Source organism: Dreissena polymorpha, chromosome 2 (assembly GCF_020536995.1).
Source record: "Dreissena polymorpha isolate Duluth1 chromosome 2, UMN_Dpol_1.0, whole genome shotgun sequence".
Lineage (NCBI taxonomy): Eukaryota > Metazoa > Mollusca > Bivalvia > Myida > Dreissenidae > Dreissena > Dreissena polymorpha.
The window spans coordinates 139,779,794-139,923,972 of record NC_068356.1 but is presented as its reverse complement, the minus strand read 5'-3'; the positions used below and the strand labels follow the sequence as shown (position 1 = coordinate 139,923,972).

General features: G+C 37.4%; 3 protein-coding genes across 3 annotated transcripts in view; 1 reads left to right on the top strand and 2 right to left on the bottom strand.

Moving 5' to 3' along the window:
• The window catches only part of LOC127870128 (echinoderm microtubule-associated protein-like CG42247), a 42,816-nt gene extending 27,571 nt beyond the window's left edge, over positions 1-15,245 (top strand). Inside the window, exons 10-20 of the mRNA XM_052412783.1 lie at positions 4,040-4,207; positions 7,645-7,788; positions 8,137-8,250; positions 8,625-8,762; positions 9,552-9,683; positions 10,245-10,401; positions 10,832-10,932; positions 12,021-12,108; positions 12,561-12,656; positions 13,046-13,176; positions 13,478-15,245. Coding sequence (XP_052268743.1) covers positions 4,040-4,207; positions 7,645-7,788; positions 8,137-8,250; positions 8,625-8,762; positions 9,552-9,683; positions 10,245-10,401; positions 10,832-10,932; positions 12,021-12,108; positions 12,561-12,656; positions 13,046-13,176; positions 13,478-13,609 — 1,401 coding nt within the window. The 3' untranslated portion in view covers positions 13,610-15,245. The remainder of the gene's footprint in view (positions 1-4,039; positions 4,208-7,644; positions 7,789-8,136; positions 8,251-8,624; positions 8,763-9,551; positions 9,684-10,244; positions 10,402-10,831; positions 10,933-12,020; positions 12,109-12,560; positions 12,657-13,045; positions 13,177-13,477) is intronic.
• Positions 15,246-28,880: 13,635 nt separating this feature from the next.
• LOC127870451 (uncharacterized) lies at positions 28,881-31,277 on the bottom strand. Its single transcript, XM_052413039.1, has 2 exons — positions 31,082-31,277; positions 28,881-30,804 (listed from the first exon to the last, which is right to left on the bottom strand). Exons 1-2 carry the CDS (start codon positions 31,156-31,158, stop codon positions 29,046-29,048), a joined length of 1,836 nt encoding a protein of 611 aa, XP_052268999.1. The 5' UTR covers positions 31,159-31,277; the 3' UTR covers positions 28,881-29,045.
• Positions 31,278-40,481: 9,204 nt separating this feature from the next.
• LOC127869203 (von Willebrand factor A domain-containing protein 8-like) lies at positions 40,482-142,993 on the bottom strand. The gene is given in 45 exon segments (XM_052411568.1): positions 40,482-43,255; positions 43,945-44,183; positions 44,657-44,755; positions 45,273-45,431; positions 45,879-45,940; positions 45,943-46,003; positions 46,748-46,856; positions 47,560-47,716; positions 48,308-48,416; positions 53,437-53,641; positions 54,737-54,815; positions 55,701-55,884; positions 58,734-58,882; positions 61,907-61,965; positions 63,310-63,435; positions 65,664-65,734; positions 66,251-66,370; positions 67,094-67,311; positions 71,562-71,700; positions 76,178-76,292; positions 77,947-78,098; positions 81,436-81,641; positions 82,423-82,542; positions 89,712-89,847; positions 92,373-92,448; positions 96,175-96,323; positions 98,395-98,501; positions 102,532-102,644; positions 102,928-103,044; positions 127,781-127,875; positions 128,630-128,798; positions 129,595-129,708; positions 130,097-130,335; positions 131,685-131,810; positions 132,408-132,521; positions 133,640-133,744; positions 134,102-134,210; positions 134,614-134,663; positions 135,393-135,557; positions 137,091-137,258; positions 137,632-137,742; positions 138,417-138,491; positions 140,237-140,292; positions 140,919-140,999; positions 142,705-142,993. Coding segments are annotated over 45 exon segments (5,670 nt in total). The 5' UTR covers positions 142,853-142,993; the 3' UTR covers positions 40,482-43,146.
• Positions 142,994-144,179: the final 1,186 nt, after the last annotated feature.

Below are 144,179 nucleotides of genomic sequence, written 5' to 3'. Positions count from 1 at the left end.
TAATATTACCCGAGCCATTGTCTACCGTATATGGATTTGATTGTAGTACTTGTATATTTTATTAAAGTGACGCATAGTACATAAATATCATTGGTATTTACAGCAATAATACGATATGTATATATCTGTACAAACATTGTACTACCCAGCCATATAAATGGCTTACGAGTCACTGAGTTGACATGTTATCGGTGAAGTCATAAAATCACATCAAAATAGTGCAGGAAAGATCACGATAATAAAAAGAGTTAAATTGTTTAAAGTATAAACATGGATAGTTTATATCAATAACTTCTGTTCATTATAAACATAAATATTGTATATGCAGGAGGAAGAAGAGGTAATTTGAGTTCCCCAGTTTGATTGTATAGCAAGAATTGAACCCATTTTGCCTAGTGGACTCTCCCATCCTTCTAAATTGGATCAAGTTATTTCCAAAGTTAGGGATGTCTAGTATATTTATTTCTATATTTAGAAATTTTCTTACAAAAATCACTTTAAGCAAACAGCGCAGACCCTGATGAGACGCCGCATCATGCGGCGTCTCATCTGGGTCTACGCTGTTTGCCAAGGCCTTTTTTCAAGACGCTATGTATAAATGGGTTTAACGCCATTGATAATTAAAATGGCAATATCACGGTTGGGGATTATTTTTTCTAATAATTATAAAAGGAAAATGTTGAATCTTTGAAAATGTTTTGTCCTTAATGCTTAACTTTTTTTTGCAACAATTTGCTGCACAAAATTATTATTTTGTTTGTGAATAGTATCACTTTTTGTCATTAACACTTTAATTGTATATGCGTAGCATATAGCAGATACTTTTTGTAAAATTATATGAAGTAGTTATACAAAGTTTTAGTTTGCAAAATATTTTGAAATTCAAACATTAAACTTCAGAAATACATCTATTAAAAGATTTTAATTTAAAATAAAAAAACAACCTCGGTTTTTAAATAACTCTTCAAACTCCAAAACCGTGATACTTGACCTTTCAATTTTAGCAGACTGCCGACATGGAAAATAATACATTCAAATAGTACCGTGTATTATGGAGATATCCCGTAGCTTGGTTTGAAGAAGTGTGATTGCATGCATGAACATGTAAAAATAACAGCATGCCTCCCCAAGTTCAGGAACGTCAGTAATGATTTTTGTCTTACGTTGCTTCTATTTAAAGGGGCCTTTTCACGTTTTGATAAATTGACAAAATTGAAAAAAGTAGTTTTAGATTAGCAATTTTTCGTTTTAGTTATGATATTTGTGAGGAAAACAGTAAAACTGAACATTTACCAAGCTCTTAAATAGCCATTACATTGTATATGCATCTTTTGACGATTTAAAAACCTGAAATTATAAAGTGTTGCAACGCGAAACGATTGAATAATTTGGATAGTTCTGTTGTTGTCGTTATATTTTGTGAAACTACGAGGTTTGCTTAAACAAAGTATAAAATACTTCCTTCATAGCATGAGGACAGATGGTCGATGGTCTAAGTGGTTTTATTTTACTCCAGGATTCCAGGGGTCAGTGATTCGAGCCCTGCTGAGGGTTACTTTTTTTCTTCTTTTTTTTTAAATTTTATTCTTGATTTTTAGATTTGGAGCTTTTTAGATCCAATGTTTACATTTATCAATATAAAGCATTGAATGAAAAACTTCAAAACATGCCAAAATCTGTGAAAAGGCCCCTTTAAAGCTGAAGAATTTCATCTCTAAGAATATTTGTGAATCGACGTCTCATGTTCATTTCTTAGTAAATTAGATTTTTCTTACATACTCAATAGCATTTTGTTATACATATGTTATCATGTTGACCAGTTGAATAACTTTCACTCCACGTGGTCATCATCGTTACCATATCCATAATGTATACGGATTTTGTAGGAGCATCTGTTTCATACACAATTAAACGGGATTATATTATCCTAAAAGTGAAAATTGAGATCTTATTCTTCATACATCTTGGTCTCCGCACATTTTCTGTTAAATATATGATCGAATCTAATCGCATCATTTATCCCTACGATTGACCCGCATGTTGGTTTTCTGCGATTGCGTTCTTTAAATAATACGATGGTCAGAAAAATAGGTCTGAAAATATGCGAGGACAAATATTATTTTGAAAAAAATATATATGGGCCGTGCTCTGTGAAAAGTTTTTTGTATACAGGCCTCACAGGCTAGTCAGTGACGACACTTTCCGCTTTTATGATTTTTCGTATTTAAAAAAAGTATCGTCTTATCAAAAATCCAGTTTAGGCGGAGAGTGTCGTCCCTGATTAGCCAGTGCGGACAGCACAGGCTAATCTGGGACGACACTTTACGCACATGCATTTAACCCCCTTTTCATAGAGCACTGTCCATTTATGAAAAATTGTGTTCTGTCATGCTTTAAAAATGTATATATATGAAATTTCATTTTTTCATGCCCTCGTCTACAGAAGGTAATGGTGCATGCAGATTTTATTTTTGCACATACATCTTAAAGCCAACATTGTATACAACGAAGAGATTCTACAATGTGTTGTTATATATACGCAACATTATTTGTGTTTTAGCTTTCGTGCGTTACATTTGTATTTATATATGTTCTCGAAAATAGTATGCCCAGTTTTCAAATAATGAATTAGCTTTACATAAATAAAAATTTATTTCTATTAGTTAATAAATGGTAAGACGTTAGTGCAGGCAAATCAAATCTGAACAATATGTTAATATAAACGATCGGCAGTTCGAAATGTCGAATGAACGACACTCAGACATACCAAAACGAACGACACTTAGAAATACTGAACGAACGACAGTTAAAAATAATAAACGAACGACACTTAAAATACCAAACGAATGGCATTTAGAAATAGCAAACGACTGGCACTGAAACAAAACGACACTCAGACATACCAAAACGAACGACACTTAGAAATATCAAACGACTGACACTGAGAAAACCAAACAAACGACACTTAGACATACCAAAACGAACGACACTTAGAAATATCAAACGACTGGCACTGAGAAAACCAAACAAACGTCACTTGGACAAACCAAAACGAACGACACTTAGATATATCAAACGAATGGCACTGAGAAAACCAAACAAACGACACTTAGACATATCAAAACGAACGACATTCAGAAATACCAAACGAACGACACTTAGAAATACCAGATAAACGACACTCAGACATATCAAATGAACGACACTTAGAAACACCAAACGAACGGCACTTACAAATACCAAACATACTACACTATAAAAAATGTAAACACTTTAATCATTTGCAGACCGTGGATTCAGTTGTCAAAGATACGGTGAGGATGTTGTTTTACACGCATGTGACGTCTGTTGTGACGTCATTAATATTACATGGATAGTCACCACGTGTTGAATGTTTAAAAACCACTTACTTTTTGTCCCATTGCTTTATCCTGATTTAATATATTAAATGCATTTTTGCCCGGTAAACATATTTCAGCATGCAAACAATACTCGGTGTGTTTTATGACTAACACGTGTCCATGTATTTACATATTTTAACACTCTGAAGTGACATATATGCTGATATTGGATTGTCGCTTTGTTCAGTTGCAAATGTAATTTACGCCTTAACCTAATTGTATATATCATTTCAATCTTTTGAAAAAAAATCATGTTTAAATCCTTTATTAATAGTAAGGTTTTAGATATCTTATCTTGGGAACGCTTTTGTTTACGAATATATAAATTGATATGCCGGTTCGTCTTGAAGGAACGACGACCCCTATCAATTTCGATATCAAACGATGAAGCTCACGTTTGGCATTTAATATCAAACAATTACCAGTACTCAAGTGTTAATGTATCTTTGTATTCTTTGAACAACGTTAATATGCTCCTGTGTGCATTTTTCGATGTTGAACATTATACAAATGTTTGTGCCCAACATTAATCAGTGTGATGTATACCATTTATCACTGTGATATATTTAAAATTAAGACCAAATTACTCTAGGAAATGCTTGTGTTATTAAAGAATACTTCCCAAATCCGGGTTTCAGACATCAACTGACCCGGTCCACGGATGTTGTTTCTATCCGGATGGTAAAAACAACAGTATATTGATTACGTATGGCGCTCGTCATATCTACTTTTGGAAGATTTTCTATGACGTGGCAAGAAAAAAGGAGGCAAAGATCCTACGGGACAGAAACAGCGGCATCTTTGAGGTAGGCTGAGTATGCAATAAATGTGATTTTTACGAGATGAAACTTTCACAGGTCCTTCTATCACAGCTTTTATTACGTCTTAACCCATTTTTATGCCCAGTGGACTCTCCCATCTTACTTAATTGCATCAATTTATTTCCAAATTTCCATAGTTAGGGATTTCCATTATATTTATTTCTATATTTAGAATATTTCTTACAGAAATTCCTCTAAGCAAACAGCGCAGACCCTGATGAGACGCCGCATCATGCGGCTTCTCATCTGGGTCTACGCTGTTTGCAAAGGTTTTTTTTCTCGACGCTAGGCATAAATGGGTTATTTGGAAGAAATATTTGTTTGCAATAATCAAGAAATAAATAACGAAAATTTCCTGGAACCATTGAACGGAAGATACCTATGGTGAAGTATTAGGACCATCTGCATATATAAATGTATTTTACTATCTACTCTACATGTACATTTTTGATGAAATTTATAACACATTTCTTTGGTTGTAAAGTCTGAGACAAAAACATTGTTTCAGGACAAAAATTACGCCGATCATTTAATTGTAAGTTTGTAGTTACAATTTACGGTAACAAGCTAGAAGTTTCGAATTAGAACCTATTATTTGCTAGTTTTGTCGTTACTCCACAAAACATAATTTTGTTTGCACGTAGAGTAGATTGTTGTGGGAATTATGTTTAACCAAGCTTATTTGATGAATTAACATGATAGATCATTTTTGCACAGTTAACATCAAATGCGCAATCAATGTGCCAAATTTGAATAAAAACACTGCTACATTATAGTTGTTCAGCTTTAAATGATGCTAATTTTTATCAAATAAACTGTGACATATAAAGGGGAAATGATTTGTTTTCTAAGATAGTGTTTTTATTTTACTTTCAAGAGCGGTGAGGGGATGTCGTATTTTTTTAATTGACTTGAAACTTAGTAGCGCGCGAAAATGTGTGATTCAATCTACCGCATGTATGTTCAAATTAAGAAATTGCTATAGTTTGATCATTATTTATAGGGGAAATAAATTACTATTTTGAGTTCTGTTGCAAAATACATATACGCCAAGCATGGGACTGACTTTAATATATTGCTCGAAATTTAGTATGAATGTTTATGCTAGTTTTGTGTTGTTGTCTATACCGGCATAGTTTCTTAAGAGTTTCACATATAATTTCTTGTATTTTAACTTTAGGTGAAAACCAAGGTAAATGAACTTTATATTTACACTTGTGTTGAACACGATATGTATACTTTAAAACATATGTGTGCTTGTGCGAAATAATAATACTCTACGTGGCTTCAATATAAACTGCATAATATGTATGAGTTACGCATGACGTGTACTTTTTGTGTAAGTATGTGTGTTTGTATTGCATGTTTTAAATTCTTTTCTGACAAATACAGGCATTGTTTAACCCTTCTCAGAGGGGGTAATCACGTGATAGTCAAGATCGCGACGTCCATGCTGATGCAGATGTTTTTCGCCGTTTTACACCTTTTATAAATTGTATTAATTTTGTAAATGCCACTCACTTTCCATCCATATCATCAATAAAGTTACTGCCGTTGTTTCCGTATCATAATCCGCTCTATATATCGACTTCACTCGCTGCGAAATTTGTTTGCGGGATGACCTAATTACAGCTCCAATATGAAAATTTGCGGGGAGTAAAGTCGATATATAAAGCGAATTTAATTACGAAATTAACTCAAATCACCAGTTTACTGATATGGCTGGAAAGTGAGCATCATTTCAAAATTCAAAAAAGTAATAAAGAGTATACAACGGCGAAATGTTACTGTCTCGGCAGTGACGTCGCTATCTTTACTATGCAGATGATTGCTCCCTCTGATTCTATCAGACAAAATTAATCTGTAGAGACACCGCTCGGTGGTAACAGTGTTGTGGCTCCAGTGTTGAGGCTCTATTTCAACTGAGAGAAAAGCTTACCTATGAGGAAAATATTTTTATGGAATACTAACACACGGAGAGGCCAGATACTCATTAACCCTTTACCACTTAGTAATTTACTAAAACTATGCCTTCAAGTATTTTGTACATTTGTTAAATCAGTTGTTGTTACATGTGTAACGTGTTTAATTTATCTTCTCACTATGATGCCGGTGGAGCCCCAGTGCGTGATCCGGGATCTACCGGTATGAACCGGGGCTCTACCGGAATGAACCGGGGCTCTATCGGGATGAACCGGGGCTCCATCGGGGACGACCGGGCTGAACCGGGGACGACAGTGGCTCCACCGGGAAAGTATTAAAATGTGAAATACCGCCGGGAAGAACCGGTAGTCACCGGGAGGGACCGGCAACGACCAGCGCGGCACCGGGAACAACCGGGACGGCACCGGGAGGAACCGGGACGGCACCGTAGCTCCACCGGGACCCATACAGACCCCGGCAGAGCTACGGTAACGCCCCGGTTGTCGTAGTTGGTGCCCAGGTGAAGCCCCGATGAATGCCGGCAAAGTCCCGGTAAAGCTACGGTACATCGGTAAATCGGCGCTCTGCCGGTACGCCATCGGCATTCACCGGGGCTCCGCCGGGGCATTACCGGCGACGACCATGAATACGGTAAACCGTTGAATTAGCTCTGCCGGCGTCTGATGCCGGTATAGCCCCGGTGAGTGCCGGTGGAGTTACGGTATACTGGGGCTCTGCCAGAACGCTGCCGGCGTTCACTGGGCTCCATCGGGGCATCACCGGCGACAACCGGGGCTCTGCCGGGGCTTCACTGGGATAAACCGTAGCTAGTCCGGGGTTGACCGGGACTCTGCCGAGTTGTTGACCGGCTTCAACCTGTAAATAGTGTGGCCGCGTTAAAAAAAAATTCTACGAATCATCCCGGTTCTCGGTGTTTGCCGTTTTTATTTGGTTGCTATTTTTGTGTCGTCTTTTGGGGGCCACTTTTTTTATTGAGCAAGCCAACTTGATGAATGAATTAAGCTATATTTATCAATGTCGTTATATAATGCCTGTTTTCATCGCCATTTGGTATCAACCCAACTTTGGAACCGGGCATCAAAGTGCTTTCGACTTTGGTGTTTGGGATCAGAACTTTAATTTTGGTTGCATGGATACATCATCTTCCTCTCGTCTCCTCTACCTTAAACACAGACAGACATATTTATTTGCGCTTTTTCAACTTTTATAAAATTCGCTTGTTTATTGCGCATGCGTGTTAAACGCTGACTGATTTTGATAACCCATGATGAGAAGAAAGAGAAAGATGAAGATGATGATTATAATCATAATTATAACTTAACTATAAACGGGCATGTTTGTGTTGACCGCCGAAATTGGGATTTCACCGTATCACCAAAGTGTGGCTCTACGTACATGAACAATGCCTTTCTTTATAATCCCGACGACTAAGTTATAACGCCCCCGCTTACAAAAACCGTATCATATAAAACCTATAGGAAGAGGTTCCCAAGACCATCAATTGTCTGGCGTTCCTCCCTTCCGGTGATGTCATATCGGGGGACTCCAACGGGAACCTGATGCTGTGGGACCGTGACCCCACTGACGCCTTCACGTGCCGTTACGCCATACAGGGGCATCAGGTAGAATTGTCTAGACTTTGAATTATTGTTATATCTTGATATGTATTCTGTACATTCTATGTTTGGCGTAAGCCGTTTTGCGTGTTGGTGCCTGGTGATTTTTGTGAACTTCGTTCTGCCGATCTGACTAAAGATAGAATAAATCAGCCACTATTTGTGTTACCACACATGCTCGAAGTTGACGTACACAAAGGTTATTAATGGAATGTTAAACGCACAAAGCATTTATTTAACTTAACAGGGTTGCATTAATAAACAGAATCGTCCTATCGGTATAAACTTGTGAACCTGGCAGAACGTAAATCATGAAGTACATGTATAAAACAGTGTTTTAATGTTCCATCTAAGGGCCCAATATCTGCCGTGTGCGTGCTCGAGGACGGGACGCTCCTTTCCTCTTCCGGGAGTGAAATCAAGGCATGGGACACGAATGCTAATTTCCGGTCGGTTAAAACTCGTCAGGTGCGTTGACTGTCCTTCCGCATTGTATTCTATTGTTAAAGCTTTGTTTAAGGGGTCACTTTCAATTCACTGTTGTTAATCGGCCAGTGGACCGATGTTTGGAGGTCCGATGCCTAGGTATTATAGGTATTAAAACTAGAGGGGCGTTAGCCAATTTATTCAAGAAGACACTTATTTACAACAAAAAGCTGTTTATTGGTCAATAAACAGTGATAGCTCAACATTTTATTATTATTATTCCTATTATTATTATTATAATAATTATTATTATTAGTAGTAGTATTTATTTCATTTTTTAAATAATATTAGTAAATATATTTTTTGCTGACAAATATTTCGTCGAGCAAACGTGTTTTCTAAATGTCGTCTTCTAGATACCACCAGAGGCGGGCAATGTACGCTCAATCATCACTCAGACGGTGGGCGGGGTAGACGGGAAGCTGTACATAGGCACAACTCGTAGCGCCCTCTTAGAGGGGTCACTCCAGCTCAAGTTCAGATACATCGTTCAGGTAGTAATAATATTGTTAAGCCGCGTTTTGGGAAAACTGGGTTTAATACTAGCGCCTCAAGTTTAGTCCCAGATTAGCCCTTGCAGACGCTTTTATTTTTGTTTTTCGTAAAAGGTTTTCTTTTGTCACCGAAAATTCAGTTAAGGAGGAAAGTGTCCTCTCGTTTAAGCATTTGCGGACTGCAGAGGCTTATCTGGGACAACACTTTACGCACAAGCATTATGACCCGTTTTCACACAATTGCGACGCATATTATATGCGTTGCTCATGGATGTACGGGTTTGGGGTTCTGGTTTTTAACATTAAACATTTTAGCAAAAATTTATTTGACATATATTGTAACATTTAAGAGTATTTTAGCCGCAAACAGCACTTTGTTCAGGGATTATCGTTGGTTTGAGTTAACACATTTGAGGAGCAACTTCTTAGTTGATAAAACGCGCATTGTATCAGCATTTTATGTTGTAACATCATACTTACAACGTCTTATTACTTATAATGAGAATATCAGCCTTTCATTGCTTAACCCTTTCCCACACAGAAACAAAATGAAAAAGGCTTGTGCAACCAGCATAAAACCAGAACTACCTGCGAATAACTCGCAGATTGTTCAGGTTTTATTATGTTTGCTGCGTAGCAGTATATAGAGGTTCGAAATGAAGCCTTTAAAACTTGATTCTAGTGAAGAAGATTTGAATTTAATGAGATTTTCTAAGGGACTAAAACACATCAAAGTGCGTTTCTAAGGGGTAAAGAGTTAACGAGTACACGTGAACCGTCCGGTTTCAGGGTCATAGTGACGGGGTATGGGGCGTAGTCCCGCATCCGTTCGAACCCACGTTTATTTCGGCCGGGTTCGATCAGGTCGTGTACAAGTGGTCCCTCGTAACCCACAAAGTCATCTGGAGGTCAAAGGTCGAGGTAAGAACTTCCGGTGGTCCAGTTTTTGTTTCTGATAATAATTTAACGGCTGCAACTCAATAATTGCTGTGCGTTTGACTTGACAAAGATGATATGGTTGCTTTTTGTGACATACATATATTATTATAAGGGCAGCAAAATCAGGTTTAGTTACCAAATATATACATGTAATACGGACTGTGAGAGAATTCAGATGTAAAAAAAAAGCCCACAAAGCTTTTCGCATAATACTATAATCTTTATTATATGACAAGTAGCCGACAGTAAGCGACTGTTTTTATTATACCTTGTAGCTCATAACCATATAGAGGATACTTGAACATGAGAACATAGTTGTGCTGTGCAAATGCTATTTAATGTAATAAAGGGTCAAAATTTACAGAATAATGTCTGTACATAGTCTAATGTTCGTCATAAATGTTCTCCGTAACCTCATGTTGATGTTTGCTGGTGGATAATATCATTTAAAGGCCAATAACTTATTTTCCTTACCGTATGCTAATGTATGCGTGTTAATAATACTGTTTTAAAGACACACTTGGTATACTTGACTACCTCCAGGCACCGTGTACCGCCCTCGCCGTCGATCACCGTCACGAGCTGATTTCCGCCGGTACTGCCGACGGTACCTTCATCATCCTGAACGCCTACAACGGCATGCACGTCGCCACCGTGCAGGTCGGAACGGAACCCGTGGGATGTCTCGCATTTTCTCCAGGTAGGTAACGTTATTAAGTGTACACTATGCAACGAACGGGTAGGAATGAAATCCGTTGGTTCCTCACGTTGTCCAGGTAACTTGAAGATCCGCCAGAAAACACCACGCTGTTTGTTTGTTTGTTGATTGCACACGTTAATTTTAACCTTATAAAGGTTCTTTTGATGAGTACATGAATGGAGAATGACCCACTTTTTATTGCCAAGTGAGGAAGCTTCCCCCATATGCAGTAAGAGTAAAAAACTAATGCATTTTTCTCACAATTATAAGCCAATAAAAAACATCAATAATTCAGATCTGTTGTTAATAATATCTCCGATTTACGCGTCAAAACACTTAATCAAGGTTTATCTCCCAGCAATTTACGAGAAATGAAAATAGAAGAATATTGTGATTGGTTTTTATGTTTTTGTATCTGTGTTTTCTCCAGACGGCAGTTACCTAGCCATGGGGACTAACGACGGCATCATCAGCATATTCGCCATCCACGACCGCGGTCAGACGTACCGGAAGTTCAACATGGCGCTCAGGGTGAGTAGCTGACGTTTGAGGTAAAGAGTTGTATGAACCTTTGAGTGTCCATATTGTTGAATTTATTGTTGGACCATACATGTATTTGTTTACCGAATTTCAAGTCTGTTTTTGCTCAAAACTTCACGAGTCATTATTGACCCGTAGTCCTCAAAACGTTAAACGTTGTTACAACGGTTATAAGGTGATTTCAACCATAGGGACCCGGCACAAAACATAATCATATATGATATAAAATATATAGACCTATGATTTCAACAACTTATTTAAACCAGATTGTTCAGGTACTTTTATACAATATCATGTTTACATGGGTCTGTACATGTCCTGTCTGTACTAATAGCTGCATTATTAGAAAGCTGCATACAGTAGGAACAGAGGTTATCCAAATCATGTGTAATATTGCACGTGCTTATTGATTGGCTGGGCGGGTTATAATTGCAATAAGCTGATGTTATAAAGAGTAAAACACACACCGAAGTTCCTAGTTCATCAGCGCGTTAAGCTGGAGCGGATTTGATATAATGTCGGCTGCACAGTGTGCGGCTGCTCGGTAGACTAGTTCGCAGTCCATATACCAGAACGTGTCTGAACATTTCAAAATGCACATTAATGGGATCAATACTCGCCCTTTGTATGTTCCTCCCGTCGTCCGGGATTATTTCGATTTTCTGCTTGACGGCCGTTTTTTGTCATGATGTTGCTTGCTTTAAAGGTACTTGTTCACATGCGACAATATTTTTTAACAACTTCAACTCATAAAACATGTATTTAATAACATAAGTTTATAATGTTTAATTTAAAAATAAAAATAATCCGCATAAAACGTGTTTGCTTTTTACTGAGATCCGAACCCAGTACCTTTTCGAGCGGAACCTAACGCGGCATCACTGGCGCGCACATTCAAAAGTTTGTATAGCACAAAAGGGTATCTTAACGCTTTGTTAGTAGATTATATTGCACAATTGGCACGAAGTATCTTGTGTCTTTATGTAATCATGTGTATATGTTATTAACGCTACTAAGATTTTACCATGAATGAACACTAATTCACACATCACTTACTCTAGCGAAAGTTGTCCTTTCAGGGTCATAACACCGGCGTGGCTCATCTCGACTGGTCATCCGATGGACGATGTATACAGAGTGTGGCATTCGACAACGAACTCATTTTCTGTAAGTATTGTACTTGGTAACATATGTAGACTTTAATATATGATAAATATACATGTAGTGGTGGTGGTGGTGGTGGTGGTGGTGGTGGTGGTGGTGGTGGTGGTGGTGGTGGTGGTGGTGGTGGTGGTGGTGGTGGTGGTGGTGGTGGCGGTCGTCGTCGTCGTCGTCGTAGTAGGAGTAGTACTAGTAGTAGTACTAGTACTAGTAGTAGTAGTAGTTGTAGTAATACATGTAGTAGTAGTAGTAGTAGTAGTAGTAGTAGTAGTAGTAGTAGTAGTAGTAGTAGTAGTAGTAGTAGTAACTGTTCAATTGATAATACGTGTACACATATACTAGTATCTTGTAATATTAAATACGATCTTTTAATGTTATGAAACATTTGATTCCATTATTCATCTTTGGAAGAGTCAAAGTATGTGTTCAATGTTAAGGTACCTGTGTTTTTTTTTCAGGGGATATTGACAGCATACAAAGGATTCAGACGCCACGTGTGATGCGAGATGTTGACTGGTTTACAAACACGTGCCACGTGTCCTACAGTCTTATAGGTAGGTCAACAAGAGTAATCGAGGTGAATAAAGTAGTTCCTAAAATGTTAATTATCGTTCTTAAATATAACAATGAGTGAACATCTAGTGTTTCCAAGTCATGTTAGAATACGAACTCTGTTTGCGTTCTTGTAATAAATGGAACAATAAACAGCACTGTGTTGTTAAGATGAAATGTTATTAAACATATAAGGCTAACCCTAACCTGTCTGAATTCATACGAGTCCGAACTCAAAACCTTTCCTACAAAAAACAGTTGAAAATTATCCCTTAATAAAATAAGTATTTTTATAAGTGTTTTTGCAAAGCCATTTTAGCAATTCTAAATATGGAGTTGAAATATAAATTGTGTTTTAAGTTGATGTTTTATTTTGTCTCTCCCCCCGCAGGCCCCTGGTCCAACCTGGAGAAGGGCGAGACCCTGAAGGTGGTGAATAGGTCCAGTTACCGGGACACGGTAGTGACAGGGGACTCCAGGGGCCGCGTCCGGCTCTACAAGTATCCCAGCTCGAAGGATAAGGTGGGTGGGTGGGCCTATATGCACTCAAATAAATCAGACAACAAATGGACATTGAATTTATTTAATATAAATATTGAACTGTCGGTTATGACAAGCACATGTGTTTTTAAAAGATATACAGAGATAAGTGAATAAGAGAAAAGAATGGCGTTCTAAATAATGCTATGTGTTTTCTGAGAGTAAGCACTAGAAGAATTAAACGTCTGTTTTACATAATTCTTAAATACACAGCGTTATTTGAAAGTTGGCACTATAATAGTTAAACATCTATCTCAATATCAATGTCGACATTCGTTTATAGGCGGAATTCCGAGGTTTGCGCGTCTACAGCAGTGACGTCACGGCGGTGGCGTTCACCCCTGACAACCGTGCGCTGCTCACGTGCGGAGGCCTTGACGCTGCAATGATACAATGGTCCTTGGTGGACGACTGATGAACGGAACTCCGGTGCGCATAAGGTGGTGTCCACCACGAGCGGCGAAGCTCTTGTCAAATGCAATCCATACATCGGAAGATCTAACACATTTTAAATTTGTTTAACCACCGAAATTTATTGTGTTTTTGTGAAGTTAATTTAAGCAATTAGTTTACTATTTATTTATACCCGCCGCGGATCGGGATTAATGAAATGAATGTCATTTTAACGTCTGTCCTTTCCGTGTGCACTTCACGCGTTTCTGAAATACATTCATGAAACTTTAGTAAATTGTGAATATCATGGAGACGATGTTCACAAGAAATGGGTCATTGAAGCCACCTCAAGGTCGAGTTATACCCTGAATGTTTAACATTACAGTCTGCATTTTAATGTCCGTTTTTCGTTTCTTTATCACCATTTGAAAGATTGCGTGACCCTTTAAACATATGCATAGATAATTAAGTCAATGTGCTGAAGGTATCAACCAAAAGCGACAACTCAATGTAAGTCTATGTTACTCTAGGTTAAGGTCGAACTTGAAGGTTGAATGTTTGAGCCTGTTTATTCATACTCATTTAATATCTCATGTGCCATTGAAAAGATTAAAATGAAACTTTATTCATTTTTTCATCTCGTGGAGGAAATATGCGGAAATCATTCCATATCACTGTCTATGTCACCTTTTCATGGTCAGAAGGGTCACAGCGGAAGATATAGCATCCTATTGATTGTCTTGGCAAACGGAAACACGCAACTCGACTAGATCATTACGCAACAAGAACAACAGGAACTTTGTCATAACTTTTCTAAAAATTGCTAAAAAGGCTCATTGTGCAATGCTGGCATAGTTTTGTTTACCGTTCAGTTGCTTTAATTGAGATGTCTCTGTTTTTCTTGGAACCATTGCGACCAGCGTCTGTGCATAGCACTAAGGAAAAGATCTTTCCTGATGGGTCTGGAACGTCGCCTTATTAACCCATTTATGCCTAGTGGACTCTCCTATCCTTCTAAATTGGATCAATTTATTTCCAAAATTAGGGATATCTAGTATATTTATTTCTATATTTAGAATATTTCTTACAGAAATTCCTATGAGCAAACAGCGCAGCCCCTTTTGAGACGCCGCATCATGTGGCGTCTCATCTGGATCTACGCTGTTTGCCAAGGCCTTTTTTCTACACGCTCGGTATAAATCGTTAAGAGCTGCAAAGGGCTGTTCTCAAAGGCATTTCTGCGTGACAGGTTTCGTCTATGTTAAAGATGATGTATATGCTATATAAATACAAATTCACAACGTTTTATTTGATGTTATGATTCATTGATTAATTATTATATGTTGACACATATTTCTTTTTTATTGACTTTGATTTCAAGGGGGGAGGGGGGCTATCGTTCGCAGAATGTATTAGTTTTTATTTGTTTTTTTTTAATTCGTTATTTACTTTTATATATGTCCTTGTTGTAATGTATATTAATATTTATTGATACTGTCATCTCTTAGTAGTTATTTTTCTTGCAATTTACTCTCCATAAATATATATGTGTTGTATATTTATTACTCCTCATGCAACGTAAAACTATGTGATTCTGTTTCAACCTAACAATACTGTGATATGTGTTTATTGTAAAGTTTAATAAATATTTTTCATGATTTGCGTCTATGCATTCATATAGGTCGTTTTATTCACTTAAAGGGGCCTTTTCACAGATTTTGGCATTTTTAAAATTATTCATTAAATGCTTTATATTGATAAATGTAAACATTGGATCATAAAAGCTCCAGTAAAAAATCAAGAAAAAAATTAAAAAAAAGGAAAAGAATATTGCCCGGAGCAGGTTTCGAACCAGTGACCCCTGGAGTCCTGCCAGAGTCCTGAAGTAAAAACGCTTTAGCCTACTGAGCTATTCCGCCGAGTACACTCTTGACGTATTTTATACCTTATATAAGCAATCTTCGTAGTTTCACAAAATTTAACGACAAAAACAGAACTCTCCAAATTATTCAATCGTTTCGCGTTGCAACGCTTTATAATTTTTAGGTTTTAAAATCGTCAAAAGATGCATATAATGGCTATATTAGAGCATGGTTAATGTTCAGTATTACTGTTTCCTCACAAATATCATAACTAAAACGAAAACTTACGAATCTGAAACAACTTTTTTCAATTTTGTCAATTTACCAAAGCGTGAAAAGATCCCTTTAATGGTAATCGTTATTTAAGACTTCTGCGTTGACCCTTTACCAACTATTATCGCCATTGTTAAGTCTGCAAAACTTACTATGACAATAAGCTTTGCAGACTTAAGGATGGCGAAAATAATTGGTAAAGGGTCAACGCAGAAGTCTTAAAAACGCTCACCATTAAGATCTTCCCTCTAAATTCAGCTCTAAGTTCGATTATTGCACAGCTATCTCTGAAATTGACATAGATGTATAGCTGAATGTGTGTGTGTGCGTGCGTGCGTGTGTATGCGTGCGTGCGTGTGTATGTATATATGAACACTAGTTACTATTTTTCTCACTTTCGCCCCACCTGGTAGTTGCGTTTGATTTAGAAACAGTGCAAAAAGAATGTAAAATGCAAACATTTAGATCCCTAATGCTTATCAAACACGCGATTTGTAAAGGACATGCCGAGAAAGGACATTTGTTTTCAACAGAATTTTACTTTGTGCGAGTAAAGTTTCTTGCGTTATGCTTTTTTAATACAAAACGTTGTTAAAATGCTTTATACAGAATATTGTAATACAAAACGGTGTTTTATAAAATGCTCAACAGCAAAAACAATAAAGACCTCCAAATAAAAAAACGAAAACTAGCAACAAATAACAACCCTAATAGTTATACTTTGTGAAATTCTTTGGGGATGTTTCTATATGAAGTTTACATACTGAGTAGTCATATTAGTTATAATTTTATTCTGGTATAAATAAACGTTGAGTGAATGTACGTTAACATGTCACGACGTCCATAATGCTTAGACCGTCATTATAAGGTATAAGAGAGAATCGGAATATAAAAGTGCAGCACAGTGACCTCCGAGCTATTTCTGTTCGGACCATTTTTTTGCAGCGGTGCAACACCATGTTGGGGTTTGTAAAGTGACAGTCACGCTGTAATTGGCAAGAATAAAAAACTTCACATTTTTCCAAAATGTTATTTTGAAATAATCTATTCTGGCTAAACATACGGCAACCTCTTACTTATCGATAGACACGAAGCCCTGATTCTATAATAATCGACAGTGTTTCCTGAATCCTTTAAAGTCCGAAAAGCGGAAACAAAAAGTTTAAAATAAAAGGTGTAATGCGTTGGTGCATTCATCTGGGTGACTGTTCCATTTCGGACCAATACACCCCACAGCACTACCGGGATCCCCTGTGTTGCTTCTAAAATGTACCCATGGTATTTGCAAAGGCAATACCTTCATTACTGTAGGGCTGCTAACCTTTTTAAACGGAGTCGAATAAGGCTTTTTACGTGTAAATATTGATTACCGGATGTGCTGTAACACTATTTCCATGTTTCCTGGTCCGGCCCGGCGCCTTGTGAATCCATATTATCAAAAGAAGTGCACTGAACATGCGGGAAATACATCAGATGTAGTATAATCAAAGTACTGAAATTACTGGTTTGACGATGCTTTTGAAGAAGATGTATATATAGATGATATTTGTTGGATTCGGTGGAATATCGATTTTCCCAGAAAAACTGCGAAAAATATCGATATTTTCACTGTTTTTTTTTCACAGTTTAAAACAGTGAAATACCAGTTTATTTCACCGATATTTCTGTATAAATCACCGGAAAACATAAAATAAATAATCATCCATTTAAGTTAATCTGCATCACCGCAATTGTGTAATTTTAATTGCTTGTCATTTATCCGCAGGTCAATAGTAAATGGTTGTGGTGCAATCGTTTTCGTTCTTGGACACTGCACTCCCTTCAATGAAATTTATTTACCTAAATATCCTAAATATCTCATATTTGAACTTACAATTCTTTTGGGAGTAATGGTCCAGACAACTGGATAAAACAGCAACAATATGCTAACCCATTATTTTTCGAGGAACATAATTGAGAATTCCTGTGCTAGCCCCCAATCACAGTTTGTTGGGGTATAATAATAGTCAAATTTTGTTTTTCTTCTCAAAAGATTGTCGTAGATTATAAGTTGAGGAATATATCATCCAAGACTACAACTTTAAGAAAGCCATTTTTTTCATTTATTTTTATTGATAAACAAGGTTTTGTAACAGTTTATACTATACATACATTGTAGATAGCTTTAACAGCACAATGTGGCTCACCTGAAACTGATTGTTTCCTAGTGGTGTTAACTAATTGTTTATGAAGATCTATAAAAAAAGGCATTGTGGGTATGAACAAACTATTTGCGTCTATCCGATCTAGTTGAGCCTTGTTACCGAGTTCCTACTTTTATTTATTTGAACATTCTGATCAACTGCCATGAAGATCAGGCAAAAAATGTAAGTGTTAACATAGATTTTAATGATTTAAGTTATTGATCAAATTCTTGGAAGCATATGACCCACTTCGGAACGTGACCTGTTAATCACTGAGACTAGACCTTGTGACCTAAATATTGAATATGCTACTTTCAAGCTTGACTTTGAAATCATTAAAAATAATGTTCTAACCAATTTACAAGTGGATCAGAGAGAGAATGTGACCACTAAAGTATTAACAGACATTTTCTTATATTTGACCAAGTGCCCTAATTTTTGATAGAATATGAAACCCAAAATGACATAGAGGTGACTAGTTTCATAAGAATCTGGCAAAGAGGTGACACCCAAATTTAAACATTGTTAAATGATATCTTATGTGTTCACAATAAACTTTGGATAAAATACAACAGACAAAGAGTGATAACAAAAGCTCACCTTGTCACATCATAACAAGTGAGCAAAATAACAAAAACTATGACATCATATAATTGCTCAGTTACTTCCAATAACAATAAAATGTTACGTTTGAAACAAATACAATACCTTCCCTTTCTTACTACAGGCTGTTCTAAAACAAGATAGCCCTGTATCGCTCACCCAAAACTCATTCTCTAGTGTCAAAAACTTGTGTATGATTTGACTAAGTTGTATCCTAGCTTTAGCCTGCCAGGACCAACTTGCAAATTCAGCTTTCGATTTGATTAATATGGACTTTGTAAGCAATTTTCATGAACATCAGGAAGATAATGTGACCTGTAGAAAGGTAAAGGAAGTTTTCTATATTTTGACCCAATGACCTAGTTTTGACAAACTACCAACTTTCAAACAGAAACTTAATTTAATCGAGATAACATTCTGTCCAATTTTCATGAAAATCTGGAAGAAAATGTGATCTCTATAGTGTTCACTATTCTTTTCTGTAATTTGGTTTGTTGACCTAGTTTGGACCACATATGACCTACTTTCAAACCTAACCTAGAATTGACCGAGATGAACATTTACCAACATAAGACAAACAAGGGCTTTTGTCAAACATGCATGCCCCCCATATGGGCTGTCAGTTGTAGTGGCAGCCATTGTGTGAACACATTTTTTTTCACTGTGACCTTGACCTTTGACCTAGTGACCTGAAAATCAATAGGGATCATCTGCCAGTCATGATCAATTTACCCATGAAGTTTCATGATCCTAGGCCTTACTACATGTATTCTTTAGTTATCATCAGGAAACCTTTTTACTGTTATGAGTCACTGTGACCTTGACCTTTGACCAAGTCACCTGAAAATCAATAAGGGTTATATACCAGTCATGATCAATGTACCTATGAAGTTTAATGGTCATAGGCGTAAGCATTTTTGAGTTATCATCCGGATACTATTTTACTGTTTTGAGTCACTTTGACCTTGACCTTTGACCTAGTGGCCTAAACATCAATTGGGGTAATCTGCAAGTCATGATCAATGTATCTATGAAGTTTCATGATCCTATACGTAAGCATTCTTGAGTTATCATCCGGAAATCATTAAACTGTTTTGACACACTGTGACCTTGACCTTTGACCTAATGACCTGAACATTAATAGGGGTCATATGCGAGTCATGATCAATGAACCTATGAAGTTTCATGATCCTGGGCGTAAGCTTTCTTGTGTTATCATCCGGAAACCATTTTACTGTGTCAAGTCACCGTGACCTTTGACCTAGTGACCTGAAAGTCGATAGGGGTCATCTGCGAGTCATGATCAATGTACCTAAGAAGTTTCATGATCATAGGCGTAAGCATTCTTGAGTTATCATTTGGAAACCATTTTTCAAAGTTGAGTCACTGTGACCTTGACCTTTGACCTAGTGACCTGAAAAAAATTACGGGTCATCTGCGAATCATGAATAATGTACCTATGAAGTTTCATGATCTTAGGCATAAACGTTGTTGAGTTATCATCCGGAAACCAATTTTCTACTTCGGGTCACCGTGACCTTGACCTTTGACCTAGTGACCTCAAAAGGGGTCATCTGCGAGTCATGATCAATGTATCTATGAAGTTTCATGATCCTAGGCATAAGCGTTATTGAGTTATCGTCCGGAAACCATTTTACTATTTCGGGTCACCGTGACCTTGACCTCTGACCTAGTGACCTGAACATCAATAGGGTTCATCTGCGAGTCATGATCAATGAACCTATGAAGTTTCATGATCTTAGGTATAAGCGTTCTTGAGTTATCATTCGGAAACAGTTTTACTATTTCGGGTCACCGTGACCTTTGACCTAGTGACCTCAAAATCAATAGTGGTCATCTGTGAGTCATGATCAATGTACACATAAAGTTTCATGATCCTAGGCGTAAGCGTTCTTGAGTTTTCATCAGGAAACCATTTTACTATTTCGGGTCACCGTGACCTTGCTCTTTTACCTAGTGACCTCAAAACCAATATGGGTCATCTGCGAGTCATGATCAATGTACCTATGAAGTTTCATGATCCTAGGCATAAGCATTCTTGAGTTATCATCCGGAAACCATCTGGTGGACGGACTAACGGACATACGCACATGTGCAAAACAATATACCCTCTCTTCTTCGAAGAGGAGCATAATAATACAGTAGCGTGAACCAACAAGGGAGGCAACTTGTTATGTCAAAATTTGGCAGTGAATAAAAAGTGGTACTTAATTATCTCGCTAAACATGGGTCTAAATTACGTTTAAAAGGTATTTTCTGATTGGATGAAACAGTCCGAAATTATCCAATAAATAAAGTCGAGATATTTATCTTGCGGAACATCAATGTCATGCCGCATGCAAGCTATTTATAAAGTATATATCGTAAATAAAAAAAAAATATGTTTTTTTCGCGCTCATAGACAGTGTTCCTGGCTGAAAACGATGCAATATTACTTTTAAATCATTCATGCATTCGTTTTTTTGCAAGAAAGAGGTAGAATATAAGTTTAAAACATTTTTTTTTATTTAAACTTGTGTATGCTACAATTTAACGAGTGGTTACGGAAATTACCGATTGTACAGATGTATCGACAGACATATGAAAAACGAAAGAATAGCTTGCATATTTCAAGTCTTGAAATTACCTATTAATAAAATGAGAATCGAAATTATTAAAATATAAACCAGTACCGGTAATGTTCATTAACACCAAAATCTTTGGGCACAACCTTCATATTTTTGGTTGTGACGTATTGTTTTTCGGAAACTGACGATCGGTAATTTCCATAACCATATGGAAAATCTCCTCACTGACGTTTTTAATGTTTTTCTCAAAAATTCTACCACAAAATTATTGTATAACATTATACAAATGAATGACATGTAATAATTCCTTGATTTTGGGGTGGGACACTGTCTATAAATGCTTATAAAAACGCAATAAGGCTAAACTTAAGTGCATAAAACATTGAAAAATAAATCATAATTCAAGTGTAGACAAGTGTTCGTTTAATCCGATATATTCATTCATCCACATTGCTCAGACACTCAATTATATTGGAAATTATTACGAATATCTGATAAAACTTGCATTATTTATTTTATTTTTTAAACTTCCATTTTATAAATGTTTTTTTTATAAACGTCGTCAATTATTAATTGTATATAGATTTCTCTATAGTTTGAAAAACATTTAGGCAAATATTTCTCATGTAATATAAAATGCAAATAATTAATAAAATATTCCCTTTTCATCAGTATGTTGGTTTATCGGTCAATAACAATATCACTTTGAACATTGAATTATTTAAAAATTATAACAAACATTAAATGTTCTCCGAACAAATGATTCATAACACATATAACAGATTGATAGGAAGATATGAATAAATCAAGGTTGCTAGGTTGGCCGCCTAGAATGGTCCTGTTAGTATGGAAGTACATGATATATAAATTTATTAGCCTGTCGGTGTTGTAAAGACATACAATATTTTATGAATGTCTCAAATTGTAGAATTATTTTGCATTTAGTAAAAGAAAGGCAACATTTAACCCTTAAGTGGCTGACAAGAACTTGTGACTGAATACAACTAAAAAGAGGCATTATGATTCTTGAAAATAAAAGTGAACATCATTATATATGAATTTTCTGATCAAAAGTGTTATTTTTAGTGAATAGGGGAAATACATTTTCAAGAATAAACAATATAATTATTAATGTTTTGGCGAAGTGCATCATAGTATTATCATAGTACCAGTTTTGGTCTAAAAATCCAGTAACATTTTTTAAATTTCATAACCCCTTGTTGCAAAAAAATCATGAAAAATAGAATTTTCAGAGTAACCTATTAAAATAAAATAAAAAATGCTTTATCAGACCCTAGATATTATTTTTGCAATAATTTTTCATCAATTACAAATGTTAAAAAAAATAATTGTTTCATGCTACTCATGGTACCAGTTTTTTGTCAGAAAATTAATTACATTTTTTGAAAAAAGCGTTACCCCTTGTTGCCCAAAAATTCATAAAAAATATAATTTTCAAATATATCATTTAAAACAAAACGAAATGCCTTCTTAAACCTTAAATATTATTCCTTCAGGCATTTTACATCAATTATTTAAGTTTGAAAAAATCATTGGTACATGCTAAATACTGTATGATATAATGTAAATAATTTAACTACACACCCAAGTAGTGAGTCCATCAAACTATTGCAACCGAAACACCTGGTGTTCCAAGGCACCGGCCGAAGTCAAATGCCTTCTGACTTAGTGCATTTTACTATTTACACTTGTATGCATTTGCATGTGTTTGAAAAATGTATAATCTTAAATGACATCTTCTGACCATGCATGTCCTAGATTTCAAAATCCAGGCCCTGGTCTGACACATTGGTAACATTAACGTTAAACTGTTACCAGGCTTCTGAATTTAATTAGCCAGGTCACATGAAAAGGGCAGTCTAATCAGTATCCAATTAAACTATTTGTCATTGTCAGAAAACCGCTCTAAAGCAAACAGCTTTCAAGCAACTGCTGGCTGAACTGGATCTAAACTGGCCACAATCGCCTTAATGTCTCTTTAAAGGGATCTTTTCACGTTTTGGTAAATTGACAAAAATTGAAAAAAGTTGTATCGGATTCGCAAATTTTCGTTTAAGTTATGTTATTTTTAGGAAACAGTATTACTAAACATTTACCATGGTCTAATATAGCCATTATATGCATCTTTTAACGATTTAAAAATTATAAAGCGTTGCAACGCGAAACGATTGAATAATTTGGAGAGTTATGTTGTTGTTGTTTAATTGTGTGAAACTACGAAGATTGCTTATATTAGGTATAAAATACGTCAACCATTTATACTTGGCAGAATAGTCGAGCAGGCTAATGCGTTTTTACTCCAGGACTAAGGGGGTCACTGGTTCGAGCCCTGCTGCAGAGTGCGGACTCATTTTTTAAAGAATTTTATTCTGGATTTTTAACTGGTGCTTTCAAGATCCAATGTTTACATTTATCAATATAAAGCATTTAATGATTAACTTTTAAACATGTCAAAATCTGTGAAAATGCCCCTTTAACATAATATCCACTCCTATAAATATGAGGTCAATATACAGGGACTAAACGGTAAATTACGTCTAATTATTTGGACTATAATGATATCAACTACTTAATAGAAAGAAGAAAGAATTCATACAAACCAGTAAAATGAGTCAGTAATTTGAGTTAAGAGTTTGTAATCAATGTTGTATTTCAGGACAGCTTGGTGATATGCAAATCCCATATGACATGTTGATATCGGGTATCATAGCCATTCAATAAGTCGCAAAATGTTCGAACAAAGTTTATAAAGCAAAATGTGACTTAAATTGATAACTAAAAATACCAGTATCATCAGTATGCCAGTTTTGCCTTGTCAAGATGTCGAGATCCAAAAAGTGCTTCATGCACATTGAATATATCCTTCGAATTCCATTTATTGTTGCATTACTAAATAGCGAAACAAGCCGATTTAAGCTGTAAGAAAGTTTTGACACGAGTGTTATCAAGTCTCTCATGGGCGAAGCCATTGTTGTAGAAAGTGATCCATTCACATCGAATATATCCTTCGAATTCCATCCATTGTTGTCATAAGCGGAGATTTAATGAATAAATAATTCATATATCATAAATGACAGCTTCTAAATAGCGAAACAAGCCAATTTATGCAGTAAGAAAGTTTTGACTCGAGACTCTCATGGGGGCGGCCATTGTTGAATGTTGAAACACGAACGACAACTCTGCTAGGAGAATGTTATCAATGAAATTCAACGAGGTCGAGGTATTTCGAATAGAAAAATCGAGTTATCTCAATCGGACTGGCTCGGTCTTTTACATAGGTCGCCATTGTGAAGAATTTGTTGATGGTTATCATACCTTAGACGATGCTCGTCAAAAAGGGCACACGCCGGACGGAATCGGATGGCTTAAAAAAATGAACAAACACGATATTGTTTATTGAAAAATTGTATTTGTTATAAAATGCCATTAAGTTGCAAAAATGGAACATATTCTTTCCTGAATGGCATAATGTGTGTAAAAACAACAACCTATCGGTATACACAACAGGAGAGTAAAACACGTACTTAACAAGTTAACAGGTATACAAAATACAAACCTTATAAGCGTTATATGTTATAACAATTGAACAATACGAACATTCTTTTTACTAAGAAGCAATAATCTAACTCCTAGCTACTGACCATCCGGGTCGCTGGGAGTTGCAACTCGTAAAGGCTTTTTTATGTAAACTCGCAGCCTGGAATCTTTGCGGTACTTTAATCGGTTTTATGAGCAACACAAATGTGTTTCCTTGTATAAATGAACAAACACATGTCATTAATTTGCGCAAATTTGAACAACTAACATGATACGGCATGTTTGCAGACAAACTTATTTATCCATTTTTGAAACACTTGGTCTACTCCACAAAATGTCTGTTTTGCAAAAGAAAACGCTGAAATATTCCGATTTCAAAAATGTTTTACTTAATTAATGAGAAACATCACCAATTTATTGTGTACGTAGTGTTAATTATGAGTTATAACCCTAGAGCAACGACAATACTGTCAAAACAAGGGCTCCTAATTATACTAAAAATTGCACTACAAACTGCCAGCAAAAGAAAAGATTATCAGGAACTCGAGTGAAAGTGCAGCGTAACCTGTTACTTTCATTTGATTTAATTGTCAATTTAAAGCCTTTGCTTCCTGTTTGATAACGGATTTTATCAAGTTGTTGCTTATAGCACTTTATCACAAAATGCACGCAATTTGATGTCGATGGTAAAAGGTATTGTGTTTGTTACGATGCATTATGTTGTTTGGAATCGTTTTTTTAGCTCGACTATTATATATGAAATATATATAGTGGAGCTATACTACTCACCCCGGCGTCGGCGTTAGCGTTAGCGTGCAAATGTTTAAGTTTGCGTACCACCCCAAATATTTCCTATGTTCTTTGACAAATTGCTTTTTTATTTTGCATTTACTTACTTCTTGACCAACATTTCTATAAACAAGAGCAGACAACTGTATCAAGCATTTTGACATAATTATTTCCCCTTTTATACTTAGAATATGCATATTATTGATAAATCTATGTTACAGTTTGCGTACCACCTCAAATATTTTCTATGTCCTTCGACATATTGCTTTCGTGTTTTGCATACTTCTTAACCAACATGATCCCAATCTATAAACAAGAGCAGACAACTGTATCAAGCATTTTGACAGAATTATGGCCCCTTTTATGCTTAGATAATTGAACATTTTGCTAAAATTGCCATAACTTCTTTATTTATGATCACATTTGATTCATACTTTGACAAAAAAAACACTTACCTGACATACCAAAATGCACTCCACCCAAACCATCCCCCATGCCCCACCCTAAAATCCCCCCCCCCCCAAAAAAAAAAACAACATAAATATTTGTTTTCCTTATTTTTTAAAGATCATCTATTAAATGACCACACACCCACATTATACCCCCCCCCCCCTTCCATGATGGCTTACGTTATACTGTCAAGCACTCGAATAGTTGAGCGCGCTGTCCTCTGACAGCTCTTGTCTTCTTACTTGTTACTTTTGTATATCGTTGTTGCTTTTACTCGGAAAAACTTTACTCGGAGCTTTATGTCGGTGCTAAAGAAAAGCTCAAAGCATTCATGAAGAAGTAACAAGATATGGAGCGGACGTGAAATTTTTACCGACATACAGGCGGACAAGGGCAAATCCCCCCACCCCACACTTAGCAGCGGAGATTAATTTGCTGGCTCATACATGATTTAAATAGCCTTACTATGTTGTTGAGTTTTTTTGGATTTCCTCTTATGTCATTTCAATGTGGGTCGTCCATGTTCACATCGTGTATTATCCGCTTCATAATTATTGCAACATTATGTTATGTGAGGTGAAAACGGACACACAATGTTTGGCAATAATGATACAAATCGACTAACGAAACTATATGAAAATAATGGGATTATTTTTTACCCAATTAATGAATCATGCGATAATATAATTACTATAAATATGTACGCTAAGTGTCATTCCATGTATTCGTTATCAACTGGAGAAATAATGCTCACAAAATAATTACCAAGCACTTTGATATCGCAAGCGGACATAGTTTAAATGAGAGCGGACAATAGAGTAATTACTCAAATAGAACTTCATTCCCTTTATGTTTGTGAGTCAAGTACATTGATGATATGGCATATCGATATTGATAATAACGTTCAATATTAAATAGGAAAACAACGCGATTCGACCGATTACTTCTCGCGTTATTTTCTTTTTAGTTCTACTACTTAAATTATTGCATACACCATTTCTTAAAACAACGACTAAAATAAAGAAAAGTCTTAAAGCGCTGAATTGGTTTTATTGGTTCTAAGTTTATTCTTCATTGAAGAAGAAACATTCTAGTAGTTTGGCTGATATACCACTAGTTATTTTATATAAACACACAGAGGTGAAACAGTTTGAGCTTTTGAATTATAAAGTTTTATCATTTATATTTAAACATGTGTAAACTTAAAGATACAAGTGTAAAAATACACTATTATACAATAAACATAGGCACCGAGAAATAAGTACGTTATAAAGACCGTGTTGCAGCTCTCTTGAGAAAAAAGAAAAATGCTGCACACACACACATTATTTTATAAAATAGGTGTATGCTTACAGTATATATTTCTGTTATATCGAACGTATGTCATACCCTACACTTTTTCTAGAAATATCTTCCTTCATATATGAGCGTCGCTCTGGGAAAACCGGACTTAATGCGAGTGCGAAAAGTGTCCGAGCAGATTAGGTTGTGTAGTCCGTGCAGGCTCATCAGGGACGACAGCTGGGCTTTATGCGAGTGCGAAAAGTGTCATCGTAGATTAGAAAAGTTATGTAGTCCTTGCAGGCTCATCAGGGACGACAGCCGGGCTTAAAGCGAGTGCGAAAAGTGTCATCGTAGATTAGAAAAGTTGTGTAGTCCTTGCAGGCTCATCAGGGACGACAGCCGGGCTTAATGCGAGTGCGAAAAGTGTTCATGTAAATTAGTTTGCGCAATCCGTGCAGGCTCATCAGGGACGACAGCCGGGCTTAAAGCGTGTGCGAAAAGTGTTCATGTAAATTAGTTTGCGCAATCCGCATAGGCTCATCAGGGACGACAGTTTTCGCCGGCTATGCACTTGTGTTTATAGGAGACATCCTTATAATAATAAATTATAAAATCCATAAACGCGGAAAGTGTCGTCGCTGATTAGGCCCCACAGACACTAAGCCAAGTTTTCTCCGACCGCGACACAAATGGTTTCAATATACATTGAACATTTATTTATAACATGCAGGAGACTTGTTTACAGATTGGCAAAATGACCGTTTTTAAAACAAATCACATGTATTCGAAAGTCAATTATGCATCATATTCAAGTAAAAGAAATGGCGCTTATAAATAAGAACAAAAATATCGTGTTCTTAATTGATATAAAGAACGTACATTAAATAATACAAGTATAGCGTTTTAAAAGCTCTTCATCAATTGTTAATAAACGCATGTGAATAACATGGGAGTTTAAATATACGATTTTAGTTCGAAAGCCGTAAATTGCCAAGTGAAAGCGCCCAAAGGTGCGAGGTTCGAGTCCTGATGAATTCCAAATGTATTCAACATTTCTCTTGATATCATGCTAGTCTTAGATTATTAGATATTGTATAGCGGTGTTACTTAATGAATTTAATAACACTATTTAAAAGGGAGAAAATCTGTAAACGAGTCCCATGAATTGTACACGTGGGGACTCGATGGGGAAATACTTCGCTGTACTAGTTAACCCATTTATGCCTAGCGTCTAGAAAAAAAGGCCTTGGCAAACAGCGTAGACCCAGATGAGACGCCGCATGATGCGGCGTCTTATATGGGTATGCGCTTTTTGCTTAAAGGAATTTCTGTAAGAAATATTCTAAATATAGAAATAAATATACATGTACTTAACATCCCTAATTTTGGAAATAAATTGATCCAATTTAGAAGGATGGGAGAGTCCACGAGGCCACGAGGCATAATGTGTTAAACAAGTAAGAATGCTAATCAAACGTACGTTGCTAAAAGGTTCAAGCAGTATTTATTACATACAGGATTATGTTCAATAAGGCTTGCCATTTTATCAGAACAAACACCGTGGATAGAATCAAATACATTACACGTAGATTCAAACAGTTCATGACATCACTGTAAATATTCTCCAAACAAAAACAATGATTTTTTTCTGAACAATACAAAACACAAAACGAACTCTAAATATAAAGATACAACGCACAAAATAGAAATTAAGATATATATTATATACATATATAACATACAAAACGCCAAACAGAACAAAAACTATGCAACATGAATTATACATGAACGATACAAAAACCATCAAACAAGCTATTAAAATAATATCACTAGTCTAAATATTCAAAAAGTATATTCAACGTTCAACGTCAAATGTGCGTAAAGATATCAATATCGTTGATGTCTATGCCCCCAAAACCCTCAACCAAATGTCCACCAAATCGCGAGTTTGTTTCTTTAATAAAACTAAACGGAGTTTCAGTGTAAATCGTATCATGCAAAACCTCGTCATTTAAAGTTACACTCGTGTGTTTACCCACAACCACCGATTCATTCGATACACGGACCTGGTGCAAGCATTCCTTTTTGTTATTAATGTCGTTTCCAGTTAATTCTTTTGGAACATGGTCCGTGTGCATCAGTTTGGCGGCTTTTCCTGGAAATGGTATGGTATCCCGACCCTCGGACGTGTGACGGCGTGTGTACGAACCCCGGACCGACCGATCCGAAATCTTTCGTGCCTTGTCCGCCGCCGCGACCATCGACCGGAGAGTCAGCTGCCGCTGGATGGAGGCTTCCTCGCTCGCGGTGTCCTTTTGGCTGAACGAGAGGCGGTCAATGTGGACGCTGTGGACCGCGTTGCGCCGGAACAACTGGTAGACATGCGACCGAAACCGTGAACCACTTAGAAAATACAGCACGAAATTAATGGAGTGATTCAAATACATAAGTAGGTTCACAACGGCCCAGAGAATCTCTTGAGTTTTTGAGAACCCAAGTTCTGGGTCGACCCAGTACGGCATTCCGATGAGAAATACCGATATTGGCGTTGTACACAGGATAAACACTGCGTTCACCGTCATCAGCATGATGGTGACGGAAGCTCGCCTATTTGGTATCCTCTGAGGGGTCATGGCGCCGTCCGTAACAAACATCCGGCGGCGAAGGCGGTTGCTTGCAATGAGTTTCCTGACGATAATTATCTCGCCTATGCAGAGGATCACCGCCGGCACGAGGAAATAAAGGAGCAGGTCCATCCATGGGTACACAAAGTTGAAAAAGTCAGAGTAGCCGACGTCACTTAGAGCGAAGCACAGCAGCCTATCTTCCACACTCTCTGCGTCTTCCGTCCGCAGTCGGGGAAAGTTTGACGTCGACACGGTTATGTGTGACGTGGGATATCGCTCTGTGACATTGGTTACCGGCTGAGTCATCGCGGAAGTCAGTGATGACGTGGTTGACTTTTCCGATATTGATGGTGTCCGAGATGTGTCTTGTGTTATCATAGTATTCCAGGCAAATGACGTCGTTTCATACGTCTCTGTGAATGTTTCGGACGTTTCACTGAACGCGACTGTTGTTACTGATAATGCACTCTCAATATCTGAGGGGCCAGAACTCAATTCAGTAGAAGATGGCACTAGCGAAATGTGAACTGGTGACGTCTGCTTGCACATATTATTCTTTGTAGAAGACGGCACGTCATCGCCAAACGTAGTCTGGTGCGACCGATCAGAAAACGTAGCAGACTTAAAATAAGCGTCACCAACTATTGATGCAGACGACATTTCTTGGTCCATGGCAGAACGTTTAATTAAACCGGAAAACTCCGACTGGGAAGTCAGCTCCTGGCTATCTTGTCTTACCGGCGTCAGCGGAGACGTCGCTATGCTAGCGACGTTTTGTTTTCCCCCCTCTTCGTACGCGACGACTTTGAGTCTCATTCCGAAGAGCAAGTGGGAGCTGCCGCCGTAGATAACTATGAAGAGACATAGGATGACGCTCAGCGCGGACCGATGTGTGCAGATCACGCGCACCTTGTGTGGCCATATTGTGCTAGTGATACGCTCGCACGTTACCGCCACGAGTAACCATGACGACAGCTCGGTGGACGCAAATATGAAATACCTGACGAAGATGGTATAATTATTAAACGTTGTTTTTTATATTGTCAGCTTTCTATTCTAAATTATAAAAGTTAATTTATTTTGAACATAAGGTATTGTACATGCAGAAACCATCTGTATGAAACTGGGCATTGTATTCATAAGCTTACACATATCTGATAACGGCTTTTTTAAGTTATATACAACCTGTGTGAAAGACAAATCATTATTTATTTTTATATTACAACATAGGTGAATTTTTGTTCCTTACATCATCGACATAAACTTAAGGAACAAACCAATGTATCCTGCATCCAACGTCACCAAAATGTCTGACGTCGACATTGAACATGTGTATCAGCCACCAGCGGACCATCCCTGCAAATCAATCAATCAATGTATCAATCGATCAATCAATTAACCAACCAATTAATTAATCAATCAGTCGATCAAATAATCAAGAATCAATTCATCTTAACATAAGTTGAATTAAAGGAATGCTGTTTTTAATAGATACGTTGGTTTCCAGAAAACTGCAATCATTTTTATTGATATTAATTCTTTAATGAAAGGTGTTTATTATATATATGATTTTAAACCATTTTATGTCACGTAAAAAGAATCAACGAATTTAATTGAAAGCACTTATCGTATAAAAACGAAGGCAATATAATAATTTATTAGTTGACAACAGGTTAAGATTTAGAACATATTCAACAGAAAAAATAGTTCGTGTGTTTGAGGAGGATTATTGTAAGAAATGGAGTTCGATGGTTCATTAGCTAACCAAGGAACAGTTCGAGTATGTTAACTGACAGAATTAATATGATTCAATTATAGGAAATGAAGGAAAAATCCGAACAAACAAACGCTTATTAGGCTTCAATCTGGGAAAAATGGGCTTAATGCATGTTCGTAAAGTGTCATCACGTGCAGTCCGCATAGTTCGCACTTTCAACTTTTATCGAGTTTTTCGTTTAAAAGAAATCTCTCCTAAACAAGAATCCACTTAAGGTGGAAATCGTCGTCCCTGATTCGCCTGTGGGGAATACACTAGCTAATTTGGGTCGACAGTTTACGCACAAGCATTTAACGAGTGTTCCCAGAAGTACGCTCAACTAACAACGATTTGTTATTCGAGCCCTTTCAAAATTGAAGCAGGGTGGGTGCATTAAAGCCCTTCAGAATTGAAGCAGGGGGGGGGGGGGGGGGCATTTACCCGAGCGGTATCATATTCATGCAACAAAGCAACACAATTGTATATGTTGACTGATTAAAAAAATACGTGAAAAACAGAAAAACGTGATACTAATATCCTTAAATATAGTTCCCGCTATTTGCTAATATACATGTCAGATTTTGCGTCTTCGGTTAACCCATTTATGCCTATCGTCTAGAAAAAAGACTTTGGCAAACAGCGTAGACCCAGATGTAATTCTGTAAGAAATATTCTAAATATAGAAATAAATATACTTAGACATCCCTTATTTTGGAAATAAATTTATCCAATTTAGAAGGATGGGAGAGTCCACTAGGCATAAATGGGTTAATCGGGCCAGCCGACTCGGTTGGTGGCGCGCTGGACCATACATCCGTGGATCACGAGTTCGATGCAAGGCCCGGCAACATACAATGCTGGGGCATTTGTCGTGAAATCCTTTATACTGCCATACCCCAACTGCCTATGATATAAATAGGGTAGTTGTCGGGTAACGACATACGTTTGTACCCTTAGTAAAGGTTTACCAGCTAACACAGGACAAGTGTGGTATATGTAATTTATATGTGATATTTCTGTTATATATTTATGAAATATAAACAAAAATAAGTTCGATAATCAAAAATATTCTGCGTAGGGTATGCAGATATAATGGAGGATCATATTTGCATATTTTATGTATTAAGTTATGATAACAGTACAATTATGTAGATGTGAAATCAATACATGTTTTATAACACGACATGAATTTTCTCATTGTATTTCATCAACTGCTAGGCGTGTAGAATTAAATAATATCTAATTCTAGATTGAACGCAATTAAACAAGAGCACTGCATAACGGGTACCACGCTAGGCTGCGGTGCAGTTTTAAATAAATGAAAGCTTGTCAGATTTTTTTTAGAGGTCACAGTGACCTTGACTTTCGACCTTGTGACCCCAAAATGGGTGTGGCGTGTAGAACTCAAGAGGCATCTACATATGAAGTTTCAAAGTTGTAGGAGGAAGTACTTTAATTTTAGAGCAAAATATCAAGGTTTTAGCACGACGCGGACGGCAGACGTCGGACGGCGGACGACACGACGAGCTGGCTATGTAAATACCTCGGTTTTTCTCCGAAAACAGCCGAGCTAAAAATGAGCCGTGCTCTGTGAAAAGGGGGTTTAATGCATGTGCGTAAAGTGTCGTCCTGCAGTCCGCACAGGTAAATCAGGGATGACACTTTCCGCATAAACTGGATTTTTGCTAAGACGAAACTTTCTGTAAACGAAATATACCATAAAAGCGGAAAACGCCGTGCACGGGCTTAATCTAGGACGACAATTTACGCACATGCATAAAACCCCCTTTTCACAGAGCACGATCCGTATATTAAGCGTTTTGAAACGACCTATATCAAGTGTTTTCAACTGACAAAAGCTTGCGCGATTTAAGACAATTTAAAGCGATTGTTGATCGCTGTAACGCTATTATATTACCTCTCTCAAAGTGAACAATGCTAATTACGAAAAGCAAACATATTTGGTTATCTTAAAAGTCCCGATATAATTACGATAAAATGGTAATGAATCAAACAAAAAAAAACCACTGAAATAAGAAAACTAACATATTTATAATATGTTAATAATAGTGACGGTCTACTAACCACACGACACGTTGTGTTTTATTTTTTCCATTAGGAAATGAATATACGTCCTAGAAATGTCTGATGCCATTTAATTTGGATCTTATTAATTTCATTATACTGAGGCATTGAGACAACAGAAATAAGTCACGGATTCACATCATTGGTTTCAAGGTTATTTACGTAATACATGAGCGAATTCAGAAATCAATACATAGGCCCCTACACTACATCCACAATACGCATGTGTTACACATACCGATAACATGTGAGAAAGTTACAGAGTTTGTGCATGTATGAATGTGATATTGCATAAATTAAATCAATTTTCAAATATTCTTTCTTAACCTGGTCGCTCGAGTTGTGCATCGTGTTATTTCTTTAAATTTGACACAGTAATTGTAAAAATATTGCAAGATATGTACATTTCCAGAATGAAAATTCATTTCTGCGTTTAATAAGAACGAGTTCATGGAAGTCGCTGCAAAATTGATGTCGAAATGGTTGTTCAAAGCGATGCATCATATTTTCAGGTCATTTTGAGTTGAATATCTTGTTATATATATATATATATATATATATATATATATATATATATATATATATATATATATATATATATATATATATATGTGTGTGTGTGTGTGTGTGTGTGTGTGTGTGTGTGTGTGTGTGTGTGTGTATTTGATAGTGTTTTTTTCAGAGCAGTTGATTTTTCGTTATAGTTTGTTGTTTTTTTTAATCAAAATGATGTTTTTACTAATTATTATCATAGCCACACGCTAACCACCTGTGGATGAAACTATTGCAACGTACTGTTGTTCATTCAATTGATGTTAATCATCCGTGTGCGTTCGCAGTTTGATTATCAGCATAGAGTGTGGTACCGTTGCATAACTTAAAGAAATCACACTTTGGTATTATAATTATTTAGAACTCTGAACTAATGTTAAACTTTCGAAGGTGGGAGGAACAGGTGTCATACCAATCTACCACTGTTTTCGTGTAACCACCGACCTTGGATCACGTTGCGTAGTTCAATATTACCTTTGTGATGACACAAAAGTGCAGAACAACATTATGACCTCTAAAACCTCAGGACTTCTTAAACGCAACATGAAAACAAATAAAGACAACATTCCAAACGTCTTCAACGACCAACAATTTTCTGTGATTGCACTTTCGGCCGTCAGAAATGTATTTAAATGTCAAAAATATCGTTCAAAAACAAATTTAATTTATTTTTTTAACGCTGTGTGTTGAACGCTAGTATTAACAAATATGACCAAGTAATAAAACGTGCAGACTAGTTTAAAAATCGGATCATGACATTATAGGTGAAAGTAAATTCCGTTCAGAATGCTTTATTTATAAAAGTATTTGTATGAACCTGAAACAAGAAATAATGTCGTAAAAAATTAAACTTTCTAATTAAAGATAATAATGAGCAAAAATATTTCAAGGAAATGTTGTTCTTATTTTTTTTTTGTTATAAACAAAAAAAACTGGTCGTAACTTAAATGATTCTTGGTATCTGTGATAAGACATGGCCCAGAACTGTACTACGCACCTGTGCTGATCACAATAAGACATGGCCCAGAACTGCACTACGCACATGTGTGGATCAAAATAAGACATGGCCCAGAACTGTACTACGCACCTGTGTTGATCACAATAAGACATGGCCCAGAACTGTACTACGCACCTGTGTTGATCACAATAAGACATGTCTCAGAACTGTACTACGCACCTCTGATGATCACAATAAGACATGGCCCAGAACTGTTACTACGCACCTGTGTTGATCACAATAAGACATGGCCCAGAACTGTACTACGCAAATGTGTTGATCACAAAAAGACATGGCCCAGAACTGTACTACGCACCTGTGTTTATCACAATAAGACATGGCCCAAAACTGTACTGCGCACCTGTGTTGATCACAATAAGACATGGCCCAGAAATGTACTACGCACATGTGTTGATCACAATAAGACATTGCCCAGAACTGTACTATGCAAATGTGTTGATAACAATAAGACATTGCACAGAACTGCACTACGCACCTGTGTTGATTACAATAAGACATGGCACAGAAATGTACTACGCACATGTGTTGATCACAATAAGACATTGCCCAGAACTGCACTACGCACCGGTGTTGATCACAATAAGACATGGTCCAGAACTGCACTACGCACATGTGTTTATCACAATACGACATGGCCCAGAACTGTACTGCGCACCTGTGTTGATCACAATAAGACATGGCCCAGAACTGTACTGCGCACCTGTGTTGATCACAATAAGACATGGCCCAGAAATGTACTACGCACATGTGTTGATCACAATAAGACATTGCCCAGAACTGTACTATGCAAATGTGTTGATCACAATAAGACATTGCCCAGAACTGCACTACGCACCTGTGTTGATCACAATAAGACATGGTCCAGAACTGCACTACGCACATGTGTTGATCACAATAAGACATTGCACAGAACTGCACTATGCACCGGTGTTGATCACAATAAGACATGGTCCAGAACTGCACTACGCACATGTGTTGATCACAATAAGACATGACCCAGAAATGTACTACGCACCTGTGTTGATCACAATAAGACATGACCCAGAAATGTACAACGCACATGTGTTGATCACAATAAGACATTGCCCAGAACTGCACTACGCACCGGTGTTGATCACAATAAGACATGGTCCAGAACTGCACTACGCACATGTGTTGATCACAATAAGACATGACCCAGAAATGTACTACGCACCGGTGTTGATCGCAACAAGACATGGCACAGAACTGCCTTACGCACCTATGTTGGTCACAATAAGACATGGTCCAGAACTATACTACTCACCTGTGTTGATAACAATCAGGTCGGACAGCGACAGGGCGGTCAGGTAGACGGCAGTTGAGGACTTCCGGGTATTACGGCGCGTGAGTACAATGATGGACAGAATGTTGCCGACGGTACCGATGGTGAAGAAGAGCGGGGCCACTATCTTCCAAAGTAGGCTGGCAACGTATGTCGCCATGGCGGTCCAGAACTGCTTCGTGAAATACAGGGTGCTTGCTCTCCCGTTGTGTGACGTATTAAAGTACGTCGTGACGTAAACTTAAGTCAGTAACTTGGCTGTGACGTCAGCATTTAACTGTTTTCGGACGCTGCAAAGTGTGCCGTTTTGTCAGCATTTATCCTTTGAGTTAAGTTGTACTGCATTGCACCGTGGTGGTTCATGTACATTCGTGACGAGACCCTGTACTGTCGTTTTAATGTTTTTTTTCGTGGAGTGTAATTTTACAGAGATGCGCCTTGATATTAAACTTTAATCCGGTGTGTGACGTTAAACACGAAAGACGTGTTAAATTAAGTTATCCGCTATTGGTCGTCGCACAGCGATGTGAGATTAATGTTCAATATTAAATCATATGTATAATTGCACTTTGTTTGTCCAGATTATCGATATTGTTTTTAGATAACATTAAATAAGATAGAGTTTCCTTGGCCTCGATAAACAAATAAACAAACTCCGTATTTACTTATTTTGACGGGTTTCTAACCGAATCGAACACATTTAAAGACGTTAATTATTTTTATGTTTCAGTCAAATTACAAACTCCAATTATTCATTTAATTGTGCAAAGAGCTAAGGGAATTAGTTCATACTACATCGATCCTTCACAGCGCCAAGAGAAAAGACGCTTTTTTTCATTCGGCAAGTATTTCACAAGACTGTTAAAGTCTAAAGATGCGGGTGGATGTTAACATCAATCAATAAACAATATGCAAATTGACGGAGCATTGATTTAATTTCCATTTATAACCTTTACCTCGCTTCTATAGCGTACGACATGTAACGGTAATTAGTGAAAATACATGGGCAATTTCTCTGTAACCTTTACCTCGCTTCTATAGCGTACGACATGTAACGGTAATTAGTGAAAATACATGGGCAGAACATATCCAGGCCGATTAGCGTATGATCAAAGAAAACAACAACATTGGATTAAATTGAAGCTTTTCCCCCTGACGTATTGTCATGGAAAAGGGCAGATGATCGTTATTTCATTTGAAAGATTATCAACGACGTCCAGACTGAAAATGCTGAAGGTAATGTGGTTTAATCCTTGAAATGAATATTAATCATACCATATTCCTAAGTTAACTGATGGTGTTCTGCTTCACTAAAAATGTGGCTCGTTTTCGTTTGAGAGAGTCTTAAATATAAATATAGATCGAAGCTTATGTAAGAGGTTGTCGCCTCAAAATAGCGGACGTTATTCAGCGTATGAACGTCGTTTAAAACTGTAGACGTTTATTTAACGTACGGATGATGTACAACATAAGCAAAATAATTAACATTTTAATGGAGTTTGATTGACGCCACCGAATAACCGTCCCAAATGACGAAAGAGCAACACTTTTGAAACAAGAGCTTTGTTCGTGAAACACAATGACCCTACTGCGCCGCTTTGAAGCCATATATTTTACCGTTGACCTTGAAGGATGACCTTGACCTTTCACTACTCAAAATGTGCAGCTCCATGAGATACGCATGCATGCCAAATATGGAGTTGCTATCTTCAATATTGCAAAATTTGACCTTTGACATTGAAAGATGACTTTGACCTTTCACCACTCAAAATGTGCAGTTCCATGAGATACGCATGCATGCCAAATATCGAGTTGCTATCTTAAATATTGCAAAATTTGACCTTTGACCTTGAAAGATGACCTTGTCCTTTCACCACTCAAAATGTGCAACTCCATGAGATACGCATGAATGCCAAATATCAAGTTGCTATCTTCAATATTGCAAAATTTTGACCTTTGACCTTGACGGATGACCTTGAGTTTGACTTTTCACCACTCAAAATGTGCAGCTCCATGTGATGCGCATGCATGCCAAATATCAAGTTGATATTTAAATATTGCAAAATTTGACCTTTGACCTTGAAGGATGACCTTGACCTTTTACCACTCAAAATGTGCAGCTCCATGAGATACGCATGCATGCAAAATATCGAGTAACTATCTTCAGTATTGCCAAATTTGACCTTTGACCTTGAAGGGTGACCTTGACCTTTCACCACTCAAAATGTGCAGCTCCATGAGATATGCATGAATGCCAAATATCAAGTTGCTATCTTCAATATTGCAAAATTTGACCTTTGACCTTGACCTTGAAGGATGACATTGACCTTTCACCACTCAAAATGTGCAGCTCCATGAGATACACATGTATGCCAAATATCAAGTAACTATTTTTAATATTGCAAAATTTGACCTTTGATCTTGACCGTTCACCTTGAAGGATGACCTTGACCTTAACCTTTCACCACTTAAAATGTGCATCTCCATGAGATACACATGCATGCCTAATATCAAGTTGCTATCTTCAATATTGCAAAAGTTATGGGCAATGTTTAAGTTTTCGGACGGGCGGACGGACGGTCAAACGGACGGACTAACTGACGAACAGACAGACGGACAGTTAAAAAACTATATGCCACCCTTCAGGGGCATAAATAAGTTATGGCGAAAGTTAAAGTTTACGGACGGACGGACAGATGCCATATGATTGACCTTTGACCTTGAAGGATGACCTTGACCTTTCACCTTTCAAAATTTGCAGCCCCATGAGATACACATGCATGCCAAATATCAAGTTGATATCTTCAATATTGAAAAAGTGGTGGCCAATGTTAAAGTTTTCGGACGGACGGACAGACGCCACATATTTGACATTTGACCTTGAATGATGACATTGACCTTCACCTTTCACTACTCAAAATGTGCAGCTCTATGAGATACACATGCATGCAAAATATCAATTTGCTATCTTAAATATTGAAAAAGTTATGGCCAATGTTAAAGTTTTCGGATGGACGGACAGACGCCATATATTTGACATTTGACCTTGAAGGATGACCTTGACCTTCACCACTCAAAATGTGCAGCACCATGAGATGCACATGTATGCCAAATATCAAGTTGTTATGTTCAATATTTAAAAAGTTATGGCCATTAAAGTTTTCGGACGGACGGACAGACTGACACACTGGCTGACTGACTGACTGACGGACAGTTCAACTGCTATATGCCACCCTACCGGGGGCATAAAAGAGCAAAATTACAAAACTTCACCGATTGCCTTTTAAATTGTAAGAACCGTAAACAAAGGTAAAATTACAGTAAAACAACGCACTCTTAAAATTAGTGTGATTGTAGAACTTCCAAATCCAAAGCACAAGCTTTCCTTGTAAGAAACATTACTACTCAAAATCAACAAAAATTTCGCACAATAAAGCTTAACAATTTAAAATCTTTGTTTCTTATGGCCATTGTCAAAATTTCAACGCCAGATGTGGTCTGGTAAAATAGATGTTTGTGAATACAAAATGGTCGTTTTTAACATGGTACCATTTTAATGTTCGTGTGTCGTAGCAATAGATATATTCGCAGGAAATTAACATGGAATTTATTGTTGTCACAAATAAATAAAAAAGAGCATTTTGTATCAACAAAAAACTATGTAATCATACCACATCTAGCGTTGAAATTGTGGCTATTGCTATAAGGAACACTGATAGTTTAGGTGTTAACTTTATTTTACGAAATACTTTACGAACTTTTCGTTGATTTTGAGCGTTATAGAGACTTTAAACAATAAACGACAGTATTTTCCATTTTTTATGGGATAGAAAACCTGATAAAGTAAAAAGGATAAATATAATGAAACATATTGAACTAGGAGCTAGACAACTTTTTTTATTTAAAAGCATTTATATACTCACCGAAAACCAGTATAGGTAAACGTTTCGTAAATAAATCGAAAAAACTTCTATATTTTATTACATTCAATGCAAACTAAGGCGATGGTATTTAAGTATTTCAATATAACATAAGCAATGCAAACATAATATAAATATATGAAAATATTTTTGACATTATTAATATACGCAAGTTAGGAGTTTTAGTATTTCAAAAGTAATATGAACATGCAAATATACAATACTTATCAATAAAGGGAAACATAACAATTGAGACGCGTTCTGAGAAAACCGGGTTTAATGATTGAGCGTAAAGTGTCGTCCCAGATTAGCCTGTGCAGTCCGCACGGGCTAATCAGGGACGACACTTTCCGCTTTCATGGTATTTTTCGTTTAAAGGAAGTTTCTTCTACACGAACATCCAGCAGACTGCACAGGCTAATCAGGGATGACACTTTACGCACATGCATTAAACCCAGTATTATCAGAACGCGACTCAATGATTATACGAGCTATGGGTGGACACTACATGGATGAACCTCATCAATAACAGCGAAATTATTATTGGGAAAAATCACGATATTTAAAAGAATAACGTGACCTTCTTATTAAAAGAATGGTTCGAAAGAGGTATCGAATATGCTATTTATTTGAACATAAGTGTCTTTATGTAATTACAAGAAACAACTTGTAATTATTCCTAATTACAACTCATGTATGTATAATATTCACCTCAAAATAAAATCTAACATTTACATCGGGAACAACCCATTTACGTAAACTTTCTTTCAAGAAAAAGTACTTGCTATGAAAATTATGAAAGTAATATAAACTAAATTAAATCAAAACCACACCATCCCACTAAAGCGCAACTGATATTGGAACAGTTATTCAGCACTTTTTATTACAATTGGAGATCAACTTAAAATGTCTTTTTTTTAAGTTTTCTATTAAACTTTCTTTGTGTGCAATACTTGCATTATCATTCTTATATCCCGATCATCATTCAGTTACAAAGAAGGTAATTTTTCTATTTATCGTGTATGGTTTGTTGTAATACAAAATCATTTTTGTAAACATGTACATTCAGCAAATTCATCTGCTAGTTCGCATACTTATCATAATAGACGCATATTGCTCTTCTTTTATCATTTTTGGAGTACAAGCTGATTTATCTGCTTGTTCGAATATTTATTCGGCATAGCTGTTTAACCCCGCTTTTCACCTTCAATGACCTTTCTAAACAGCCACTTGATCAACATTAATACATCCGAATCCTTTAGAATCTTCAAATAAAGCCTCCTCATCAAATGTGACACGAGGTTAGGCAATTTTTACTTTATAAACAAAACGCTGATACATAAAATACGATTAAAGCAAAAGAAAATTCAACTGTGATATTATGGGCATTTTTTACAGTTGAATTGAGCTGAAAAGAATAAACAGGTCCAAAGAGTTAGATAAAATGTGGTAACTGACCAATTATCTACAACTCATCTCGCTACCAGTTGTTTATAAAAAATATATATTATACTCGATATTTTACATGACTCACCCAGTCCTCTAAGCCGAAATGATCCGTAATTTTTTGTGTGTCTTTGTGTCGTATGAACGAATCTGCATGAAAACTACATTTAGACTCACATCTTACATCGAATCATTTCTGTCGTCAGTTGTCAAAACGAAAGAACGGTTGATATTGAAATGCATTATTTTTATATTTTCGGGATATTGTTTTAGTATGTTGATGCTGCATTAACAAATATAAGTGTATATGAAGTGAAAACACCAAAAATAAACATGGGTTGAGATAGACACCTATAAACATAGCATATACTGTTAGATGCCCATATCACTTTAAAGTAGTGGATATCCAATTAATCTGATTGGTTAAAAACGCGAATACGAAGAACAGCGTGAAATATACATCAATATATAGCGTATATTGTCAAACACATCTCAGGGCTGCGGTCGCGGTCCCAATATATAGCGTATATTGTAAAACAAATCTCAGGGCGGCGGTCGCGGTCCCGATATAGCGTATATTGTAAAACAAATGTCAGGGCGGCGGTCGCGGTCCCAATATATAGCGTATATTGTAAAACACATCTCAGGGCTGCGGTCGCGGTCCCAATATTTGCACTAGTCGCCGTTACGAACGTCAAAACAGGGATCGTTGTTATCAGCAGCATCCATAACATTCTGGCTATACGAGAGTCCATTAACCGCCCTTGCACGACCAAAGACGTATCTGCTGAAATCCCTGAGGCAGGTCTGACCCTGACAATGCATCGCGCTCTACTTTCATGAAGAGGTGTCTGACACAATTCGCAAGGATGACATTGCCGATGACGATGCCGTAAGCGTCAACGAGTGGAAATCGAGCATTTTTTGGGAAAAGCGTGTGAACAAGTGTGCTTTGATTGTTGTATTTTTAATAATTTGTCGTAATACTGTTGTTCAAGTTGTTTGCATTCTTGCAGTGTTTAAACTGATAAAGTTATCTTAATATTGAGTTATAATATCGGGAATAAAATAATTACCAGAAGCAGAAGCAAATAAATACATCTTTGTATCTTTTTTGAAATACTTTTCAGCATGTTAAAATGTTCGCCGCCAGTATGTTTACATGTCAGCTACGCCCTGCATCTTCCGCTCTTTAAATAAGAGAACTGAATTATTTCTAAACACAGCCATCGTATCAACATATTTCTTTAATAGCAGACGATTCATTTCGAGGAGAGCATGGTGGAGGTAAAGATTTGCTGCAGAATTTGAGGCAGGTTTTTAGTATCCAGACAGACGAATGCATGACCCATCGGAAGCTGCTTGGTCAGCCTGCAAACAGACACGGCAGCTTGTGTGAGGACAATTGAGTCGTGTTCTGTGAAAACTGGGCAAAATGCATGTGCGTAAAGTATCGTCCCAGATTAGCCTGAGCAGTCCGCACAGGCTAATCAGGGACGACATTTTCCGCCCTTATGGTATTTTTAGTTTCAAGGAAGTCTCTCCTTACCGAAAATCAAGTTTTGGCGGAAAGTGTCGTCCCTGATTAGCCTGTGCGAACTGCACAGGCTAATCTGGGACGACACTTTACGCACATGCATTAAGCCAAGTTTTCTCAGAACAAGGCTCAGATGATCCAGTACCTTATTGCTGTGCACTCCCAGACACTTCATAGTTCAATGGGCCCTCTCATACTTAAGCTACGGTACGAATAACATCCGCCATAGAAAACATCGTAAGACAAAGTTAAGATACATTTTATGAAGAAAGATATTTGCTTAACACAAATGCTAATATATAATTAGGAAGTCTCATGACCTGATACATTAAATGGTTACTTTACATATTTCACGTTAAAAGATTGTTTAAAAACAATCAGTAACTCTACATGGTTACAGTAACTTTAATTGGTAATCCAACAAAAATCCGTTGTTTTAACATAACTTTTTATCTGACACATTTCTTTGATTAATAGATTAAAAAATGGTTCATTAAAGATTTTACGTAAAAACCCAACCTACCTGATGGCCTGATCCCCAAGAGAGCCAATGAAAATCGCGTACGCATTGACGTTATCATCGGATCGAAGAATCTGCCCGAAGTTTGTCGGAGGGATTCCGTATCGGTCGAAGTTGGCATCGCTAAGCACGATCAGGAAGCGTTCATCGGCCTCTTCTTTCGCCAGCGTCTTTATGGCAGCTAGCGTGGCCTGGAGAGTCGTGTCGCCACTCAGACAGAACTGGCTGTGAGCGTGCATCGTCTGCAGAATGCAGGATTGTAACGCAATTAGTCTGCACCTATTTATTATGCTTTCATTGCAAACCGAATGCTTATTTAAAGCCTTATGATCTTGACCCTATTACCTCCCGGTCACTAGAGGGGCATCATATCCACTACGCCACAGCGACGTTATTTCCTTGATTATACTGATGTATCCATTGTAAGCCGCAGATGACTACTGTCTTTTTGTAAGTTCGCTTATAACAATGCGTCATTTGAAAGAAAGAGAGGGTTCCCATATGCAGCACTTTTTGGGTTGGCTGAAGGACAATAATGTAAGCATTTGAAACAATTATACAACTGTGCAATATTAAAATCTCCCAGGATACTTGTCTTTGTCACAATAATGACAGAGAACACCCCTCGAAGGCCCATGTCGTAATATGTTTTTTTGCGGACATGTTTGTGTCAACTGTTAGATAACACAAACGGGCACTTAATAAAATCGGTTACCTTGACAACCTGTAGGCGCTCCTTGTTGTTCTTAGGCGGTTTGTCAAAGGAGGTCAACTGAACGTGATGATCTTCACCGGAGTGGCCCACAATGTCGTACTGTAACAAAGGTTAAAGTGAAATATCATCGGTTATGTAGCACCACGGATGAATGAACATAATGCCTTAAGTCTTAGAGTAATACGCGTTAATAGAATAACATAGATTAAAGGGACATAGCGACATTACAATACATAATATGTCAAGGGACATGACGCTTCAATGTCGCACTGCAACAAAAGTTAGAGAGACATATCAATTGAAATACAACAACGGCGTATAGTGAATTACGCTTAAATGTCATACTGAAAAGGTGTACACAAGGTAGAAGGGAAGTAGAACACATCCTATCCCAAGTTGGAGCCTGGCGGACATATCCCAATAAGAACACAAGATACATGTTGACGTCCTTACCTCCCCCCCCAACCCCGCAAACATTTGAAGCCCTTAGGTTACAATGATTGCAAATGCGTGTTTTGTTTTCGCTATGATACCTTGATTTTGCCTGCAAACATTCTAAGCACATATGTTTGAACACATGAACTGCACATTTATTGAACACAAACGCTTGGACTACCTTGATTTTTTCCTCAAATCCTTCGAGCGCCTCCATGGCCATGATAGCGGTCTCCATCTCGCGTTCCAGTCGACCGTCATGCCCGTTGAAGCGGTACATACTTCCGGACACGTCGACCAGAAGGCGCAGCTTCTTTGGGTGTTCCTGCTGCGCTCCCATCTGAGTGGTGAAAGCAGGTGGAGAAATATTTTTTGAACATCAATTTTAGTGCAGAATTTCAGTCATAATCGTTTTTATAATACATGCATGTTAACAATTTTTCGTGTACTATTTCTGAAGTATTTTGTTTTCGAACATTTACAGTTTTAAAGCCTTTTTCTCCTCCTGTATTTATTTTACAAAAAAAAACATAAGAAAATTGTTGAAAAACAACAGAAAAAACACACCATCGAATGGCGTCATGAAAATACACAAAATGATATCATCATATTGTACGTATTTGCTGTTTTCAACAAAGTTGCAATACGCCTAAATTTATTCCATGTGATCACATTTTGTCAATGCAAACGTTAAGAATGATAATTTAGCATTTAATCATGTGATCTCAATACAACAAAGTGATATCAATACTTTTATATAAATGAGAACAAAGACAGCGTTCCCTACCTCTGGTTCCTTCTCTCCGCGCCGTTTGTAGACGGTTTTCTCGCCGGTGATGCCGTCTATAGCTTGGCGTCGTCCAGATCTCCGTACGTCTGGTTCTTCAGCCACTGGCGTTCCTTGCTCTTGGCCTGACAATTACACGTAGTCATTTGAGACGCGTTCTGGGAAAATGGGGCTTAATGCATGTGCCAAAAGTGTTGTCCCAGATTTGCCTGTGCAATCCACAGTCAAATCAGGGATAACACTTTACACCTAAACTGGATTTTTGTTAACAACAGACCTGCTTTGAACGAAAAATTCACCAAAAATTGAAAGTGTCGACCCTGATTTGCCTGTGCGGACTGCACAAATTAATCTGGGATGACACTTTTTCCACATGTATTAAGCCCTGTTTTCCCAGAACGACGCTTATTAATTCATTTACCGAGGGATCTGCGTCATCGTTTATGTATCTGCGCACTACGAATATGTCCAAGCCAGTACGTACAAAGTTCGCTAATGCTTAAAATGTAATATCATTTCAGCAAACTAAAACTGATATTTTACAGTTGTGTGATTTTCACTTTAACACAGTCAATACATCTGAGCATCAAGGATGTCGGACTTAACACCGAGCCTTGTTCTGGGAAAACAGGGCTTATTGCATGTGGATAGTGTCATCTCTGATTAGCCTGTGCAGTTCACACGGGCTAATCATGTACGATATTTTCCGCCTTATCTAGATTTTGGCTCAAAAGAAAGTACATTGAAACGTAAAAAAATACAATAAAAGCTGAAAACGTCGTCTCTGATCTGGGATGACACTTTTTGCCCATACATTAAGCCCAGATTTCCCAGAACGAGGCTTAACACTGATATAAAGCCATGGTTACCTGTAGACTGTCCAGTATGACCCTTAATGACTGGACCTGTCTCCGGACATGACCGGAGAAACCCTCGTACGTCTCTGCATCATAGTCGCTCATCTGTATCTCTCGAAGTCTAACCGGAAATGAACATGAGACGTGATCGTTTTTCAACAACTGACTTGACATAATCAATCATCATTAATTTGAAAACGGAACTTAATGAATGGGCCTAAAGTGTTGTCTCACATTAGCCTGTGCAGTCCGCATAGGATAATCAGAAACGACATTCAATGCTTTTATGTGTGCTTTTTCGTTGAAATGATGTTTTCTCTTAGGGAAAATCCAGTTCAGGAGGACTGCACAGTCAAATCTGGAACGACACTTTTCACACTAAACCCGTTTTCCCGACTGCGAGTCTCTTATCATTATCATTAAGTAATTGTTTTCCATCATTATTCAATTAAGTGAAATATGTAAACAATTTGATATTCATTTAAGTGGATTCTGATATGTAAACGTATGCTGGCCTATAAATTTCCATATTTGCATTTGTTTAGCGGCCTTGAGCCGGTATTAACAAATCATTAATTACTTATCTTAATATTATCTTAAAACCCGAAAAAAATCACTACATGGCATTACTCAAGATCGATAAGAATAAAACGATATCTTTTAATGATACTTTTTTAATGACGTAGTAAAATATGTATTTCATTAACATCATAAACACACATTTTGTGGACCGCGTTGTCAATTTCACACTTAATAAGTAAACTTATTTATAAACTCAATAAGGTTGTTTGATGCGCATAAAGCCAGCCCCAGACCTTTCCTACCTTTCTTTGAACGCTTTCTGGGCCATCTCTCTGGCAGCTTTCCTCACGTGTTCCGGTACCTCGTCCTTCTTATACTGAGGTACCTGCGCAACGCTATGACCGGCGTCCAGTCGGTACGGACCCCCAAAGCCGCCAAGGCCGGCGGTACTGCTGCCCCCTGCCGACAATGAGCAGTTACGATGTGAAAAGCTGACTACGGAGTTTGCAAATAATTTACCATATGTTCAGGATTAGTCTTAGCTAATGAAACTCTATTAACAGCTTAGTGAGTGGAATTTCACTGATGGTAAACAACAACAAAGCTGTATCACAGCTCCAAACTCATCTCACAATTGAACAAAGCATTTGTATTCACGATTAATGTTATTTATTATTTGAGTTTCTCTAAATATTTTCTTGTATCTTTTTTCAATAAGAATTTGCTTAAGGGCGTCGCATTATTTTTTATGCATTGTAATGTGTACGCATGCGCAAAACACGGTGCATATGTATACATTATGTCTGTCCCATTATTCACACAAACAATAACTGACAATAATTCTGAAAATTGATGAGGAGTTACAGCCCTTGAATTCTGCATTTCATTTAAAAGCACAATACGAGTAAACAAAGGGCAAGGACTACGCAAATACTAAGGAAATAGTACTGTTCCGTTCATTATCCTCAAATATTACAGGAACAAAATTTATATCTTAACTATGAAAGTCCATCAAAGCGAGTGCACATGCGCACAAAACAACAGCCATACCGGTTCCACCTGCCCACGTGTTCCCGCCAACGTGAGGCTCGTTTTTGTCGTCTGTCTTGCCGTGTTTTGGACTATCTGCTGTCCTGTCACTGTCGCGTTCATATGTTACCTATATAAATTTGAGAGAGAATGCGCTGTGTTGTATTGTTTTGTTTCGAATGCATTTCATTTTAACATGAGCCGCGCTCAGGAAAAAGGGCCTTATGCATGGGCATAAAATATCATCCAAGGTTAACCTTTGCATTCCACTCAGATTAAACAGGTACGACATTTCCCGCATAGACTTGGTTTTCGTTTAAAAAATACTTTCTACTTACGAAAAATTAAATAAAAGCGGAAGTGTTGTTCCTGATTAGTCTATGGGACTGAACAGGCTAATCTGGGACGACACTTTACGCACATGCATGGCGCCCGGTTTTCCCAAAGCAGTGCTGATATTAATTTAGAAATATCCAAGGACTCATATTTGCAAGAAGAAAAATATGCAAATGGAAACTGTAAGTATTTGTTAATTTTTACATAGTTATTTGAGATCCTATTTCTATCTTATTTAACATGAATTTCGAGGTGGGTTTAGACAATGAGGAATTACAAAATGATTCGATTGCTTTTTAGATGTTTTGTTATAAAATCGGAAAACGACAAAGTGTTCTTGCTTTGGATTGTTGGGAGGAATGTAAAATTAAGCAATGGCTCATATCTTTAAAATAAGCACGTTGTGAAAAGAAAAATACATTTTCCGTGCGTTGTGGCACCACTTAAAAAGGTTCAAGCAACTTCAACTAATCTTTGATCTAGATGCCATTGCCCTCAATATAAACATATTAAAAAGCACACATATCCGTCACATTGTTGGTTATTTTCAATAAAGTTTGGTCTGTTCTGTCAATAACTCTTAATTATACCATCACCATACATCATTATTTCTCTGTTATTATCGATTTATCTTGTTAACGCTACATTTAAGTGACTCATTATTTTTAAACAGCATGTCTTTTACCGTACTTGCTTTATCTTCACCCATTTATGTTATATAACATAATAAAGTTAAGTGACTGGAAAATTACAAATAATGATAAAACAAAAAGCATATAAAAAGAGACAATACAATAATGACTGACTACGCGATGGCATAAAACCCATTTTCGCATGACAGGGATCATATGCGTCTCGAAACAACTGCCACCAATGAGGCTCATTCAGTTTTGACTTAGAAACAGGACTATAATTAAGGATCAAGGGACTATTCGGTCCATTGAACATACGGACCGGACGATACGTACCAGATTTTAGCGTCATACGGACCGTATTATTATACCCGACATAATGCATTTTTTTAGATTGAACTTATTTTTTAGATGCAGGAAGTAGAAACAATATTGTTATTGTGTATGCCATTGCACTGATAACATTTGATGGGGTAGGGGGGGATAGACTTCGTTTGCCTATTACAGTAGACTTCAGTTCAATATTGATAGAACTTTAGAACAAGAGCACCGCCTTGCGGGTGCAGACCGCTCATCTATTTTTCTTTTTAAAGGTGTAGGGACCTATCTCAATTTCAATCACAAAGGATGGAGGGGTGGAGTGGAGAGGGGTGTATAGTGTGGGGGTGTGGTCATTTATTACATTTTCTTCCAAAATGCAAAGAAAATGAAAAAAAATATTCTTGGGTGGGATGGTTGGACGGTATTTCAAAAATAAAATAACAAAAATAAATATTTGTGTTTTTAACCATGTTTGAAAAAAAACAAGAGATGTGTTTGTCAGAAACACAATGCCCCCTATTGCGCCGCTTTTGAAATTATTATTATTATTCTTTTACCTTTGACCTTGAAGGATGTCCTTGACCTTGAATAATGACCGTGAACTTCCACCACTCAAAATGTGCAGCTTCATAGGAACGCCGCTTTGATTTTCATTTTTGACCTTTGACCTTGAGGGATGACCTTGACCTTGAAGGATGACCTTGACCTTGAACTTCCACCACTCCAAATGTGCAGCTCCATGAGAACGCCGCTTTGATTTTTTTTTGTGACCTTGAAGGATGACCTTAACATTGAACTTCCACCACTCAAAATGTGCAGCTTCATGATAACGCCGCTTTGATTTTTTATAATTTTGTTTGACCTTTGACCTTGAAGAATGACCTTGAACCTACACCACTCAAAATGTGCAGCTTCATGATAACGCCGCTTTGATTTTTTTTTTACCTTTGACCTTGAAGGATGACCTTGACCGTGAAGAATGACCTTGACCTTGAACTTCCACCTCTCAAAATGTGCAGCTTTATGATAATGCCGCTTATAAATTTTTAATTTGTTTCTGGACCTTTGACCTTCAAGGATACCTTGACCTTGAAGGATGACCTTGAACTTCCACCACTCAAAATGTGCAGCTTCATGAGAACGCCGCTTTGAATTTTTTTTTTTTTACCTTGAAGGATGACCTTGAAGGATGACCTTGACCTTGAACTTCCAACACTCAAAATGTGCAGCTTCATGAGATACACGTGCATGCCAAATATCAAGTTGCTATCTTAAAAAATGGAAAAGTTATGGCCAATGTTTAAGTTTTTTTCAAACTGACAGACAGACTGACATACTGACAGACAGTTCAACTGCTATATGCCACCCTACCGGGGGCATATATATTATTTTTTGGGGGTGGGAGTGGGGTATAGTGTGCGGGTGTGATGGTCATTTTTTAGATGATCTTTAATTAAAAAATAATAATTGGGGGATTGAGGGGGGATTCGGGGGGTGGGGGTGGAGGGGGGGTGGTGGAGGGCGTGGGGGATGGTTTGGACGGAGTCAATTGTGGTATGTCAGGTAAGAGTTGTTTTGTCAAAGTATCAATCAAATCTGATCATAAATAAAGAAGTTATGGCAATTATAGCAAAATTTAATAATTTGACCTTGAGAGTCAAGATCATTCAAAGGTCAAGGCAAAATTCAACTTGCCAGGTACAGTACCCCCATGATAGCATGAAAGTATTTAAAGTTTAAAAGCAATAGCCTTGATACTTTAGAAGTTAAGTGAATCTAAACACAAAATGTTACCATATATTCAAAGTTACTAAGTCAAAAAAGGGCCATAATTCGGTAAAAATGACAACCAGAGTTATGCAACTTGTCCTTTACTGTCCCCTTATGATAGTTTGCGAGTGTTCCAAGTAGAAAGCAATATCTATAATACTTTAGGGGTAAAGTGGACCAAAACACAAAACTTAACCAAATTTTCAATTTTCTAAGTATAAAAAGGGCACATAATTCCGTCAAAATGCCAGTCAGAGTTACATAACTTTGCCTGCACAGTCCCCTTACGATAGTTAGTAAGTGTTGCAAGTATGAAAGCAATGGCTTTGATACTTAAGGAAAAAAGTGGACCTAAACACAAAACTTAACCAAATTTCAATTTTCTAAGTATAAAAAGGGCACATAATTCTGTCAAAATGCCAGTCAGAGTTACATAACTTTGCCTGCACAGTCCCTTATGATAGTAAGTAAGTCTTGCAAGTATGAAAGCAATAGCTTTGATACTTAAGGAATAAAATGGACCTAAACACAAAACTTAACAAAAATTTTCAATTTTCTAAGTATAAAAAGGGCACATAATTCTGTCAAAATGCAAGCCAGAATTATCTAACTTTGCCTGCCCAGTCCCCTCGTGATAGTAAGTAAGTGTACCAAGTTTGAATGCAATAGCATTGATACTTTATGAGAAAAGTGTACCTAAACGCAAAACTTAACCGGACACCGACGCCGACGTGATGACAATAGCTCATTTTTTTTTCCCAAAAAATAGATGAGCTAAAAAATGACACACTATTATATATCAATTGTGTATGTTTAAAATAATTTATTTAAAGCTCAAATTGACGTTTTAATGATTGCATTAAGTCTCACCAAATTTAAGTACATGTACTGTTCATTTGAATTAACGTAACGATTTCATTTTCTCAAAGACTTGTGCGCAGGGATGAAACTATAACAAAAAGGTTAGTTTATATGTTTTTGACTCGTTTTATACAAAACATAACCTTTGGTTATAAATAATATTTGAAAGATGAATATCTTACACTTTATACACCATAACTAAAGTAGCTGTAATCATTGTTTATAATAATTGTATTGCGTTCTTTTCTTATGTCAAACACGGATAATTTGATGTGTATTTTTGTGCAACATATTGCATATTATGACTTTCTTTCACATACATATATTAACCCATTTATGCCTAGCGTCCTGAAAAAAGGACATTGCAAACAGCTTAGACCCAGATGAGACGCCGCATAATGCGGCGTCTCATATGGATCTGCGCTGTTTGCTTAAAGGAATTTCTGTAAGAAATATTTTAACACGGGACAAAATTGTCACAAAACCAGGTTTTCATTGTGAAAAAAAATCTGATTAAGGGAGACAACTCAAACTGAACTTTTGAAATGAACAAACAAAATTAACCCCCTTTGTAAGTTTGTTTCAAAATAAATCTATTTTAAGTTGTGGTGACCTTGACATTGGAGATATTGACGTGATTCTTTTGTGCGACACACCGTCCCATGATGGTGAACAAATGTGCCAAATAATTGTAAAATCTCACAATGAATGACATAGTTATGGCCCAGACAAGCTCATTTATTGCCAATTTTGACCTTTGAACTCAAAGTGTGACCTTGACCTTGGAGATATCGACGTAATTATTTCGCGCGACACACCGTCCAATGATGGTGAACAAATGTGCCAAATGATTTTAAAATATGACAATGAACGACATAGTTATGGCCCGGACAAGCTTGTTCCGCCCGCCCGCCAGCCAGCCAGCCCAGAGCAGTCAGTGCAGCTCGCACAGGTTAATCAAGATTTAACTTGATATTGGTTTACAGACCTTCTTTAAACGAATAATACCATAAAAGCGGAAAGTGTCGTCCCTGTTTAGCCTATGAAGTGTCGTATAGCATGACACGTTACGACACAAATTAAGCCTCATTTTCCCAGAGCGCCACTCAAAATTACATATGATGTCCACACAAATGCTTTTTTCTTCGACCCATACCTTGCCTGTTTTCCCAAATTGCGGCTAAATATTATATGTAATGCCCGCAAAACCCTTAAGTCGCCTTAAAATACCTGCAGCGGTTTGGAGTCCTGAAAGCCGATCATGCGTTTCCACTCCACAAGGGATCTGTCCAGATTGGCCAGTCCCGTCTCCCATAGGCGCACGCAGCCGCCCACGTCAACCGTGACCAGGCCGTCATTGCTGGTGCCGGCCAAAAGGACGCTCGTCTCGCTGATGTTGAACAGCCAAGAGGCGTATGGCGACTGGCGTGTAGCCCTGGGACATTATTTGTTCGTGCTTATTTGTTTATTATGGAGGGTAATGATTTATTTTTGTTTATTATGGATACCACTTTTTGGTTTATTATTTTGTTTTCTGTTTGGGTATATGATGGATTTTCGCCATTTTCAAGAATATTTCATCAATATAACGACAGTTAATTTATCTACACTCACTTCTCCTGTGTTAGCAGGTTAACTTTCACTTTTTGCACATATTATGACCACTTGATAAAAACACCATCGACTGGAACATGGAGGGTGCTTTTGGTCATGTAATTCCTTCCTGCCTTACTTGAATAAGAAGCAGGAGGAAAATGGTCAAATTATTTTCACATTAACCCCTACGTTTGAATCAATTAAATTATATTGAAACTTTCAATGAACATGGAGGGTGGTCTCTCTTGTTAGTTGATTTTAAGGGATTTCCCCGTTTTGAACATTATTTTCATATCAAGACAGTAACTTAGTCTACACACACTTTGCCTGTGTAAGCAGGTTTACTTTCAATATTTTCAGCACCCATTATATCGAGAATAGTTGTTGGATTTGGTGGAATATCGATTTTAATTCACAAGTGATCATAGAAAATTATGTGATTTTTTCTTTCTATGATATTGAGTGAATTAAAATCGATATTCCACCGAATCAAACAAATTTTCTTTTTATTTTATGCTTTATTCAGTTTATTTACATTGTAAAATAGGTTAAACTAGAGAATTGCGCTGGTATAATGACGTCATTGCGTCAAAAATGAAGACATTTCACTGCAAAACAGTGAACATTATTGATAATGTCTGTTAGTTTTCGCAGTTTGAAACAGTGAAATGTGGGTTATAATTCATTGATATATCTTTCTTGGAATCAAAGTCAAGCGCTCTACTAACTGCTTACAAAATCTTCATATTATAATTACCTTTTTTTAACATGACATTCATACACATACGCAAACAAATTGAACCAATACCTGCAATCAATATTATTAATCCAAGTTGATTGTTTACTTCACCTACGAGCGCGATATACTAAAGTTTTGTTTTGAAAAACGTAATGCAACACAACTATCTCTTTTGGGGCAATTCAACTGTCTTACCCAGGAACAGCGATGTAACGAAGTTTCTGGTTGGGCAAATCTGTGACTTCTAGAAATCCACTGATGTTCGCTCGTTGATCTGTAAAAAATAACACAATTGCCATACACAACAACTTTTCCAAACACAGTAACCCGAGAGCAAAAACTAACTTTTTGCCTCCACTCGCTCTCATGAGTTCTTGAAATCTTCTTTAATAAAGGAAACATATAAAATAGAACTTATCTCTGAGCATTTAGGGGCCAAATATACATATAAGGGAGAATGGGTAAATATTCTCCTGTTAAATTATAACCATTTATCAGCAAAAATTAACAACAAGTTTGCTTACCAGAATCAACCTACGGGATACGTCCGAACAGTATTGAACTACACCAAAACAAAGCGAGACTATAAGCCCCACTTTCAATTTCCCACGTTGCAAAAACAGGTACATCTCATCTCTTTTTAAAGGGGCCTTTTCACGTTTTGGTAAATTGACAAAATTAAAAAAAATTGTTTCAGATTCGCAAATTTTCGTTGTAGTTATGATATTTGTGAGAAAACAGTAATACTGAACATTTGCCATGCTCTAAAATATCAATTATATGCATCTTTTGACGATTTAAAAATCTGGAAATTATAAAGTGTTGTAACGCGAAACAATTGAATAATTTGGAGAGTTCTGTTGTTGGCGTTATATTTTGTGATACGACGAGGATTGCTTATATAAAGCATAAAATACATCACTCATGGTATGAGCACGGATGGTCGAGTGGTCTGAGCGATAGACATTTACACCAGGCCTCCAAGAGTAAGTGGTTCAAGCCCAGTTGAGGGTTACTTTTTGTCTTTCTTTAATTTTATTCAGTTTTTTTTACTGGATGTTTTTAGATCAAATGTTTACATTTAATATAAAGCATTTAATGACAAACTTCCATACATGCCAAAATCTGCGAAAAGAACCCTTTCAAGCACCCTAGTCACCTTTAGGCACTACATCTTCGGGTGCCTTCCAGTTGGGCATTGCTCGGACCACCTGGCCACACTGCGGCAGGTACACGATGGAAGGGGAGGCGCTTGGCGTCCCTGGCTTGTTGCCCTTCAACACGGAGGGGAGGAGGGAGTCTTCAGTGGGAGCCCGGGGGCTACGGTAGAGCGTCGCCGCGTCCTGCGGTAGGATATATCATGTAAATGGGAACATAAAATCATTAGTTCTGAAAAACAACTAGTTTTTTTCTAGGTTTTTACTTGAGTCAAGTATTAAGGTGGCCACTGTTTGTTGTTAAATTTAATTTAATTGGGAAAACAAAATCAAGCGTGCTGAGAAGACAAGAGATTAAGACAACATGAACAATACTGCCCGGTGCTTTTTCTTCAGCTGTGTTCAATAGTAAATAACAAAAAATGGGCAAATCAATTGCAAAGAAGAGTGTATATTAAATCAGTAGAGAATTATCACCGTATTACAATTAATTCATACTTACATACTGCCCGTCAAAATTACAGAGAACATACCCCTTCCTGCAAGGGTATAATGACCTTCATTCTGGGAAAACATGGCTTAACAGGGTGCAGGATCACGTGACTTAATGGGGTTCTCAAATGAATGTTAATGGATAAAACCACCTGTAAGTGGTGCGTTTTTTACAAATTAAATTTAAAAAAAAACAACTTAAGAATTTCAACTAGTGCATAAAAGAAAGTTTTTTTATGCTGCTTATAATAAGCCTGTGTCCTTGTCCGAAAATTCGTTATAATTATGCAATACTCATATACAGTTACGCTGTATGCAACGTAAAAATTTGGCACCGATTTCAGACGTTTTCAATGGTGTATTCTTAAATCTTAAGATATCGGCATACACTGCAAGAAAAACTGTATTTTATGCACTAAAGATTTTTTGCAAATATATTTCAATAACTTTAAATATTTGCAAAAATAAAGTTCTAAATGGTGTGTTTTCATTCTGTCCAGCCCTTGTGTAAACCCCGTTGATTCAGCATCCTGTTAATAAATGTGTGTAAAGTGTTGTCAAAGGGCAGTCTGAGCAGTCCACACAGGGGTTTATCAGGGGACAACACTTTCCGCTTTTATTACATTTTTTTTATTTGCAGAAAATCTCTACTCTGCAAAAATCCAGTTTTAGGAAGAAATTGTCATCCCTAGAAAGCCTGTAATTACTTGTTTAGCGTATAAAGGAAACATAGCAACACCCGAAATGAAAAAAGTGAATATTATGAAGTATGAAGTAGCAATAATAAAACAAGAGCACTGCCTTGCGGGTGCAGACCGCTCATCTATTTTCTTGTTAAAGGTGAAGGGACTCTCATTTTCAATCACAAAGGAGGGAGGGGTGGAGTGAAGAGGGGTGTATAGTGTGGGTGTGTGGATATTTATTACATTATCTTCCAAAAATGCGAAAAAAAAAAATCGGGGGGGGGGGGGGTTGGACGGTATTTCAAACATAAAATAATAAAAATAAATATTTGTGTTTTTTAACCGTTTCAAAAAAAAATAATTTGGGGGGAGGGGTGAGTTGGGGGGGGGGATATAGTGTGAGGGTGTGGTGGTAATTTGTGAGATGATCTTAATAAAAAAAATATTAGGGGGGGGATCTTGGGTGCAATGGTTGGACGGTATTTCAAACATAAAATAATAAAAATAAATATTTGTTTTTTAACCGTTTAAAAAAAAAAATTGGGGGGGGGGTGGGGGGGTATAGTGTGAGGGTGTGGTGGTCATTTGTGAGATGATCTTAAAAAAAACAAAAAAAATTGGGGGGGGGGATTCGGGGGGGGAAGGGGGGGGATGGTTTGGGTGGAGTCTATTGTGGTATGTCAGGTTAGAGTAGTTTTGTCAAAGTATCAATCAAATCTAATCATAAATAAAGAAGTTATGGCAATTTTAGCAAAATTTAATAATTTGACCTTGAGAGTCAAGTTCATTAAAAGGTCAAGGTAAAATTCAACTTGCCAGGTACAGTAACCACATGATAGCATGAAAGTATTTGAAATTTGAAAGCAACAGCCTTGATACTTAAGAAGTAAAGTGGATCGAAACACAAAATTTAACCATATATTCAAAGTTACTAAGTCAAAAAAGGGCCATAATCCCGTAAAAATGACATCCAGAGTTATGCAACTTGTCCTTTTACTGTACCCTTATGATAGTTTGCGAGTGTTCCAAGTATGAAAGGAATATCTATGTTACTTTAGGGGTAAAGTGGACCAAAACACAAAACTTAACCAAATTTTCAATTTTCTAAGTATAAAGGGCCCATAATTCCGTCCAAATGCCAGTCAGAGTTACATAACTTTGTCTGCACAGTCCCCTTATGATAGTTAACAAGTGATGCAAGTATGAAAGCAATAGCTTTGATACTGTAGGAATAAAGTGGACCTAAACACAAAACTTAACCAAATGTTCAATTTTCTAAGTATAAAAAGGGCACATAATTCTGTCAAAATGCCAGTCAGTGTTACATTACTTTGCCTGCACAGTCCCCTTATGATAGTTAGTAAGTGTTGCAAGTATGAAAGCAATAGCTTTGATACTTAAGGAATAAAATGGACCTGAACACAAAACTTAACCAAAATTTTCAATTTTCTAAGTATAAAAAGGGCACATAATTCTGTCAAAATGCACACCAGAGTTACCTAACTTTGCCTGCCCAGTCCCCTCATAATAGTAAGTAAGTGTACCAAGTTTGTATGCAATAGCATTGATACTTTCTGAGAAAAGTGGACCTAAACGCAAAACTTAACCGGACACCGACGCCAACGCCGACGCCAAGGTGATGACAATAGCTATTTTTCAAAAAATAGATGAGCTAATAAAACATGATCATATGCCCCTTCTTACGTTATTTTGCGTCACTGGAAACTTTACCAAATTATTAAGTATGGTTTAAGTGTTAGTACAGGGGTGTGTTTGCCTTTCATTTTAAACATAAACAATCAGAAACTGGATTCAAAAAGAACAGATACAATTTAAATGCAAAAGCGATCTATCAGTTACTGTGTCTGGAAATCCAAGAGCCACTGTTGCATAGGAGTCTGACGTCACCAACATCCGGTTTGGACCGGAAGTGGGTTTCCTCATGGCAGCTGATAGGACGGCTTCATTCATCGGCATTGAGGAAACTTTCAGCACCTGGGAGACCGGATCTGAATAGTAGAGCAAAAACAGCATTGTCACCGTAAGAAACCATATGTTGGTTACTATATGTTTAGATATTTCTTTTTTTAAGGGTATTTATGCATGTATTACAAAAGTAACCACCCACAGAGCATATATAACAACATAATTTGTCGTGTGTGATTGGACATGAGTCATTTGAAAAAACTTCCAATGTTGACGCATAATTACTCATTGCAGTTTATTAAGGTTTCAATTTCAACATTGCTTTAGTTGAAAATGTCACCTGGCATTACGTTTTTCCAACATCACACAATGTTTAGGACATACATATTATGTTAGCATTGTAAATTTTTGCCATGGTTATATCAGCACAGAGATCTGCATTTATATACTGTGATCAGGTGTCATAATGTCCGCCAATGAGACCAAGAAAACTATGTTTGACGTTTGGTTGACAGAGAAGCACCTGACCAGAATGTGCAAATGTTATGCTAGCATAATCTCTATACTACAACCAGAGCTCCAGATAAGATGCGTATCTGCATATTTACGCATTGAAAAAATAAAAAAACGCATTAAAAATCAGCCCGGTAAGTAACATTACGCAATACACAGAGCTCCAGATAAGGATTTTTGAAATTAGTAACGGTACAGCCACTGACAGAAAGAATAGGAGTAACGCTTAAAATCAATTAGTACCTGTACTACCATATCCAAAAATACAGGTAGTACTGTACTACCCGTGTTCTTGGATATTGAAGGGTGTATAACTAACTTTACAGAAACATTTGCAGCAATTATAATAAATATATGTAGCTTCTTAAACAGTTACTGTATTAGGTTTTCCATTCTGAATTATGATGCAAATACAACTACACATTAAACTCATGACTAATACCATTTCTTCATTTTTCTTGACAAGAAAACACAAGCCAACTAGTAAGCTAAGTAAATGAACACTTATTTCACTGTCTCATCCGTTTTCCATCGTGTTTTCTATCGTTTTAAGCCACCGATGCAATCAAATCGTTTAATATCGGGGCAGCAATGTCTTTTTCTGGGTTTACAGATTTAATGTCAGGATGATTAGACAACACCGTATGTAGTCATTATATGACAAGTGTTGTTTTGAACCGGTTTCGGTTAAGCCGGAATTCCATTACGCGCAGACATATTGTTTTTAACGGATTTACAAGTTACAGGAAATCACGCGACAGAATAGACATTAATATATGAACCCAGTCTACAACTTTTCGGTAATTATGCCCCCCTTCGAAGAAGAGGGGGTATATTGCTTTGCTCATGTCGGTATGTCGGTCTGTCGGTCGGTCCGTCCACCAGGTGGTTGTCAGACGATAACTCAAGAACGCTTGGGCCTAGGATCATGACACCTCATAGGTACATTGATCATGACTCGCAGATGACCCTTATTGATTTTGAGGTCACTAGGTCAAAGGTCAAGGTCACAGGTGAAGGTCACAGTTACTGGATTTAGCATGGTTCAAACAAGGGAAACAACTACCGTTTATGCATGTTCTTTTTGTTACAGCACTTGCCTCCCTTGTAATATATTTAAATTTTACCAAATGTAAGGCCACCGCCACCGCCGCCGCCACCACCACCACCACCACCTACACCACCACCACCACCACCACCACCACCATCACCACCACCACCATTGTAATGCATTGCTGCACCACCACCACCACCACCACCGTTGTTCACAGTGACAAAAAACGTATCCACACAATGGCTGCTACTACAACTTATAGCCCATATAGGGGGGCATGCATGTTTTACAAACAGCCCTTGTTTAAATTAACGAAAAGCGCGTTAGGTTAGAGACCAACAAATCACGCCTTGCTGACGCAGACGTATCGGTACGGCTAGATTTTTTTCGTAAATGCGTAAAATGGATATTAATGTCGTAATTGTACGTCCAGTTTATAAAAATAAATGCGTAAATCTTCATGAAAAAGGCGTATTTACGGCTGTACAGCCCTTATCTGTAGCTCTGAATACAAATCTTGGTACGTATTTTTAAGCGATTAAAAAGCGTCACTGGTTTAACCAATAATCCAGTTGAGTTTTTAGTGTAAGTTAACCTTTGAATCAAAAGTAAGTCAATCAAACAAGCTTGTAATCAATATGGTGGCCCATCATGTTTGTGGTTAAAAAAGGGACGTTTTAAGCGACCAGCGGCTCCTGCAAGAATATTTTAAAAAAAGTCTGTTCATATCATCATCTTAACTTCTTTCCTTTGCATTAACTAATATAAACAACAAATTATAATATTTTTAGATTAAACACGCCATGTAATATGTCGGCTATCTGTGGAATTAGAAAATACCCCTCAATATTCCTAAGTACCCTTTATAGCTGAAACAAAGGAGTAAACTATGCTTTAACAATTATATCAGGGGGTAACATACCCTTTCGACTAAATCCTTATATGAGCTCTGAGTACAACGTGCTCATATGATCTAAGGCACAGGTAGCCTCTTTTGACCTTAAATTGTTAAATATTTTACCAGCCCTGAGCTTATTCTAGTCGAAGTCTGCTTTAACTTCAAATTTACTGAATCATATGGTAGCATACGTTATGGACAACTAAATGATTTAAGCTATGAACAAGCTGTATTACAGTATTTTTAAACTTGTGACCACTAAATGCAAATATTAATTAGGTAGGGTGGACAGTGGTTTGGCACACATTGCAATGTGTAGGATGGTTAAAATGTATGCCAAGTTATTATAAAATCCATCAATAAATGACGAAGTAATGGGGGAGACAGGAATTTTCAAGCCGTGTATGGCCAAATTTGATTGTGACTTTGACCTTTGAGGTGAAGACACACTGTTACAAGCACCATACCAATCCCTGATGGTGCTTATTTGCTCTTAATTTTTGTTAAATTACATGATGAATGCCAGGAACAGACCGGACAACCTGCTTTATGGCAAACTTTGACCTTTTAAATCCAAGTGTTACCTTGACGTTTGATAAATCTGGACTTAATTCATGAAGAGTATGTCTGTTAATGCCATACCTTCATCCATGCTCTGTAACTGGTAATCCTCCAGAGCTGAACGTGTCACAAGAAACTTCCTAGAAATACATAGATGCCATGTGACACAGTACATAGTGACACTTGTGAGGCATTAACATTAAACACATTAGTTTATGACATAATAATATGTGACAAATTAGGGCATGACACCTTATTATGTTACCCAACCACATGTGATAAATTAACAATTGACACATTTAAACATGTGACAGAATAATGTGTAATACAATAAAGTCTGACATAATAACATATGTATTTATAGCATACAAATAACATAAATTTGAATTTATAACATACAAATAACATAAATTCATACATAATCACTTAAGTAAGTTTATGTTCAAATACACCATTAGATTACATTAAACCCAACATTTATTATAGCATTCAATGCAATAAATAAGTTAATTACTGAATGCCTTCAATCCTAATAATTTCTTTATGGAATTTATTTAAGAAATGAAAAATAACAAGGCTTTTGTCTTGTCAAGCAATATTGTCCCCTACCGGCTCCACCATTGTCAGAAATTCCACCATTTTCAGATAAAAAATTTTTTGGTTGCCATAGCAACCACAATTTTTGACATACCGGTAGGAACACAATGAAATGACGTGCATAATGTCCATATTGCCATCTATCCATGTTGCAAATTTCATGAAAAAATATTAAGAACTTTTAAAGTTATCGCAGGATCCAGAAAAGTGTGACTGACTGACTGACAGACGGTAAAACCGGAAGGGGGCAATAATAAAGATAATATCAAGTCTTTGTGATTTTAACTAAAATATTGCTTAAGAAAACTTGTTGAAATAACAGACTTTGGCAGACTTTTTTTATTGAAAAGAACATATCTGACCTGATCAAAAAATGTATTATTTCTATATTACAATTTTTCAATTAAGTATCATTTTGAAGGTAAACATCTTTAGCCAGACATGAATTTAGTGTTTCCAACAAAAATGTTTTCTAAGATATTAATTAGCAAAACTGTATAAGATTTGAGACAAAAAATGCCCAATATGACCGTGATAATTGATAAAATGACACCTTGGTTTATCATGCGACTGAATTTGGGGCTTATGAACTAATGAGACTTTGCAATAACATGAATCTTTGTGTATTGGTAGTTCAAAAGTCTATGGAGAGGCATCAATTCAAACCCTAGTATTCCAGCGTTGACTTTTCTTAATCAGGGAAGCACTTTTCGCTTTTATGATACATTTTCATTAAAGGCAGTCTCTTCTTAGCAAAAATCTGGTAAAGCCAAAAGAGTCGTCCCTGATTATCCTGTGCGGACTTCACAGGCTAATCTTGGACAACACTTTACCCACATGCATTAAGCCCAGTTTTCACAGAGCGAGGCTCAGATATAAGTACTCACTTGTTGGTCCCCGACTCCACGCACATCCACTGCTGGGCTGCAACCTGGTGCACGTGCTGCACATGCAGTGGGAGGGGCACGGTGTTGACCACACCCTCCAGCAGGCCCAACACCTCCAGGAAGTCCCTGAGGAAAACATATGGGTACAACTAAAAAAGGAAACCTTAAGGTGCAAAAGACTTAAATTTATACTGACCAATGATCTTGAATTTATACTGGCCAATGATGACGGCAATTTATGCATATTTTTAAAGACATCTTCATACAATTTTGAAAGGATTAAGGATGTTGTTAAAAAAATATCATAAACAAAAAAATTAATTGTTTTTACAAATATGAGCCCCAAAATATTTACCCCTAAGGAAAAAGAAAACTACAATGAATACTGACCAATAACTATGGCTATTTATGGATATTTTATTTCATGACATCTTGGTGAAACACCTCACGTGATAATTATGGGACTTGTACACACAGTTTCATTACATAAATTATAATATAATGTTTTTACAAACAGAACAATACTCCTTGAAATAATCTGTAATAATGATAATTGCACAAAGTAAATTTAATAATTTTTTTTCCTGAACTATGATTTGAATTTGGGACTTTTGTGATCAAAATTTTACAAATAACCACTGGTAGTTCAGGTTTTAGAACTCAACAGTGTCATTTTAAACCAAATTATTTATTGATTGATTATTATCATTTAAAAATAGCACTATTAAAACAGATCTCTCATAAGTTCTATACTAACATATTTAATATACATACTTGTAACAATATACAAAAATTGTCTTTATATAGTGTTATTTACCATTATGTCAAAACCTCCATTTTACACATCAACAATCAAACAATGTTGATAATGGGGATTCAAATTGTAATCATTTAATAACAACTGATGAAAATAGTGCCAAGAAAAATAATGAGCCAGCGCTCGGCCAATTTGTCAAACATGACGGACCTGATGGCCCTCAAATGAAAACCTAAGCTCAAGGTACGTCAATTGTAAAACACTAGACCTGTTGACCAAGTTTTACTACACCTGAACCATATTTACCATTCTGACCATGTTTTATCAAGATTTAGTCATAAAAATATAGCTTCAAGAGTGTTGATATGTTTTTTCTTTTATCAGATTTTACCTCGTGCCAGAGTTTTTTATGCACTTGAACCATATATGTATTTCACTCGGAATAGATCTTGCTGAGATTAACATTTTGACTAGGTTTCTAGAGTGATAACCAGGTTTTTAGTAAGATTTACCTCATGCCCTAATCGTTTGTAGCAAGTGACTCAGATAATAATTCTGTCTAGATTTTTATTTGATTTTCTGCAACAATATCAAAACATTTACAAGCAAACGCGTGATTTGCTTCACGCAGCGTTTGAAGCACGCTGTAGTTCTCATGAGCTGCCCAGTTTGAAGCACGCTGTAGTTCTCATGAGCTGCCCAGTTTGAAGCACGCTGTAGTTCTCATGAGCTGCCCAGTTTGAAGCACGCTGTAGTTCTCATGAGCTGCCCAGTTTGAAGCACGCTGTAGTTCTCATGAGCTGCCCAGTTTGAAGCACGCTGTAGTTCTCATGAGCTGCCCAAAGCCGATCTCGTGTTCGATTGTAAATGTTCTGATAACGCCACAGGAAACAAGAGCTCCGCTATCAGGGACTGAAGCCCAACAAGATATAATTCTGATGAAGTTTCGTCAAGATTGGATGAAAAGTCAGGCCCCTAGAGTGGTGACTAGCTTAATAGCTACAAGATGTGTTTGTGAAACACTATGTCCCCCCATATATTTGACCTTTGACCTTGATTTTTCACCACTAAAATTGTGCAGCTCCATGCATATGAGAAGTTGTTAAAAAGTTATAGTGTATATTGAATGAGCGATTTTGACCCATATATTTGACCTTTGACCTTGAAGGATGACCTTGACCTTTCACCACTCAAAATAAGAAGCTCCAGGAGATACACATGCATGCCATATATGACTTTGCTATCTAAAATATTGCAAAATGAAGTTATAGTGTATATAAAATGAGCGGTTTTGACCCATATATTTTACCTTTGACCTTGAAGGATCACCTTGACCTTTCGCCACTCAAAATTTGCAGCTACATGAGGTTCACATGCATGCCAAATATCAAGTTGCTATCTTCAATATTCAAAAAGTTATGGTAAATGTTAAAGTTTTAATGCAAACAAACCTACAAACAAACCAACAAACAGACAGGGCACAGAAAATATGTCCCCCAGTATAGACTGGGGGACATAAAAATTATGCAATTTGAAACAATTAACTTGCGAATGATTCATAAACCTTAACAAACATGATTATTCACTAAATGCATACTCATTCTGTTTGTAGAATACCACAGTGCCAAACTCATCTGGTAATGTGCTCTTACACATCCGGTAGGGACTCTGTCAAGAAAGGGCTTACAATTAATTACATACTCATTCCCACATATTATTGATGTTCACAAAAACACGTAGATAAACAATTTACAAAGTTTTGTAAATTTTGACTGTCTGGATAACTGGACAGAAAGAGATTCTCAGGATAAGTTTTATACACAACTCCCTGACTCCACATTGGGAACATGTGTGGCAAGATATTTGTAACGGCATAATTTATGGCAAAGTTACAGTATGGACCAACTTAAACAAACAAGCGATTTCACTAACACAGGCTAGCATGTACACTCAACAATTCCGAAGCCTTTATTAAGATTTCTGCAATCAGGATTGACAAAAAAAGATAAAACACAAGTGGCCTAATGAAATGATGTATGGCAAAGTTACGGTCCAAACATTCTAAGACAAACAAACTAACGCACGCCACCACTTACACTCAAACATTCTGACCTCTTTATCGGGATTCCTGCCAACGCGTTCGAAAAAAAAGATACAAAGATATACCAGCCTAACAGAACTCACGGTTTTGGTCTGTGTAGGGCTGGTGAACTTTCGTTTTTCCGGCTGCGTCTGTTGGAGTGAAGGGCACAACAGTCGGTTCACCTCGCCCGTCTCGAAATTCACAGACAGGATTGTGTTGGTCTGTAACCAGAGTGATCGAGTTACTGATGTTACGCTTGTTTTTGTTCACTGCTTTTTACAGTATTATAGTCATACTGTGGCAGTCTGTTAAACGACATACACATTTCAAGTGCTCTAAATTGACATTTGGATTTTTGCATATTTTTTTGTTTTTTTGTCATATTTGAGATATTGAAGCAAAAATAAACAGCTGACGGGTTTAAAATTAACCATATTTTAGTAATTTCAATAGCAGCAGTTATCCTACTCATACATTTCATAGACATGATAAGCAAGCCTAAATTGGAAAATCTGTTCTAAGCCCTTTGCCATAAAATATCAATGGCCTTGATAAAATGTAAATGTCTAAAACACAGAAACCCCAGATGAGTCACAAATTAGCTATTTGTCAGACCTAGCTCCGTAAGTGACTAATGAATAATACATTTTTGGGTGGAAATTTTCTGAAGTGTAGGACAAAATAATGCATATACATGAAGTACCATGTTTTTTTTTACACCCAGATATATCAATCTATGATGACATGTTAAGCAAAGATCTATTTGCAGTTGCCGTCCATTGTTGAGTATTTTTTTTTAATGGTAAAAGGGTCAACTATGATAAAAAACGGTAAAAAGATGCAAGGAACGAACAATGAGCATGCTTATATTCTAATTAAAAGAATTGAATCAAATTTAATAATGAATTTATCAAATTTGGCCCTCATGACATCAAGTTACATACCACTTCCTCGTGCAGGATCACAGTGTCGTCAAGTGGTGCCCCCAGTGCTTGGATACGCACGTGAGGGCGGTAGGAGCCGGTAACCATGGGAAACACGTCATACATGTCCAGGAAGCTGGCCGTCTGAGTGCGGGGGTTCATGGAGTAGAGACCCACTGGGTTGGCTGTGCCCACGTGAATGATGTCATTCTTGTTGTGGCCAGGACTTCTGAAGGCAGCTGTTGATGGCAATATTAAACTTGTATTCACATTTTATTTATGAAAACATACATTTAACAGTCTACAAACAAACATTAAGATTTGAGAATTTTTTATTTACAAAGTAACTGAAGTAAGTCTGTTTTTTCGTAATTCATAATTATTTATTGGTGAAAAAACAACCACATTTATCAGTTTTTTATACCATGGTACTCTTAACGATAGAGAAAGTGCAATGTATTTTACATATTGCAAAATTACCTCAGCTTGAGCCAAAGCATGAAAAAACAGTCCTTAATTGACCATAATCATGTCCACTATGAAGTCATGCAAAGTTTCATGGTTTTGTTCATAGCCATGGAAGCTCTTGATTAAACTGAACAGCTGGCAAAATATTGCATAAGACCCATTTTTGCATGACGTGGATCAACTGTAACTACAACAATAACTACTGACACGCATGTTTAAGTTTAAAACACAGAACATCAAGATAAAATGAAGTAGTAAAAAGCTTATTTGCAAACACGAAATGTAAAGCCACATAAATACTCAGAATAAACGAATATTTCATAAAATAAAGTTTACCTATAAAAATTCAGTGCTCTTCAAGCAACAGCCAACAATTTCACCCTAGATGTGGTATTGTAACATAGATTCAACGAGATAAAAAATGCTCTTCTTTTATTTTTTGTGTCACAATATATTTCATGTGAATTTCCTGCGATGATATCCACAAATTTACAAGCAAACACGTAAATGGCTTCAGTCAGCATCGGAAGCACGACATGAGCTGCCCAAAGCAAATCTTGTGTTCGATTATAAATGTTTGGACAACACCAGGGGGCCAATGCACATGGGAAGTATCAAGCCAATAGGTTAATTCATTGACAAATTATTGATGGGAAATCATTTTAGCACTTATAGTAACAGTTTCAATAGGGGTCAACACATGTGAAGTATCAAGCCAATCGTTAAATTAGTTGACGAGTTATTGAGCAGAAATAAACTGGTCTACCGACAGACAGACAGAAAGACAGAGAGAAATTGAGCAAAACAATATACCCCCTTTTCTTCGATTATAATTATAATGGTAAATATTGTGCCACAAAAAACAAGAGCACCGCCTTGCGGGTGCAGACCGCTCAACTATTTTCTTTTCAAAGGTGAAGGGACTCTCATTTTCAATCACAAAGGAGGGAGAGGTGGTGGTGTGAAGAGGGGTGCATAGTGTGGGGGTGTGGACATTTATTACATTATCTTCCAAAAATGCGAAAAAAAGGGGAAAAAAAAATCGGGGGGGGGGGGGTGGGGGGGTGGGGGGGGGGGGGATTCTTGGGTGCGATGGTTGGACGGTATTTCAAACATAAAATAATAAAAATAAATATTTGTGTTTTTTAACCGTTAAAAAAAAAATAAAAAATGGGGGGGGTGAGGTGGGGGGGGGGGGGGGTGGGGATTCTTGGGTGCGATGGTTGGACGGTATTTCAAACATAAAATAATAAAAATAAATATTTGTGTTTTTTAACCGTTAAAAAAAAAAAATGGGGGGGGGGGGGTGAGGTGGGGGGGGGGTATAGTGTGAGGGTGTGGTGGAAATTTGTGAGATGATCTTAAAAAAAAAAAAAAGGGGGGGGGATTCGGGTGGGGGAGGGGGGGTGGGGATTCTTGGGTGCAATGGTTGGACGGTTTTTCAAACATAAAAAATAATAAAAATAAATAGTTTTGTTTTTTAACCGTTTAAAAACAAAAAAATTCGGGTGGGGGTGGGGGTATAGTGGGGGGGGGCACGGGCGATGGTTTGGGTGTAGTCTATTGTGATGCGTCAGGTAAGAGTAGTTTTGTCAAAGTATCAATTAAATCTAATCATAATTAAAGAAGTTATGCCAATTTATCAAAATTTAATAATTTGACCTTGAGAGTCAAGGTCATTCAAAGGTCAAGGTAAAATTCAACTTGCCAGGTACAGTTACCTCATGATAGCATGAAAGTATTTAAAGTTTGAAAGCAATAGCCTTGATACTTAAGAAGTAAAGTGATCTCAACACAAAATTTAACCATATATTCAAAGTTACTAAGTCAAAAAAGGGCCATAATTCCGTAAAAATGACATCCAGAGTTATGCAACTTGTCCTTTTACTGTACCCTTATGATAGTTTGTGAGTGTTCCAAGTATGAAAGCAATATCTATGATACTTTAGGGGTAAAGTGGACCAAAACACAAAACTTAACCAAACTTTCAATTTTCTAAGTATAAAGGGCCCATAATTCCGTCCAAATGCCAGTCAGAGTTACATAACTTTGCCTGCACAGTCCCCTTACGATAGTTAATAAGTGTTGCAAGTATGAAAGCAATAGCTTTGATACTGTAGGAATAAAGTGGACCTAAACACAAAACTTAACCAAATTTTCAATTTTCTAAGTATAAAAAGGGCACATAATTCTGTAAAAATGCCAGTCAGAGTTACATTACTTTGCCTGCACAGTCCCCTTATGATAGTTAGTAAATGTTGCAAGTATGAAAGCAATAGCTTTGATTCTTAAGGAATAAAATGGACCTAAACACAAAACCTAACCAAAATTTTCAATTTTGTAAGTATAAAAAGGGCAATTAATTTTGTCAAAATGCACGCCAGAGTTATCTAACTTTGCCTGCCCAGTCCCCTCATGATAGTAAGTAAGTGTACTAAGTTTGAATGCAATAGCATTGATACTTTCTGAAAAAAGTGGACCTAAACGCAAAACTTAACCAAAATTTTCAATTTTCTAAGTATGAAAAGGGCACATAATTCAGTCAAAATGCATGCCAGAGTTATCTAACTTTGCCTGCCCAGTCCCCTCATGATAGTAAGTAAGTGTACCAAGTTTGAATGCAATAGCATTGATAGTTTCTGAGAAAAGTGGACCTAAACGCAAAACTTAACCGGACGCCGACGCAGACGCCGACGCCAAGGTGATGACAATAGCTCATAATTTAAAAAAAAAAATAGATGAGCTAATAAAAACGAGACTTTTGTGTCTCCTTAAATCTTTGTTGCCATACCACATCTTGCGTTGGAATTTGGCTATTGCTATAAGGTACAACGATCAAAACTTTAACAACCACTTAATCTTAAAGCTGTTCATTTTCTGATAAGTAATTCAAGTGAGAATGAGAGATTGTTAAGACTTTAATATATCATCAAATGAATGTAATAAAAAGTGAAGCATTCATTTTGTCAATTTTCAGGAGGACATTTTTCCCAAAATGCATTAAGAACACTTAGGCACTTAAGTGCATTTAAAATATTTCAGTGTTGAAATTATAGTAACTGCTTCTTTTTAAAAAATTATTTATTGTTAAAAAACCCATCTCAATTTGAAGTTTCAGAAAATTGGAATACGGAAAAATGTTTCTTATCTTAACGACACAGTTTTTTTCTTCTCCTGAAAATTTTACAAAAAGTCAGTTACACTACATTTAATAATCAAAACACATATGTTCACTCATGTCAGTTTGTAATATTCTTTTAAATCAAAAAGGTTGTCCTAATATTTAAAGGGATTTTTTGACGCTTTGGTAAATTGACAAAATTGAAAAAAGTTGTTTCAGATTCGCAAATTTTCGTTTAAGTTATGATATTTGTGAGGAAACAGTAATACTGAACATTTACCATGTTCTAATTTAGCCATTATATGCATCTTTTGACGATTATAAAACCTAAAAATTATAAAGCGTTGCAACGCGAAACGATTGAATAATTTTGAGAGTTCTGTTTTTGTCGTTAAATTTTGTGAAACTACAAAGATTGCTTATATAGGGTATAAAATACGTCAAGTATGTGTACTCGGCGGAATGGCTCAGTAGGCTAAAGCGTTTTTACTTCAGGACTCCAGGGGTCACTGGTTCGAAACCTGCTCCGGGCAATGTTCTTTTCCTTTTTTTAAATTTTATTCTTGATTTTTTACTGGAGCTTTTACGATCCAATGTTTACATTTATCAATAGAAAGCATTTAATGAATAAGTTAAAAAATGCCAAAATCTGTGAAAAGGCCCCTTTAATAGTTGATTCCTGTCACAAAAATAAACACAAACATTGACACAAAACTGTATAAAAAAACTCATAGACAATAATTATGCGTTAATTGTAAACAAATTTGTATGATCAAATAAATTTTGTATGTTTGACAATAACATTGCTTTCCGAATTCAATTTATTTGCGTCTGAAGTTAACAGATGGTTACCTTAACTGGCGTTATTTTTTTTTTAGAGTAAACGGAACTGGTACATACCCAATGAGACTGTGAGGTCACTGATGATGTTCGTCTCATGCACTGGGACATTCCAGAAGGCTTCCTGTTCGCTGAACGATTTGGCACGTGATTCTGTGCGCTCAAACGAAAGTGACTCCACACGAAGGGAAACGGGGCCCTGAGACAACACAAACCAGGTGTTGTTTTAGCTGTGATTCAATAGGCTGAGAATGTGATGTTCTCATTTTACCCATTACCACTTAGATATGTATTAATTTTTTTACGCATTTGTAGTCCCGTAGAAAGATAAATTTAATTAAAGACCTTTCTTACTAAATTCAAGTTTTAATGGCTTCATTTCCAACCCTAAGATACTGATGAGCAGCGAACAGCATAAAACCTGAACAGACTGCGAGTTACTCGTTAGTTACGGGTAATCAAACATTACTGTTGAGCTGCACTGTTACAGTAACAACATATCAACTCACATAATGACATCAGCTATGTTTTACCTGCACTATAAAAGAAGAGTAATTGTGCTTTTCTTTTATTTTTTATAAAGATACCCTTATAATGAAACTTGATTTGTTCCACTCTCAAACACAATATATATTTTATGTCTGGATGGTTTGGGTTTGTAAATTAAAGTCTATCCATGCAGGAAAAAGATATACTCTGGACAAATATTTAGCAGTTAAATTCTTAATTTCCATATTTGTTGTTGAACTGTGAGTTTGACAACAAAAAGTTGTCCATCTTATAATTATTGTCACTTTACAAAGATCTTTTCCTGCATTGATCCATGCTGGATACTGTAAGAAGGGTTGATTTATAATATGTATGTTTTTATCTTAAATTATGACATTGACATTGGACTTGAGGTCTGGGTCTGTAACATAACGGATTTGTTACAATTGAACAGTAATTTGGCACTTCATCCATGGCTAACAAAATGCGCAGGGTTTATTTCAAATATGGACTGTGCACTGTGAAAATGGGTTTAAATGCATGTTAGTCTGCACAGGCTAATTTGGGACGACACTTTATGCAGTCTGCACAGGCTAATCTGGTACAACACTTTACACACAAGCATTAAACCCCCTTTTCACAGAGCATGTAAAGTGTCGTCCTAGATAAACCTGTGCAGTCTGGTACAACACTTAACGCACATGCATTAAACCCCCTTTTCACGGAGCAAGGCTCATAGATATTTGACCTTGACCCATGTAACCAAAGTCTTGTGCATGAAACTCTGCCTAGTCAAGCTTATGAGTTATTTGTCATCCATCCATGCAGAATGAAGTTGGTGTTTGTACATAGTAGTAAGGACTCATAATAAATTTGACCTTCAATTGTGACCTAAAACTTGTTCTTGTGCGACACTTTTTTTCATCACGCTCCATTCTGTTAATAATTTATGATATATTTGCATTTGAAAATTAATCCATGCTGAACAAATTAGTGCTTGAGTCAAATATATACTGCCAATGCACTGCCTGAACACTCAAATATATACTGCCAATGCACTGCCTGACCACTCAAATATTTACTGACCACTCAAATATATACTGCCAATGTACTGCCTGACCACTCAAATATGTACTGCCAATGCACTGCCTGACCACTCAAATATATACTGCCAATGCACTGCCTGATCACTCAAATATATACTGCCAATGCACTGCCTGACCACTCAAATATATACTGCCAATGCACTGCCTGACCACTCAAATATATACATGTACTGCCAATGCACTGCCTGACCACTCAAATATATACTGCTAATGCACTGACTTACCCCACTCAAATATATACTGCCAATGCACTGCCTTACCACTCAAATATATACATGTACTGCCAATGCACTGCCTGACCACTCAAATATATACTGCCAATGCACTGTCTGACCACTCAAATATATACATGAACTGCCAATGCACTGCCTGACCACTCAAATATATACTGTCAATGCACTGCCTTACCACTAAAATATACTGCCAATGCACTGCCTGACCACTCAAATATATACTGCCAATGCACTGCCTGACCACTCAAATATATAAATGTACTGCCAATGCACTGCCTGACCACTCAAATATATACTGCCAATGCACTTCCTGACTACTCAAATATACTGTAAACGTATAGAAATTCTTCTGTATGAAATTTCGTGGTTTAATAAAAAACAACTTATTCGTTGACACGCAATTTCGTGGATTTCACATTTTTGGGGAAGACTGAATGTCATAATATTTAAACTTTTATTAAAACAACAAGAGTAATAACGAAGCATAATCTGCTAATCTGTGTTGACAGCAAGACTTGAGGTTAATGTGCACTAAAGCATGAAAGTGTTGCCGATAATTGTAGATAATAGCGATAAGCGAGACAAAGCGGCGCAGTTGTGGGTCCCCGCTCGCTAATTGTCATCAATATTGTTTTGACAATATTTGCAATTCTCAGCGCAATCGATCCCCTGTAGTAAAAATTAAGTAATAAGGTCCCCAAAATACACGTGTGAAAACCGTTATGTCTCTTTTAACTTTAATTTGCACCAATTGACATATGTGATAAATCTGCAAACTGTTAATTTGACGACGTCACGTAAAAGAGAACAATCGTTGATATGCAGTTTAAATACCGTGCCTGATTTAAAAAGTATTATTACCCAAAAACTTATCAAGAAAACAACATATAGTATTAACTAGCATAGCTCAATCAAATCTCTTTCAGAATGGTTGGAAACGGGAACAGTTCAGACACGTCCTACTACTATAGCACGATTGCCCGACATGACATTCAGAAATGACTGATTTCGAATTACAAATGTATAAATAATCATTGGTACTTGAATTCGTGGTTCAGCGGACCAACGAAATCCACAAAAATTCATACCACACGAAATTTAATGGTTTTACAGTATACTGCCAATGCACTGCCTGACCACTCAAATATATACTACCAATGCACTGCCTGACCACTGAAATATGTACTGCCAATGCACTGCCTGACCACTCAAATATGTACTGCCAATGCACTGCCTGACCATTCAAATATATACTGCCAATGTACTGCCTGACCACTCAAATATATACTGCCAATGCACTGCCTGACCACTCAAATATATACTGCCAATGCACTGCCTGACCACTCAAATATATTCTGCCAATGCACTGCCTGACCACTCAAATATATACTGCCAATGCACTGCCTTACCACTCAAATATATACTACCAATGCACTGCCTGACCACTCAAATATATACTGCCAATGCACTGCCTTACCACTCAAATATATACTGCCAATGCACTGCCTGACCACTCAAATATATACAGCCAATGAACTGCCTGACCAATCAAATATATACTGCCAATGCACTGCCTGACCATTCAAATATATACTGCCAATGCACTGCCTGACCACTCAAATATATACAGCAAATGCACTTGCCTGACCACTCAAATATGTACTGCCAATGCACTGCCTGACCACTCAAATATGTACTACCAATGCACTGCCTGACCACTCAAATATGTACTGCCAATGCACTTGCCTGACCACTCAAACATATACATGTACTGCCAATGGACTGCCTTACCACTCAAATACAACTGCCAAAGCACTGCCTGACCACTCAAATATATACTGCCAATGCACTGCCTGACCACTCAAATATATAGTGCCAATGCACTGCCTGACCACTCAAATATATACTGCCAATGAACTTGCCTGACCACTCAAATATGTACTGCCAATGCACTGCCTGACCACCCAAATATGTACTGCCAATGCACCGCCTGACCACTCAAATATATACATGTACTGCCAATGCACTGCCTGACCACTCAAATATATACTGCCAATGCACTGCCTGACCACTCAAATATATACATGTACTGCCAAAAACAGCCAATGCACTGCCTGACCACTCAAATATATACTGCCAATGCACTGCCTGACCACTCAAATATATACTGCCAATGCACAGCCGACCACTCAAATATGTACATGTTCTGCCAATGCACTGCCTGACCACTCAAATATGTACTGCCAATGCACTGCCTGACCACTTGAATATATACTGCCAATGCACTTGCCTGACCACTCAAATATATACATGTACTACCAATGCACTGCCTGACCACTCAAACATATACTGCCAATGCACTGCCTGACCACTCAAATATATACTGCCAATGCACTGCCTGACCACTCAAACATATACTGCCAATACACTGCCTGACCACTCAAATATATACTGCCAATACACTTCCTGACCCCTCAAATATTCCCATAAAATCAATGTTTATTTTCAGTGGCATGGAATAATTGCTCAATTGTTTATTAGTGTGAATTTGAATGCTTTATTTATAAGCAACAATTTCTGCACTGTTTTAGGTTTTTAAGTATTAAAAGAGTGATGTTTAAAAACTAAAATGAAGGTACACTTTTAAACTAATATATTGTGCGGATGCTCAAAAAATGCTGATATAGACGATATTTAAAAGCTTTATTAACGTGGCTGTGTTCTCAGTGATACTAGGCATCTGGACAGTTTTGCTTTAGTTATTGATTAATACTTTATCAGAAACGTATCTTAAATATACCCATCTTCTATATGTCACTGAAGAAGGTTTTCCTATCACATGACCTACTTTTACACCAAGTCTAGAAGTCTCCACGGGCAAAGCCATCAGGGAGGTGACCTTTCTCTGACCTTGACCTTGAATCTTCCAGTGACCCACAAGTTCAAGGTCAGGCAAGGGGAACCTGAAACAATGTGGAAAGGGTTCAAGGTTAACGGTAATTCTTTACCCTGCTTGTTGGTAGTTGCTGATGAGACAAAAATGTTTTTTTAATGTTTAAAGTTTGGTCAATGAATGATAATTAGCTTTGAAATATATCCAATTCATTTCCATCCATTATGATTAAGAATTGAGTACATGTGTTTAAATTGATCATAAAAATCAAATCAGATCGACATCATGAAACAAAAAAAATATTTAAGTAAAATTAGTAAGTAATTATTAGTGATTTGTAACTTCAGAAACTGAACGATTACACAAAATCAATACCAGGTTGTGAACCCTAACCACATTGCCTCAGTAGTTTATAACACGAGAGTGGTTGAATTGGACATATTTATTCATAACAAGTTCTATAATATATACATGTATTACAAAACATTCAAAATGTCCCTCACATTTCCCTGGCATGCATGATCATAACTTGTCTGGTTTTTCTTTCAACAGTTACTGTTTATGTATACAAAACACATCTGTCAAAAGTACAATAAAATAATAAATAAAACCGTTTTCATATCAGAGGTATTGAGATTGAATTATACAAAACAGAACAATAATTTTAGCTTCAAATACCATGAACTACAGATAAGACTGACAGATTAAATAATCAGCTCATGTGCCTGTTACTGTTGTTACCGTTTAAACAGTTTTAGCAATGTATTGACATGTGTACCTTTGCAAATGAGCTGTGATGAGACACAATTGATTATTAGCTTCCATGTTAATTCATATAAACTTATAATACATGACCGCCTCATGAAGAAAAAGCATTTGCCATATGCTGCAAGGGTAACTCCAGACTAGCCTAGGCAATCTGGTAGGGAGCTTTCCTGTTCAATATGAGACCACAAAACCTTGTGTGACTTTATATTGAACATCTTAGCTTCTGACTAGACTGTGCAATTGTGCAGGCTGGACTGGAGCTATGCAAGCAACATTCGGCATAAGTCACTTTTTAGCATAAAATAGGTCAAAGTTTGTCCAATTTAGACTTCTTTATATTATAACAGCTTTGTTTGATTTTGCATCAATATATTTGTATTTGTATGATAATATTTTAATCAAAACTTTGTCCCAAAGTATATTAGATTGTAAATTTAAATTCAAAATCAGCATTCCGACATTGTATTCCTTACTACTAGCCAGGACTTTTGAACTTTTGAAGGCTGTCAATAATCATACCTTGTACATTTTTGCACAAACAACATTTTTTATGCCTCCATTTATCTCTTTCCTAATCAGAAGCAACTACAAAATGGCTTTATGCAAACCAGCATAAATCCTGAACAGTCTGCTAGTTTGCTGCTTATCAGTATAGGGTTGGAATGAAGCCTTTAAAACTTAAATCTATAGTAAGATAGGTTTTTTAATAAATTTGATTTTTTAGGGACTACAAACGTGTCAAAGTGCATTTATGAGTGGTCAAGGGTAAATTGTGCCACAATCCTTATCTGTTGCTCTGACTTTGAAGGTCCATTGTATGAAGAGAGGCTGGACCTCAGAAAGTGTGATATCTGCATCCCCCTTCACAGAGGCTGCATAATTAACCAAGATGTTTAACAGCACAAATGACTGAGTGTAACTTTGGAAGTTCTTTAGTCAGAGACGTGACTCCTTACTCCTTGGCCAGTTTGATGCTGTCAGCGCTGGCGCTCAGGGGGATGCCATGTTTCTGCATTGTGGTGATCAGAACCTCCCTCAGCTCACTGTTGTACGAGTCAAAGTCAAACACGTTCTTTATCACCGAGGTCAGGCCTTCATTTGGGTATTTCTGCAAATGTAAAATGTGAATAGAGATTACTTGTGTGAACAAAAAAATATTGGCTCTTATTGAAGTCATCGACTAAATTTGCTTATTTTTTATTTATTTTTTTTTTGTCATTTGCACAAATATTGTACGATTATAAAATTCTAAAATATTGTAGGAAAAGAATAATGTAAATGTAAATATAGAAATATGGGTAAAATAGAAAACATAATTTGTTCAAGAATTTACATGCACATAATGACTACCATGTGTTATAAGTTTTAAGTCCGATGTTTTTTAGAGTACGATTTAAGCTCATTTGATTAAAGAAAATGAATCACACATTAATTTTTTATTATAAACAAGAGCACCGCATAACCGGTGCCAACGCTCGGGTGCAGTTTTGAGAATAAATGAAAGCTTGTCAGAATATTTTTTTTTTAGAGGTCACAGTGACCTTGACCTATGACCTGGAAGCACTTTGATTTTAAAGCCAATGTTAAGGTTTTAGCACGACGCCTACGGCGGACGACACGACATGATGAGCTGGCCATGACAATACCTCGTTTTTTTTCCGAAAACAACCAAGCTCAAAATGAAGATGATGCATTCAATAAACACATATGCCCCCATATTTCAGTATGGGTTCAAGCACCCCATTTAAAGCACAACAGAAGTTCCATGTCAAGGTCAAACTGAACTCAGGTGATGTGGGTATGTTGTGAGTGGTCAAAGATCAAATCCATACAAGTATAAAGGCTTTATAGCAAGATGTATTCATGTGAGACAAAACACGTCATTTTGGGTTAACTAAGAATTTTGACCTTTTGAATAACTCAACAAGAGTTGTGTTTGTCAGAAACACAATGCCCCCTACTGCGCCGCTTTGAAGCAATATATTTGACCTTTGACCTTGAATGATGACCTTTACCTTAACCTTTCACCACTCAAACTGTGGAGCTCCATGAGATACACATGCATGCCAAATATCAAGTTGCTATCTTCAATATAGCAAAAGAAATGGGCAAAGTTAAAGTTTTCGGACGGACGGACAGACTGACGTACGGACTGACGGACAGTTCAACTGCTATATGCCACCATACCGGGGGCATAAAAAGTAGCTCAATGTCAAGGCCAAAATGAAATGGGTGCATGGATAGTGTTCAAAGACATCAGCCTTTCAAGTACCAAGCTTTGTACGAGGATAATTGATCTTAAACAACATGGCAATTTGTGTTGAATTTGTACCACCATACCGACATGCAGAACAACAGACAGACAGGCCAATTGCTTCCAATGCTGGGGCCATAAAAAACAATTAAACAATAATTATGATCACAGAGGAACTTCATGATCAAAACAAGATCCATGTCAGGAACATGTAAATCACTTTGTCAAGAATACTATTCATATTCACTAACAATTTAACAATCATTGTTCACTTTGACCTTTTAGCATAGGACCCAGTCAGTGTGGGAAACAAGTGCTCTCAAGAGGTACGGGCATGAGAGATATGTTGTGTGAATGATATAAGTTATAGGTTACACAAGCCGTACAATGCCTTTATTTTTACCATTGATCTTTCAGCATGACAAGACTTAAACATTTGAAACATGGTTCTTTAAGGAAATTACAAAAATTGCTTTTATAATAATTGTAATATAATCTGAAATCAATGAATCAAAATCTGGGATAATGACAACTTACTTTTTCTCTGCTTAAATGATTTTTTTATCATAATTTTGCTATCTTTAGTATGAAAATTTAAATAAAAGGTATTCGAGGAAATAATGTCAAACGCATAATACATTTCAACATTACACCATTTATATAAACCTGAATCCATACCTAAAAAGGTCTAACCATAAACATATGCCATGGCCTAGTGGATATGGTGTCTGCCTAACTCCCGGAAGGTCATTCGTCCAAACACCCACTGTGGGAGAGCTCTATATATTTTCCAATGACCAAGTACTGGTTCTATCCAGGAAACAGTGACCAAGTACTGGTTCTATCCAGGAAACAGACTTAAAAGTGTTTCAATAAGCCTTACTACGTTTTTGATGCAATGCAGCAAAAATAAATAGATTTAAACTAACCATAAACACATATTTTACACTGTCAAATTATCTTTGAGAAAATAATGTCAATTACATATAAATATTCCTGCATCGCATAATCTATATAAACCCTAGGCCATACACATACATTTCCAACCCCTATCAAAGATAATGCCTGACCATGTTCACGACCTCTCTGGTACTCTCACCTGTAAATGCCTGACCATGTTCACGACCTCTCTGGTACTCTCACCTTTAAATGCCTGACCATGTTCATGACCTCTCTGGTACTCTCACCTATAAATGCCTGACCATGTTCACGACCTCTCTGGTACTTTCACCTGTAAATGCCTGACCATGTTGACGACCTCTCTGGTACTTTCACCTGTAAATGCCTGACCATGTTGACGACCGCTCTGGTACTTTCACGACCTCTCTGGTACTCTCACCTGTAAATGCCTGACCATGTTCATGACCTCTCTGGTACTCTCACCTATAAATGCCTGACCATGTTCACGACCTCTCTGGTACTTTCACCTGTAAATGCCTGACCATGTTGATGACCTCTCTGGTACTTTCACCTGTAAATGCCTGACCATGTTGACGACCGCTCTGGTACTTTCACCTGTAAATGCCTGACCATGTTCACGACCTCTCTGGTACTTTCACCTGTAAATGTCTGACCATGTTCACGACCCCTCTGGTACTTTCACCTGTAAATGCCTGACCATGTTGACGACCTCTCTGGTACTTTCACCTGTAAATGCCTGACCATGTTCACGACCTCTCTGGTACTCTCACCAGTAAATGTCTGACCATGTTGACGAACTTCTGGTACTCTCACCTTGTTAATGCCTGACCATGTTGACGACCTTGTGGTACTCTCACCAGTAAATGCCTGACCATGTTGACAACCTTTTGGTACTCTCACCTGTAAAGGCCTGACCATGTTGACGACCTTCTGGTACTCTCACCTGTAAAGGCCTGACCATGTTTACTACCTCTCTAAACAAAACCCTCACCTGTAAATGCCTGACAATGTTTACATCCTCTCCAAACAAAACCCTCACCTCTAAATGCCTGACCATGTTTACGACCTCTCAAAACAAAATCCTCACCTGTAAATGCCTGACCATGTTTACGACCTCTCCAAACAAAACTCTTACCTGCAAATGCCTGACCATGTTTACAACCTCTCAAAACAAGACCCTCACCTTCAAATGACTGACCATGTTGACGACATCTCTGGTACTCTCACCTGTAAATGCCTGACCATGTTGATGACCTTCTGGTACCCTCACCTGTAAATGCCTGACCATGTTGACGACCTCTCTGGTGGAGTACGGGTAGGCAATGAGTCCCTGGTCGGCCATCTCCCGGAGTTCCCCAAACGATAGCACGAGTTTCTCAAGTATGGGCTCTGGGACATCAGGCCCGTACTGTCGCAGCATGGACATCTCTGAGTCCTTGTCTGGGTTGTCAATCGCGTGGCAGCTGAATATGTCACCTGGAAATGTAACCTTCATTCTTATATTATCTTACATATTTTCAGAAATGTAAAAACTCTAGTAAGACAGTGGAGATATGTTTATTAATCTCTCCTGAATATAAGATCCCTCTAAATATTTTCAGAAAAAAACATCCACTTAAATCATGAAGATATGACAAAATAATAATGTTTTTAAATCTGAATTTTTTATATGAGCACGAGGTGATCTGGGTTGTAGATAGAAGGAAGCTGAATATGTCACACAGGGACATAATTTGGATTTGAATATTCTTTATATTCATGTCTCTAGGGAAATGTCTAGTTACTGTTAGACAGTGGAAATATGTATTTTATATCTTGTATCAATGTAAGATCTCAAGGTGACAATAATGATTCAGTGAATTGTCTTTTTATTATTAAAACTTGTTTTAAATCATGTGAGGTAAACATTGAAATAATGTAGTAGATACTTTGACAAAGTGCTAGGGGTAGACTGTGTTGACCTTAAACGTTGACTGTGGTAGATTAATATTTTTAGTTTAAAAAAAGTGTCAAGTTAGACAGTTAAAATATATCTTTTTAAATCTCTAATCAATTAATAAATATATGATGATCCCAGTGTGACATTAAAATTCAGTGCAATATCTCTCATAAAAAAACATGTTTTTGACTATGAATAGTCTACAATATAATAATACAAACAATTCTCAGGACCAAGTGCTATGGATTGACTGTGTTGACCTTGAACCTTTAACTGTGGCCATAACCTTTAAACAGGCATACAAAAGTCCCAGCGTACCCATGGCTCCAAAGAAGTCGTTGCCCAGGAAAGGGAAGCCTGGTCTGTTGGCCAGGACGATCATCCGGAAGTCTGGGTGGGCCACTATTACCTGAGGACTAGCCTGCAGGCCTGAGGTTGCTGAAATAGTGAACAATGTACGATCAAGGGTGGGGAAACTAATGTTTGCGATGAAGGAAATAGAAATAGAAAAAATTCTTCAAACCAGGGTTGGGAAATATATGTTTATTTATAGAAATGTTGAAATTGTGAAAAATTAACACTCAACAGTTGGAAAACCAATATTTGAAATGTAGGAAATTGTGTTGAAATTGTGAACCATGTTAACAATAAAGGGTTGGGAAACTAATATTCGCCAGAAAGGAATGCTGAATTAGATGCGTTTGTGAAACACAATGTCCCCCTATATGACGTTTGACCTTGAAGGATGACCTTGACCTTGACCCTTCACCACTCAAAATGTGCAGCTCCATGAGATACACATGCATTTCAGATATAAAATTGCTAGCTTCAATATTGCAGAAGTGACATTACATGAGCAATTTTGACCCATATATTTGATCCTGAAGGATGACCTTGACCTTGACCTTTCACCACTCAAAATAAGCAGCTCCATGAGATACACATGCATGCCAAATATCAAGTTGCTATCTTCAATATTGCAAAAGTATTCATAAATAAGCGATTTGGGCCACATATATTTGACCTCTGACCTTGAAGAATGACCTTGACCTTTCACCACTCAAAATGTGCAGCTCCATGAGATACACATGCATGCCAAATATCAAGTTGCTATCTTGAATATTGAAATACTGCAAAAGTGTACATTAAATTAGCGATTTTGACCCATATATTTGACCTTTGACCTTGAAGGATGACCTTGACCTTGAGCTTTCACCACACAAAATGTGCAGCTCCATGAGATACATATGCATGCCAAATATCAAGTTGCTATCTTCAATATTGCAAAAGTTATTGCAAATGTTAAAGTTGGCGCAAACAGACCAACAGACCAACCAACCAACAGACAGGGCAAAAACAATATGTCCCCCACTACTATAGTGGGGGACATAAAAAGTGAACCATGTCCAATCTATGGTTGGAAATTTAATGTTCGCAATATAGAAATGTTCAGTAGGTAATCTCTGTTTAATTCTCAGCTACTGAAACCACCAGTTGTGACTTGTCAATCAGAAATTATTAAAACAAATTTTCTTTAAAAAAAATTCATTTTAATTATTAAATACTTACCTGTTATCTCTAGCTTACCCCTTTCCAAGGGAGTTTATTCATCCGGAAAATATTCAAGCGCTGGGAAGCGTCCACCTCTATAAAGAATCCAAATCAGGTTAAACATAGTACAATGTAACCTAACAGGATATCAAGAACCGCAACTCATCTTTCCATAAAAAGGCGATGAGCGGGGTGGGAGGTGGGACTTAGGTCCAGCTAAAATGACTCCATGAAGGGGCGTGGGACCTGTAAATAAACTCAGAACAACAACAAACAACGGGAGGTGGGACTTACCAATAGCAGGTACGTATTTAATAATTAAAATGAATTTTATTTTAAGATTTATTTATTTTTATTTCATAAATACATTACCTGTTATCTCTAGCTGATTTTGCAGCTGCGGCAGGAAGGTTCGCATAATTTTTCCCATCACAGCAGAACCCATTTGCAGGGTTTTCTGCCAGAGATAGTAGATCACGTCCTCTCATAATCTTACTTAGTACAGTATTGTACTTAAATCTCGGATGGCACCAGAGTACTTATGCCAAAGAAGAAACTACAGTTTGAGCCACTACAAGAGGACCCAACCTATACAAATTGTCTTGTTGGCACTCAAGAGAACAAAGATAAAAAGAGGAGGTGGTCGGATTCCTCCAGAAAGCAGCTTGAAGCACTTCAGATAGTGGGGTCTGATAAATATAAGCCCACGAAGCCGAAAGAGCTCTTAATTCATGCGGTCTTATCTTAAACAGGTATAAATCCCTCGAAGAAAGAGAAGAATAAGCTTTCCTTATAGTCGAGGTTATCCAACGAGAAATAGAAGACGCAGACACATACCCCCCCTTTTAACGGAATGAAAAGTCTCTTGCGAGAACCTCGAATTGATTTTACCTTATCATGGTAGAACTTCAAAGCCCTGACTGGGCAAAGGAGTCTATCATCATCTTCATGTCCACAAGTTCTAGACAGACTTGGAACTTTGAAGGGTTTGGAAGCCATAGAAGGGAGTTGATTTTTAGCAAGGAATCCTGGCTGACATAACAACGTAACAGATCCATCAGAAGAATCAAAACGAAGACGACTATTTCCGATAGAAAGAGCATGATTTTCATTTCTCCGTTTGGATGAAGCCATAGTAAGAAGGAAAACGGTCTTCCATGTTAGGAATTGTAATGAAGCCTGATCAAGAGGTTCATAGGGAGCCTTAATAAGCAAACCTAGCACACAAGCTAAATCCCATTTAGGAGCAAGTGTACGCGATACAGGACGACTAAGTTCCATAGCTCGAACAAGTTCTGAAATAGCTGGATCAGCACAGACTTGTGATGACTTAGTAAAAGCCAATGTATGCGAAATCATAGATCTGTATCCTTTGATGGAACTAAGAGAAAGTTTCTTATCATCAAAAAGATAGATGAGAAAATCCGCTATTCATCTAGCAGAGGGATTGAGGGGATCAATTTTCCCTCGAACACACCAATTAGAGAAGAGTTTCCAACCAGCATCATAGACTGCTCTGGTGGATTTTCTCCTTACCGAGGCAACGATGGTTGAAGCCCTCACAGAAAAACATTTCTTCTGCAAAGATTGCCTGATAACGGCCAGACGTGTAAGTGGAACATTTTTGGGTCCGCATGTAGTCTGCTTCTTTGAGACAGAAGATCTGACCTGTAAGGAAGATTCCTGGGATGATCGTACAGGAGACTGAGAAGATCGTTGAACCAAGATCTTCTGGGCCACCAAGGGGCAATCAGGAGTATCCTGCAAGAGCTCACTTTGATTTTCGCCAATATTTGGGGAATTAGAATGGGGGGGATAGGCATAAGCGTCCAGTTGGTCCCACGCGAACGAAAGCGCATCTATTGCCAACGCTGCTGGATCGTAAACTGGACTCACATACAGAGGAAGTCTGTGATTGTGTCTGGTCGCAAATAGATCGACCAGGGGATAACCGAACTTGAAAAAGATCTGGTTGGTCACGTCTTGATGAAGTGTCCACTCCGATGGAAGTAACTGGGGTTTGTGAGACAAACCATCCGCCAGGGCATTGAGGCGACCTGGTACATATTTTGCCAGAAGATAATTGTTGAGTGTTTTGCAAAGAACAAGTAATTTCCTGGTTTCCAGATACAGGGATTGAGAATGCGTTCCCCCCTGTGCCTGGATGTAAGCCACCACAGATGTATTGTCTGTTGACACCATCATACAAGAGTCTCGAAGATGTGATTGGAAATGAGATACAGCTAGAAATACTGCTCGCTTTTCAAGATTGTTGATATGTAGGTGAGATTCCTGATGATACCACAACCCTGAAATTATCAGACTGAGAGGTTCCAGGTGAGCACCCCACCCTTCCTTGCTCGCATCCGTTATTAGATATAATGACGGTTGTGGAGGAAGAAGGGGTACTCCTGTCAAAAGAGTCTCCTTGTCTAGCCACCACTGAAGATGAGACACTAAGGAGGGAAGGATTGGAATCTGTGTTAATAGATTGCCCGAAGACCATTTCCAACAAGCTAAAAGATAGTGCTGAAGAGGACGTAGGAAGAGATGTCCCAACTGCACAAAGTCTGCTACTGAGCTCAGGATACCGTTGAGAGAGAGGAATTCTTGAGCTGTTATATGAGATTGGGACAAAACCCAGTTGACCTTCATCAGAAGGTCTGATATACGTTGAAGTGACACTCTGACCCGATTGATGTGGGTCAAGAAATTCATTCCTACGAAAGTAAAGTCCTGTGAAGGAATGAGGTCTGATTTGTCTGCATTGAGAAGGAGCCCTAAGGAGAGGAGTTACTTCCCAGAGAATTCTGGGTTGTAGAGAAGCAATTGACGATCGAGCTGGTGTAAGAGCCAGTCGTCGAAATACTGAAGAAGAAGAATCACGTGAACTCTGAGGTGTGCTCTGACTGCGGCCATTAGTTTGGTAGAAACTCGTGGGGCTGTCGCCAACCTGAAAGGAATAGCCCAGAACTGGTAGACTTGGCCTTGAAAGGCGAATCGCAGGTCCTTCCGGTAGTTGGGATGTATAGGAACATGGAAGTAATCATCTTCCAGATCCAAAGACACCCCCCACTGCAGGGTTTTGATGGAGTTCCGTATGAAGGAAGGAGTCTCCATTTTGAAAGTTGGTTTGAGAAGATACATGTTGAACACTTTAAATCTATTACTGGTATCCAGGAACCATTTTTCTTTTGAACAAGAAAAAGACGACTGTAAAATCCTGGAGAATAAGGGTCTTGAACCCTTTCTACTGCCTGTTTTTCCAAGATCCCGAGAATGGACTCTGGAATATGTGGATGCTGAGTTACCAGTTCTATAGGGACGCGAGAAAGTGGAGGCTTTTTTTCGAATTGAAAAGTCAGGCCTTTTGTAACAAGAGAATGAACCCATGCGTCTGAAGTAATTTGAAGCCATCTATTTGAAAAGTGGAAAAGTCTGGCCCCGACTGGTATTTCCGGCATTGGAGGTTGTGGCAGTAGAAAGGGTAGGGCCCTACGGCTGATAAGGAGTGGGTGCGCCCCTGCCGGTAGAATGTTTGAAATTCCTCTGTCCTGGCTTGGGTTTTCCCTTTTTCCCAGAATCTTTATTAGAAGACTTGTGAGAAAAAGAAGGTCTGTTATAGGAAGACTGTCTATTAGGACCCGACCGTGGATTAAAAGAAGGCCTTTTAAAGAAAAGGTTGTTTCTCTTTAGTCTTCTTGAATGCTGGAACTGCTGGTGGCCTAGAAGCAGGATGCTTAAAGACCCCTTGGCGTTGTCCAGAGTTGTTTCTAGCTAAAAAGCATGAAGTTGGTCATCCTTGTCAGCTGTGATTGCTTCTTGTATCCTTCCACCAAAAAGGAACCCTGATGTGAGAGCAGCTGTTCTGAGCGAGTTCATACCAGGTTCCAACAGAAAATCTTAAGGTAAAGAAGCAAGGATAAGATCTCTATGAATCCTTATCATCTCGGACATTGAAGAAGCAGAAGTGTGCGATAAGGCCAATGTGGTCCGTGAGAGATGAATTAACAAATCACGGAGTTCCTCCGGAACAGATTCCGACCAATCACACACCATTTGTAAAATTGTCGCTAGCATAAAGTCAATTTGGTTAGTCAAACCAAATGATCTACATTCACTCATTTTCCAAGTTTCCAACATGGAAAACAGAACAGAAACTGAATTGGAACCACTTGGCATTACAAGGGATAGCTTGCTAATGTCCGGATCTGGAACCGGAAGTTTTGAAAATTCCAACTCAGGTGTTGTATGTGGTACATGAGGCTTGTAACTTTTACTACCTTCCTGGTGTTTTGGATCAGCTAGTTCCTTTGGAATTTTCCATGTATCTCCTCGTTTTGGAATAGTCTTATTAGCCGATTCCAATGATTGAAGAACAGATAGAACTGCGTTGTCGTGAGGTGGATCGGCTGCGATGAGATCGAGATCTTCTGGAATACCGTCTCCGTGATTGACGACGTGATTGCTTACGAGCGCCGCTACGATGATAACTGCTTGAGGAAGAGGAGCGTGTCTGATGTCCACTCCTTGATGAAGATGATGCATTCGACAACAAATAGGATGAAGAAGAATAATCCAATGATGAAGACCGAGTTCTTCTTCTTGACCGGCGACTGGTGTTATCGGTGGCAGGCTGAACTGATGACTGTTGACCGGTGACCGGAACAGACTGGTGACAGTACCGGTGAACGGACCGGACCAGTGATCAATGACCGGACCGGACCAGTGACATGACCGGTGACCGGCCGGTCATATCATGACCAGTTACATCACCAGACAAAGACCGTAGAATGGCGGCTGCCACATGGTCTTACATTGATCCAGTCGTTCCATGATCAATGTCGCCAGTATGCATGGTTTGAGTCATAAGATCTGATGACGATCAACTGACAACAACTTCATCTTGCCCGGTACCCAGTGACTGACAAATCCGCTGGTCATCCTTTACCAGTGAAGTCACCAGGTAATCAATGTCAGATGGAGGTTCGTTGCGTTTGTGGCTTATTGACGTCCTCTGGCGACCTGCATTTGTCCATGTGTCGTAAGCCCACAAAACGCAAACCGGGCATTTGTTATTTAATGTGCAACCGGTGCATGCAAGGCAAGTATCGTGGGAATCCCACCTTGCCTTGATATGACCACAAGAACCTCTATCCTGTATGTTCATTCTGAAATAAAAGAAACAGAAAGAACCTACAAAAGACAAATTAATGATTATAAATTCAAATAAAAAGTTAAACCACAAAATGTAAACAAACGAACGCTGTAAAAATGCCCTCAATTACATATTGGGGAATAGGTACGAATTCCTCGTGGTTCACGTGCTCATATACATGAGCAACGCTACAAACAAAGAAACCCAGCAAAAGCAGAAATATGACAATAACTGCAACAAAAAGTATAGAAATATAAACCGAATGATACAAATAAAAAATAAATAAAATTTATCCTTCAAACTCCGACGAAAACACGATGAAAAGAACAAAAAAGTCCTGAGCTTAAAATAGGCGTGCACTCGTGGTTGTCCGGAAAGGAAAGATGAGTTGTGGTTCTTGATTTCCTGTTAGGTTACATTGTTCTATGTTTAACCTGATTTGGATTCTTTATAGAGGTGGACGATTCCCAGCACTTGAATATTTTCCGGATGAATAAACTCCCATGGAAAGGGGTAAGCTAGAGATAACAGGTAATGTATTTATGACATTAAAACCTATTTATTTAAGCTTGATTGCATCCAAAGCCTAAGAATTAATAAACTGCTCTTGAATTGTCTGGGCATTACCAGTGCTTGGTATCTAAGGGATGGGAGATCTAAAGAATAGCTCCCACAGTGTGGATCAAAAGCATGACCTCAAAGTCACTAGGCGAAAAAACATATCAATTACGCCACCACAACCTAAATCAGGGATTGTGCTGCAATATTCGTTTTTTATTTGGACAGTAAATACAAGGATGTGGCTTGCCTCAGCTTCACACAAAAAATGGAAAGATGCCAACAAATTAGGGTACAGACGATAATTTCTAGTTTTACTATAAAATGATATACAACATACCAGAAACTATTCTCCGCCCATCTGCCAGATGCATTTCCCCGCTCTCTATCAGTGTTTTCAATATGCATGTCACGTGTGTCGGGGCCTTATCAGCCTCATCTACCACCAGGACGTGTCCCTGCTTTACTGCTCTAACCTGGGAACCAGACAAAGACAGTGTTTTCAGTATGAGTCACACTCTGTGTAAAGGGTGTTTAAAAGCATTGCAGTCCACACAGGCTAATCAGAAACAACATTTTCTGACTGAAATGGATCTTTGCTAAGAAGAAACTTTCTTCAGAAATCATACAAGTGGAAAGTGTCATCCCTGATTAGCCTGGAGTGACACTTAACACAACTGCACTTTTAAGTCCCACAGCAGCTAATTTAAAGAAAACAAGGCCCATAACTTAGCTTAAAGTCAATGGACCAAAATGAAACTCATACTTCAGTCTGTAAGTAATGTAGGTAGACTCAAATCACGAAATCAGCTCATTATCTGAAAGTTTTGCGTAAATAGATAATTTCTATGTTCAAGGCCCATAACTTCCCCCAAAATCAATGCACCAGAAGGAATTACAAACTTCATCTGTCATGTAGATAGACTCACATAGCAAACATCAGCCCAATATCTGAAAGTGAAACCGGTAGGGGACAAAAATCAATGGACCAGAACAAATTTCGCACTTCATCTGTAGGTCATGTATGTAGACTCGCATACCAAATATTTCTATATCCACTTTTGTCTCTAATCTCCATGCCTTTTACATCCTATTAATAGAACTTCCTACTTTGGAGTATATACCTTTAAAAAATATATAATTTCCTTGTCAACAAAAGACCTTGTAATTGCCAAATGGAAAAGAAAAATGATCTCATTTAAATATTACTTTCATTGGCTTGACTGAACAGGCAAATCTTGGACATCACTTTACTCACATGCGTTCAGCCCAGTTTTCCCATAATAAATCTAAAATACAAAACATACTGTGCATTACCAATAGGGAGTCCTCGTATATGATCACTCCATACAAAGTGTGCATTACCAATGGGGAGTCCTCGTACTTAATCACTCCATACAAACAAAGTGTGCATTACCAGTGGGGAGTCCTTGTATATAATCACTCCATACAAACAAAGTGTTTATTACCAATGGCGAGTCCTCGTATATGATTACTCCATACAAACAAAGTGTGCATTACCAATGGGGGGGTCCTTGTATTTGATCACTCCATACAAACAAAGTGTGCATTACCAATGGCGAGTCCTCGTATATGATCACTCCATACAAACAAAGTGTGCATGACCAATGGGGAGTCCTAGTATATGATCACTCCATACAAACAAAGTGTGCATTACCAATGGGGAGTCCTCATATATAATCACTCCAAACAAACAAAGTGTGCATTACCAGTGGGGAGTCCTTGTATATAATCACTCCATACAAACAAAGTATGCATTACCAATGGGGAGTCCTCGTATATGATCACTCCATACAAACAAAGTGTGCATTACCAATGGGGAGTCCTCGTATTTGATCACTCCATACAAACAAAGTGTGCATTACCAATGGGGAGTCCTCGTATATGATCACTCCATACAAACAAAGTGCGCATTACCAATGGGGAGTCCTCGTGTATGATCACTCCATACAAACAAACTGTGCATTACCAATTGGGAGTCTTCGTATATGATCACTCCATACAAACAAAGTGTGCATTACCAATGGGGAGTCCTCATATATTTAAATATTACTTTCATTGGCTTGACTGAACAGGCAAATCTTGGACACCACTTAACTCACATGCGTTAAGCCCAGTTTTCCCATAATAAATCTAAAATACAAAACATAGTGTGCATTACCAATAGGCGAGTCCTCGTATATGATCATTCCATACAAAGTGTGCATTACCAATGGGGAGTCCTCGTATATAATCACTCCATACAAACAAAGTGTGCATAACCAGTGGGGAGTCCTTGTATATAATCACTCCATACAAACAAAGTGTGCATTACCAATGGGGAGTCCTCGTATATGATCATTCCATACAAACAAAGTGTGCATTACCAATGGAAGTCCTTGTATATGATCACTCCATACAAACAAAGTGTGCATTACCAATGGGGAGTCCACGTATATGATCACTCCATACAAAGTGTGCATTACCAATGGGGAGTCCTCGTATATAATCACTCCATACAAACAAAGTGTGCATTACCAGTGGGGAGTCCTTGTATATAATCACTCCATACAAACAAAGTGTGCATTACCAATGGGGAGTCCTCGTATATGATCATTCCATACAAAGTGTGCATTACCAATGGGGAGTCCTCGTATATAATCACTCCATACAAACAAAGTGTGCATTACCAGTGGGGAGTCCTTGTATATAATCACTCCATACAAACAAAGTGTGCATTACCAATGGGGAGTCCTCGTATATGATCATTCCATACAAACAAAGTGTGCATTACCAATGGAAGTCCTTGTATATGATCACTCCATACAAACAAAGTGTGCATTACCAATAGGGAGTCCTCGTATATGATCACTCGATACAAACAAAGTGTGCATGACCAATGGGGAGTCCTAGTATATGATCACTCCATACAAACAAAGTGTGCATTACCAATGGGGAGTCCTCGTATATGATCACTCCATACAAACAAAGTGTGTATTACCAATGGGGAGTCCTCGTATATGATCACTCCATCCTGTACAGTGGGCTGTAGAGTCAACGTCTGCACTGTGGTATCCCTGGAAACCAAGCAACAATATGCTATAGTTAAACGGATAGCTATTTAAGATATCTATTTCATATTAATTTAATTCAATGTTGGCCATTAGATGCATAATAATAGACTACAATTTTGTTTGCACTTATTGCTTATTTCTGAAATCCTGAAAGTCCTAAAACTCTTAGAAAATAAAATTAAGAAATTGTGTACCTTCATTTAAAAAAGTGAGAAGCAAAATAAGAACCAATAATGCAGAATAAAATTATGAACAAAGATATATACTTTTACTTCATCCATATAATAAATATGCCTAGACTTCAGGTGTCCACTGAGACCTTGACCTTAAAGAATGTTACATGGTTATTGCACATGACACATTTCCCTGAAATGACTATAATTTGTGTAGATTAATTTTGAAATATGATCATACACAATTAAGTTATAGATGGACAACATTATGTAGTTTTACATTAAAAGGTTGCTGCATGCTACATGGGACCTCTTGTTATGATTTTTAACTGTTTTTCTATATCCAATGATGAATAACAAATTAATGAGCTATACTCGAACATTTACCGTCACTATATGAGTAGGGTTATGGGAAAACGGGGCATCATGAATGCACATAAAGTGTTCTACAGATTAGATTTCACACTCTGCTCAGAGTAATCAGGGAAACACTTTCCTTCTAAACTGAATTTTTGTTTTATAAGAGTCTCCCTTTAAACACAAAATTCAATAAAAACAGAAAAGTGTTGTCCTTGATTAACCTGTGTGAACTGCACAGGCTAATCTGTTATGACACTTTATGCACAGCCATAAAGCCCATTCGTCCAAGATTGTGACTTTAATCATGACAGAAGCATTGAACAAATAGGCTGTTGTCCAATAATCCAATAATGAATTACATAGTCATTGGCAGGATACACACGTATACTTTAAATATACAGTTAAGTCCGGTAATCTCGCGCGTCCGGTAATCTTGCGCACTTCGCATTTGCGAATCTCGCAGACTACAAATGGTTTTCTTTAGTGATGAAAGATGGAATTTCACATTGTTAATAATTAACTGATTTAAAAGGTACGTATTCCATGCAAAATAAAATTCAATCATTACATTTAAACACTGGTTGTGTCATCCCTATCTATACATCGTAAACACTGGCCCACTTACGAAAAATTCGAAATGAATCACAAATTCCCTGCAGTCTTTTGCGTTTTCATACTTTAAATTAAGAATTCATAAATGTAATGTAGCATTCCATCGCGCAATATCCGATCAGTTATGGTATTTTTGGCCATGAAAATATATTGCATCAGACCAACATAGTCAATTATTTTCCGTAGTCATTATTTCCCGCCATTCTGTCAAAACAATTTGGTATGATCTCCGCATGCGCAATGGCCTAGTTTTGATATTTTCTGTAAACTATGGAAGCATGATCGTGGTAAAATCAAACCCTTTAAGCATTTACAGTTTTTCACGCATAACGGTACTTTTTTATTAATTGTACACTATTACTAGTGACTATATTATTTGTTGATTTGTAGTGAACAAAAACTGCACTAGAAATCCACATTTAATTTCAATTTTTCTGGAATGTTTTTGTGTCAATAATTGGACACCATATGTCTACAATTTTGCCTAAACGAGGTCATAACAGAAAGTGCGCAAGATTACCGGACACTGTGATAGTTTGAAAATGAGGTGAGTCATGTTTGTTTTGAAATCAAATCGGACAGTTCTTCACTGAATGAATCAGATATTTTTGTGTTAATAAGAACATTAATTTATTATTTCCATAATAAATTTAGATATTATGTTGTCAATTTATAAAAGAACATGTTTTTAAACCAATTGACCCTTTACTGCGCAAGATTAACGGACAGCATGGTAGTACAGCAGGGGCATTTAAAAAATAGTGCAGTTGTCACAGAATGTGACTCACCTGTGTAGCTGAATGTATTGGCAGGGTCTATGTGACTTACCTGTGTAGCTGGATGTATTGGCGGGGTCTATGTGACTCACCTGTGTAGCTGGATGTATTCGTGGGCCTATGTGACTCACCTGTGTAGCTGGATGTATTGGCAGGGTCTATGTGACTCACCTGTGTAGCTGGATGTATTGGCGGGCCTATGTTACTCACCTGTGTAGCTGGATGTATTCGCGGGGCCTATGTGACTCACCTGTGTAGCTGGATGTATTTGCTGGGTCTATGTGACTCACCTGTGTAGCTGGATGTATTCGCAGGGCCTATGTGACTCACCTGTGTAGCTGGATGTATTGGCAGGGTCTATGTGACTCACCTGTGTAGCTAGATGTATTCGCAGGGTCTATGTGACTCACCTGTGTAATTGGATGTATTGGCGGGGTCTATGTGACTCACCTGTGTAGCTGGATGTATTCGCGGGGCCTATGTGACTCACCTGTGAAGCTGGATGTATTCGCGGGGCCTATGTGACTCACCTGTGTAGCTGGATGTATTCGCGGGGCCTATGTGACTCACCTGTGTAGCTGGATGTATTGGCAGGGCCTATGTGACTCACCTGTGTAGCTGGATGTATTGGCAGGGTCTTTGTGACTCACCTGTGTAGCTGGATGTATTCGCGGGGCCTATGTGACTCACCTGTGTAGCTGGATGTATTCCCAGGGCCTATGTGACTCACCTGTGTAGCTAGATGTATTGGCGGGGCCTATGTGACTCACCTGTGTAGCTGGATGTTTTGGCAGGGTCTATGTGACTCACCTGTGTAGCTGGATGTATTGGCAGGGCCTATGTGACTCACCTGTGTAGCTGGATGTATTGGCAGGGTCTATGTGACTCACCTGTGTAGCTGGATGTATTGGCAGGGTCTATGTGACTCACCTGTGTAGCTGGATGTATTGGCGGGGTCAATGTGACTCACCTGTGTAGTTGGATGTATTGGCAGGGTCTATGTGACTCACCTGTGTAGCTGGATGTATTGGAAGGGTCTATGTGACTCACCTGTGTAGCTGGATGTATTGGCATGGTCTATGTGACTCACCTGTGTAGCTGGATGTATTGGCAGGGTCTATGTGACTCACCTGTGTAGCTGGATGTATTCGCGGGCCTATGTGACTCACCTGTGTAGCTGGATGTATTCGCGGGGCCTATGTGACTCACCTGTGTAGCTGGATGTATTCACAGGGTCTATGTGACTCACCTGTGTAATTGGATGTATTGGCAGGGTCTATGTGACTCACCTGTGTAGCTGGATGTATTGGCAGGGCCTATGTGACTCACCTGTGTAGCTGTATGTATTGGCAGGGTCTATGTGACTCACCTGTGTAGCTGGATGTATTTGCGGGGCCTATGTGACTCACCTGTGTAGCTGGATGTATGCGCGGGCCTATGTGACTCACCTGTGTAGCTGGATATATTGGCAGGGTCTATGTGACTCACCTGTGTAGCTGGATGTATTCGCGGGGCCTATGTGACTCACCTGTGTAGCTGGATGTATTGGCAGGGTCTATGTGACTCACCTGTGTAGCTGGATGTATTGGCAGGATCTATTTGACTCTCCTGTGTAGCTGGATGTATTGGCAGGGTCTATGTTACTCACCTGTATAGCTGGATGTATTGGCAGGGTCTATGTGACTCACCTGTGTAGCTGGATGTATTGGCAGGGTCTATGTGACTCACCTGTGTAGCTGGATGTATTGGCGGGGTCTATGTGACTCACCTGTGTAGCTGGATGTATTCGCGGGGCCTATGTGGCTCACCTGTGTAGCTGGATGTATTCGCGAGGCCTGTTGAGCACATGAAGGAAGCGGTCCACGATCTTGTTCTTCCCCACCCCCTGGTTGCCCACTAGTAGCAGCTGCTCTCCCAGCGTGAAGTCTTTTAACATGTCCTCCATCACAGCCAGGTGCTGCAAGAAAGACACAAGTCTTGGTATTAACTCTTTCAGTGCTGGAACCGAATTTTGAAGGCCTTTGCAAACAGTTTGGATCCAAATGAGATGCCACAAAATGTGGCAGCTCATCAGGATCCAAACTGTTTGCTATTGTGATAGTATTCTTTGAAAAAAATGGAAGAAAGTGCTAATTTAAGAAATTCAGCAGATGACATTTTAGCAGACAACAAATTTCCCAGCATGCAAATGGTTAACTAGAGCATGTTGGGGACTAGTCAATGAACAGTTTCTTAATTAACTTGGCATTAACTAGAGATTTTGGGAAACTAGTCCATAAAATGTTCCAAGACAAACTAGGTACATGAATTAACTAGAGCTTGGTCAGATACTTGACGAATATCGCCCCACTAATCTATTGGCCTCAATAAAGAAAAAAAAATCAGGAATAAGTGGATCACTAGCGATAACAAGAGGCCCATGAGGGCCTGAATCGCTCTACTGGCTGGAATCAATGGGGCTCAAGCCCCTGATAGTACGAACAAATTTATCGCATAAACAAGAAGAAACGTAAAATTTAAACTTCAAATGGCTCCTTTTCAACAATAAGTTGGACAAATTTTCTTCACTCTAAATGGGGTTCTGGCCCTTGATGATATAAAACATCTGTTGAAGTTTCAAAAGGATAGAACTTTATATGTAAACAAACAAGAAATGTGTTTGTCGGAAACACTAAGTCCCCTTCTGCGCCGCAGAAGGATGACCTTGACCTTTCACCACTAAAAATGTGCAGCTCCATGAGATACACATGCATGCCAAATATGAAGTTGCTATCTTCAATATTGCAAAAGTTATGGCAAAATGTTAAAGATTTTCATTTTTTTCTCAAATTCAAGGGGAGATAAATCTGGACTTATAACTCTGATATTGCTCATTTTCAATAGGGTTAGACTCATCATTCAGATAAAGACACTGTGCAAGTTGGGAAATGATTGGGTGAAAACTGTGGACTTTATTGTGTAAACAAGCCTTATTTCACAATTTTCTCAAATTCAAGGGGAGATAATTCTGGACTTTTTACTCTGATGTAACCTATTTTCAATAGGGTTCGGGTCCTCATTAATATAAAGACACTGAACAAGTTTGAAAAGAATCGGATGAAAACTGTGGACTTTATTGTGTAAACAAGAAAAAGTCTAACGAACGCACGTACGGACGGACGAAGGAAACCACACCATGACATAAGCTCTTCAGGCCTTCGGCCAGAAGAGCTAAAAACTTAATGCCTTAAACATAAAGACTTCATGAAAATGAAATATTTAAGGTTAAATAACTGCTGGAGCAATAAGGTTCCCACCCACAAATTTGTGTCATTTTATCCAGACAAATCAAAAGAAGACCATATTGATGTATTTTAGGTATATATTCACGGTGCCTATACCACGTGACTTTTTCAGATCTGTGTTGGGAGAATAAAGCACGATCCAGTTAACATTTTTAAGGATCTCTTTTTAAATATTTCACCATTTTTAATTGGATAAAGTGGAGAGTCCGCTCATTTGTAAGAGTTTTCTATAGGTATCATGATCTTTTTAAACAAATAAGTATTTAAAAAAAATGAAAACTGGGTCCCGCTTTATTCTCCCAACACAGATCTGAAAAAGTCACGTGGTATAGGCACCGTGATATTCATCCCATCGGAAAGATCTATTCAATATTTATATATGTTGACATTCAGATTGACAGAAAAGCAGTTCAATTGCTATATGCGGCCTTATCTATTCAATATTGATATATGTTGACATACAGATTGACAGAAAAGCAGTTCAATTGCTATATGCAGCCTTATCTATTCAATATTGATATATGTTGACATACAGATTGACAGAAAAGCAGTTCAATTGCTATATGCAGCCTTATCTATTCAATATTGATATATGTTGACATACAGATTGACAGAAAAGCAGTGGGACTTCTATATGCCGCCTTCTGTGACGGGGAAAGGGGGCCATTAAAAACCTATATCTGACCTATTTTTTGTGTGCTTTTTGGCAATAGTATTGGAAACAACCAAACTTGTTTTTCTTACCTGGCTATTTTCATAGAAGAGAACATCTGGTACTTTAGTTTTATTGTCAGGATTGTACACCTTGACCTCTGTGTTCCCGATCCTCAGTGTGTCACCTTTGACCTCGCCTGAAAATAAGCCCCAGATGTGATTATAAGAGGATATAAGATGTGGCTGGGGTATCAGCGATTATATTTAAGGCTTTAATAAACAATAAAAAAAAAAACACTTCTTTTTCTAGCTGTCAAAGTAAATTCCGCACTTAATTTCAAAGCAGGAGGAGAAAACCTTCAATAAAATAGGAAGTCATTTAAGATTTACAACATTCCTACAAGTATAACTCATAAAAACAAGAGCACCGCCTTGCGGGTGCAGACCGCTCATCTATTATTCTTTTTAAAGGTGTAGGGACCTATCTCAATTTCAATCACAAAGGATGGAGGGGTGGAGTGGAGAGGGATGTATAGTGTTTGGGTGTGGTCATTTATTACATGATCTTCCAAAAATGCCAAAAACATGCACAAAAAAAATTTTTTTTTTTTGGGGGGGGGGGGGGGGGAATTCTTGGGTGGGATGGTTGGATGGTATTTCAAAATTAAAATAATAAAAATAAATATTTGTGTTTTTTAACCATGTTTGAAAAAAAACAAGAGATGTGTTTGTCAGAAACACAATGCCCCCTATTGCGCTGCTTTGAAATAATTTTTTTCTTTCTTTTTTTACCTTTGACCTTGAACATTGACCTTGAACTTCATGATAACCCCGCTTTGAAATTATTATTTGTTTGACAGTTACCTTGAAGGATGACCTTGACCTTGATGATGACCTTGACCTTGAACTTCCACCTCTCAAAATGTGCAGCTTCATGAGAACGCCGCTTTGAATTTTTAATTTTTTTTTTACCTTTGACATTGAAGGATGACCTTGACCTTGAAGGATGACCTTGACCTTGAACTTCCACCACTCCAAATTTGCAACTTCATGAGAACGCCGCTTTGAAATATTTTATTTTGACCTTGAAGGATGACCTTGACCTTGAACTTCCACCACTCAAAATGTGCAGCTTCATGATAACGCCGCTTTGAATTTTTTATATTTTGTTTGACCTTTGACCTTGAAGGATGACCTTGACCTTGAACCTACACCACTCAAAATGTGCAGCTTCATGATAACGCCGCTTTGAATAATTTTTTTTACCTTTGACCTTGAAGAATGACCTTGACCTTGAAGAATGACCTTGACCTTGAACTTCCACCACTCAAAATGTGCAGCTTCATGATAATGCCGCTTTGAAATTTTTTATTAATTTTTTGACCTTTGACCTTGAAGGATGACCTTGACCTTGAAGGATGACCTTGAACTTTCACCACTCAAAATGTGCAGCTTCATGAAAACACGGCTTTAATATTTATTTATTTTTTAACTTGAAGGATGACCTTGAAGGATGACCTTGACCTTGAACTTCCACCACTCAAAATGTGCAGCTTCATGTGATACACATGCATGCCAAATATCAAGTTGCTATCTTCAATATTAAAAAAGTTATGGCCAATGTTAAAGTTTTCGGACGGACATCACCATATATTTGACATTTGACCTTAAAGAATGACCTTCACCTTCACCTTTAACCACTCAAAATGTTCAGCTCCATGAGATACACATGCATGCCAAATATCAAGTTGCTATCAATATTGAAAAAGTTAAGGCCAATGTTAAAGTTTTTCGGACGGACAGACACCATCAATTTGACATTTGACCTTGAAGGATCACCTTAACCTTGACCTTTCACCACTCAAAATGTGCAGCTCCATGAGATACACATGCATGCCAAATATCAAGTTGCTATCTTAAAAAGTGAAAAAGTTATGGTTAATGTTAAAGTTTTTTTCGGACTGACAGACAGACTGACTGACATACTGACGGACATTTCAACTGCTATATGCCATCCTACCGGGGGCATAAAAATTATTTTTTGGGGTTGGGGTATAGTGTGAGGGTGTGGTGGTCATTTATAAGATGATCTTTAATTAAAAATAAAATAATGGGGGGATTGAGGGGGGATTCGGGGGGCGGGGGGGGGGGGGGGGGGGGGCGTGGGGTTTGGTTTGGACGGAGTCAATTGTGGTATGTCAGGTAAGAGTTGTTTTGTCAAAGTATCAATCGAATCTAATGATAAATAAAGAATTTATGGCAATTTTAGCAAACTTTAATAATTTGACCTTGAGAGTCAAGGTCATTAAAGGTCAAGGTAAAATTTTACTTGCCAGGTACAGCACCCTCATGATAGCATGAAAGTATTTTAAGTTTAAAAGCAATAGCCTTGATACTTGAGAAATAAAGTGAATCTAAACACAAAATGTAACCATATATTCAAATTTACTAAGTCAAAAAAGGGCCATAATTCGGTAAAAATGACAACCAGAGTTATTCAACTTGTCCTTTACTGTCCCCTTATGATAGTTTGCGAGTGTTCCAAGTATGAAAGCAATATCTATGATACTTTAGGGGTACATTGGACCAAAACACACAACTTAACCAAATTTTCAAGTATAAAGGGCCAATAATTCTGTCAAAATGCCAGTCAGAGTTAAATAACTTTGCCTGCACAGTCCCCTTACGATAGTTAGTAAGTAATGCAAATTCATGTATGAAAGCAATGGCTTTGATACTTTAGGAAAAAAGTGGACCTAAACACAAAACTTAAACAAATTTTCAATTTTCTAAGTATAAAAAGGGCACATAATTCTGTCAAAATGCCAGTCAGAGTTACATAACTTTGCCTGCACAGTCCTCTTACCATAGTTAGAAAGTGTTGCAAGTATGAAAGCAATGGCTTTGATACTTTAGGAAAAAAGTGGACCTAAACACAAAACTCAACCAAATTTTCTATTTTCTAAGTATAAAAAAGGCACATAATTCTGTCAAAATGCCAGTCAGAGTTACATAACTTTGCGTGCACAGTCCCCTTATGATAGTTAGTAAGCGTTGCAAGTATGAAAGCAATAGCTTTGATACTTAAGGAATAAAATGGACCTAAACAGAAAACTTAACCAAAATTTTCAATTCTCTATGTATAAAAAGGGCACATAATTCTGTCAAAATGCAAGCCAGAATTATCTAACTTTGCCTGCCCAGTCCCCTCATGATAGTAAGTAAGTGTACCAAGTTTGAATGCAATAGCAATTGATACTTTATGAGAAAAGTGTACCTAAACGCAAAACTAAACCGGACGCCGACGCCGACGCCAAGGTGACGACAATAGCTCATTTTTTTTTTTCAAAAAATAGATGAGCTAAAAACTGCATTTGGAAATTGTTCATCACATGTTTGTTAATATGGTGCAGAATTGTTGCACATTGCCACAAAAAATTGATTGGCTGCATACAATGTGTCTTATTCTTTTAATGAAAATGTAGACCTATGGTTGATTTGATATCTTGATAGATGGTTGATTTGATATCTTGATAGATGGTTGATTTGATATCTTGATAAATGTTTTTTTTATATCTTGATAGATGGCTGATTTGATATCTTGATAGATGGCTGAATTGATATCTTGATAGATGGTTGATTTGATATCTTGATAGATGGTTGATTTCATATCTTGATGGATGGTTGATTTGATATCAAGATATATGGTTGATTTGATATATTGATGGATGGTTGATTTGATATCAAGATAGATGGTTGATTTGATATCTTGATAGATGGTTGATTTGATATCTTGATTGATGCTTGATTTGATATCAAGATAGATGGGGAGATGTGGGGCTTTCTGTTTTAATGCCTACTTTGCTGAAATTATATGTATACATAGTGCATTATCAGCATTAACTGTGTCTTAGTTTATTTGAAACACGTTTGATATGTGTAAAGATTTTCAGATTAATCTATTATTATCTGTAATAAAATACTCAAACAGAAGATATCTAGCAATACATTCTAATACTAGAAAATACCAGGTTAACAAATGGATTGTGTCCCAGCTTTTATCATCGATAATACAAATCTTGATTCCTGTTTACCAAGAATTTGAAGTAAAGGACATTATTTGACAAACTGTCTCATTTTTATAAAATACTCTATGACTTTGATAACACTTTAATGTTTGAAGTATCAACACATTTTATATTGAGGTTTCATTGGAAATATTCTTACATGTAATGGACTTCTCAATGCCATCTATGGACTTCAACTCAGGTTTCACAGGAAATATTCCCGACTCTTCCAGCGATTGCTCCAGTGCAGTCTTGGCAAGGCGAGGCAGAAACCTGTTCATTAATGTGGAAATATTACTTTGAAAAGTCAGATTAAAGCAGTATGTTAAATAACGCAAGCTCTCATTTTAAAAACTACGGTGCACAATAAGAAATGTGTATGTAACTGAATACAAGAATAATGCATAGATGCACTTTAACTGTTTTCTCCCCATTTCATGTCTTATTTTCAAGTTTTTTTTTAAGCCATAACAAATTTTACAATTTAATTTCACAATAAGTTTGTTTAGAGAAATATTTATAGCTACGTTTTATTAACTTTGACATTATGTGTCACCTTGCGAGACATGCCTTCTGTATGACAGCGTAAAGGTCTTCTGAATGGAAGCTGGCCAGGCGCCTAGCAACCCTGATCAGCTGACGTGTGGACAGTGAGGCAGCGAATAGAGGACACCTGTCAGAAAGGGAACAGCACATGTGTATATGTCTCAAATACCACAGGGTTTTCAATTAATAAAAAAGACTAGCAACAATGATTAGTTGACAATAAGGCAGCGATAGAGAACACCTGTCAGAGTGGGAACAGGACATGTCTAAATGAATCAAGTATAACAGCATTTCAATAAAAAAAATGACATCAATTTTCCCCATTACCACATAGATACGTATTTCGACGCATTTGTAATCCCTCAGAAAGTTACATTTATTTAAAGACCTTTCTTACTAGATTCAAATTAAAAGGCTTCCTTTCCAACCCTTAGATACTGATGGGCAGCAAACAGTATAAATCCTGAACAGACTGCGAGTTACCTGCAGGCTGTTCTGGTTTATGCTGGTTGCAAAAGCCATTTTCACTTTGCTTCTTATGGGGAAAAGGGTTATTCAATATCATGTCATTTACTGGTATCAAATAAAGGATATTTGAAAATCTCAGTGCAAGATTGTATCATCATTTTATTATAGGCCATAAGAAACAATATTCTTTGTTATATTTAACCATAAATGAAATGATACTGCGATCTTAAACTGAAATGAAGAAATTTTCTTTCCATTCCATGTTTGACGAATTTATACAATTCACAAAATATGCTTGATCATAATCACATTTTGTACAATTTTTTGTATATTTTGACGTCACATGATTACGAAAATGACACTGACTGCTCTTGTTGATAATAGTATCTTGGATCTCCATAATTTATTGTTTATTTGATTGCTTTCTTTTATTGCATGTTGTTTTACAATAATTCAAACATTATTTACATATTTAAAAACAAGAAATGTGTTTGTCAGAAACACAATGCCCCCTGCTGCGCAGCTTTGAAGCCATATATTTGACCTTTGACCTTGAATGATGACCTTGACCTTAAACCACTCAACATGTGCAGCTCCATTAGATACACATGTATGGCAAATATCAAGTTGCTGTCTTGCAAATATTGCAAAAGTAATGACCAATGTTAAAGTTATCGGAAGGACCGACGGACGAACTGACTGACGGACTTGGACAGCCAGACTGACTGATGGACAGTTCAAAAACTATATGCAACCCTTTGGGGGCATAAAAAGGACCTAAACACAAAACTTAACTGGACGCTAACACAGACGCCGATGATAAGGTGATGACAATAGCTCATAATTAAAAAATAATAATAGATAAGCTAAAAATTGATCACAAAACCTCACCATGTGCAGTGCTCAGGTAAGATCAAAGGGGTGCAATTCTGTAAAATTGCAGGTAAGAGTTATGGAGGTTGGTCAATGATCTCATGAAAAGATCCCTTAAATGTATGTTAAGTTTCAAATTCAATTGAATACTAGTAGAAAAAAACATAGATACAGCCTTGTTGAAAAATCAACCTTAAACATAATATTACACTGACACTGAGATATTGATAATCAGTATATCTCAAACTATTTCACTTATAAGTCTATCTAACAATACCCATGGAATTAGCCCACTGAAGAAACTTCAGCTTATTAAGACTTAAGTGAGAAATGAAGTAAGATAAACACTTGATATAATTATGACTTAAACACTAATGAAAAAAGAAGTGGTGACACCACAATGCCAGAAGCCGAATCATGCCAATGCTATCAAAATTTTAAATGACAACTGGCCTAGCAAAAGATAAAATCAAGTGCTATGTCCCCACATTGAAACATAGGCTGGCTGATTGCTGACTACTTGATATTGTACACTTTTTGAGGGTTGGCTAAAATGATTCTGCTTATTTCTTTTTTTTAACCTTCATAACAAGTTGTTTGGAATGCGTGCACCTCCTTTAATTAAATCAACTATGCAAGTGGTTATACCGGTTAACCTACGGAAACGACCACTTAACCAGTTACATTAACCTGGATAATAACACATGATAATGCTTTTTTTCATGGAATAAATAGCACGAATTTAAGTTTTGCGTGCAAAATACTGCCATCTTGCGCTGGCGACTTGTTAGAACAACATGCCACACCATCGACTATAAAAATTGACGTTTCAACAAACAAAGTAATAAAGCAATAAATCACCACCTTTGTTGTAACAACAGGGGGTAAGTTTTTTTATATTGGTGCTATTGTTTTTTTTTACTCGCAAAAATTTAGCTTTCTCTTAATTTAACTGCAGGGGGTGGGGGCAATTAGCGAAGACATAAGGTTTATCTTACTCGCGATTAAAGTAAAAAATTGGACGACTTATTTTGATATTTCGTTAACAAATATCAACACTGATTGCTCGCGAAAATAAAATGTTTATATGTAAAAAAAAAACAAAAACAAGAAATGCATTCGAGGTCAAAAACTTATTGAGTTGACGTCGTATTAATTTATCAGAAATTAATATTATTATCAGTTATTTGCGTCACCATTGATGCAACCACTACTGTCTTGAGGCAAATTTAATCTAAGAAAGCAATTGTCAAAATTCATTTAATTAATGGATATCAATGTACGTTATTTTTAGAAAATAAAATCATTAAATTTAGTATTGGTTCAATTGCGAAAAAGTTCGCTGTTCTGTACGTTAACAAGAATGCACGTGAATTGTCAACCCGATGGCGACCAGTTTGAAAAATAAGCAATGTTTCCTAACAATTGCAGATGTTGCCCGGAAGTTTTTGTCTGTACCATCGACATCCCTGCCATCTGAGCGAGTTTCCTCAAAACTTGTTACCAAGGCTCGCAACTGCACCAGCCACAAGCTTGTTGACAAAGTCATGTTCTTGACCAAATGAACACTATTGTTTTTTGCATGTTCTCCATATTTATATATGCTTGCTGATTTGTTTGAACTGTGAGATAGTATTGCACTAGTTCAACAATTATTTTAAAACATTTTTATTTTAAGTTAATTTTAGATTAAGAAATTAAAACATAATGAACAAACAAAAACACCATTATTGTGAGTGATACAACCCAAACGTAATATAAGCAGCCCAACCAAAAATACATTAATGACATGTGAACATGATTATTGTGCAGTTCTTATTACTCTTAATGTATATGCTTTAACGCAGAAAAAAATAAAAACAAAATAATGCATACATTTACAAAATTATATAAATAACTGTTATTATAAATTTCTATTAAGAAATTGATATGTTATCAACGCAAGAAATTACTTTCGTTTCTATAGAGTACATGTACGAGCAGTAGGACATGTTTAACAAATACTGAAACATTTTTACTATTAAAGATTTTTCGGTTATCCGGTTTATAACCAGTTATGGCAAAAGGTTAACGGGTTAATGTTTTTTTTGTAACCTATTGCATCCCTAATAATAATCCATTCTAAATTGCACCCCTAAATTATTGTTTTTGTAAACATTATTTTATTTTGGATAACAAACATCAAGGCTTTCATCCCTGTGTGGTGCCTGACTGCCAGTGCTCTTACAGTACAGTCTCCAAATATCTTCACTGTGCCGATAAAACTCGTGAGAAGTGGGCGACTTCTGGAGGATGTGATTGTCTTTTGTAACGTTAGGCTTAGTTCGGTAGTAACACAGAAATACCGTTGCTGGGTCAGCAACACGGGCAATTAAGTTGTTAACTTCGCTTATCTTAACTGTCAATTTCTTGTCTCAGAACCATGTTATTTTGAAGTCGCCCGAACATAGAATAATACTTCAAAATAATGACAAGGGACAAAATTGTCACAAAACCAGGTTTTCATTGTGAAAAAAAAATCTGATAAAGGGAGAAAACTCAAACTGAACTTTTGAAATGAACAAACAAAATTAACCCCTTTGTAAGTTTGTTTTAAAAAAAAATATATTTTTAGTCCTGGCGACCTTGACATTGGAGATATTGACGTGATTCTTTCGTGCGACACACCGTCCCATGATGGTGAACAAATGTGCCAAATGATTTTAAAATCTCACAATGAATGACATAGTTATGGCCATGACAAGCTCATTTATGGCCATTTTTGACCTTTGAACTCAAAGTGTGACCTTGACCTTGGAGATATCGACGTAATTATTTCGCTCGACACACCGTCAAATGATGGTGAACAAATGTGCCAAATGATGTTAAAATCTGACAATGCACGACATAGTTATGGCCCGGACAAGCTTGTTCCGCCCGCCCGCCAGCCCGCCCGCATTCGCCAATCAAATAACCAGTTTTTTCCTTCGGAAAACCTGGTTAAAAATGAGAACTTTGTAAGTAGAGGTTTGTTGTAGCCTTTGGCAGACTGGTAATTTGCACAGGTGGTTAGCGTGTGGCTATGATATTAATTAGTGAAAACATCATTTTGAATGCTAAATAATCATATTATAACGAAAAATTAACTTTTCTGAAAAAAAAATTTCACTATCAAATATATATATAACAAGGTATGCAACTCAAAATCACCCCAAAACGGGGTGCATCGCTTTGAACAGCCATATCTTCATCAATTGTGCAGCGATTTTCACGATCTCGGTCTTATTCAACGCGGAAATGAATTTCCTTTCTGGAAATGTATATGTCTTGCAATATTTTTACAAATGCTGGGTCAACTTTTAAGAAATAACACGATACACAACACGCATGACCCAGTTGACAGTGATCATGTATTCTTTATGAATGAAATCTCCAGTTGTAAAGACACACCTCCGCATTGGACCAATGAAATCACTCGTATGTTTAAAATGTCAGTTAGTTGAAATGTTTGTAAACAAAGGTTTCAAACGGCGCTGGACAGTTAGTCTTGATGCAGAATGTAACGACAAGAACGGTAATAATGTTTTTTCATACGTTTTATTGAATTATGGTATCGAACTACATGAACTTTGTAGGGAAGTTGCCCTTTACTCCGTGAAGATTTCAGTCTTAAAGACAGCATGATCACTGTCAACTGGGTCATGCGTGTTGTGTATCGTGTTATTTCTTAAAAGTTGACCCAGCATTTGTTAAAATATTGCAAGACATATACATTTCCAGAAAGGAAATTCATTTCTGCGTTGAATAAGACCGAGATCGTGAAAATCGCTGCAAAATTTATGAAGATATGGCTGTTCAAAGCGATGCACCCCGTTTTGGGCTGATTTTGAGTTGCATACCTTGTTATATATATATTTGATAGTGAAATATTTTTTTTTTCAGAAAAGTTAATTTTTCGTTATAATATGATTATTTATCATTCAAAATGATGTTTTCACTAATTAATATCATAGCCACACGCTAACCACCTGTGGTAATTTGATGGTGAAAAAAAAAAAAAAAATGACCTTTGACCTTGAAGGATGACCTTGACCTTTCACCACTCAAAATGTGCAGCTCCATGAGATGCACATGAATTTATTTTTTTTGACCTTTGACCATGAAGGATGACCTTGACCTTTCACCACTAAAAATGTGCAGCTTCATAAGATACACATGCATGGCAAATATCAAGTTGCTATCTTCAATATTGCAAAAGTTATGAGCAACGTTAAAGTTTTCGGACGGACACACGGACGGACGGACGTTCAAAATTTGTGTGCGTATGGAAAGGCGTTGTCCATATACACATGCATACCAAATATGAAGGTTATATCTCAAGGGACATAGAAGTTATGAGCATTTTTCGAAACCTAAACGCAGATTTTGAAACCTAACTGCAGACCCCTACTTCAAGGTCAAGGTCACAGGGGTCAAAATTGTTGTGCGTATGGAAAGGCCTTGTCCATATACACATGCATACCAAATATGAAGGTTATATCTCAAGGGACATTTATGGCCATTTTTGACCTTTGAACTCAAAGTGTGACCTTGACCTTGGAGATATCGACGTAATTATTTCGCGTGACACACCGTCCAATGATGGTGAACAAATGTGCCAAATGATTTTAAAATCTGACAATGAACGACATAGTTATGGCTCGGACAAGCTCATTTATGGCCATTTTTGACCTTTGAACTCAAAGTGTGACCTTGACCTTGGAGATATTGACGTAATTATTTCGTGCGACACACCGTCCCATGATGGTGAACAAATGTGCCATATGATTTTAAAATCTGACAATGAACGACATAGTTATGGATCGGACAATCTCATTTATGGCCATTTTTGACCTTTGAACTCAAAGTGTGACCTTGACCTTGGAGATATCGACGTAATTATTTCGCGCGACACACCGTCCAATGATGGTGAACAAATGTGCCAAATGATTTTAAAATCTGACAATGAACGACATAGTTATGGCCCGGACAAGCTTGTTCCGCCAGCCCGCCAGCCAGCCAGCCAGCCCGCCCGCATTCGCCAATCTAATAACCAGTTTTTTCCTTCGGAAAACCTGGTTAATTATTTGAATTGCACATTTCAAGGTTATCTCAATAAGAATGATAGTTTAAAGATCAAAATTACATAAACAATTCGACTGCAAGTATTATATGTTTAATTCATACGTGTTTAATTTGCTCAATAACACAGAATATAATGCACTTGCCTTTTTTATTCATTAACATTTAGGCAATATATTAAGGTCACAAGCAGTGGCAGAAGAGTTGATTAATTCTGAAAAAAATATTTGTAGCAGACTAATAAAGAACAACTTACAGGAAACTTACATTTTTGTTCAAGCTTTTTGATCAACCCTCTCATTTGCAAAAAAAGCTAAATCAGATATTAGATAGCATTCACAGACCATAACTATCTTTTAAATTACTTCATAACAACTGCAACACACAATATTGCAAGCATTGAAATATTGTCTTCATTATTTCAGGACAATAAGAGTTGAATTTAAACAAGTAAGATCTATAATTTTGTGTTTATGTTGCTTGAAAACAAATACAATAATAAGTATGACATGCCATATAGATAAACTAATACAACTTTGAAACTTAATGTGCTTGAAATTTTAAAATCAAGAAAACAAAAACTTAATAAACATATCGGCAGAAACTTGTGTTTGAGTAATCACCAGGACATATCACAAGATGAGCAAGAAATGGCTGAAGAAGACATACCATGTGTTTTGTATTTTTGTTAACATTATCAACATATGCAGTGTGTGGTGGTTGTTTCGCAATGTGGAAGCAGCCAGAGAAGGTTTGGTATTCGGCCCACCCGAAGATTCTGTCAGAAAAGCCCTGCTTGCATTTTCAATCATTGGAACATTCTTTTCACTTTTGGAAATAATCTCAGAGGGAGTTTTAATCTGTTCTCAAAATCAATATGCTGAACATCTTTCTGCAATGACCATGTGGTTTGCTGAAATTCCTCAACTGGCATTAAACATAGTAATCGTTGCATGCAGGGAAGAGGCAATCAGCTATTTTCAGCTGGCAAAAGCCTCTGTTATGATTGTATATGTAGTAATGAAGTTTATGTGGACTGTCTGGAACAAGTGCATACGTTCAAGAGATGCTGTTGATGTTGACTGCAAAACATGTCTTAAAATTGTTATTAGCATGAAAATCGTAGGACTGGTTGTGGTTTTAGGTTGCGCTATTGCAATCTTCATTTTAACACAAACTGAGCGAAACCCGGATGGAAGTCTTGCGCCAAAAGTTCCACACAGTATACTAGAGGGTGAATATGATGATGAGAAGTATTTCGCAGATGTCAGCATTTACTTCAGCCACAGCATATTTGATTATGAAACAAACCCTTCTTCTGACAGTAAAAATCTGTTAAGACTATTGACAATTCATGAAATAAAAAACACAACCACTGACAGGACTGTAAACATAAAATACGATTCGACACTGACACATTTTCTTGTTCAACTGGATGGTGAAAATAAAGAATGTTTCACAGTAAACAACATATCAACCACCGTTACTAAGGAAACAGCATGCTCAAGCCATGTTCAAATACCAGCCGGTCAATTCGCCTTTAAGTTCCACTACATTGAGCCTTCGTTTCCCACTTTGCTTTTTGGGGATATCACATTCAACATAAAACTTGGCAGAAACTGTGAAGCAGAAGAGATTAGCGTAGTTAACGACTTAACTGCCCATGTAGCTGAACCAGCAACGGTATTTCTGCGTTACTACCGAACTAAGCCGGACGTTACAGAAGACAATCACATCCTCCAGAAGTCGCCCACTTCTCACGAGTTTTATCGGCACAGTGATTTGATCAACATTGAAGATATTTGGAGACTGTACTGTGAGAGCACTGGCAGTCATGCACCACACAGGGATGAGAGCCTTGATGTTTGTGATCCAAAATAAAATATTTTGTACAAAAACAATAATTTGGGGTGCAATTTAGAATGGAATATTATAGTTCATTTATTTTGATTTACTAACCAGAGTTTTTTTTTAATGTTTTGAAAGTTCTTAAGAATCAGTTTATCGTTTAATTTGGTTTTTGATTTGTGATTTTCTATAACTAGATATACGTTTTGTTTGCTTTGTTTTTATTTTTTTGCACAATTAAAAGTCCACAAATTTAAGATCCAACAAAGATTATATTTTACAAATCCACAAAAGTAAATTTCAATGAAATAAATGAAATCACAGTTTTCAGTAAATAGTCAAGTAAAAATAATTCAATGTTGGTTTTTCATTAAAAATTTCACAAAAATGTTCCTGTAATGACACCTAAAAAAAATTACAAAATAGTATTTGTTAAAAAAACATATTCTATGAAGCACTTTTCCTTATGTGGAAAATATTTTTACAGAAATGTTTCTTTGTTTGACTGAAAGGAAATTCACAAACAAGAGGGCCTGAAAGGCCCAAAGTCGCTCACCTGAGATAACAAGATATTATTGGGACAAATCTTCTGACCAAGTTTCACAAAGATCGGAAAATAAAATTGGCCTCTAGAGTGTTAACAAGGTTTTATTATAGCCATATAAGGAAAAATGCCCCTCCCCCTGGCAGCCATGTTTTTCAACCAACCGGCATCATTTTTGAACTCGTCCAAGATATTATCGGGATGAATCTATTATTGGGACAAATCTTCTGACCAAGTTTCATGATGATCAGAAAATAATTGTGACCTCTATAGTGTTAACCAGTGTTTTACTATAGCCATATAAGGAAAAATGTCCCGCCCCCATGTTTTTCAACCAACCGGCATCATTTTTCAACTCGTCCAAGATATTATTGAGATAAATCTTCTGACCGAGTTTCATGAAGATCGGACTATAAATGTGGCCTCTAGAGTGTTAACAAGATTTTACTATAGCCTTATATAGCCATATAAGGAAAAATGCCCCGCCCCTTGGCGGCCATGTTTTTCAAGCAAAGGTAACCATTTTGGAACTCATCCAAGAAATCATTAAGACAAATCTTCTGACCAAATTTCATCAAGATTGGACATTAAATGTGACCTCTAGAGTGTTAACAAGGTTTTACTATATACAGTACAGCTAAGGCGGAATAAACATTATCCGCCGCTACGCCACGGCAAGATTATTAGTAGGCGGCGGCCGAATCGTGTGTTCACGCGGCGTTTGGCATTCGGCATCGTTCCGCGCATCGAATTCGCCAGAATGTATATCATGCATGCACGATGTGAATCTTATTTAGTTTTATGGTTGTTTTTAAATTCCTGCAGCAATGTCTATTCATACAACTCACAAACACTAACTCCGATCCTAATAAAAAGACGAATTCTTCAGTTATTGTAGGAAAATATGTACGAAATATCTTCGTCACCATCGGCTCTGGGCGCTAATTTGTCTTTGCTGCATTTTATGAAATTCGTCTTCAATGTCTTGCCTATTTTGTGTTATTGTAACATGTATTTATCAATATATTACAATTTAACACATATAAAAATCGTAAAGTCTCGCTCTAATTGTTTGACAAAAGAATGCCATATTGTACAGAATCATTAAACAATAAAAAACATATTCAAAAGTTTGCTATGTTCCAGAATGTAAAACTATCATTTATAATTAATTCCACTTAATCTTCTTGTGCTTAAAAAAAAAAAATTAAAAAGGGAGACAACTCTGTAAATTCAACATAATTTTTCAAAAGCCATTTTGCAGTTACTTCCCTTAACATGCTAAACTAGAGAGTTCACAAGCTGCTTTTCTATATAAATATAAGGAAAATGACCCCCCCCCCCCAGAGGCCATGCTTTTTTACCAATCCAAACCATTTTCGAACTCAACCGTCATATCCAAAAAACACATTTTCTGACCAAATTTCATGAATATTGGACCAAAAATGTGACTTCTAGAGGGTTCACATGTTTTCACTATATACATATGAAAAAAACTGCCCCGCCCCCTGGCGGCCATGTTTTTTCACCGATCTGGACCATTTTCCAACTCGTCCGAGATATCAATGAAACCAGTGTTTTTACCAAGTTTCATGATGATTGGGCAAAAATTGTGACTTCTAGAGTGTTCACAAGGTTTCTCTATGGCCATATAAGGAATACTACCCCGCCCCCTGGCGGCCATGTTTTTCAACGGACCAGAACCATTTTTGAACTCAACCAACATATTATTTAGACAAACATTTTGACAAAGTTACATGAAGATTGGGCATCAAATGTGACTTTTATAGTGTTCACAAGGTTTTTTGTGTTTTTTTTTGACCTAGTGACCTAGTTTTGACCCAGCATGACCCAGTTTCGAACTCAATCTAGGTGTCAATGGGACAAATGTTCTGACCAAGTTTCATGAAGATCAGACAATAAATGTGGCCTCTAGAGTGTTCACAAGGCAAAATGTTGACAACGCACGACGGACAACGCACGACGGACAAAAGGCCATCACAAAAGCTCACCATGAGCACGTTGTGCTCAGGTGAGCTAACAATAAAATAAGAATTAATTTAAACCTGTCCTTTGAAAACACATATGGTAAAACATTCAGTTAAAAGTGAAGAAAGCTTTGTGATTGTTTTTACATAACAAGTAATATTAAACAGAAAAATGAAACACTAGTGCTCTCAGAGGGGTTAATCATGTGATGATCAAGATGGCAACATCCAGGCGGAAACTGGTATTTAAATGCCACTAAGTTTCCAGACATATCAGAAGGAAACTGATGAGCGTTTATTTCGTATTAATATCCCCTGTATATCTCGACTTTCCTTGCAACAATTTTCCTAAAGAAATTTCTGATAAAGTGCAAAATCTAAACATCCAATAACATCAAAATCATGATATGTGACCAGAAACTAAATGCCGGGCAGAGCGTCCTTGCCATCTTACCAGGGGCATACAAAATGCAATGGCAGGGCCTGGTATTATGTAATTTAAAACAGAGGACAATTCCCTAACATTCATGCAGTGGACAAACATTTACAAACTTGCAGATAATTACTCTGTAAGTTTTGCAAAAATTGCAAACAGAATATCCGGGAGTTACCCACAGAAGCTTCTATATTAAATTTAAATATGAGGGCCCGAAGGGCCCAAAGTCACTCACCTGAGATACAAAGGAATTGACCTGTGTGCTGCCCAAGATGTCATAAGAACAAATGTACTGACCAACTTTCATGAAGAGTGAACAATAAATGTAAATTTTAGATTTCTAACAAGGTTTGACTATAGTGAACAATACATGTAACTTTTAGATTTCTTACAAGGTTTTACTATAGCCATAATTCCCCGCCCCCTGGCGGCCACATTTTTGAACAGAGCGAAACCTATTGTGTAAACATCCAAGATATCAATTGATATTGAAACAAATATTCTGACCAAGTTTTATGGAGATTAGTCAATAAATGTTACATTTACAGTGTCAACAAGATTATACTATAGCAATTTAAGGAAAAATGCCCCGCCCCCTGGCGGCCATGTTTTTCAACCAACAGGAACCATTATCGAATCTCATCCAAGATATCATTGGGATGAATCTTCTGACCAAGTTTCATGAAGATCAGACAATGAATGTGGCCTCTAGAGTCTTAACAAGGTTTTACTTTAGCCACATCAGGAAATATGCCCGGCCCCCTGGCGGCCATGTTTTTCAACAGACATGAATCGCTTTTAAAATTATCCAAGATATCATTAGAACAAATGTTCTTACCAAGTTTCATGAAGACTGGACTATAAATGTGAGTTTTAGAGTGTTAACAAGTTTTAACAAGCAAATTCGTTGAATTGATATCCCCCGCCAATATGCTTCAGGACACAAAAGTTTTCGGAAAAGATTGAATGGGCCCTTTGACCTCAATGTGTGACCTTGACCTTAGCCCCTAGGATTATGGGTGTTGAATGTGAAGCGCCCCCAGATGATTGAGAACAACTATGGCAAGTTTCATGGCTCCGGTTCATGTGTTAATGGAGATAAAGCTCTAAGCTTATATTAAAAAGCATTTTTTCAAGATACAAAGGGCCATAACTCCGTTATTAACAGATGGTGTACAATGCCATTTGGCGTGCATCATCCTCTTATACATATATATACCTATACCAAGTTTCAATGAAATCTACAAAAGCACTTATAAGATGAAGTGCCAGATGGATGGACAGAAAGACGGACGGACGGACAAACAGACGGACGGATGGAAAACGCCAAAACAATATCCCTCCGCCTATGGCAGGGGATAACTTTAGCCATATAAGGACAAAATTCCCCGTCCTCTGGCAGCCATGTTTTTCAACCAAACGGAACCATTTTCAAACTTGTCCAAGATATTATTGGGACAAATCTTCTGACCAAGTTTCATGATGATCGGACAATAAATGTGGCCTCTAAAGTGTTAAAAAGTTTTTAGTATAGCCATATAAGGAAAAATGCCCCCCCCCCTACTAGCGGCCATGTTTTTCAACTAACAGGAACCATTTTCGAACTCATCCAAGATATAATTGGGACAAATCTTCTGACCAAGTTTCATGGAGATCTGACTATAAATGTGGCCTCTAGAGTGTTAACAAGGTTTTACCATTGCCATTTAAGGAAAAATGCCCTGCTCCCTGGCGGCCATGTTTTTCAACCAACCAGAACCTATTTTGAACTCGTCCAAGATTTCATTGGCACAAATCTTCTAACCAAATTTCAAGACGATCAGACAATAAATGTGGCCTCTAGTGTATTAACAAGGCAAATATTGACTCCGCACGATGCCAAAAGGTGATAACAAAAGCTTACCACGAGCAAATTGTGCAAAGGTGAGCTAAAAAAAAAAGCTTTAACTCCTTGAAAAATAACGCACTCGCTTAACCTTGAAAATATGCAATGTAGCATTAGGAGACAAGAGTTCCTCAAATGGAGACATATGCCTCCCAAACAGGGCTTTGAATTTGTGACCCCTATTTCAATATGGGTCATCTACTGTCCAAGAACAATGAACATGTGAAGTATCAAGCCAATCACTCAATTTGTTGATGAGTTATTGATAAGAAACAATTTTCCCACTTATTGTGACAGTGACCATGACCTTTAACCAAGTGACCCCAATTTCAAAAGGGGTCATCTACTCTCCAAGTCAATTGGTCAATTTCTTGACGAGTTATTGATCAGAAACGATTGTCACACTTATTGTGACTGTGACCATGACTTTTAACCAAGTGACCCCAATTTCAAAAGGGGTCATCTACTCTCCAAGTCAATTGGTCAATTTGTTGACAAGTTATTGATCAGAAACGATTTTCACACTTATTGTGACTGTGACTTTGACCATTTACCTAGTGACCCCAACTTCAATAGGGGTCATCTACTGTCCAAAGCCAATGCACATGTGAAGTATCAAGCCAATCAGTAAATTCGTTGATGAGTTATTGATCGGAAACAATTTTCACACTTATTTTGACAGTGACTTTGATCTTTGACCAAGTGACCCCAATTTAAATAGGGGTCATCTACTTTCCAAGGCCAATGCACATGTGAAGTATCAAGCCAAATGGTCAATTCGTTGATAAGGTACTGAACGGAAACGAACTGGTCTACCCACAGACGAACGACCGAACAACCGAAATCCAGCAAAACAATACATATTTTTCAAGAAAAATTAATTTTAATTAGTTAAATACTTACCTGCTATCTCCTAGCTACTACCTTCCAAGGTGTGTTTATTTATCCTGAAAGATTTCTGGAAGCCGGGAGCCACCACCTATATACTCCAAGATAAACTAGGTCAGAACAAAGTATAATATAACCTAGTCTAAAACAACACCCTACAATTCAATCTTCTTTCAATATATCCAATATTTAGTCGAAGAGCGTGGTGGGAGGTGGGACTCACCGATAGAAGGTAAATATTTAACAAATTAAAATGAATTTTACTTGAAAAATTTGTTTTAATACCTGTTAATACCTGACCTACTATATCCTAGCTGATTTTGCAGCTGCTACGGGAAGGTTCGCATGTAGCTCCCCAATCCCTATCACAGCAGAACCCATATCTAGGGTTATCAGCTAAAGATAGCAGAATCCAAATCCAGGATAATCAGCTTATCTTCGTTAGTACGGTATTGACTTGACTTCTCAGCTAAGAGTAAGTATGTCTATGTCGTAGAAGCCACTGCTGTTCAGTGAAACCACAATAGGATCCAACAAATACAAGTTGTCTTATTGGTACTCAAGAGAATGAAGATAAAAGGTGGTCGGATTCCTCCAGAAAACCTCATGGAGCATGTCAGAGAATGGGATGTGATAAAAATACACCCATGAAGTTGACAGAGCTCGTAATTCATGCAGTCTGCTCTTAAACAAGGGATGAATACCTAGATGAGAGAGAAGAGTAAGCCTTCCTTACTACCCAAGGAGAAATAGAAGCCGCATACACATCGCTCCAACCCCCATTTTTTTATAAAAGGGAATGAAGAGTCTCTTGCGAGAATCTCGAATGGACTAAATTCTGCTGAAGTGGAACTTCAAAGCCCTGACTGGGCAGAAAAGTCTTCTTCATCTTCATGTCCACAAGTTCTAGAAAAACTTGGGCCTTGAAGGGTTAGAAAGACTTGGGCCTTGAAGGGTTAGAAAGCCATAAAGGGGAGTTGATATTAATCAAGGAAGTCTGGCTGACTCAACAAATTGATGGAGCCATCGGATCAAAATGAAGATGGCCGTCTTTGACAAAAAAGCATGAATTTCACTCCTTTTTTGGCTGAAGCCATAGTAAGAGGGAAAACGGTCTTCCAGGTTAGGAACTGTGAAGAAGCCTGATGAAGGGGTTCATAGGAATCATAAATAAGCCACCAAAGAATGCAAGCCAAGTCCCATTTAGAGGTAAGGGGATGAGAAAAGGGTGTTGAAGTTCCATGGCTGGGAACAGTTCCGAAAAAGCTAGGTCAGCACAGACTTGTGATGACTTACGAAAAGCCAAGGTATGCAAAAGCATAGTCTGTATCCTTTGTTGGAGATAAGAAAAAATTTCTTTTCATCAAAGAAATAGATAAGAAAATCCATTATGCGTCTAGCAGAGTGATTGAGGGGATCAAATGTCCTTGAATACACCAGTCAGAAAAGAGCTTCCAAAAAGCATCATGCATTGTTTAGGTGGACTTTCTCCTTGCAGAGGGTTGAAGCCCTGACAGAAAAACGTTCTTCTATATAAATTGCCAAATAATGACCAGATGTGTAGTGAAACATGTCCGGATCCGTATGAAATCTGTCTCTCGGAGATAGGAGATTTGACCTGTGAGGAAGTTTCCTGGAACAGTCGTACAGGAAACTGAGAAGGTTGTAGAACTAGAATCTCCTGGAAGATATGGCAAGAGCTAACTTTATTTCTCCAAGATTAGGGGAATATAATGGGTGAGATATAGAAGTAAGCTTCCAGTTGTTCTCAAGCAGACGAAAGCGCGACACTCACACACGCTGCTAAATCGTAAACTGGACTCACTTACAGAGATAGTCTGTAGTTGTCTCTGGTCGCAACCAGGTCGACCAGTGGACAATCAAACGTGAGAAAAATCTGGTTGGCCACTTCCTGATAAAATGTCCAATCCGACAGAAGGAACTGGTGTTTGCAAGACAAACTGTCTGACATTGAGACGACCTGGTATGTGTTTGACGAGAGAAATATTGAGGTTCTTGCAAAGAACAAGTAAGTTCCTGGTTTCCAGATACAGGGAGTGAGAATGTGTTGCCCTTGTTCCTGGATGTAAACCACGACTGATGTGTTATCTGTTGACACTATCACACAGGAGTAGCAAAGATGTGTAGGTAACGAAAATTAACTAGAAAGACTGCTCGCTTTCTGAGGTTGTTGATGTGCAGATGACACTCCTGAGGTGACCACCTACCTGAGATTATCAGGCTTAGTGGTTCCAGGTAAGAACCCCCAACCTTCCCTGCTCACATCCGTATGAGATATAATGAAGGTTGTGGTGGAAGAAGCAGTACTCCTGCCAAGAGACTCCTAGTCTAGTCACCACTGAATATTGGGGAACTAAAGACGAAAGGATGGGAATCTGAGTAAGCAGATTGTCCTGAGATCAATGCCAACAAGATGAGTGATAGTGCTGAAGAGGACGTAGAAAAGACGTCCCAGCAGAAAGACAGTGACCGGACCGGAAAATGACTGATCGGTGGCCGGAGTCACGTGGTCAAGGACCGGAAGGGAAAAGTCGCTGTAAGCCGAACTTTCTCCACTCCGATCAGACTTGAAAGTTGGTGACTAGAAAAAGTGTTGAAGTGTCTATGACCAGTCTCCAGTAGCAGTTTTTCTTGAACCAATACAAGAAAACAGTAAAATCCTGCAAAATAAGTGTCTTGAACCACCTTTTGTAACAAAGGAATAACCCCTGCGTCTGAAATTATAGACGCCATCAATAACCCAAGTGCCGAAGTATGGCCGCCACTGGTACCTCCAATATCAGAGGTGATGAAGTAGAAAAAGCGGGGTCCCTAGGGCCGCCATTGCTGGTCGAAGGCTTGACAGTCTTCTGACCCGGTTTGGGTTGCCCTTTTCTAAAAATCCTTACCAGACGACTTTTAAAGACGGCATGTCATAGAAAGATGGCCTCTTAGGGGCCAGATGTGGAATAGAAGAAAGTCTTTAGAGAAAGGTTGTTCTTCGCATCATTCTTGGCTGTCGAGGTTGCCAGGGGTTAAAAAGCTGGAGGCTTTAAAGCCCCTTGGTACTGACCAGAATGTTTCTCGCTAAGAAGCAAAGATCTGGTCTTCCCGGTCAGCCGTGATGCTGCCTGAATCCTTCCTTCAAAACTAACATAATTTGCTGTCAAAAGACCAGTTTTGATCGAGTTCACGCTTGGATCCAACCGGAACTTGAGGCAGGGAAGAGAGATAAGGTCCCTAGGGATCCTTAGTATCTCGGACATTGAAGACGCAGCATTATGTGATTAAAACTGCATCGTCTGTGAAAGATGAAGTAATAAGGCACGAAGTTCCTCAGGAACTGAGTGAAATAAATCCCAAGCCATCTACAAGGTTTTGGCCGCCATGAGTTCTAGCTGGTTTGCTATACCTATGGATCGGCTCTCTCACAGTTCCCAATACTCCAACATGGAGTAATGAACTAAGATAGGGGTAGAAACAACTGGCATAATAAGCGAAGCTTGTTAATGTCAGAATCCAGACCCATCAGTTTGGAAAGGTCCAAACCAGTAGTTGGGTCGGGTACCGGGGACTTGTAGCTTATACCGCCATCAAAGGATTAAGCTCAGTCAGGTCCTAAGGGCTATCTGTTATATGTTGGGTTCCAGTGACTTTAGAACAAACATCGTAGTAAATCCAATTGAAAGGCACAGTTCAACGCGAGGCTTCTCTTTGCTAATACTGCCGGGCTCACAATAGTGGACTAACTGTTCCATGACGGTGCCTACAGAGCGTGTAGCCAACAGGGAAGGGTAGGGTCAAAAGTCATAATCTAAGGTCTCCAACATATACTACTCAAAATTTGCTAAGGATCACTTTTTATTTTCACATTATCTTCAATTTAATTTAATTTAAATTGCTATTTTTCAGGTTTTGACTTTGAATGTGTGTTTTTGATTTTGTTTGTATGTATTGATGTATCATTGATGCATGACGCTGGCTAAATCTAGCTAGGGGTGAACTTCAAATTACACATACTAAAAAAAGTGATCCTTAGCAAATTTTAAGTAGTATAAGTTCACAGACCTGATTAATAGAGGCCCAGTAGTAAAATTCGGCCTCAATGTTAGAATCCGAGCCCACTTCAGCCAAACCATCAGCAAGACCTGTGGTCTGCATGTAGCCGACTGAGACAGAAGTAGGAATACCAGATGTAGGTATTTCATAAACATCTAGTATCAGTATGAAAGGCGCAAAGTGTCCTGAATAATGCTGAATCCATAAAGAATTGGGATCTGATGGAGTAGCAGCCATGGTTATACAACTATGTAAGGTAGAAGATACCCATCAAACTTCATTAAACGACAGATGAAGTCATCGGGTAATACCCGGTGACTGGTAACCAGTGATCGAACCTGACCAGTCAATGACCGGTGACTGGTGCCCAGCGAACAGACCAGTCATAATATGACCAGTGACATTACTGGAAAAGACCGAAGTATGGCGGTAGCCATATGGTCTGACATTGAGCCAACATCTAACCAGAAGTTAGCATGATTGTTTCTCAAAGATCAACGCTGATTACTGCTCGGAAAAGGAGAGCGTGCAAGATGTCCAATCCTGTAGTGATGATGGCCCGTGGAAGCAGACGATGAGTCCAGCGATGACAAGTCAGAGGAAGAGGAATATTAATATATGACCGGTGAAGTCTCGGGTAATACCCGTTGACCAGTGACTTGCACCGGTGCCGGGTGAACAGGCTGGTCATACGTCACCTGGCAAAGACAGATGTATGGCGGGAGCCATATAGAATGATGTCGGTCAACGTATGACCAAAGCCTAGTGGTCAACGTCTTGCCCAGTAAAATTCCCCTGGTTTTACCAAATGGACAAATACCAATCTTTCTTTTGTCAACATCAAGTGATTGACCGGTGCCAGGACCTGTCAGTGACCAGACCGGTCCGCGGTGACCAGTGACCGGACCTGTCAATGACCAGTGCCCGATGAACAGACAATGACCATTCAGGTATACAGACCGGTCAGTTACCAGTGACCGGACATGTCCCCAGTGACCAGACAATGACCAGTGCCAGGTAAACGGACCGGTCATAAAATGACCGTTGACATTTCAAGGAAAAGACCGAAGTATGGCGAGAGCCATATTGTCTGATGTCGACCGACGCATGGCCGACGCCATTTGGTTGACGTCACCACGCAAAGACCGATGTATGGCGGGAGCAATATGGTCTGACGTCTACTAACGTATTGGCAAGAACCACCTGGTCGACGTCTTTCCCGGTACTGTGTAAAGACCAAAGAATGGCGGGAGCCATATGGTCTGACGTAGACCGATGTATGGCCAAAGCCACGTGGTCAACGTCTTGCACTGTGTATCATGGCGACGGTCCCATTGTACCGTCGGTACATGAAAGACAAGAGTAAAACATATTCAACAATTAACTGGTCATAGACCAGATAGTTATACAGCAAGTTAAATTCATTATTTGCACATATTGCAAATGATAAACATTTTCTTAGTTATTTCTTCTAAAAGATAACGTTACGTGCGCGTTAGAATACATTCTGTACTACATGATCCACACAAAAAACGTGTTTGTGGCATAAATTAAACAAAAGTTTAATACAATAACCGGAAATAACACTGATAATAAGTTGTTAGACAAATACTAAAACTTGTCTAAACAAATACACGGCAAGATTAACATTCCCCCAGTTTATTATTGTAAACGAGAAAGCAACGTGTACGCTTGAATACATTCTGGCCATAGGGCATAAATTAAACCAGAAATAATACAACAAAGGAAACAAAAATCCAGAAATAATACAGATAAACAATAGATGAACAAGTTATAATACTTACCCAAACAATAAACCACGAGTACACAGTAAAGAGATCGAAAAATTAATTTGATTTAAAACCACTAAAATGGACGTTGTTTACTAGCACTCTCCTGAAAGAAGATTGAATTGTAGGGTGTCGTTTTAGCCTAGGTAACATTATAGTTTGTTCCGACCTAGTCTATTTTGGAGTATTTAGGTGGCGGCTCCGGGATTCCAGAAATCTTTCTGGATATATAAACCCACCTTGGAAGGTAGTAGCTAGGAGATAGCAGGTAACGTATTTATGCTATTATAATAATTACTGTGTAAAGGTTTGACGAATATAGCACGCAAAATGGAGGACATGTTGAACATAGAAGCATTTATATTTTATATTAAACAAAGGACAATTATATTATAACTCCTTTAAAATAACTAAATCGCAAAACCTTGACAATCCACTGTAAGAGTTTGTGAAAATCCCATGCGAAATGTAGGAATTGTGCACAGTAGCTTTTATATGCAATTTTAAACATAGGAAAACAATGATTCAATTTCAAAATATTGGCAATATGAGCTGTAGTACTTGTACAGAACAATTTTGTTAAAGTTTGAAAAAATGGAAGGCAAAATGTAGGAGTTGCCAAAAGAGGCTTTAATTTGTTATTTAAAAAAACATTTAAACATAACCAGTGTTTGTGAAACATAACGTCCCCAACTGCACTTTGAAGCCACACAGCAGCTATGTTACAGAAAATTGAAAGTCCAAGACCCATAACTTTGCCAAAAATCAATGGACCAGAATGAAACTCACACTCTATATGCAAGTCATGTAGGTAGACTCAAATACCAAAACCAGCTAAATATCTGAAAGCATTTCATAGAAAACCTCTTTAAACGGTTATAAGAGAGAAGTTATCAAAGTCCAATGCACATTACTATTGCAATATTCTATGGACTAGAACGAAACTTAAACTTCATCTGTTAGTCATCTAGGTAGACTCAAATACAAAAGGTAGACTTCTATATGCCACCCTGATGGGGGCATAAAAATATACTTAAGCAATGAAACTTGACAATATGCGCTGTAGAAATTATTCTGTTAAAGTTTGATGAAAATCAAATTACAGCTGCAACGATTCACCAACAGCTTGATTTGAATCGATTTCGATTTCAGACAGTCCGATACCAATTGTTTCTATTTGATTCATCTTTCAACCTAGTTTTATCATATATTCCCTCTTTTGCCTCAAAATAAACATTTTTGTTCAAATGTTTTGCATACCTAGATATCTTGGGCATTTGTGTGTTTGTTTGATATAGTTTGGTTGGTTCAACAGTTTTTTAATAACTTTTGAAAGAGGGTTAAATTTACATTTGTAAGAAATATTTATCAAGAAACTGCCAATTTTCTGACACACTATGTCAATATTTCAATAGAACACATAAACAAGAGATGTGTTTGTCAGAAACACAATGCCCCCTATTGCGCCGCTTTGAAATAAAATTTAAATATATCATTATGGCAGGTTAAGAAATTATCTCCCTTTTAAAGCTTATTACTTCCCTTGGATTGTATTTTTTGACTTTTTACCTTGAAGATTTACCTTGAACTTTCACCTCTAAAAATGTGCAGCTTCATGAGAAACACATGCAAGCCAAATATCAAGTTGCTATCTTCAATATTCAAAAAGTTATGACCAAACTTTAACGAAGGTTAAAGTTTTGGGACACACACATACAATGAATGAATGAATGAATGAACAAATGACAGACAGACAGGCCAAAAACAACACACCCCCGATCTTTCTATATGGGGGCATAAAAATAATTATCAACAAGACCTGCATTTGTGAAAAACAATGCCCCCCAGTGCTTTGAAGCCTCACATCAGCTATTTGAGAGAAAATTTCTAAATCATAGGCCTATAACTTCTTCAAAAATAAATGGACCATAACAAAAGTCACACTTCATTTGTAAGTTATGTCAGCAAACTAAGCTACCAAAAAGCAGCTAAATATCTGAAAGTGTTTGTAAACAAGAGCTGTCTCCACCAAAAGACATATGCCCCCAAAAAATGTTTTTTTGAAACGTAAATGCAGATTTTGAAACCTTAACGCTGACCCTTAAATCAAGGTCAAGGTCAAAAGGGTCAAAATTTGTGTGCGTATGAAAAGGCCTTGTCCATATACACATGCATACCAAATATGAAGGATACATCTGAAGCGGCATAGAAGTTATGAGCATTTTTCAAAACCTAAACACCAAAGTGAGACAGACAGACAGACAGTCAGACAGACAGACAGACAGTGCACCTGCTATATGCACAACTTCGTAACATTATAAGGAAAAAAACTCAATTTTTCAATGATTCAAGGGCCGTAACTCAGGAGTGTCTGGTTCCATTTGGCCGTAACTCAGGAGTGTCTGGTTCCATTTGGGCGATGACACATTGTCATGAAGTGTGGCAAATCCTATGACATTTGCTGAAGTTATTGAACGGAAACAAGAAAAACAAGAGGCCCATGAGGGCCTGAATCACTCTACTGTTATAAACACTGTGCAAATTTGGAAAGAATAAGATGGAAACTGTGTACTTAATCGCGCAAACAAGGAGAATTTTCTAAAATTCAAAGGGAGATTATTGTGTACTTATTTCTTCGATACTGCTCATATTCAATAGGGTTTAAGTCATCATTGATATAAAGATACTGTGCAAATTTGGAAATAATTGGATAAAAACTGTGGAATTAATTGCTTAAACAAGCGGGATTTCAAAATTTTCTCATATTTAAGGGGAAGTCATTCTGGACTTATTGCTTCGATATTGCTCTTTTTAAACAAGGGCTGTTTGTAAAACATGCCCCATATGGGCTGTCAGTTGTAGTGGCAGCATTGTGTGAATACGTTTTTTGTCACTGTGACCTTGACCTTTGACCTAGTGACCTGAAAATCAATAGGGGTCATCTGCCAGTCATGATCAATGTACCTATAAAGTTTCATGATCCTAGGCTTTATTATTCTTGAGTTATCATCCGAGAACCATTTTACTGTTTTAAGTCACTGTGACATTGACCTTTGACCTAAAAATTAATAGGGGTCATATGCCAGTCATGATCAATGTACCTATGAAGTTTCATGATCCTAGGCGTAATCATTCTTGAGTTATCATCTGGAAACCAATTTACTGTTTCGAGTCACTGTGACCTTTACCTTTGACCTAGTGACCTGAAAATCAATAGGGGTCATCTGCCTGTCATGATCAATGTAACTATGAAGTTTCTCGATTCTAGGCCTAAGCATTCTTGAGTTATCATCCAGAAACCATTTAACTATTTCGAGTCACTGTGACGTTGACCTTTGACCCAGTGACCTGAAAATCAATAGGGTTCGAGTCCTCATTAATATGAAGACACTGAACAAGTTTGAAAAGAATCGGATGAAAACTGTGGACTTTATCGGACAAACAAGAAAAAGTAACCATTTTACTTTTTCTTGTCACTATGACCTTGACCTTTGACCTTGTGACCCGAAAATCAATAGGGGTCATCAGCCAGTCATGATCAATGTACCTATGAAGTTTCATGATCCTTTGCCTTAGCATTCTTGAGTTATCATCTGGAAACCATTTTACTATTTCGAATCACTGTGACCTCGACCTTTGACCCAGTGACCTGAAAATCAAGGGTTCGCGTCCTCATTAATATAAAAACACTGAACAAGTTTGAAAAGAATCAGATGAAAACTGTGAACTTTATCGGATAAACAAGAAAAGTATAACGCACGCACACACACACACACACACAGACACTCACACACCATGCCATCCCATAAGCAATTTTATGATGATTCAAGGGCTGTAACTCAGGAGTGTCTGAGTCAATTTGGCCGATTATCGAACTTGACCTAGATGTTATTGCCTTACACATTTTCATGAAGTTTGGTGAAGATCTGATGACAATTGCTCGAGTTATTGAGCAGAAATGAGAAAAAAAATCACAATGATTCAAGGGCCGTAACTCAGGATTGTCTGGGTCAATTTAGCTGATTATTGAACTTGACCTAGATGTTATTGCCTTACACATTTTCATCAAGTTTGGTGAAAATCTGATGACAAATATTGCTTGACTTATTGAGCGGAAACTAATCCGGACAGACGGACTAACTAACTAACGGACGGTGCGATTTTAATATGCCCCCAGAACCTTTGTTCTGGGGGCATAACAAAACTTCCAGAAAAAAAGTTTCTGTATTATAGAAAAAATTTCTAAGCCCAAGGCCCATAACTTTGCCAAAACTCAATGGACTTGAACGAAACTCACACTTAGGTCATGTAGGCAGACTCAGCTACCCAAAGTCAGCTAAAAAAAAAACTCTGGAAAAAGGAATGACTAACAGATTGACAGACAGTGCGACTTCTATATGCCAGCCGTACCAGGGGGCTTAAAAAGTTCCTACAGACTTGGCACTTAATAAATGATTGACCAAATCATTCCACTCAAGCTAGACTTATCATTAAATATCAATCTTCACTCATTCACAGCATAGCATTAAATAACCATCATAAATCTTAGATCTGTTCATCTAAACAAAGCATTTTAATCAAATCAGAAGTACATTTTCACACACAAAAATGCATACATATACAATTTATTTATTTGTTTTAAAGCTTGAATCATTATATTATAAACCGTAAATTCATCATGCTATTCGTAGATTTTTACCTGCTTAGGCTTCAGATTAACATTTTGTATTTTTATGGGCATTTAAATCATCTTTGTTCATCGCACATCTACCAGCATCTTAAAGATTTACATTCTGTATTTTCTATGGGCATTTAATACATCTTTACTCAGCACATATCTTCCAGCATCTTATATATATATATATATATATATTATTATATTATCTTATTATGTTATATTATTATAAATGCGTCTTACATCAAAATTAAATCAGGTATACAAACTGTGCTTGACAATGAACACAAAAAAAGCAACATACATGACATGATTGGACTCAAGGTACTTACAGTAGGATCAGAGGAATTCCGCAGTTTGTGAGCAAAGGATAACAATTTGGAGAGGTCAGGGCAGTTGGGAACCTGTAGAGAAAAGACGAAGATCATTAAATATGAGCCATGCCGTGGTGAATTAGGGCATACCATGTACAGTTTCTGCTTAGAGAGGATTTTCATTTTGAAGCTACTTCCTTTTAACCTAAACTTCCATACAAGCAGAAAGTGTTGGCCCTGAATAGACTGTGGGGACTGAATGGGCAAATCTACGAGAACACTTTATGCACTAAAATAAGCTCTTTTATCCTAACGGGCAGCTCATATTTAAGTGAATAACAAATCTAGTCAGCAAATTGACCCAAGAGGGTCATTCTAGCATTCAATTCATTAACTTGGTTTCTATGGGTAAGTCAGGACAATAATTTGCATCATATGGAAGAATGTGTATATCTTAAATAGTTTCAATAACATAAATTCTAAAACTACAAAACTCTCAACCTCATTTTTGAGGCATCAAAATTGAAAAAAACTAATAATACCTTTCCTAATCTTGATAGCTGAACCAAAGATTAACCATTTGCATGCTGGGAAATTTGTTGTCTGCTAAAATGACGTCAGCTGAACTTCTAAAATTAGCATTTTCTTCGATTTTTTTTCAAAGAATACTATCAGAATAGCAAACTGTTTGGATCCTGATGCGACGCCATGTTCTGTGGCGTTCTGTCTGGATCCAAACTGTTTGCAAAGGCCTTCAAAATTCGGTTCCAGCACTGAAAGAATTTAAACTTACAAGCTAAGAAGTCATCTCAGTGAACACAAACAATATCAGTAATTTACTCACCAGCTGTGATATAACGGCCTGTTCCTCTGTCTGGGAGAGGGGCCTCATGTTGTGGTACAGGAAGAGGGTCAACATCTCAGGGGACAGCCACTGCTGGGAGCTGCACCCCACCACGGGGGGCTCAGCCAGGGCCAAGATCCGGAATGAAGGGTGAATGGATAGGATGTTCCTGGTGGGAGATGGAAAGGATATCAGCCAAGATCAGCAATGAAGGGTGAATGGATAGGATGTTCCTGGTGGGAGATGGAAAGGATATCAGCCAAGATCAGCAATGAAGGGTGAATGGATAGGATGTTCCTGGTGGGAGATGGAAAGGATATCAGATGGGTAGGATGTTCCTGGTGGGAGATGGAAAGGATATCAGATGGGTAGGATGTTCCTGGTGGGAGATGGAAAGGATATTAGATGGGTAGGATGTTCCTGGTGGGAGATGGAAAGGATATCAGATGGGTAGGATGTTCCTGGTGGGAGATGGAAAGGATATCAGATGGGTAGGATGTTCCTGGTGGGAGATGGAAAGGATATCAGATGGGTAGGATGTTCCTGGTGGGAGATGGAAAGGATATCAGATGGGTAGGATGTTCCTGGTGGGAGATGGAAAGGATATCAGCCGTGTTCTGGGAAAACTGGGCTAAGTGCATGTGTGTAAAGTGTCATCCCAGATTAGTCTGTGCAGAAGCCCAGACTTATCATGGAAATTACTTGCTGTCTAAACTGGAATTTTGTTCAGAAGATACTTCATTTAAAGAAAAAAAATACTGTTAAAGTGGAAAGTGTCTTTCCTGAGAAGCCTGTGCAAACTTCACAGGCTGATATGGAACAACACTTTACTCATTTGCATTTAGCCCACATTGAGGCTCAACATAATTAAAATGTGCACCTAGGTTGGGACTCAATCCTTGAAATATGTGCAATTCAAGAAATCATTCACTTAAATCCAACTGCAAAAGCATTGAAGAACTTGCCTTTCTTTCATATCCTCATCGTTTAAGTTATGTTCTGACTTGATGAGCTCATATCTGTCCTTGCCAACCAGTCTGGTTCCGTCAAACAACTGCAATTCTCTCTCGTGAACCAATCTACAAATGGTTGAAATACAATAATACTGTACCCTTCAGAACTGATCATGACCTATTGATTTGTTTTAGAAAAATCATTCTTAAACACATTAATAGGTCATCAATCAAACAGCGTTTATCTGAATGAGTTAAGTAGAGGAAATATAAATAAATATCATTTAAGTAGATATTTCTGTGTGCATTTTTCAAGCTTCAGACACATTATGGTAAAACATCCCTAAATGTTTTACACTTTTTAAAGCTATGATTACATTTTGTATACATGTTTGTATATTGGTCATATACATGTATTTCTTAGAAAATAGTCGAAAAAAAGAAGTTGTTGAGAAAGTTTTTAAAAAGAAACAATTTAAACTGTGAATTTAACAAATTCAGAAAAATGCCTTACCTTTGAAGCACAGAAAATGAGCCAGCATTAATCCTGTGCACTCCATCCAATACTGCCAAACTGCCCTCCATTGCTGCGGTAACTAAGGGTGACAGTCGCCATGCAGTGTCTCCGTTGCTAAGGGTCGTGCGCTGTTGTAAAAGGTCACGGGAGGTCATGTCCTGGTACAACATGATTGGCTCCACATGGTACCCTAGCAGGGCCGCAAACTTCTTCATTAAAGCTGATTTGCCACAACCCTGTGAACCCAAAACACATATAGATATCTGAGTATGATGTCATCAGGTAAAGTATTAAGTATATAAATAAATTTGAAACAAGGGCTGTTTGTAAAACATGCATGCCCCCCATATAGGCTGTCAGTTGTAGTGGCAGCCATTGTGTGAATCCTGTTTCGGGTCACTGTGACCTTGACCTTTGACCTAGTGACCTGAAAATCAATATGGGTCATCTGCGAGTCATGATCAATGTACCTATGAAGTTTCATGATCCTAGGCGCAAGCATTCTTGAGTTATCATCCGGAAACCATTTTACTATTTTGAGTCACTGTGACCTTGATCTTTGACCTAGTGACCTGAAAATGAATAGGGGTCATCTGTCAGTCATGATCAATCTACCAATGAAGTTTCATGATCCTAGGCCTAAGCATTCTTGAGTTATCATCCGGAAACCATTTTACTATTTAGAGTCACTGTGACCTTGACCTTTGACCTTGTGACCTGAAAATCAATAGGGGTCATCTGCCAGTCATGATCAATCTACCTATGAAGTTTCATGATCCTAGGCCTAAGCGTTCTTGAGTTATCATCCCGAAACCATTTTACTATTTAGTCACTGTGACCTTGACCTTTGAACCAGTGACCTGAAAATCAATAGGAGTCATCTGCCAATCATGATGAATGAAGTTCATGATCCTAGGCCTAAGCGTTCTTGAGTTATCATCCGGAAACCATCTGGTGGACGGACGGACGGACCGACCGACTGACATGAGCAAAAACAGTATACCCTCTCTTCTTCCAGGGGAGGCATAAAAACTATGTTTTTAACTAAATATATAATTTTGCTTTTGTGAATGACCATTGTTTGTTGCATTCATAGCTTCAGACAGACTCTTTACAAAACGTTTACATTGCTTTGATAATAAACAATATTTATGTATTCATTCAGATCCTTGATGAAAGATTGTATTAAAACGTATTCAGTACCAAGATGACAGACTGTATTGGAATATTTGAATGCATGCATTGTTTTGCTGACAGACTGTATTAAAATGAATTGAGAACTTTGATGACAGACTGTATTTCAGTGCATTAAGTGCTTTGATGACAGACACTATTTTTGTAATCATTTAGTTCCATGATGATAGACTGTATTTTTTAAAAATTTATTGCCATGATGGCATACTGTAACTCATTGGATTCAGTGCTCTAATGACAAACTGTATTTCAATGCATCCAGTGCTTTGATGAAAGACTGAAATTCATGTGTGAGAAAAGCATATTTCAGTGTACATGTATTTTGTGCTTTCATTACTGACCTTATTTCAGATACATTCAGAGTCTTCATTCAACGCACAATTCCACATACCCTAGGTCCGATAATACAGAAGTCCTTTACATGATGTGACGTGAGCATGTCGGCCATAAAACTGTCATGATACGCCGTAGATATGAACTTGCTGTCATTGCCCCCACTGGAACTGCCTGCAGCAACCTGTTGCGCAAAATACAGTGACATTATTTTTGGGGATGTAAGCAGATATAAAAAAAGAAAGATTGATACCTCAATAAACTGGCATATATTTTGCAAGTGTTTAGCTTCTATAGTTTTCTTACATATCTGCCAATATAAGAAGAGAGATACTAAAGTAACTTAAAATGTTTTTAATTTATTTAACAAAAAAAATAGATACCGTTATGATACTATTTTACTATTAACCCTGGGACTACATTAGTCATCCTGCGGGGCTGCATTGGTAAACCTATTTTAGAATATGTAAACCTAGTGTGCTGGGACTGTATCAGTTAACCTGGGCAATATCAGTTAAGCTGTTGGTGATATTGGTTAACCTGAATGTGGTTTTAGTTAAGTCAAGGCTGTATTGATAAACTTTGGACTGTAGTAGCAAACATGGGGACTAACTGGTAAACCTGAAGCCTATCTGTAAACATGGAATGTATCAGTACCTGTGGCAACATACATACACATGGGTCAATACCGATTACCCTGAACAATAATGTTATATATAAAGGGTCATATAGGTATCCCTGTTGCAAAATATTATTAGTAAATAACGTCGTCCAGTCATACCTTTAATTTGCTTGTCTTTCTTCCCTTTACAAGAGACACCATTGCAGAATCTATCTGCCTGTCCACAGACTGTATAAGATAGCCTTCATCTCTGGACAGAGGCACATCAAACCTCTAAAAGTACATGTTATAACATTATTTTCTTGAAAAAATAGATTTAAAGTTGACCACATTTAAATCTTCAATGTAACTTTTTAATATTTTAATATATCAAGTCGATTAAAGACAGATATTTTGTATCATTTCCATCAAAGACGGTTATTTTGTATCAAGTCCATTAAAGACCGTTATTTTGTATCAATTCCAGTAAACTGTTATTTTATATCAAGTCTGTTAAAGCCGCTATTTTATATCATTCCATTCAAGACCTTCGTTTTGTATCAAGTCCATTAAGAACCATTTTTTTATCAAGTCCATTAAAGACCGTTATTTTGTATCAAGTCCATTAAAGACCATCCCTTGTATCAAGATCATCAAAGACCGTATCATTTCTATAAAACATCATAATTGTGTATCAATTGCATTATAGGCTCTTATTTGGTATCAAGTCTATTCAAGACCTTTATAACTTTACAAGTTTTTTAAGGAGCTGGTTTTCTTAAATTCCTTTTGTTTTTAAATATTTTTTTCTCAAAAATTGTTGTTAGTCCTTTAAAGATAAATAATTACAAAAACAGTTGTATACAATTTAGTTGGAGTACAAACCACTTGTATAGATCAATGAATTCTATTACTTTTATACAGTTCAGTTAGAGTACAAAAAGATTTGTGTGGTCAATTTATACTATTATCGATATACAGTTCAGGTAGAGGATAAAGCTATTGTATAGGTAAATGTGCTATTTCATGACTTTTTGAAATTAATAATATGTAAAATTTTATATAACGGCTTGATCAAGGTTTTTGACACACAACCAGCATCATGCAAAAATGGGTCTTATGTCCAAACAGGCTGGTCAGGAGCTACACTGTCCACTAATGAGACCACTAAGCCCCATCTGACTATATAGCTTACATGGGAGCTCACAACCAGACTGTGTAGATGCGCAGGGTGGTCTGGTGTTAGACTGGGCCCATATGTCTGGTACCGGTTTGACTATCAACTGGTCAGCTGGGAAGGGAATACAGGCCACATATGAGGAAGTAAGTGTACCAGCCACAGAGCTGGTGAGACAGCCACGGGACTGGCATTACAAACAGTTTGGTAAGAGCAGATCTTTATTCATCCTCACCTTAAGAGTTCCTTGTACAGCAGTCTGACCTTCTTTGCCCAGCATCACATTGTATGGATATAACCTCTGTAGTAGTGAATGTATGTCTGCACCTGGCATTACATTCTGAAAGTAACATAACAATACTATAAATGCATGTACACATATATGGCATAAGTTTGTACCTATTTATTTTACCTGGATTGCATCTAAAGTCTAAGGTTAAGTACTTGGTGTTTTAAGGGAGATAGGAAGAAAGCTCTAACAGAGGGGATTCAACCTGTTACATAATGTACCTCCCGGTTGCTAGGCGGACACAATATCCACTACACCATGGCAACCTCTTGAATACTGCCTTTGTAGCATTGCATGTTTGTCTGCAAATTGATAACTACATAGCCCATCTTCGTTATGCCAACCGGAGTATTCAAACGTACCAGTTTGTTATAAACTCTTGAGAGAGGTAATATGAACACAACCTACCAGTATTTTAGCAAGCTCAGGTAGATTGGTGATTGGAAAGTCGGGAAGTCCCAAGGAGGTGGACTCGCTGGTCAACATGGTCGAGGCAAACATCAACATCTGATTCAACCTGATGGGAGCAAAATATATACAAAGTATCCTTACATGACATAGAAACAGTGTAAAATAGACACAGAACAAAATTGTGTTTTGGCAAAGAGACCACAGTAAAAAAGAGTTTTTAACTCAAAATGTATTTGTCAAGGAGAGGGTTAAATGCAAAAATGTTGTATCTTACTTTCCCGCCATGTGTTTACATAACAAATTCAATAAGAATGCTCGTATACAAAAAAAATGCAAAAAAGATGTGAAAATAAGTAATAAGTTAAAGAAAACCTTGCAAACAATACTACACATTGCTATTCAGAGTTGCGTGTTTCAATCTCTAACCGATTAAATGTATTTAACTAAAACAAAAACAAAACAAAAGTTTATGAGGAATACATTACGATGAATAATACAGTGTGTATTACCGCTCCACATCTGCTTGGGGACCACATTCTTGCAGCAACTCCAGTGTCTCCTATAGAAGAGAAGTCATCATTTTCATTTTTTAGAAGGGCCCTTATCCATAAAGATTCTTAAGTTGGTCTCAACCAGGTCACTTTCATAGTTTAAAACTCATGCTTTAAAATAAGTGGAAGACAAAAACCAAGGTTGTAATATACAGAAAATATGATCTGTGTCAAGCAAAAATGGATCTTATGCTATATGTGTTCAACCTAGCTCCACACCGGTCAGCGCATAAGTGCAGTCTGGTCTGCTTCAAAGTCACAGCAGGTTTGTTGGTGTCATTAGTGGACAGGGTAGCTCCGGACAATACTTCAAAGATGCGCAGGCTGATCTCAAGCTATATGGGCCGCAAATGGCACATTTAGAAAACCAGGCTTCTATACACTTTCATGTCATGCAAACCCTGCTATATAATCTAGAAACACTATTGTTTTCCCCATGACTGGTCACCATGCTTAAAAAATTGCACTATTTGTTTTTCAAACAAACATGCTTTCAATATCATTTTCTTCACCGTAACTTAAAATGGATTTGTAGGTTCTAAACAACAAACATATACAGCCCAAATTTACAAAAGATGGACAATCCGATGTAATAATGTAAATTCAGTACCACTGCTTACAATGTTTTGAAAATTTACACTTATATTGCGTAATTTATATCAAATTTGTGCTGAAATCTGAGTTATAGTGTTTCGAGCAAATGCATGAAACTTAATTAAAGCAATGTTATTATTTACATTGAATGGTAGAGGGTTTACGTCCCGGGCCTGAAATCGTGACCTAAGGGGCGGGTCAAGTGGGTTTCCCTGGTAACTGGGCACGGGCAATCCAAGGGCAATAACTCGGAATCTCTCATTGACTCGTACAAGCTTTAGACTGTCAAGCTCCTCCTTTGTGTGATCCTGAAACGATTGGAAACAAAACATTAATGTTTTAAAAGCTTATTTTGGGTTTAAACTAGGATTTGGTCAATATAAATAGTCTTGAACTAGGTAAAAATCGATCACATTAAGCATACATACTGTATTGTGCCAATGCCAAAAGTAATTGGAAGACAACAGCATAGAAAGTATTTAACTTGCCTTATCACACCATGTATACAGGAAAAAAACTGTGGGAAAGGGCTAGCCTACGCACAATTAAAATTATAAATTTCCCCCCTTACCAACAGCAGATTATCATATCTCTGTGCAGCAAATAGGAAGTCAAGACTGACTAACCAACAGCAGTTTATCATATCTCTGTGCAGCGGATAGGAAGTCAAGACTGACTTACCGACAGCAGTTTATCATATCTCTGGGTGGCCAATAGGAAGTCAAGACTGACCTACCAACAGCAGTTTATCATATCTCTGGGCAGCCAATAGGAAGTCATGACTGACTTACCAGCGGCAGTTTATCATATCTCTGGGCAGCAAATAGGAAGTCAAGACTGACTTACCTGCAGCAGTTTATCATATCTCTGGGCAGCCAATATGAAGTCAAGACTTACATACCAGCAGCAGTTTATCATATTTCTTTGTATCCAATAGGAAGTCAAGACTGACCTACCAACAGCAGTTTATCATATCGTAGGGCAACAATAGGAAGTTAAGACTTAATTACCAGCAGACGTTTATCATATTTCTGTGCAGCAAATAGGAAGTCAAGACTGACTTACCAGCAGCAGTTTATCATATCTCTGGGCAGCCAATAGGAAGTCAAGACTGACTTAACCAGCAGCAGTTTATAATATCTCTGGGCAGCCAATAGGAAGTCAAGACTTACATACCAGCAGCAGTTTATCATTTCTCTGGGCGGCCATTAGGAAGTGAAGACTGACTATACCAGCAGCAGTTTATTATATCTCTGGGCAGCCAATAGGAAGTCAAGACTGACTTACCAGCAGCAGTTTATCATATCTCTGTGTAGCCAATAGGAAGTCAGGACTGACTATACCAGCAGCAGTTTATCATATCTCTGGGCAGCCAATAGGAAGTCAAGACTGACTTACCAACAGCAGTTTATCATATCTCTGTGTAGCCAATAGGAAGTCAGGACTGACTATACCAGCAGCAGTTTATCATATCTCTGGGCAGCCAATAGGAAGTCAAGACTGACCTACCAGCAGCAGTTTATCATATCTCTGGGCGGCCAATAGGAAGTCAACACTGACTTACAAGCCACAGTTTATCATGTCTCTGGGCAGCCAATAGGAAGTCAAGACTGACTTACCAGCAGCAGTTTATCATATCTCTGGTTGGCCAATAGGAAGTCAGGACACTGACTTACCAGCAGCAGTTTATCATATCTCTGGGTGGCCAATAGGAAGTCAAGACTGACTTACCAACAGCAGTTTATCATATCTCTAGGCGGCCAATAGGAAGTCAAGACTGACTTACCAGCAGCAGTTTATCATATCTCTGGGCAGCCAATAGGAAGTCAAGACTGACTTACCAACAGCAGTTTATCATATCTCTGGGCAGCCAATAGGAAGCGTCCATCCTCAAGCTGCATCTCTCTGTTCTCCAGCAGGTTGTTCAGGATGGGCAGCACATTCCGCTCGGCCTTCTCTATGCCTTCCAGTATCAGGATGTGGCCATTTATGGCTGCCCTCACTGCAGACTGGAATCAGTACACATCAATAAACAGCAATTAATATTTGATTAAATCTAGAAGAGTACTGCAACAGTTTGTTGTGGTTTAACTATTACATTTGTTTTAGTTAAATCAGACTTTGTTTTTACCTGGTTGGGGGAAAAATCATCTATAAGTGGCTATGACAAGTAATTTTGTGTGTGAAACATAATTAACATATATATAAAATAATAAAATTTTAAATAATTACGTATTTATTTATGTTTAAAACATAAGCAATGACATTTAAAAATAACATTATTTTAGATTAATAAAACATAGCAATAACATTAAAGAACAATCCTTTTTTCTTAACTTAGAATTTTTGTATTCTTGCTATTTTTGTTAATATTTGGCGTACCTGGTCAACATAGAACGCACTCTCTCCCTGAATTTCCCGTCGCTGCTTCAGGTCCGACTCTGTTGTGTCCCTTGATAGGCAAACATACTCCCCCTCTCGCTTAGTTAACTCCTGAATCAAACAGCAATGTGTTATTTTCTATCTATAAGTGTAAGAAATGTCGATTCAGGAGCAGAGGAGAATGTTTGTTTGTTTTTCCCAAAAGAAAAAGAATCTGATAGTGTGAGATGGGTCAAATATTCAGTTAGAATCAGACATAAAAACATGGCCAGATATTCAGACATATGTCAAATATTCAGATGTGGGTCAGATATACATTTTGACATGGGTCACTTACTTAGATATGGGTAAGATATTTAGACATGGGCAAGATATTCAGACATGAGCCTGGTATTCAGACATGAGCATGATGATCAGATAGATTCAGATATTGGAACATGGTCAGATATAGTGACATGGGCTCACCATTCTGACAACTAAGGGATATTGAAGAGACCCTGACCACCTAGGTACATCATGCTGACAACTATTAAAGGGATATTGAAGAGACCCTGACCACCTACCAGGTACATCATGCTGACAACTAAGGAATATTGAAGAGACCCTGACCACCTACCAGGTACATCATGCTGACAACTATTAAAGGGATATTGAAGAGACCCTGACCACCTAGGTACATCATGCTGACAACTATTAAAGGGATATTGAAGAGACACTGACCACATACCCAGGTACATCATGCTGACAACTATTAAAGGGATATTGAAGAGACCCTGACCACCTACCAGGTACATCATGGCAAGCTGGCGACGTAGAGGGCCTGGTCCACCAATCAGAAACACGTCTTGTCCCAACTGGTCCTGAAATTGCACGGGGTTCAACTCGGTAAAAAACAACATTTCGTCCATCAAAATAATATTAACAAATAATTATATTGACATATTTCAAGACTCTAAATTATTTAAGTGGGAGGCACCTGTTTGGCTCTGAAATAGATACATCATGCTAATCTGGGTCATGTATTACATAGGGACTTTTGATAAGTCGTAATTTACAACTGAATTGTGTAGTTTTAAATTATGTTTCAAAACTAAATACATCAAAGATATAAAGGGAATAAATACATTTTCTGAAAATATAAACTAATTATAGATGTTGTTTGTGTTAAACATACAACTTCTTGGAAGAATGCCCCATACTGTACATATGCAATAAAGTGTTTAATAGGACAGGTAAATGACTGGTTAATGTTATTTAATGTAATGACAATTAACCACACCCCATATTTATTCCTGAATGCTAAAAACCTCTTATCATATGATATACATATAGTATTAAAATAGCCACCAAATGTAATGTCTGTTCTAAGTTTGTTAAATGTAAAGAAAATATGCTCACTCAAAATCAATTAAATTGTTCCATGACTGAAAACTTGCAGAAATAGCTATACATGTATACAAATCGAAATAATGAATATATGGCGAAAGTCACAGTGCACAATTTACAGTATTGCAAAGTAGACAAGTGCACATAGTTACATAATTAGAGTAATATAATAATTGCATATGTAGCAGTATACTGCATAAAACACATATTGAAATTATCAATATAAGGATAAAATATGCAAATCACTATCTTTTACAGATAAACACTTAACAAAATGCTCTGCTCTTTATTTGAAGTTTTTAAATTAGAAACTAAATTGCAGAAGACATTCATATCCTTTAAAATATTATACTGGATTGAACAATATGAATATGGCGCAATAATGGTAAGTAGTAATTGATTAATTTTCAATTTTAATTTTAAAACATGAAATAAAATAAGATAATAATCAATCATGTCTTAATATGTCAATAATAAAACTCCTTGTTAACCAAAGACATAATGCAAATCCCAGTTGTATATTAAAGCTGGATGCAAACAGTTTCGAGCTGTGGAGTAATTTGTGAGCATTAAAATAAATTTATCAAGTAAAGTAATATCTTCATGCAGTTACTGTTAAGCATTTCTACTTATTGATTTTCACAGATCACAGATGTGCAACAGAAAAAACTAAACGCCTGGGCCACTGCCAAAGGAAGACAGGAAACCTAGTAAAAGTGACCAGTCACCGATTGTCAGACAAAAAGGGAGATTATGTTCATCTTTAGATATGTAGTAAAGCAAATGCAAAGTAGCCATGGCAAATATTTACTCTATATATTAATTGGTCAATAATTCACCAACTACAATACCAATCACTTCCATAATAATATAAGTAGTAGCTCAGATGAATCAGTTTAAATAATCAAATTAGTTGATTGGCTACCATTTATTTAGTACCACCCTCAACACGTTACATTATGTTAATGTTCAACGAAGTTTGAAGGACTGAAACATATACCTAGGCTAGCTGAACACCTGCTACACACAATTTTAGGTAGTATGCTTACTATATTTACTTACTCCAGGGGTGTCAATGGCTATAACATGCTGAGAAAATAGATTCATATTTACCCAATTCTTTGTTTATACCTATGTTAACGCGTGTGTCATATTTTGATGTGAAACAAAGGATATCTGCAAAGTTGTGTTTATTACAATTTCTTCCTCAGTTACTCACTTTTTGCATGATCCATCTTAAGTGCTGTAGCAAAGATTGGGGTAATTTCTCAGAAACTGAAACAAAAACATACGTGTTTTTATTACATTGCATTAAGTAAGAAAAAGATCTAAAAAAACTTTTCATTAAAAATACCTTGATACATTTGAGAAATAATCACATATTAAATCAACGACAGGAAAATTAAACGGCTTTTCTTGGTAAGACAGTGTTTGACTATAAAATAATAACTTCAATAAGTATCATTTTCAGTTTGGCCATTGTGAGACAAACTTGGTTTATAAAAAGTATGATTTAAATAACTGGCATTTGGTCAGGTAATTTTTTAAACATTTTTTCTAATCCCCCGATTTGTTTCAACACTGCACATCTTTTTTGACCTAATTGCACTAACTGTACAGCTGATGTGATTTTAAAATGAACATAAAAACCATTTACCTCAATAAAATACATAACATCATTGTCATATTTGTTGCACCAATATTGCTTTCACAAGACCAAATAATTTTAAATAAAGTAAGGAGTACTAAAAGCTATTATTTAAATATAAAAAGTGATACAAATTAAAAGATTTACACAATATATTTTTCTTTATTGTTAGTCTATCAAATTAGATATTTTTAAATATCTAATATTTAAATGATATAAACCCCTAACATTACAAAATGAAAATTATACTTACGATACTGTTTGGGCACCAAAGCTGGGTTCTTGGGAGGAAGGACAGCTATACTAATATCACCAATGCTGACGCGACCTGTATCTATGATGGGAATAAATTCAACATTAAATCCAAATTAAAGTAACAGTGTTTTATTTCCCCACTGTTTTGGGAATTGGGCCGGGTCCCTTTGGATTGGGAAAAATCACGGCGTTTTGACTAAAATTGGGAAATTAGTGTTGTTGTTATTTTGCTAAAAAAAGCTTCAAAATTGAGGATACAAGTGTGTCCAGTATTATATTTTCTAAAGTTGAACTTATATGGATGGGAGATGAACAAAATATTGAGATCGAAAAAAAAAAATTGGGGGGGGGGGAAACCTTCCATTGGGAATTTTGAGCTCCCATTTGGGAAAAATATATACCTTTTTCCATTGGGAATGGGTCCGGTTACCGGACATGATTTTGAATGAAAAAAACACTGAGTAATTTCATGCATCCTTAAGTAATAACTATGAAATTGACCAATAAAAACATATGATATGACACAACAATGACACAACTGCACATATCTTGTGTATTATCTTATGAATATCTTAAATTTGTATACTGTATCATAACTGATTCAGTGTATTTTAATAATTAATAACAAGTGTGGGTTAGGATCTTCACGCAGGGCCATCAATCTATCAAATCTGCGGCGAATTTCGGCCGCAGTCCCTCACCTGAAAAGTATATTTTTTCACTTTTGGGGGAAAAAAATCCCCCTGAAATAAAAATTGTTTTTTGTGTTTTTTAATAAGATGTGTCTCATGATTATTATATCTCAATTATTTTTCAATTTAATCTTGTCAAACATACTAAATTATGAAAAATGAAATGAACATAGTGCAAACATATACACATGTAATGATGAGAGAGTAAGAAAAAATCCCCCCAAAAGCGAAACGCCGTGAAAATTCCCCCTCATGAGGGTAGCGACCAGCTTCCCCTAAAACGAATTGAGGGCCCTGTCATGTTACAAGCTTTATCGAGATCAGATTATCCAAACACAAAGTACTGGTTAAAACAAGGAAATTGAGAACACGCCTATAGGTTAATAGGGCTTGATTGGTCATTATCATCTAGGGTACTACTTACATGTACCCCGGGTATATTAGACTGTACCCCAGTTGTATTCTCTTTTAAAATCTGATGTTGTAAATATCGCGCTACCAATTACTGTAAAACGATATTGTTTATCTTAAACTAACTTCTTTTTTTTTAAACTGCATCAATATGCTTTTTGACTATGAGTTCTGATAATATAGAGGCCATTTAACAGAACATTGACATAAATGTGAACATAATTAATTTTTAAAAAATAGCTGAAAATGACGAATTTAGTGTTACAATTCCCTTGTACGTTTAGTACATTTACAGTACCTGGGGGTACATGTAAGTAGTACCCGATCCGACTATGACCAATCCAGCGTTTATATATACACTGTAGTGACTCAGTTACGTGTTGAGTGAGTGTGCTTCATACACAGTATTTTAGATCAAGGATTGTTGATTTAAAAATAATACATGTTGCATAATTTTGGCTGACATTTGATAGTTTTTTCATGTTTAAATAAGGTCACTTCTAGCATGATGTAGTAAGCTCTTTAGCGACGAGGTTGGAGTGTCTGTCGCTGGTTCAATTCCCAGTTGGACCTCACAATTTTTCGCTTTAAAAGATGTGTCTTTGATAATTTCAAATAAGTTTTAAAAACATATTTAATCATGTTTAAACATTGTTATATTTCTTTTATCTATCTGCCTACCCTTGATAGTCTTCGAGCACGCTCTGCACGGTTCGATCCTTAGCACAGCAGTGCCAGGTGAGCCACCTTTCCCCACCCATAACAGGCTATTGAGGTTTCTCAATCTGCGCAGACTCCGGTCTGCGCTCATACCGAGAGGTAGTCTCATGTGGTAGCTACTGGCCGTGCTCTAACATTAGAACACTGGGATTGTGTACATGAAGAATTTATGTGTATTAATAAACTGATAAACGTTACACAACCTCGGTCATCATCTGTATCGTTCTCGATTCTGACCCTGACATTGAGCTTAATTGTAGCGGCAATAAACCACAGGAAAATGGTTACATTCTACTACTGAAGTATTATCAACCGCGGGATGACTGTAGGCAGGAAAGAAACCAATGGGCACTTAAAGCGGGTATATACGATTTTTTATTTGTGTTAAATTGTAATATATTGATACAATATGTTACAATAACATAAAATGGGAAAGAAAAATTAAACATTAAAGCCGAATTTCATAAAATGCAGCAAAGACAAATTAGCGCCCCGAGCCGATTGTGACGTACATATTTTCCTACAATAACCGAAGCATTCGTCTTTGTATTAGGATCGGAGTTACTGTTCGTGTGTCGCATGAATAGATATCGTTGCGGGAATTCAAATAAACCGTTAAACTAAGTTTAGATTCACATCGTACATGTATGGTATACATGCTGGCGAATTCGGCTGTACAGCCGTTTTCAATTTCAGAATTAAATATCTGGCTTATTTCGCATTTTTCGACACATGTTCTTCTTAACTTTTATTTTAATTTATATTGAAATATATATATAATAATTTTTTACACATTTTATATAAATTCATAAATATTTAACAAAATCGTATATACCCGCTTTCACAATTTCACAATTTTATTACAAAGGAAATATGTTTCTGAAATTAAATATCGGCCATAAATTGCTCAGTCGAAAATTTAAAACAAAATCAGCTGGACCCTGAAAATGATGTTAAAGATAAACAAATAGCCTCGAAGAAAGAGTAATAGAATTTGGAAAAACATTTACTAAAATACTGATGACTGCGTAACCTACAGCAACCATTTAATTTGGGTCAATAACTGTGTATGTTTGCCACATGATTTTCAATTTTCGCGGATGCATAGCTAGATAATTTGCTGATAATATACTATCTTCAATACTTTTTATTGAAGTAGTACATGCATATATGTGTAGACATAGTGAGTGTTATGTTTATTCATGTATGTAATGTTTGACATACTGGTCATGTACGTAATTCCGTCCTATACGTAACAAGAAATATCTTTAAAAAAAGATATACGGCGTTGATTGTGGTCGATGTTTATGAACGATCAAAAGTTATCTCTATGAGATAAAAAGTAGCGGATGCCTTTTTTCTGCGCAGTTGTTAGCTACATCATAAGCAAATCAATTACGGGGTGTTGCGCCAGATTTCGTGGCTTATTTTGCTTT

What these genes read in the sequence shown, in the direction of transcription:
- LOC127870451 (XM_052413039.1), bottom strand. Translation starts at nt 31,158, where the DNA reads ATGGTCCGCTGGTGGCTGATACACATGTTCAATGTCGACGTCAGACAT. An exon ending in GTTGGATGCAGGATACATTG is followed by an intron (nt 30,805 to 31,081) that starts GTTTGTTCCTTA and finishes CATCTTCGTCAG; the next exon opens with GTATTTCATATTTGCGTCCA.